Source organism: Mastigoproctus giganteus, chromosome 6, assembly GCF_048544385.1.
Source record: "Mastigoproctus giganteus isolate SK-2022 chromosome 6, ASM4854438v1, whole genome shotgun sequence".
NCBI lineage: Eukaryota > Metazoa > Arthropoda > Arachnida > Uropygi > Thelyphonidae > Mastigoproctus > Mastigoproctus giganteus.
In genome coordinates, this window is record NC_143580.1 from 19,170,305 (window position 1) to 19,314,483 (window position 144,179).

The 144,179-nt window shown below is 40.2% G+C and overlaps 1 protein-coding gene across 1 annotated transcript; it reads left to right on the plus strand.

Moving 5' to 3' along the window:
- Window positions 1-32,995: 32,995 nt before the first annotated feature.
- On the plus strand, window positions 32,996-99,350 carry LOC150084033 (O-acyltransferase like protein-like). The gene is made up of 15 exons (XM_090374998.1): window positions 32,996-33,450; window positions 45,230-45,447; window positions 52,575-52,689; window positions 57,620-57,713; window positions 64,298-64,383; window positions 69,273-69,437; window positions 76,981-77,074; window positions 79,383-79,475; window positions 83,887-84,052; window positions 84,394-84,473; window positions 85,412-85,534; window positions 89,329-89,449; window positions 91,697-91,883; window positions 93,269-93,411; window positions 98,865-99,350. Exons 1-15 carry the CDS (start codon window positions 33,111-33,113, stop codon window positions 99,087-99,089), a joined length of 2,250 nt encoding a protein of 749 aa, XP_090231124.1. The 5' UTR covers window positions 32,996-33,110; the 3' UTR covers window positions 99,090-99,350.
- Window positions 99,351-144,179: the final 44,829 nt, after the last annotated feature.

Genomic DNA, 144,179 nt, shown 5'->3' on the forward strand with positions numbered 1-144,179 from the left:
GTTCTATTGTACATGTCATTGTACAATGACATGTACAATCGAATTATGTATAAAGATTAAATAATTTTTAAGAAATTTTTAGAATATTCAGGGAAGGTGTTGAAGAATCCTAAATGCGGAAGAACATTGTAGACGGTTCTTGAATGTTATAGATGATTCTAGAATATTAAGGTCCCAAGTTCGTGTCCCGTCAATGACATCAGTACATTTTATGGGCCTTTTTCGCGACGTGGCCAAGTTAGTCTGTCTCAGGTGAGGGTAGCATGGTTTTTTCTCCTGGAAACATCGGGTTTTTCTTCCAGCAAACAAAAATTTACAGCAAGCAGACCGCAATTTGCAGACCCAACAACAAAGACAATTTACACAACTGTTCATAAATGTTTAACAGCTATCAGTCATTAGTTTGTGTTTATAAGTATCTTAACCATTAGGGAAACAACCAAACCCCATAGAAATTTAAATTAAATGCAGATATCTCAATTCTAAATGTCTATGCCCAAAAAGAAAAGACTGGCACCACCCATGTTATCGCTTTATATGCTGCCCCGGGCGGTGATTTCACTCCTAGGTGCTGTGGGATGTGCACAGTCGTGGAGATACAGTAGGTGATAACAATATTTTGGCTCAAGAGTGTAAATTATATTCACACGTAAAGGGCTGTTACGTTTACTGTTTATTCCCCCTTGTACTAAATTACCTGGCCTTGGCCAGTTCCTGTGAAAGGCTTGCTGAAATATCTGTTTATTATTTATTTTTAATGGCGTTATTTAAAAATAGAATAAACTGTCCATTATAAACAGAGAATTATCATGAAAAACTCAACTGACTGCTTAAATTTAGGAATGTTCCGTAAATCAGAGATTTTTATCTTCCACCAGGGTTGATTAAAGAAGAACTTAACGTTCAAGGACATGTTTATCACAGTAAAATGTCCTGAGGTAAGCACAGCACCGAATACTAATTTCTCGCCTACCGGATGTACATTAGTCAAAGCCACACACACACACACACACACCACCATACTAAAAGTCAGGGGACACTTAGCCCTCGTGGGTAGCACAGTTGGTAGAATCGCCGTCCGTCCCACGCCAAGTGAAAAAGACCTGGATTGGAGTCCTTTCAATGACGAGAGGGAATTTTCACAACGTGGCTGAGTTAGTCGGTCTCAGGGGAGGGTAAATTGGTTTGTTCTCCCAGAACTCGGGTTTTCGTCGTCCACTAATCAGAAAATCGACCACAGAACACGCGCAATTTACAGAGAGTATATACAGATCGCTATATACTCCTACAGGTCAAGAGAGACAGATACCAGACAGTGGGATCCATTGCAAACCAGCACAGGACGAAGGATATTGTAGTTGACTATGGCCAGGCGACTGCACAAAGGTGGACTGTTTGCCCGACGGCCAGTACGCTGTGACCCTTTAACGCCTGTCCGTCAGAGATACCGTTTACAGTGGTGCATCAAACAAAACAATTAGACAGCAGCGCAATGGGATAAAGTAGTCTTTACTGGTGACAGTAGGTTCAGTCTTAGCAGCGATTCTGGACGTCAGCTCATTTGGCGAGAGGTTGGCACACGGTATCACCCAGCAAAAATCACTAAAAGGGATCGAGCTGGCGGTCGAGGTTCTTTCGTCTGGGAAGGTGTTATCTTCGTTGGAGGTACACAACTCCAGATACTGGAAGGCGGAACTGTAACCGGTGCACGCTACTGTACTGAGATAATCCTTCCCCATGTGCGTCTATTCCGAGGTGCCATTGGCCCTCAACTTCGTGTTTATGGATGATAACGCCACACCCCATCGTACTGCAGTTGTTGATATGCTTTTGGAAAGTGAGGACATTGTTCGTATGGATTGGCCTGTCCGTTCTACCGTTCTACCAATCTAAATCCCATCGAACACATACGGGACGCTCTGGGGCAACACCTAACGGCACGTCCAGGCCCACCAGAAAATGTTCACCAGTTGAAGATGGCGCTGACAGAGGAATGGACGATGTTAGCACAAGAACTTATCAACATTTTTCTAAGTACGGACTGGCGGTGCAAATTCTGCAGCGACATTAGGGGCGACCATATCTGCTACTGAGGGCTATCTCTTCCCTTTGTTCCATCATTGGCAGTGATGCATCTGTACCATGGCAGCCAGTGCTTTGTTGACATTTTTGAATCAAGTCCCACTGTACCGTTTTATTTCCATTGTTGTGTCGGTGTTGTTTCCTCCATCATTTCTGTACCTCACGATGTTAATTTGGTATGCTTTTCCCACATCCAGGCCACTCCTATGAGAAGCTACAGGTGAAAACCTGACTGGTTCTTACGTTTTGCACACCAGTGTACTAATGACTTCGCACAGATTGTTCATATACCTACCAGAATACGAGACAATCCTAACCATACAACCAACACCCTTGATCTTTTCTCACAAACAACCCTTCTAAGTACACCATCGAAGTCAGTGATCCTTTAGGTACTCAGATCATAACTTGGTTATTGTCTCTTCTCCAATGGAGCCTTTATCTCATGGAATTCCCAATCTCGTGTTCTTTGGCATACAAGAATGGAAAATGGGGTAACCTGTGAGATTTATTTTCTTCTTTTCCTTGATCGGATTACTGTTTCAAAACTTCTGATGTCAATGTTTGTTCAGATCGTGTCAGTAAAATTATTCTTGTAGGAATGGAATCCTTTATTCCGCACTGCACTTTAAAATCTTTTCCTTTTTCTAAACCTTGGTTTTCCAATAAATGTGCTAAGGCTTTTCAAGATAAGAATGTTGCATATCGTAATTGGCTTGTTTCGAATTCTTTAATTTTATTTTCTGCTTACACCAAAGCTCACAACAATTGTAGAGCAGTTATTAATCAGTCCAAACTAGGTTTTGAACAGTGTAAGAGTAGAAAACTTGCTTCTTTCCCTAATGGTAGCCAAGCATTCTTATCTCTTGCCAAATCTATTGGCCCCAATTTTTGCCCATCTCTGATCCCACCTCTGTCAAAACCAGATGGTTCTGTTGTTACTTCAGCCAAGGATAAAGCTGACCTGCTAGCATCCCATTTTTCTTCCAACTCATGTATTAATGATCATGTTAAAACACCTCCCACCATTCCCAACGAGCTCCCTTCAGTGCCTCCTGTGGTCTACCTTCAAAAGGATATCAGAAGGATTTTGATGAAATTTGATACCCAGAAAGCTCCAAGTCTTGATGGTATTTCTCCATTTGTTCTGAAAACCTGTGCTCATCAACTTAGTCGTCTTCTTTGCCGCCTTTTTTCACTTTCTTATTTCAAAGGTGTTTTTCCTTCTGCTTGGAAATTTGCTATATCCAGCCAGTTTCTAAAAGGGTGACAAATCCCTCCCATCCAATTATCTTACTATTGCAATTACGTCTACACTTTCTAAAGTAATGGAGAAATCAATTAACCGTAACCCCTAAACTACTTAGAAACCTTCCGTCTGATCAACGATCGTCAGTATGGATTCCGTCAGTGTCGATCCACTGGCGATATTCTGGCTTATGTTACCAATTTATGGACAAATTTAATGGAAATTATCTGTGTCACGTGTTAATTTATATGCATCCCATGCATTGTTCTTCTCTGCCATATGTCTCATTAGTTCATCTGACATCCATTTAGGCCTAAACCTTGAACAATATTTCTTAGTTGGTATGTAAAGCCAAGTAGCTTCCAAGTTAAGTTCTTTGAATGCTGCCCATTTTGAATTTGTTGTTGGTAACATCAACAGTTTGTCCCACTATATAGAAGTTAAATATTGTCTCAGACCATCGTACTCGCCTTTACGAAAGCAATACCCCTTCCCTTTACCCCTGATGGTAGTTACCTATTTGAGTAATCCCACTTCAGCACACTGTAATCACTGCCACCTGTGGTTCCTCTATCTGCAGATTCTTAATGCATGAAGAATCACTACTGATAATCACATCAAGAGTATTACTCCCTCTATTTGCCTCCCAAACATGCTGATGTAGAAAACAATCATCCAATAAATCCACAAAAGCCTTGCTAGTGTGTGAGTGACCAACCCACAAATTCCAGTCAATATCTGGGAAATTAAAATCCCCCATTATAAGACTCTCTGATTTACTGGCCCACTCTATTTCCCTGTACAGTTTCTTATTATACTCATCAGAGTCATTAGGCCTATAGCACACTCCTACTCTCAATTTTGATCTCCCAATTTCACACCAAACTGACTCCACACTGCACTGTCCAGCGATGTCGACTGGCTTCACTTCCTTGGATTTTATGTGTTTCTTAACTAATAGCATAACCCCTCCTCCCTTCCTATCCTGTCTATCCTTTCTGTAGACGTTGTACTCCCCAAATTCCAGTTCTGCGTTCCTTATGTGTGACACCACGTCTCTGATATCCCAACAATATCCGCCTTTGATGCTTTGAGCAATACCTCAAATTCATCAAATTTATTTACCAAACTCCTAGCATTGGTGTACACGCAAGTATACCTGCACCTGTTTCTATTCTTAGCTACCCTAACACAACCCATGTGTTCACTACTGCAATGACTCCCAGCAGTCTCTGAAATATCCTGCATCTTGTTTTCCAGGCTTCTGCTCATTCCAATAGAAGCAGTGCAAGAATCACTTTCACTTCTGCCAGTGGCTACTGATAATCGATTAGTCCTTGTATTCCCCCAAGCTAGCAGTTTTCCGACCCACCTAACGCTGCCTCGCAGCATCAGCAAATATTCTCGCACCCTTTCTATTTAAGTGTATCCCATCCCTGTAGAAGCAGTCCCTTCTGTTAACAAGCAACATGCTGACACACTCATCATACGATCCAAATTCGGTGATGTCTCCATACAATATTCCGCTTGGAATCTTTCCTGTAGCATCCAATACTGCAAAAGAATCAAAGTATACCTTATCTTTTCTCATTAGTGATTAATTGAAAAAACTATGGCTTAAGTATACACTCAATGAACAATTATTAAGAATACCATTAATCGCGAAATCCAAATTATTATCCAGTATGAGTAATAAAAACTATGTACACAATGAGTTGCTATTTTGAGAGGGTATAGATTCAGAATGTTTCTCTATATCTAAGAAAATATTAATAATATTTTACTGCTGATAAGTAATCTGAACTACATTTTTACTGAAATTTCTAAATTTAAATTCGTTCTATCACGTCAGACTTTTTTTTACCTGTTATCAATTATACATAGTCTCAAACTGGGTTCTCATACACTGGATTAAACTTGCCGCCCTTGACAACTTCTTTATATTTCTGAACTTCTCCAGCATGCCACTGATGATCGTCTCATATGGTAGGCGTTTATCATTTCACAAAAAATTGCGCAATACATTTCTAAATTCAGTCCAAGTATCGTCTGAACCATTGAGAATTTTTTGCACAGTTCACTCAGGCGTTAAGTTATGCGTAGTTAATTGGAGAGACCTTGAGAAAGCAGAACTTCTCAAATAAAATTTCGAAAAAAAAAAAAATACGGTGGAATATCGTGTTCACGATTAATATTAAAAAAGTGATACTGTGAAAGGAAAACTCTCTCTCTCTCTCCCCTACTCTGAAAACTGTAAACATCCTTGTATTCAAAATTTCCCAGTATAATTTCAAATTCCTTTCAAAATTTTGCAACGAAAAGAGCAACAAGTTTCTTTTCTGGACGAAAAACCTTAATTACTAGGAGAGAAACCCGCAAACCTCGTCTGACACCACCTAACCTTAAAACATTCGTTGCGTCGTTGATTGACTAGAAATTAGACCAGTATAGAGAAAATGTTGGTTCTAGCAAAAATGTACACCTTCATCAATATCATTGATAAACATAGAAAACAATACTGGGCCCAACACCAAACCGTGAGGGACTCCACTAATCACAGTAGTCCACGACTCATAACCCATATCAGTAAGTAAAAGTAAATGAAGGTCATAGTTGCTCAATGATGTCTTGTGAACACTTTTGATATTTAATTATAATTTGCATATCTAGTTCATCAGCAAATGAAAGAATAAAAGTACTATTAAGTGTTTGAGATTAAGTTAATTTTTTCATGTTTAATTTTTTCTTTGAATTGGCAAATAAATTTCTCAATTTGCTCTATGAAACTCTGAAATAAATTCCCAGATGACCTTATCTGCAGGTTCTTTAATAAACTCTTCAGAGATCTCTTGATATTTAGATATTAGATTCCAGTCAGTCTTTCATAAAATTCTTCTATAAAACTTTCTGAGAGTTTTTGGAAATAATATTCCAATTGAGATAATCTTTGTCTAGCTAACTGTTCAGAGCGGGTTGGATCTCTCGATACTCCATCACATTTCTTTAATTAGCAACTATTTTTTCAAATAAATAACGACTGTCTTTTTATCCAATAATTGTAATTTCCCTTCCTCCTTTTCAGATAAAATTAAACAGTATATGCGATAATTTTCATTAATTTCTAATTTCCACTGAAATAAAACTTGAATGGGCGATTATGATTTCCTGAAAAACACTGAATAAGTTTTAGGCATCTCAACTTTTACAGGTTTCCCGAGTCACCCAGAGAGAGAGAGAGAGAGTCAGAAACAGAAAGGAATCACCAAGAAAGAGAAGAATGATGATATCCAGCTGAGGACCCTGGGTGTGCCAAGCCCATACTCACCAGATGTGAGCCCCTGGGGTACATCACGCTCGTCTTGTGTACATATTTCAAATGTTTTGTCATTTGAATATACACTTTTGTCATGTGCATGTTAACTTTAAAACTCATTTGCTCTGAAATTGATTTTATTATTTATTAATAATATCCTTTTTATTTTCTAACAGTATCATAGGATCTAATTCACTTATTGAATTTCTAATAAGTTTTCGACCTACCCTCATAAGCTGATTCTGTCTTGAATTTCAATAAAATTATTAACTGTAGCTTTATGAGTAAAAGGTTTATACACTCATCACATTTATCATGGTTATAAAATTTTCATAAGCTTCACATTTTATGAATTGTGTAAAACTTTATTTTTTATTTAGCAAATAATTCATCAGCAAAATATTCTAGCAAATATTTGTCTTTCTCTTCTATCACGTTTTTTTTCTGTTTTTTTTTTTTTTTTCAATTTAATTCATTATAAATTAAATTAAAGAACCTTAGGGGCACCCTCGAATAACCTTCCCTGAGATTTGGAGAAATTTTGACTTAATTATTGAGCGATCAGAGGAATAGCTTTGAAATAATTTGTATATATGAAAGGAGCATCTGGCAGACCGGAGACGTTTAAGAGCGCTGCCCCACCATACAGTGTCGAAGGCGCCATCCAAGTCGACCATAATAGCTAGTTCAAATTTGGATTTAGAATTTACAATATGCCAGACAAAGTCAGACAAGGCCTCCTCTCAAGAATGACCTGCGGTGAAGGGCAGACGGAAAAGTGATTTTGTTGTTAAAACAGAGCTGTTAGTCGAAGAGCCATAAGCCGCTCCAAGATCTTCCCAAGATAAGAAAGCAGCGCAATTGGTCTGTAGGCACGTGGGTTTGAGGCAGGCTTATGTGGCTTTTTGATTAGACGGAGCAAAGAAACTTTTCAAACAGAGGGAAAGATGCCTTTGATGCTTCTCAATGTCAGCCAGGCCAGAAGAGACATAAACGAACTACTATCCCCCAAGAATTTGTAATCTTCTGTGCGGTACACCAGTCAGGTGCTAATGTGGAAGGGGGTGAATTGGAGGGAGATAAATTGAGTAATACAAAGTTAAGAGAGAGAGGTCAGAAAGTTAAAGAGACTTCTTTATAGATCTTTGGTGTAAAGTTGACAACCATATGATTAGTCGAGGATGAGTTTAACTTGGTGTTGAACCGGAATATAATGCTCACCTTTATTTCCTCGTATGAGAATCCTAAATCAATGAGATTCTTAAAGTAAAGGTCCTCTAAGAAGTCCTCATTTGCGTAGTCTTTGGGAACAATGGATCTGTGATCGCTGACCATAGAATATAATCGCAGAATCTGATCTTTTTGGAGCAGAAGTGGCGACGCCAGCAGCAGAGAGTGATGCAGAGGAGGAGATAGTATTGAGATCTTGCTTGGACGTGGTTTCGACGATGACTCCGCGATTTCTTATCACTCTGAGCGATTTTACTTTAACCATCTTGAAGTCGCTTTTGAGCATTTTGGATACAAACTTCTTCACCTCATGACTAGTTTCCAGCCAGCTGTAAAAGTTGGGTTTTGGGGCCAAGTTGAAAGCTGTTTGAAGCCGAGCATGCGTAAGGTTTGTTGGTACCAGAAGACGGTGGGGAGATGCCCTTCCTCAGAGCTTCTGCAAATGATGGAGTGGGATCTGGAATATATGAAGATGTAGTTTGTAGGTGGGTTTATAGTGAAAATGTCTAAGACTTTTTCGAGGATGATCGCTCTGGATCGTAGTTCATCATTGACGGCGCATATCTTCTGGTGTCGATTAGCAGCTCCGTGGCAATTATATCCAGGTTTCGCCACAAGTCATGGGTGTAGTTCACTGCTGTTTCTGTGAGTCCGTTTGCATTACGATTAATAAAAGATGTCAGTTCTTAATGCAGCTTAGAGATGATCTGGTGACGCTGGGGAGAATCCTGAAGATTCTTATTTTACGAATTCCCAGAATCAGAAGGGAATCCCCAGCCTGGAGGAAAAACTGAGGTCAGAAGCAAATGCGCGGTCCAAAACAGATTCCGCAACAGGAGTAGCTGGAGGGAGATCTTTGGAAGCAACAAGGTTGTTACCAGGAGAATCAGCAACAGGAAATCCAGAAGGACTTTCCACTGCCTCTATAAAGACTTAACTTGTTCTTCTGCAGAATCAGCAGTCTCATACCGGGACAAAAGGAGCTTAAGTTTCTTCTTGCTCTTATTCTTTTTCTTCTTATGTTGGGTGTCCTCCGTGGCGTCTTAGGCGGAAGAGGGAGAAAATCAGATTCATCCTCACCGGATGAAGAGGAGTTGTCATTAGACCTCATTATTTGCACAATCAATATAAATCAAACTGAATCAATAATAATTCTATATAAGTCTAGTCCTGGGTTGTACTCTATTTAAAACCTCCAAATATTTTCCGGAATATCGACTGCTTATTTTTTGAAAAAACTCAATTAATGGCACACACACGAGTTAATTTAATTTAATTTTTTTCTCCTTTTTTACATCGAGAAAGGCAGTATCCGGGGAAGATAAGAGGTAGGGAGTAAGTCTTGAAGCAATTAATCAGGTTGGAAGCATGATGAGCAGGCCAGTCTCGTAAGCCGGACTGGTGCGAAAAATAGGTCAGAATTGTAAAATTTGCACATGGGGCAAACACAACGTGGTGGAATTGCTTGACCTTGTGATATAGCCCGGAGGCGATGGGGAGTTGGCGAGCAGTGAAGGCCAGAAAATGCGAAAGATTTTAAAATTCGGGCCTTGAAACAAGCAAATGCGGCAAATATGAATATAGGTAAGAAACAGATAATGAAAAAACCATAATTACTTAAAGGTGTAGGAACACAATCTTCCACTGAAGTGCACAGTATAATCAATCAGGTCACTATAAAAAAGTTGGTGTAACTCACATAATAAACACATGAAAACACTGCAAACTTGAGGAGCACAAGATAAAGCAGCCTTCACAATGCCGCGCACGTGCAAAACCTTGCCATATATAACATGTCTGCACAGTATATTCAATGTGCTCTGTAGTCGATCTGCTTTAGGAAAAACCAGCAGTTCCCAGAGAAAAACGATTGTACCCTCGCCAGAGATCGACTAACTTAGCCACGTTGTGAAAAAGACCCATAAAAATTCCTCAAGTCATTGACGAGAGTAATTAAGTAGGTATTTAAGTGTAGTTGTTGCGAACCCCAGGGTTTCCCCCATCAGCCGCTTTTATACTTCTCGGGATGAGGCTTGCGCCATAACCGGTAACGTGCATGTAGTGTTTTGTGTGTAAATTTGAAATTTTATCACAAAAGGAGAAAGTGATAGCATTGTGATCACTGGTGGACCAACCAGAATGTACTGTCCATCCAGTAGTACAAGAAGCAATGAAGTAGGGTGGAGTCCATGTGAATTTAAAATCTGCAGTCTGTAAGATATAAAATCTTACAAGTAAAATATTTTATACAAAAGTGAGATTAATTTAAAGTAAAGCTTCTCATATAGCAATATGGGACAGCAAAACATTACTAGTCACGAATATTATTAAGATAATGAGTCACTCGCTAGGGATTAAATTTAGACAAGGTCACAAGAGAGAGGGGGGTAAACAAAGAAATGACTAGTAGCAGAAGGGGTGCACCTCAGTTGTTATTTATTCCGAGCACACGGGAATAAATAACAACGGGACGCAGGTAGCAGCTAGTGAGTACGTGTGAATAATTATGGCCCTGAAAGAACAATACAGCAAAGGACTGAGTTTGTCTGGACATTCCTCTGATCGGTAACACCTGGAGACTAGACGAGTAGTAAAGACTTGACAAATGCTCCGATGAGATTTAAGACTGGCGTCTGGCTGTCGGTGATAGCAAGTTTTGGCATCTTAGGAAGTAAAGGTGTTCAGTGAAACAGAAAGATGGCGGCGAACTTCAAAGCAACAGACGGCCTGGGAAAGGAATATTAATATTAAAATGGGAGGTTGAATCTAGTGGGGATGGAGATAGCATGGGAAACCCACACTAGCGAATAGTCGGGATGTAAATTTAAATATTGATGTATGAGGGGTTAAATTTCTGAGCGAAGGTGGGTCAACACAAAAGGGCGGTACACAAATTCGGAAAACAAAAAGAGAGCGCACGCAGCCAAGAAGGGCAGACAGTTGAGGTTTTGTCGGTGTTTGTGGAAATGGGTTAGTAAAAACACAGAGTTGAGCTTTTGACGGTGTTAGGGAAAAAATGAGTTAAAAGTCACTGAGTTGAGTTTTTGTTAGTGTTTTGTGAAAATGGGTTAAAAAGAACAGAAAGTTGAGTTTATGTGGGTGTTTATGGAAATGAGTTATAAACTCTGAGTTGAGCTTTTGTTGGTGTTTTGTGAAGATGAGTTAGGAAAGACAGAGTTGAGTTTATGTGGGTGTTTATGGAAATGAGTTATAAACTCTGAGTTGAGCTTTTTTTGATGTTTTGTGAAGATGAGTTAGGAAAGACAGAGTTGAGTTTTGAGTGTTAGTGGGAAAATGAGTAATAAGTTGTCTAGGGTTAGATAAGTCCTGTAACGTCCTGTCAGCCAGTTGGGAAAGATCTGACAAAGTTAAGATGGAGTAGTGAAGGGTTAGATAAGTTTAAGTGCAGTCAGTAAGTTAAGAAAAGTTAGTGGAGTTTCATAATAGAAGAGAACAGTCGAGTAGTCCGTTATCGGAAGGCAAGGGTAGTGGCCCATATGCAGATGAACGAAGTGTATGGAGGAATAAGCCTAATCCGTAATTGGAAGGCGAGGGTAGTGGCCCGTTTGCAGATGAATGAAGTGTATGGAGGAATAAGCCTAATCCGTAATTGGAAGGGAAGGACAGTGGCCCATTTGCAGATGAATGAAGTGTATGGAGAAATAAACCTAGTCCGTAATAGGAAGGTAGAGAAAGTGGCCAGCGTGAAAATAAGTAGTGTAAGGAGAAAAATAACCCTAGTCCATCATCTGAAGGCAGTGATAAAGGCCAAGGAAAGAAATAACCCTAGTCCATCATCTGAAGGCAGTCATAAAGGCCAAGGAAAGAAATAACCCTAGTCCATCATCGGAAGGCAGTGATAATGGCAAGGCGCAGATAAGTGAGCTGAGAAGGTAAAGTTGTAATCCGTAGTCCGTCAGAATAGCTGAACCGAAGGTTAAGTAGCAGTATCGAAGACGAGCCCATCAATTCCTAAAAAGACACAATGATGCCCTATCCAGACGTAGACTACAGCCCATTGAGAACTAGAAGTCCTGAGACAGATGCCCTTGGCAAACGATGATGGCATTCCCAGACAAGGAGCTGAAGGCCCCAAAACGGAGAAATCCGATTCGTAAAATTAAGTAAGTGACTAGTTATAAGGTATTCTCACTTACCTATAAAGGACTGTAGGAACTCTAATAGCAGATTAGTAGAAATCTAGAAAGATGTTAAGGGAAGGTGGTACAAAGGTATAAATAAATATACATAAATATAGAGATAAGTCAGATGATAGTTTGGGATTTTGAGTAATGTATAATTTGACATAGGTAGAAAGGCAAAAGAGAGAAATTGGATATTTGTTATTGTCTAACATATATGTATGATATATTTTGGAAGGGAAGGGTAGAGAAATACAGAGAAAGAAAAAGAACTTCGGAATGTAGCTAACCCTTTGGGACAAGCATTAGTCCAGAAATTCAGGTCAAATGTATTATCTGTCTTGATTAGGGAAAGTTTCTGATATCATATTCCCCAAGACAAAAAGGGCATTAATTAAATTAGAAGTTAAGAGTGAAATTCCTAAATCGATTTATAAGGTAAGAATTTGATTTACATAGGAGAAAGAGTGTAACTAACCCACTTAAGCAATTATTGTTCATGTGTGAAGAAAGAAGAAACTTTAGCAGTTTTTTGTGTAAGGATATTGATTATGTGGTGTATAAAGAAATAACAATTCTAGTGTAAAACCAATGTATTTAATCCCATATATATCTGATGCTACATAGGCAAATTTGAATAATATTAGTATTTGCTTGAGTTTGATCATTTTTTTCATGTTGTATATATATATATATATGTAAATAAACTATGTTATGTTATAGAGTAACGTGTGCTTTTGTCATTCTTGAACACTCAGCCTTTCCGAAGGGAATTATACGTAATTGAGAAGTTCCCTTGAACCTGAATTCTCCTGTGAAGTCTAAGTCAGATGTGTAAGTGGGGGTATAAGAAAAAAAGTCTATATATCTAAGGGAACAAAACAAAGAATATTAAATAAAGATATTTAATAATAATAATCAAGAAACAAAATAAGAATTAAAGACTTATTATTCTTCCTCCCCACAAGTCGATATGATAAAATCAAATCCTTTAATAATTCACCTTTCTCATCTGTCCGAGGGTTGTTCCAATTAACTGAGTTAGCGTTTGCGTCCATGAGAAAGAGTACGTTTTTATCACGCAAAGTCTGGATGGCCATCTCAAGATAGTCTATGAAGGGGTGTATCGAATCCTGGTGTTGAGAACACTGGCAGTACAAGGATATTACGAAAAGCTGTTCAAAAGGACCTTCAATCGAAGCGCAGGCAGCATGTCCAGTGCACAATTTGGCAATCCGGGTAGCAACAAAAGAAGGATTGACAATAGCCAACATAGACCAATTCCACTTCCTGGTGTTTCCACCAGTTCCAACAATAACTGGATCAGAAGAAACAATTCTAAATCTCCGGGGTAGGCCTTTGATGACACCTTCGTAGGAATAAGGTTCCTGTTGTGCAAGAACCTGAATGGCATTATCCAGAACGATGGAAGTCAAGTCATTGAAGACTGAAATCGGCCTTATACAGTTCAGTTCAAGGAATTTACTAGTAGAAAAATTATTGGTACCAGTAGTGTTTGGAGAAACAGGTGTACTATTCATAGGCTGTTTTTGCTCTTATTACTTCTAGCACTTTGCGGTACGAGTGAGTACAACTCCGCTTTCGTCTTTTACAACTGGGACATTTAGGCAGCTTCTCTTTATTGGGACAATCGTTGAAGTTATGTCCGGTTGTACCACAGTGTCCACAGGTTTGCTGCTCTTGATTACAGCCACGAGCTGAATGACCGTAGCCTAGGCACTTAAAGCACTTAGGCACGATGGTATAATCTTTGACGACGTAGGACGTCCAACCCAGGTAGACTCTATATGAGGAGAGAAGAAATCTCCTGATTTGTCTAGAGACGCAAGAATCCAGCTGATGCTAGACTTATTAGGTTTTGGGCGGGTGGAGAACCTTGGTCTAATCATTTGTTTAACCTCAACAAAGGAGAGGCCCATATCCTTAAGATTTTTAAAGTGCAGTTCATCAATAACGTCTTCAATTTTGGTATCCTTATGAATGAAAAAAAAGACTATTTTAGACCCAAGTTTCCTTGGGTCTCGATTCTCAAACCATTCTCCTGCAGCTTGGTGCAGTTTTTGATATTTTCCAAATCACCAGAGGACGCAGCTTCAACGAGAATGCCTGTGGCACGTATCTTCCTCATCGTCTTAATCCTGACGTCTTTAATTTCTGGGGCAAGTTTGGATCTCACCTCTTGCCTACGCTTCACTAGTTGTGAACGAGCTTCCTTCAGAGGAATTTATCAAAATAACGTGCTGTTGCCTAAATGGTTTCGAGGATGTGGATTTCTTAGTACAGTTTAATATATTAAAATTTTAAAAAAATAATAATAATTTCACAATCTAACCTGCAATAAAGAGCTTTGGAAATACGCAGCCATACGCTATAACTTCGATCCCAAAAAAGAATTAATGAAAAGGGTATATGATGTAAATGACATTTTTTTTTATTATTCTTTGTGTGGCTCTTGGATTACAAAAAGATACGGCTTAAGTCGATATACGAGTAACTGTAGCTTATAACCAATGAAAAGCAGTAATAATCATCAGAGAAACAAGCGTTAATATTTAATTTAGAAAATTAAATCAAGGTCATATGAATACGTACTGAAATATTTTAGCTGTAGTATTACTTGTCTTGGTTTTATAGTTGACAATGTAGTTTGGTGACTGATATAAAATTAAATCAAGGAGTTGAATCAGTATTGAAGAAGTTTGGTTCCTCTTAAAGGATACGTTAGCATTAGCATTAGCATTAGCATTAGTAGAGGCATATGATGCAAGAAAGCAAGCTTATTCAGCATCAGCCAAAAAAAAAAAAAAAAAAAAAAAAAAAAAAACAACCACTACTCCCATTTCACCCCTCAATTCGTTCGAAATACCTGTCCAGCTGAGCCTTAAATTTGTTTAGGCTATCAACTTCAACAACAAGCGATGGAAGTCTATTCCACAAACCAACTGCCCGCTGGCTAAAAGCGAATTTCCGCACATCTATCCGACATCCGTCCTTCCTCAATTTGAATTTATGCCCTCTCAGGTGATTATTCTGAGCAAGAGGAAGAATTCCATCGGCATTGAGCATGCTCAAGCCATTCAAAGCCTTGTACACCTCTATCAGATCACCTCGGCGATGCCTAGTCTCCAGGCTCTGTAATTTGCAAAACTTAAGCCTTTCTTCGTAAGAGCAACCCTTTGTTCCATTCACTAATCTTGTTGCCCTTCTCTGTACTCGTTCCAGCAGCTCTACATCCTTCTTGAAATGAGGCCTCCAGACCTGTATACAGTACTCAAGGTGTGGCCTGACCAATGCCTTATACAAGGGAATAATCACATCCCTGTCCCTGCTAGAAAAATTCCTGTATATCATTGACAAGACACCATGAGCTACTCTTGCAGCTCGTCTGCACTGCTCAGAGAACTTCATATCTGCCTGCACAATTACCCCCAGGTCCTTTTCATTCTCTACCACTGTCAGCGTAGTACCACAGAGTTGATACGTTGATCTGGGGTTACTGTTTCCCATATGTAGTACTTTACATTTGTCAATGTTAAACTTCATTTGCCACCTCTCAGCCCATCTGCTCAACCTTTCCAGATCCTGTTGCAGCAGCATAGTATCAGTAGTGTCCTTAACAACCCTGCCAACCTTTGTATCGTCTGCAAACTTGGACATTAAGCCTGATACACCATCATCAATATCATTTATAAATACAGAAAACAACAATGGACCCAACACTGAACCCTGAGGAACTCCACTAATAACATTAGTCCACGTTGAGCAGTGTCCATTGATTACCACTCTCTGTCTTCTGCCACTCAACCATCCCTTTATCCATAGCAGCAATTTGCCTCGAATGCCACACTTCTCCAATTTGTGCAGCAGTCTTCCATGCGCAACAGTATCAAAAGCCTTTCTAAGATCCAAATATATAATATCAAAGTTATTCCCTGCATCCAGTTCTTTTGTGACTACATCATAGTATCCAATCAAATTGGTCAGACAAGACCTGCCCTTAACAAACCCATGCTGTGTCTGAGCTATAACTGAATTCTTGTCCAGATGATCCTGCAGTGCTTCTTTAACCAGTGCCTCCATTAATTTTCCTGGAACCGAAGTTAAACTCACAGGTCTATAATTACTTGTGTCAGCCTTTGATCCTCCTTTGTGAATTGGGGTTACATTTGCACATCTCCAGTCCATGGGTACCTCCCTTGAGTCCAAAGAAGCTCTCATAATTATGGCTAGGGGTTTGCTTACTTCCTTTGCTGCCTCCTTTAATATAACTGGATAGATCCCATCCACCCCGGGTGCCTTTTTTATGTTTATCCTCAACAATTTCTCCTCCACTTTCCTCTCAGTTATTAGAAAATCATCTAGCTCACTGCCAATGTTTACTTCACCTACGACATTCCCCTTCCTGAATAACTCCTCATGTGTGAATGTAGATGCAAAATACTCGTTTAGATTGTTAGCCACCTGAGCTGGATCCTCAACTGTTGAACCATCAACATCCAGTGGACCAATCTGATTCATCCCTTTCCTTCTTGAGTTTAAATAGGTAAAGAACTCTTTTCTGTTTTTCTTTGCATCCTTTGCCAAGGATTTCTCATAATCTGCCTTTGCCTGCCTAATCTCCTTTGTGACTTGGTTACAGACCAACTTATATCTATCATAGGCTTCCACGTCACCCATTAATTTGTATGTATCCCATGCATTTTTCTTCTCTGCCATATGTCTCATTAGTTCATCTGACAACCATTTAGGCCTGAACCTTGAACAATATTTCTTGGTTGGTATGTAAAGCCTGGTAGCTTCCAAGATTAGTTCCTTGAATGCTTCCCATTTTGAATTTGCTGTTGGTAACATCATCAGTTGGTCCCACGTTGGAGGGAAACATCTGAGTGTTACGTACACTGGTGTGCAAAATTTAAGGACCAGTCAGGTTTTCACCTGTAGCCTCTCATAGGAGTGGCCTTGATATGGGAAAAGCACAGCAAAGGAACCTCGTGAGGTTCAGAAATGATGTAGAAAACAACACCGACACAATAAGAAAAAAACTGTACAGAGGGACTTTATTCAAAAATGGCAACATTGCACTGGCTGCCATGATACAGATGCATCACTGCCAAAGATGGAACAAAGGGAAGAGGTGGTCCTCAGTAGGAGATATGGCCACCCCTAATGTCGATGCAGACTTTGCACCGCCTGTCCATACTTAGAACAATATCGTTGATAAGTTCTTGTGGTAACATCGTCCGTTCCTCTGTCAGCGCCATTTTCAGCTGATCAACATTTTCTGGTGGGTGTGAACGTGCCGCTAGGCGTCTCTCCAGAGAGTCCCATATGCGTTCGATGGGATTTAGATTGGCGGTTAATGGGCAGGCCAATTCATACGAACAATGTCCTCACTTTCCAAAGGCATATCAACAGCTGCAGTGCGATGGGGTGTGGCGTTATCATCCATAAACACGAAGTTGGGGCCAATGGCACCTTGGAACAGACGCACATGGGGAAGGATTACCTCAGTACAGTAGCATGCACCGGTTACAGTACCGCCTTCCAGTTTCTGGAGTTGTGTACATCCATCCAAGATAACGCCTCCCCAGACGAGAACACCTCGACCGCCATATCGATCCCCTTCATGATGTTTGCGGGGTGATACCGTGTGCCAACCTCTCGCCAGATTAGCTGACGTCCAAAATCGCTGCTGAGACTGAATCTACTCTCACGAGTAAAGAGTACCTTAAGAAAAAATTTGGTGCTGTAACCTATAGAAAGTGTTGGTTCTTAAGTTTTGCACACCACCATAGTTAGATAAAATATTTGTGTATGTATATATATTTTTTTTCTCTCCTGGTTTTTTTCGCTCCTAGTATTTTATTTTTTTTTTTTTTTTTGGTCTCATAAACAGAGACATTAACCGTCCTCCCTATTGGACGTGGCCCACCTTTCAGAATCAGCTTTCCAGGATACTGCTGCTTCTGGATAGCCAAATGGCCAGAACAACACAACATATATAATGCACATAAACCACAATAAATTGCATGCCTGATCAATTGACAGTAGAACTGTACTTCATAGTGACAGGAGGCGGAGTTGAACTGACGTTCTGTACAATAACACATGTCCACATATGCAAGAACTCGCGAAAAAGAAAATAAATTGTTATATAAAAAAAGTTAGCCTTTAACTCGAAAAGTGACAATAATGTCACTGCTGATAACTAGCAAGTGAAAGTGTCACTTCATTTAAAGTTTTAGCTGATTGGGATGAACAGGGTTGAGTATATAATATTGCTCGATTAGCTAAAGTGTTTCAGGATGTCTCAAACTCCAAGATGAAAATGTCACCATCCACCGTGCCAAATATGTAAATGAATGACTCTTTGAAGAACACGAGGAAGGCTTCAATCATCTTGCTTTGCCAACCCAATTTTCAATTCACTTTTGCATCTGTAGGATGAACTGGAAAGGCATGTTCTTCAACTAAACCTTCTGCTTACACTTCAGGAATTTCGGACATGAAGCTACTGTTACTCTTGTCGCTTATCAACACCCTGGTGACTCCAATACACTCGAAATCACGATATTAACTCACTGTTCTAATAAAGTGGCGCGGCAGTGTAATTCTTTCCAATTTCTGTGCGTGAGAAAATAAACAAGGAAAGTTCATTGAAATTCAGAAAGAATATTATATGATTCCCAGTCAGTTAAAGACTAACCGAAGGCTATAATTGTTATTCACTTCACCCAGAAAAACAAGAAATTCTTCTTTCCTGATGTTATCAGTAACTTAAGTTAATAATCTGCGTTTTTACGTCTTTGGATGAGGATATCTAAAGGTCATATTTGAAAAATGCCATCTTTCGAAACGCCACAAAGAAGAAAAACAACACTGCTGCCAATAAAAGATGTGTGACACAAATGGTAATTCTTCTTACTGATAATTCTACCTTTTAATAATTTTAAAGTATTCTGTAAATTAGAAATGGAATCTTCATTTCTCTGAAATACAAGATTATTGCAATTCACATTTTTGCATTGTATATTTAATTTTACTCTACGACTATGTTGTCAATATTATGAGGACTAATGAGGAGGAATATGCAAATTTTATACAGAGTGGAGAGATACAGGATTATCCTTTTAAAATGCAGAAGCGTTTCCGTAATGCAATTAGAAAAACTAATAATCTTCTTTATTTATACATGCAATCATTTTTAGTGTGTCTGATATAAACTTACAGCCTTAGTGGGTAGGATCACCATCCTTCATCAGTCTCCCCACACCGGGAAGACTGGTGAAGGTAACAAAAGGGTGCTCTTTCATAGAAAGGCTTCAGTTCTGAAAATTGCAGCGTCTCAAGACTAGGCACTTGTGGGGAGATCTTATTGATGTGTTTAAAGTCTTGAATGGATTGAGTAAGCTGAATGTTGATGGTATTCTTCCACTTGCTAGGACTATACACCTGAGGGGTCATAATTACAAGTTGAGGAAGAATGGTTGCAGGTTAGATGTGAGGAAGTTTGCCTTCAGCCAGCGGGATGGTGATTGTTTGAACAGGCTTTAGTATGTTGTTGTGGAAGTGGATGGGATGAATAAATTCAACGTAAAATTAGACAAATTCTTAGATGGTACGGATGAGTGAGATAAACCAGGATTGCCTTCTCTTTTCTGGTGCAGCACATTGCCGGTTTCTTTAAACGCTTTGAACTAGTGCTTCATTGATTATTACATAGGTGGATCTTTCTGGAATTCCCGTTAAAAACGTCTTTTTACACTCACTGGAGATTCGATATCCCGTAGACACACAACACGCACATTTCATTCCTGTACTTTCGCCATTCTAATGCTGTACTGTTGCAATGTTTGCAGGGGTCAAGGCTGCCAACTCCTTCACAAAAAAACTCACTGAGTTGCTTTGATAATTGCAGAAAACCATTTTAAGATACCTATTATAAGAAACTTTTAATCGAGCTTTATAATAGGGTGAATAAGTTATAGACACCCTCTATATTTTGTAAATCTGCCTGTGTGATAGCGGTTCTTATAAACCAGTATGGGCAATGGATCAACACTTTCAACGTAGGACGGTGACATCCAATTACCATTACAAGCTTGAGAACTTTCTGTGTTGTCAATTGTGACTCGTTTGGCAGAAGTTATCCAATGATGGAAGTTATCGAGAGTAGGCGATATCTCAAAGAAAACAAGTCCGGAGGGCTTTGTAGACTCATGGAATCTGTTCCACAAATCATAAAGAAGGTATCTCGAGCCTCACACATCTCGTCAGCGGAAAACATCATGGAAGTGACTGAAGAAGCCACGGGAATGTCGGTCAATATGTCAATGATCCATGGACGTTCAGAGCTTTGAGTTTAACGGTTGGACAGCTGTGTATAAGCTCAATATGACGTCTTCATCCCCGGGAGAGGAAGTTATGCCTATAAAGATATTCCAGACACAATATATACAGAGCAATATGGCCCATGCTGCTGATGTGCTTAAAACCCTACAGCAACCAACCAACCAACCAACAAGCTCAGTCAATTAAGAGAAGGAAAATTGTGACTAAAGTTATTCACTCCACTGACTATCAAGGCATTCTCCGATGTTATCATTACATTAATATTACTACCATCTGTCTTTTATTTTTCATGGCGAATAGTGAAAGCTATCTTTAAACAAGGCCACCTCTTTTAAGGTGACCGTAAAAGAGGAAAACAGTACAGCCATCAGACATGTAGCACAACTGGTAATGCTTGTTACTACAATAAAAAGAGCTAAAATTTGAATTTGAATTTTATTTTTTATAATTACTTATTCTAAGAATTAGAAAGTGACACCTCGCGTGTAGCACAGTGTATACACTCAGTGATCACTGAATTATGACCACCTACCTAACACCATGTTGGGCCAGCGTACGCGATAACAGCCGCTATTCGCCTAGGTATTGATTCCACTGGATATCTGAAGACGTCTGTAGCAATCTGTAGCTAGTTGCCTGAAAGGCTTTCCACTGTGTCGAAATAAATAATGGTTGCGTGTCCATTACGTCTCACTTTCCTTTAAAAACGTCTCACACAGGTGTTCAATTGTATTGAGGTCAGGCGAATATGGAGCCCAATCAAGATGGATAATATCTTCACTGTGTTCCTCTAACCACTCATGTACAGTGCGAGCCCGATGACAAGGCGCATTATCATCTTGGAAGATTCCGTTTCTGACTGGGGAAAAAACGCAACATGGGAGGATACACATAATCTCCTAAGAAACCATGCGGACCCTGTCAAAGAGCTTACAGATGAGTAGCTAAATAATGACTGAGCCATATGATAATCAGGCGTGATTTCTAAGAACTGCCGGTAGACCTAATCAGTGAAATATGTTGGTCCATATGCACCAGTGGTCCTACGTCTTGCCATCAATGCATGACCCATGTTAAGGCCTGGGTGAGTAGCACAGTGGCATCGTCACCGTCCTCCCCACACCGGGTGAAAAAGGCGCGGGTTTGAATCCCGTTGATGACGCGAGGAACTTTTAATGGGCTTTTTTCACTCTGTGGCTGAGTTAGTCGGTCTCAGGCGTAGACAGCAAGGTTTTCTCCACAGAAACTGGGATTTTTTCGTCAAGAAAAACAGGAAAATCGACCAGAGAACACGCAATTTACAGACACAAATACGGGTTTATGTAATGAATTACGGGTGATCCTAATATAATAATTTTTTGACCCATGATAAGCAACCACTGCCATGCACGATGGGTCCATAGACTTGTGTTGCTTGCGCCACACACAAAGGCGTCCACCGGCGTGTTGAGCCAGGTATATGGACTCATCTGACCAGCACGCTCGTTTCTAATCCTCCAGCGTCTAACCAGCATGTTGTTGACACCACAGCATTCTCCATCGTCAGTGATCAGCGGAGAGGAGAGGGTGTCTCTTGGATCGTCTGCTGTGGAACACCATACGTCTGCGTGTGCGACGAATCGTCTTTTGGGATATTCCATTTATAATCCCCGTATTTCGATGTCAACTGTCGCATAGTGACCTGCCATTCAGCCCATACAATGCATCGCATTCTTCGTTCACCAGGAACACCCACCTTGCGTAATCCCTTATAGTTCTGTAGACAGGAGTTTGAACCGTTCGACACCATTCTTTAAAGACCTTAACCACATCAGACTTTGAGCAACCGACAAGACGTGCCGTTTCCGATATGAAAACACCAATCATGCTAATTTGGAACCTCGGGGTATCTTTAGTACCTTCCATAACTGCTACTTTACCACTTTCACTTGTACGACCACATGCAAATTACCATTAATCTAGCATACAAAGATGTTCTGCTTTTTATATATGGCAGAGTCTATTACGGACGGGGTGTGATAATTCACTGATCATTGAATTTATGATCACTTCCTCCCTACACTTGGTGGAAAAGTCTGGGTTCATAGCAATTAAAAGGCAACTAGGTTTGTAATAATACAACTAAAATGCAATCCAGTGTACAACAAAAATTTATTAACAACGAATACAGAATTTAATTGAAACCGTCATAGAAGATGCTTGAAGTGCCCAAGTCTCTCATATAAATATTCTTTGATTTGATTTTGGTTTTTTATGACGCATCATGTAAGCATGCATTCACATTATTATAATACCTGATAGAAGTCAGAGTCGTATATGAAATTCTCAATGTGCTTCTTTTCTGAACGTGGACTGTTTCGAAATATACACCCAAAGTAGGTGGATTGTTTGTTGTAGGGTTGCAGGCGCATCAGCAACTTAGGCCATATTACGCCATAAATAATATGTCCATAAATTGCCTGTCTTCTGTGATGAGTTACTGTTTGCTGGACGAAAAACCAGAGTTTCCGGAATCAAAAACGATGCTATCCTCAGCGGAGACCCACTAAGCCGCATTGTGAAAACGCCCCATAAAAATTCCTCGTGTCATTGACGAGATTCGAACTCACATCTTTTCCAACCGGTGTTGGGGGGGGGGGCAACGGTAATTATATTCACGAGGGCGGATTGTTTGTAACAGCCTTGTTCTTGAGTGTACTATGCAGTTAATACTCCAAGATTACCACACACATCCATTTCGGGTAAAACTGATTTATCTACCACTCTAATAACGTTTATACTGCTCCTCATTGTACCAGAGATGTCACGGTGTAATTGACTTCTTCCCTCAACCTAATAATATTTGGCTCCTTATCCAATGAAATAATGTGGCCTGTTGATAAATTATTCTAGGTTCACACGGACAAAGGAAAACGGACAATACTTTGTCCGTTTTCCTTCTCAACAAGAATTGTACTGTTTGTTTGTTCTATTTCCTGTGTTAGAGGTATGCTACCGCAAAGACAATATGAATGAAAAATCTTCCTCTTCTCATGGTGCTGAAAGAAAGCCCTCGAACTCTTCGTCTGATCATAATTCCAGACGGGTTGCAGATGTCCCGCTAAAGTCTATCCGGAAGACACGTCCCAAGGCCCTTTCAGATTCGAATCCCTGTCCCTCTATGAAGATGAATGAAAATCGAGAAAAACAAAATAGCAGAAAGAGTCAAAAGGAACTAAGTCATTCGGCTTCAGCTGTTGTCAAGCTGGATGAAAATCCAGGAAAACAAGTTAATAAAAACAGTCAAAAGGAATTTAGTGATTTGGCACCAGAACAAACTTTCAGGAGAGTAAATATTGGTACAAAAGACCTCAAGATTTCCTCAGACAGTACTTCTGAATCTCACGAAAGTACAACCTTAGAACAACAAACAAATCCAGTGGCATGGAAGCTCCTAAAGTTGTATTAAATTGCCGTGACCAAGTTTCCCCCCGCCCAGAGGAGACTTAACTACTTTGGATAGTTCAGGCTTACAAAAAGAAATGAATCAAAATACAGATGCTACTCAGTTACCTGCCTCTGCTGAACAAAATACCTCCTTTATACAGGGACTTGATCTTTCAGGATCTCTTGATGCTGTCTTCAACCCAGTGTTGAAAATAAAGAAAGCCCTTGGGGAATATTTGGCCGCAGAGAGTAGCAAAGTTACCAAAACGGCTTCGAATTACATTCAGGGTTTGTGGTCGGATCTTGAGGCGGTCTCGACTGCTCTGTTTGTTGAAAATGAACGGTTGAAAGGCAAGACTGCAGAGCTCCAAATAAGAGCCAACCATTTTGACAATCTTTTTCGAAACTAGCCTAAACGAGGCACATTCGCAGATATTGTAAGAGGTACCGTTGGTGCTGATCGTGGGCAACAGCTTCCGCAAACTTCCAGGGCTCAGACTTCTCAAGAAGATAAAAACCAGCCTTCTGAGCAAATCCCTGTATCTGGTAACACAAGATTGGCCAATGCAAGGGTTACCGACCCCAATATTTTAATCATATTAAGGCCATTGCCTGAAAGCAATACCGCTTCCAGCCAAGATATTCGTAATATAGTTACTGAAAACATTAGGAAGGAACACCGTAATATTAAGATTAAAAACATCAGATTGCTTAGAAATAAGGGTTTATTGGTAGAAACCACCAATCCCACTGATTCGGAAATCGGCTACTCTGACTGAAGCCGGTTTATCAATGGACAAACCGAGATTACAAAACCCCACGGTTCTGATATACAGTGTACCAAAGGACTACTCTAAGGAATACATCTTAGAGGATCTATATATATATATATATATATATATATAAAGAATTTTCAAGAGCAGGAGTTTGTCCGGGATGAAGTGACTCCGTGCACTACTCTCCGTTTCAGTTCTGGCTCTGGTATCAAGACCGTAAACTGGGTTATTGGCTTTATACCAAAATTGATGAATCACCTTCTGCAAAACGACCGCATCTATTTGGGCTTCACTTCCCACAGGTTCCGCCGTTTCACGGTGGTCACAAAGTGTTTTCGGTGTTTGGCCTTTGGGCATTCGACCCAAAACTGTACCCATAAAACAGTTTCTTGTAGCCATTGTGCCAATGGCGGGCATATCTCTGCAGACTGCCCAAAAAAAGATGATGATCCAAAATGCGTCAATTGTAAAAGGAGAAATAAAGATTTCCATCATTCAACCTGTGACAGCCAATGTCCAGATTATATACAGGGTGATTCACTACCAGTGCGACAAACTTGCAGGAGGTGTAGGGGGCACAAAGACGAGTGGGAATCACATAGCATTGCAGGGTCCGAAATGCCTTCGTCATGCGGGAGGTCATGTGAACAAAGAAGCAAAGAAAAAGAACAGAAACAGCTACTCGTTAGTGTAAAAGAAATCATTTTAATGACAAGTTTTACATTGGCAAAAAGCCATGCTACAGAAGGTGTCCGAAAGTTCGACCAGAAGCAGTCACACAGGCTTCACAGCGCCGCCGCATGGAATCCCTAACGTTCTGGAAGATTCCTGGCGTGTCTCGAATCTCCCCGGCAGCTACAGAGATGCGAGCAACGAGGTCTTCAACTGAATCAACTGGGGTCTCTTACACCAATGTCTTCATTTGACCCAAGCAGAAGAAGTCCAGGCATGATAGGTCCGGCGATCTAACAGGCCAATGAACGGAACCACCACGACCTATCCAATGCTGTCCAAATGTAACGTTTAGGTCTTGGCGGACGTCATTGGTGTAATGTGGGGGAGCCCCATCATGCTGGAACCACATTGAGCGGCGCAACGACTGAGGAACATGTGCTTCTTCAATAAATTCGGGCACGACTTGCTGTAGAAAGATCAAGTATGCCCTACCGTCTAGACAAGGGGTCAGAAGGTATGGTCCAATGAGGTGGTCTCCAACAATGCCAGCCCAAACATTGACAGAGAAACGGCGTTGAGTTGTACGTGTTCGTGTACCATGGGGATTCTCCAAAGCACACAAATGGGCGTTATGTTGATTGAAGGTTCCCTCTCTTGTGAAACTTGCCTCATCCGTGAACAATACGGACGCAGCAAATGCGCTGTCTGCCGCACTCTGTTGAAGAAACCAAGTAGCAAAAGTCCTCCGGAGTAGATAATCTGCAGGCTCCAATGATTGGATGCGTTGCAGATGGTATGAACTCATTTGGTTTGTTGACAGTATCCTCCATATAGTGGATTGGGAAATACCCAATCGTTGGCCTCGCTCGAGTTCTCATACTCGGATTGCCTTCTGAAATACGTAGGACATTCTCCTCATTGTCTGGCATCCTCGTCGTTCGCTCTTGATTCATGGTACCTCTCGTGAAACAACCAGTCTCACGTAACCTTCTGTGCACACGTGCAAAAATCGTATGATGAGGAGCACGTCTATGGGGGAAACGTTCCTGGTACAAGCGCAGAGCGGCGCGCCCGTTACAGTCCGCAGCTCCATAAGCGAGGTGCATGTCGACCAGTTCAACGTTTGAATACTTGTCCATCCTACTGGCTCGGGTACAGGTTCGCAAATGCTGACTTCCAGCGGGATTGCTGTTCACGCGACCTCCCGTTCAACGTCCTCTACCGCATGACGAAGGCATTTCGGACTCTGCAATGCTATGTGATTCCGATTCGTCTTTGTGCCCCCTACACCTCCTGCAAGTTTGTTGCACTGGTAGTGAATCACCCTGTATAAAGGCTGTTGAAATGGTCAATAAGGTAATCCAATATGAGTAAGACCTAGTCAAATCCTCTGCTAGATAATATTAATTTTGAAGGAATCAAAATCCTGCAAATCAATGGAAAGAGGTGTAGATGGACGAGATCAGAGCTAGAGTAATAGAGCATAAAATTGATATCAGAGTAATAGAGCATAAAATTGATATCATCTGCTTGCAAGAACCATTTTATTCTAGGCAGGTGGGTGGAACAGTTAATAAGATCATGGGTTTTCCTTTATCAGTCAGATTAATACACTCATTGGATTCTCCTCCTAGGGCAGCTAGTATTATCTTGAATAATGATTTATTTGTAACTACGATTTCAGGAGATTGTTCTGACACTGTAATTTGTGTGATAATCTCTACAACATCAACTGCCTTCTATCAAGCATCGGTATATTGTCCACCTTCTGAGGAACTCCAACTGTCGCTTCATCGCCTTGACAGTATACGTTCTAAATTTTCGTCTAAAAACTTAATTATAGCGGCTGATATGAATGCAAAATCCAATTTTTGGCATCAGAATTATTGACCTAGAGGCTTAGCCTTAGAGGACTTTATCGTATCTTTTAATCTTTGTGTCCAAAACTTATCCGACAAACCTCCCACCTTCTCCATATCCAACGGAGAATCTAATATCGACATAACCTTAACATCTGCTGAAATAGATAGTTTGATTGTGGACTGGGATGTAATTCTAGGACTTATCAATAGTGACTACCAGGCTATTATTTTCGGGATCTCATCTAGACGCACTTGCGTTGATGAACAACCTAAAGATCTTCGACGATTTTCTGTGAAGTCGACAAAATGGAACAAATTTAAGGAGTACCTAACGCTATCCTGATACGGGATATTCAAAACGCATTAAACTCAATGACAGCACTCGAATATATCAACTTTATCCAGACTCATCTTTTCCTTGCTATGCAATACGCCAGCAAAAGAAAACAGTCCAAGAAACTTCTTGTCCCGTGGTGGACACCTGAACTGTCACACTTACGAACACAAGTCCTTCAAACGAGGAAGAACCTTCAGAGAAACAGACATCTCTCAACTGTGCACACTAACCAGGAAATTTATGGCAGTCTCAGGAAAAGATACCATAGGGAGATTGCCAATTCCAAGGGCAGTTGTTGGCAAAACTTAATTAAAGGAATAGGGAACACGGAATCGTGGGGTTTAATTTATCGCATTACAAAAAATAAAATGATTGAAGGAGACGTGACTAGATTTCCACAATAATGTCTACTGTATCCAACCTTTTTCCCTTTAGACCCCTCAATTTGATAGACCAGAAGAACAGGAGATAAGATAAGATAAGATAAGACACAGTAATGAAATGTATAGTGGCTCTACGAACATCATCGCCTTTACCCTGTTGAATCTGGGGACTGCTGTTAGTAAACTAAACAGTAAAAAATGTCCTGGGATTGACCTTATTGAGAATGGTGTTAATGTTAAATTTTTTGACCTGTTTCTGCAAATTCTGTTAAATTTTATGAACAAATGTCTCCTTGAGGGTATTTTGCTAAAAATTCTTCACAAGCCAGGGAAACCAACATCCGATACACGTGCTTACAGACCAATTTCATTGCTTGCGAATCTCGGAAAACTCTTTGAAAGACTTCTAGCCCCGAGACTCCATAAGATGTTAAGTGAGAAACAACTTTGTTCTAACCTACAATTTGGCTTCAAAAAAGAGAAATCTACGAAGGAGGCCATATATGCTCGGAATTCTACTTCAAAGTATGTTTTGGCTGTGTTTGTGGACTTCGAGGGTGCTTTCGACTCTCTTTGGTGGGAGAGCGCCCTCGAGTCCTTAAGAGATCCTAATTGTGATGATTATACCTACAAGGTCTTTAAGATCTTATTTCAGTGACTGTATGGTAAAAGTAACTGAAAAGCACCTGACATATAGTTCCCCTATATCCTGAGGATGCCCTCAAGGATCGGTGTTGAGGCCTCTCCTCTGGAATGCAGTTCAAGACAAATGACTTTGAGAGTTTATCAAGGTGGTGGCCGTCGAGGGGAGATCCAGAAAGGTGCTTCAGGAGTGTATGAAACCAATTATTGACGATTTGGTAACATGCGCGAATACATTTCACCAAGTAAGACGACTTTTATGACTTTAGGCAATCACTTCAACTAAAACAGACCTCCTAGGATCATTCTTAATAAAATACAGATACCATATGTCTCTGAGACTAAATATTTAGGAGTTATATTAGATGATAGATTAAGTTTTCAGTCGTATGTTTAAAAATTGAAGACCAAAATTTAAATTTTACTACCTCAGTGGTTAGGATCTCTAGGAAACAATGATAATGTCTTGCTAGGCAGACATTATCATTGTATTATAAGACAATCTTTTTTCCTGTAGTTTTTTATGCCACCAGCATTTGGCATCAAAATGTTACCAAAGTCAAGATAAAAACAAAGCTAATATCCTTGCAAAGATCCGTCTTACTTACTATTCACCGCATTCCACGAACTACTTCCCGTGGAAGTAGTTCGTGGAATGCGCTGTTGGTTTTGGGAGGACTAATGCCACTTGGCCTCTATATAATTTATTGAGGAATGTTGTACAATCTCAAACAAGGAACTTTCGATCACAATTACAAGGAACAAGGAACTTTCGATCACAGCGTATGGAATAACATTTCCATTTTTTCCATTTATTTGTACACACACAATTATTATATATATATATATATATATATATATATATATATATATATATATATATATATATATATATATATATATACACAAAGATATTTATACAATTTTATATACATTGACATTCTCTTTACACATATATAAGACATTATATTATACCTCCTGGTGCACTTCGTACGTGGACGCCAGAGACAAGGATGGCTCCTAAGCAAAAGCCCATCTCCACCTTGTTCATCTGTTTTGGGGTAGAACCTCAACAAATCTAGCCTAAAAACATATGCGAGGTATTTTACCACCGTCAATATAAGACAGCTGTTGCCCGGTGCCCTTCTCTAGGCCCCGGTTTACGTTATGTATTTGTGCCGAATGCACAAGTCCCGCACCCACCGGATGTAGTGCAATACCAGGGGGTGTCAACAAATAAATTACTAGTGGAGAACTTCCACAAATTGTGCCGATGGCCATACCCCAAACAACGGAAACATTTGCTTGCAATCGTAAACCTACGGAATCTGTGTGATGTAATTCATAGATAGATTCTATCGCTATCTAAAATATACCACCTCATGCAAGGACTGAATCCAACCACCCAACATCAAGTATTTCTTCCTTAGCATATTCACGAGGGACACCATATATTAACATTGTTGGATCAGATAACTGATGTTTCTCCATTGTAAGACCTATCTCTTTCAAAGCAGAAGCAGAATAGATCCTATTAGCATCCATGGAATTTGTGGTCTCCACAAGGATCCCCCTATTAGTAAGGAGACGGATACCTTTTACTTTCATCTCCTTGTGGTCAGGCTTAATGACTTGTGTCACCTGCTTTATATGCTGACTCGAACTCAAGGAAGAGTCCTCTGTAGGCCTAAAATAATTAGATTTTTAGAATCAGCCACACCTCTAAGGAACTGATAAGGATCTGTCCCGATTTGCACTGTCAGTCCTCTGTTTGGATCTTGGTTTATTCTGGTTGACAACAGGATCAACTAACTTGAAATTCTGTCGCACTAGCTCTGCATCAGACTTCTTATGAAGTTCAACCTGGCAATCTAACATTTCTTTTATCTGAGAAGAACTCTGCCCCAGATCCCTAGCGCGTACCTTAAGGCACTCATTGTCCACAACCAAAGCTGTGATCACTACCTCCACGTCAGCCCAGAGACCACAAATTCTATTAGACGCTGGTTTTGTTATTTTACTTGAATCTTTAGACATTATTTCTCCTAAAGCCCTTCTTATCTTAGCCAATGTCACATACACCTCCGAAGCATATAATGATTCTCCGAGGTTCAAACTATCTATAAAAGAAATCTATTGGTCCTCCCTACTACAAACATTAATTATTTTATCCCCTGTATCACTTGGGGAATGAAGAACTGCATAGCCCTCACTGTTCTTGGCTGTACTAGCTCGAACTCCTGTAACGAGAGAATGGCTGTTCTTATCTTCTTCATCGTTCAAAGTCTTATTTTTATCTAATTTTGTTTTAAGTTTAGTTTTGTCTTTTTCCCGTTTGGTAATAGTTTTAGGGGTCTTTGACTTCCTTTTACCTTTACGCTTTACTGGTGTCTGAAAAGATTCTTTGTTAGGAGACACCTGTTTTGTTGCAAAATCAACAGAAGAAGATGAATAACTTCAAATTCCTGGGACCAAGTAATATCTCGGTCTTCTTCTAACATTGTTTATTAAACAAGTAATTCAGAAGACGACAACCAATTAATTTCAACAGTTTAACAATATATGTCTATAGACGCTTTACCTGACCCGGGATGAAATCTGCATAAGAGTTGAAGAATTCATCAAGGTTGATTTACGGGTCTCAGCCCCTAATGGACACCACTGCCCGTGACGTGAGACCCGTAACGCCACAAAATTATTTACAAAATGAGTAATTTTAAGTAGATTCTTTTCCTCCAAAGTAAGATGCTCAACTCCAAAATTAAGAGAGTTATTGCCACTTTAAGGTTCTTTAAAAGTAGCCCATAACTAGCCCTATGTTAACCTATGGGATTTTTCCGAAATGTAAATGTGAAATCTAACTAATAAAGACTGATATATTTCCAGTATATAGTGACATATAAATATGTAATGGCTTCTCCCTAAAGGGGGCTACCCCAAAGCCAGTAAATTTCCAAGGCAATAAGATAACAAGTCTCCATTTTGCGTAATGTTATTTCAACGGGACAATGTAAAGTCTATGGTAATTTTCACAAGGGAAAATCCTCTATGGTAAGCCTATGAGGCTATGGTCTATATATGTCGCTCTTAGAGTTCGAAGACAATTTACAAACACCGATATCTTGTGTGTCTCTTCAATACCTGCAATAAAATTTTATCCTATGATTCACCGAAGTTATCTCTATCCATGTCATATATTTTATAAACGTAACTACTCTTTAAACCACGCTTATACATTAAAAAAAGAAAAGAAGCACAATTCCATAAGCATTTAACACAACCATCACTACGCCACCAATACCTGAATGGAATAACAACCAACCCCGCAAATAACATAAAGCAAGAAAAGGCTAGAATTTGGAGTGAATTAACTGGAATTTAGCAACGCAAATGGGATAAAAGCCAATTTGGTCTCATCACTAGGAAATATATACAAAAGGCTGATTACTTAACGTCCCCAGCTATCAACTCATGGTTTACGCCAAATATGTACACTTCCAATCTGCTCATGGGACACAGCTCCTTACGGGCCCAGCTCTTTGAACGTGGACTCAAACTTGATCCATACTGTACATGTAATAACCTCGAAACTTGGATACGTTGTCGTATTTGGCCCGGAATATGAACAATTTAGACAGACTTTAGTTGGTCTTGTTCCAGAGTTATCAGAAGAAAACGTCAGTATTCTTGAGTGTGCCAGTAACTTTAAAGCCCTTCAAGATTTTGCTACAAATGTTTTCAAGAAGCGTCTTCAACTAAGATTCCTGGCTCTCAGAGGATGTAATTAAGTGATCTCCTCAACTTCCTTCTCTCTCTTTTCAGTAAGGATTTTACTATTATTGTATTTATTTATTTTTTTATAACTATTTTTATTTTATTTATTTTTTATTTATTTATTTTTTGCTGGCTCCCAGGTGTGGGCAACCTGGGAGTGGGATTGCGGGCACCCACTGGTATTGCACTACCTCTAGTGGGTGCGGGATTTAGTGCTTTTCGCACATGACAGGTGATAATAGACCTAGGCCTGGATTCTAGTGCCGGTGTTGGACACCAGGCAGCATCTGCCCAGCTGTTGACTGCTCCCTGGTGAAAAAATGGCCTGACACAAACCAGAACACACCCTAACATCTCACACCCAATCATTTACACTTTTCCAGGCCCGCTATGCAGAGTTCCTGTACCAAAACAGAGGCCTTAGTTGCAATATGGCCTTAGTTGCCGATGCTCCTAAAACCCAAAATTTCAAAATTTTGAACTGAATTTGGGTTTGAGATGACTGCGTTATGTGAACATATTTTTAATACATAATGGTCGCAGTTTTCGAGAAATACAGACTGATTTATTTGAATCATTGTCAATGTGTTTGCCAATTATCTTTTAAGTTATAAGAAAAACTGGTAATACCACTATAAACATGTGTGTGTGTGTGCCTTCCATAATTTATGCTTTCTCAAGGTCTCTTCTGACTTCAAAAGAAGGGCAGAGTCTACTGATCATACGGAAAACATTATCTATAAAGCAGACAAGTCGTAAAATTGTTCAAGTAAATGTTAAGGAAGTGGAATCTACTTTTATTCTTTCAGTGTATACCGTAGTGACTTCACTAAGTTAACTAGAGTGATGGCGTATAGTTGGATTTTATACGTTACTTGTGTTTGGTGTATTGTTTTGGTTCGTAGTGATGAGCATGCCACCATAGACATTTCCATTAAGTCCCCAGTGAATTTAGAAATACAAAATGAAACTGTGCAGACTACTCCAATTCCTAAAACTCCTGACAGGTACCTCACCGCCCACATAATGAATGGAATCATCAGGCAACTATCGGACAGTATAGGGAAAATGATATTTCCTAAACTGACGAGGATTATTCTAGAAGAAGACGTATCTTCGTCTTGTATGCAGTCCATGATGAAATTGGCCTCCTCATTGCGACAAATGAAGACGTGGGCTGTGCAAAGTAAGACACTTTTTCATGCACGTTTTTACAAAACTTGCAGATTTTCTTTGTTTTGAAATGTCGGGCGTTTGACAGCCATTAAACATTTAATTCATGCTCTGTTGGTCCCTAAAAACGTTTTAGGTCAATTCTGATTCTCAGTCCTCCCCACCACTTCCCTCTTTAAAGAAACAGTTATAAATTTGAAGTGCCAGTTCCGATCCTTTTAAAAATAGCATTACTGAATTAGAAGAATGTTATGGACTTTTGTTGATAGGCTCTTTCATATCCCCCCTTACATCGACCCGTCACGTGATGAATATCACGTGTGAAGTTTTGTTAAACTCTTCTTGAAAATGGTATATAAGTTTTTAATCCCTCGTGTACGCTATTCGATAATCGAACTCGTCCAAAACTAACACATCGGAGGATGGATTACATTACTTAACTCTATTTTTAGCTAAGAGTCGTTATGGTAAGAGTTTCGAAGTTTTTCTATTAATAGAGCTCTCCTCTTTATACTGTGCTTTATTAAAATAATAATACTCATTCCAATAAAAATAATACACGATAATGATAATAGCAACAATAAGAACAAAAATATTGGAGAGGAGCCCGAATGGAGTTTTGCTCACGGGTCTCCAGATACCTTTGCACGGCCCTGGGTGTCATGATCCAGTCTAACATGAAAATTTCCATGTAGGTGCGGTCTTCAAGTCTGAAGACCGCACCTAAACGAAGGCCCAGAACTTCTGCAGAGGGTCCAGAGAAGGACGACTATATTCGTGAAAATTTCAAAGCGATATGAAGAACGTCTTAGAAGATGTGGACTGCAAAGTTTGATAACCAGACATCTGACGGGAGAGCTTATTAAGGTATAAGGCGTTGAAGAAGTTGAATAAAATCAACGAGGTAGGTCTCTCTCTCTCTCTCTCTCTCTCTCTCTCTCTCTCTCTCTCTCTCTCTCTCTCTCTCTCTCTCTCTCTCTCGTGGTTGAGACATGAATCTCAGGAAATAACAGAAAGTTGGATCTCATGAAGTTCACCTGCTAATAACTGGTTATCGAACATTGGAATAAGTTTCCTCCCAGCTTGGTAAAGTGTAAAGTGTATTTAGTGTCTGACGGCACCAGGGATTCCCGCATCTCCTCGCTGCTTTCATTGTGGGTGTGAGACGGTTGACTGCAAAGACCAGAGATTTAAAATAGTATCGATATTGTATACGTGTAGTGTGGTGTATGGTTGTTCTTCTGGCCATTTAGCCGTTGGGCCCCAGTTGGCATCCACCGTTGCCCGCATTTATCCCCGTCGAGGCAGACCAGGTACCTCAATAATTTCTTATTTACTCTGGCAGGCCCTGCCACCAATTTCCTGAAATTTCAGTGGCAAGGGCCTATATATATAAATGGGGTTTAATCCTGGAATTTAGTTAAGGTAAAAGAGGTCTAAGTAGGCAGATTAATTTTTGAACATTTAAAATTTTTAACATTGTGCGAGGCATTCACTGGCAGTATAGGCAGAGTAGGGGAGGAGATTGAAGACTGGGAGGAAAGACATCATCATATGGGAACGATAGAGAAGGCGACCCCAGTAGGTCAGTGAGGCAGGCCCATGCCTCACCAGGCGAAGAAAGGAGGCCGGCATGGGAGGGAGGAAACAGAGGAACCGTCTCCTCCCCTCTCCCAGGAGGAAGCGAGTTTAAAGTGAATAGGGTTGCGGCACCCAATTCAGATCGCCAAATAGCGTTTGGCAGCATAGCTGCGAATTGTTCGATGGTTCCAGTCCAATCTCAGCAGAGATCAGACCAGTTATAAAGTCATTCGCGGTATAAGTCCCGTCCATGTTGTTTTTACTGTGACCTATTGTAGTGGTCAGTTTAGATCTGCTTCATTACTCCTGTGGGCAGTATAACTTTCTAGATCGTTCTGATGTCGGTCCTCAACGTAGGGCTTAATATCAGTTTAGTGCGATTTGTGCTCTCCTCCTGGTAAACAGCTTCTGGGCGAAGTAGAGAGAGTGATTCTGATTAACTTTAACGCAGAATTGGATGAGTAACTCCCTCCCTATCTCTTTCAACAGCAAAACTGCACAGGGCGCCATTCTGATCACGAGTAAATTATAAAAAGGAAAAAAAATTATATTTTAATTAGGCTGTATGGCCGGGAGAACCTTGCACATCCATCTATTCGTTTGACAGTGATTTAAGTCTGTCAGACACATGCTAAATATTTTGTATAGCAAGCTTCGGCCGTAGGCGCTGAATTTGAGTCTTTATGAGCCCTACAATGACTACACTATGAGTTTCTCATGTCCTTAGCTCTCGACACAGACTGTCTGTTCTTGTTTTTGCTAATAACAGTGCAAGCGTGATTCAGGTGAAAACTTCGTGTTTTTCTAGAACAAAGTCTCCGGCATTCCTCCTTCTCCAACCGATGCACAGTACTGCCAATACTAATACTAACTACTACCACTAGTAATACTAATATAAAATAGAACTAATAATAGAATTATATAAAATAATACTAATACGCACTAATATTAACACTAGGTGGTAGATGACTCTCATCAACCGGTGCAATACCACCGCTTTGCTTATTGGAGGCTTTAAGTGATGAAACCGATGTTTAGTCACCAGAGCAAAGTTTCCTGCATCCCCTCCACCCTAACTCTTTCAATTCATGCACGGTACTATAAGTTTTGATAACAAAAACAAAAAAAAACAGAAAATCTTACTTCCCAATATACAAGATCCTTATGCCTAATCTTTCCATTACTAAGATCGAGAGAGAGAGAGAGAGAGAGAGAGAGAGAGAGAGAGAGAGAGAGAGAGAGAGAGAGAGGAGAATGGCCACATTTTGAGATGAATGTTTAATAGCTGCACTAAAACTCTGTGTCCTGTGGGAATCTCAGAGCTTTTGAGTAGTAGTGTCCTCTTTCTGCCACAAATCCTCCTTCGGAAATGAATACCGGTCTGCTGACCACTTCCTAAAAACAGTCCTTTCCACTTGAATACGCTATAGCTCTTGTAACTGGACTTGTTATAAGCCCTTCTTGGAAGTCACTTCAAATCACGGTTTGCTAACCAAGTTTTGGTTCATGTCGTTTCAGTGACATATAGATTAGAGTTTCTATTATTTTGTCCAGGGAGTATACGATCCACGGTTGACTATAATATAATGACTTTGAATTTGGTGTATAGCTTGAAAATATTAATTTTAACTAGACACAATATGTAGAAACTGAACTGCAACTAAAATATAGTCCAATTATATTTTGATACAAAACAATCCTAATACTTTAGGATTGTTTTGTATCGTTGATAGAATGCAATTTTATTGTCAGGTTTTAAATATTGCTTATTCATGACTACAGCGTATTCTCTCACAGTCAACAGGTGTGCACAGAAACCTTGCAGGTAAAACTAGATCTACATAATGGATTTAAAGAGTTATTACGAAGTAGAGCAAGTAAACGTGATAAAGAGTGGACTAAACCAACGACCAAAGAAAGGAATACAAACGGAAATCCTGGGGATTCAATTAGAGTGTAGAGTGTGTTTAGTGTCAAGCGGCACCAGGGGTTTCCCCCATCTCCGCGTGCTATACATTGAGGGTGTGAAACAGAACACTGTCAATGCCAGAGGTTTAAAAGTGTATGGATTTTGTACAAGTGTAGTGTCGTGTACCGTTGTTCCTCTGGTCATTTAGCTGCTGGGCCCCTAATGGGACCCAACGTTGTCCACACTCTGCCTCGTGGAGGCAGACCAGGTACACCACTATTATAGTAATTTACTCTGGCAGGTCCTGCCAGCTAATTTCCTGAGATTTCAGTGGCTAGGACCTTAAAAAAAATAATAAATAAATAATAAAATTAAAAAAAATAAATAATAAAATAATAATAAATAAAAAATAAAAATAAATAAATAAATAAATAAAATAATAAAAAATAATAATAATAAATAAATGGAATTCAATTAGACATCAATGAAGACCGCAAGAGAGAACGAAAGCGCACTGCTTTCGTTCTAGCAAGTCTCCAGTGATGCTATCGCAAAGGTAACCAAAAATTTGTTTACTGCAGTGGCCTTCACTAGCCCAACGCCTCCTCCCTGGAACTGCAAGTGACCTTCCTCATGCTGATAGGTGATGATACAACCCTAGACAACTAGCAGACTTGGCAAATAATCTTGACTTTAGTGATCACAGCCACGGTTACGTTTATTGGGAAACACTGCCTACGGTATGGAAACCTCATTTGACGTAGAACCACTGTGCTGACACAACACTTGCAGAATCACTCCCCCCTTGCAAAACCCTCCCGGAGTAGGATTACTGCTGGCGCTACTCGGCAGTACGGGACTGTAATCCCACGTTGGGGTATTAACATTAGCATTAGCATTAGTAGAGGCATTTGATGCAAGAAAGCAAGCTTATCCAGCATCAGCCAAAAAAATAAAAAATAAAAAAAATAATAATAAATAAATAAAAAATAACCACTTCCATTTCACCCCTCTGTTCGTTCGAAATACCTTTCCAGCTGAGCCTTAAACTTATTTAAGCTATCAACTTACACGACAAGGGATGGAAGTCTATTCCAGCAACCAACCACCCGCTGGCTAAAGGCAAATTTCCTCACATCTATCCTACATCTGTCTTTCCTCAATTTGAATTTATGCCCTCTCAGGTGATTATTCTGAGCAAGAGGAAGACTCTCATCAGCACTGAGCATGCTCAAACCATTCAAGGCTTTATACACCTCTATCAGGTCACCTCGCCGGTGCCTAGCCTCCAGACACTGTAATTTGCAAAACGTAAGCCTTTCTTCGTAAGAGCACCCCTTTGTTCCATTCACTAATCTTGTTGCCCTTCTCTGTACTCGTTCCAGCATCTCTACATCCTTCTTGAAATGAGGCCTCCAGACCTGTATACAGTACTCTAGGTGCGGTCTGACCACTGCCTTATACAAGGGAATAATCACTTCCTTATCCCTGCTAGAAAAATTCCTATATATCATCGACAACACACCATGAGCTACTCTTGCAGCCCGTCTGCACTGCTCAGAAAACTTCATATCTGCCTGCACAACCACCCCCAGGTCCCTTTCATTCTCTACTACTGTCAGTATAGTACCACAGAGTTGATACGTTGCTCTGGGGTTGCCGTTTCCCATATGTAGTACTTTACATTTGTCAATGTTAAACTTCATTTGCCACCTCGAAGCCCATCTGCTCAACCTTTCCAGATCCTGTTGCAGTAGCATAGTGTCAGTAGTGTCCTTGACAACCCTGCCAACCTTCGTATCGTCTGCAAACTTGGACATTAAGCTTGATATACCATCATCAATATCATTTATAAATACAGAAAACAATAATGGACTCAATACTGAACCCTGAGGGACTCCACTAATAACATTAATCCAAAGATGAGCAGTATCCATTGATTACCATTCTCTGTCTTCTCCCCCCTCAACCACCCCTTTATCCATAGCAGCAATTTTCCTCCAATGCCACACTGCTCCAAATTTGTGTAGCAGTCTTCCATGCGCAACAGTATCAAAAGCCTTTCTAAGATCCAAGTATATAATATCAAAGTTATTCCCTGCATCCAGGTTCTTTTGTGACTGCATCATAGTATCCAATCAAATTGGTCCAGGCAAGACTTCCCCTTAACAAAACCATGCTGTGTCCGAGCTATAAGTGAAGTCTTGTCTAGATGATCCTGCACTGCTTCTTTAACCAGTGCCTCCATTAATTTTCCAGGAACAGAAGTTAAACTAACAGGTCTATAATTACTTGTGTCGCCCTTTGATCCTCCTTTGTGAATTGGGGTGACATTTGCACATCTCCAGTCCATGGATACCTCCCCTGAGTCTAAGAAAGCTCTCATAATTATGGCTAAGGGTTTGCTTACTTCCTTTGCTGCTTCCTTTAATATAACTGGATAGATCCCATCCACTCCAGGTGCCTTTCTTGTATTTATCTTCAACAATTTCTCCTCCACTTTACTCTCAGTTATTACAAGATTCTCTAGCTTACTGCAGAGTTGAATACACCTCTGGCATTCCCCTCGCTGAATAACTCCTCATGTGTGAATGTCGATGCAAAATATTCATTCAGTTTGTTAGCTACCTGAGCAGGATCATCAAGAGTTGACCCATCGATATCAAGTGGACCAATCTGATTCATACATACCCTTCCTTCTAGAGTTTACATAAGTAAAGAACTCTTTGCTGTTTTTCTTCGCATCCCTTGCCAAAGATTTCTCGTAATCTGCCTTCGCCTGCCTAACCTCCTTTGTAACTTGGTTACAGATCAACTTGTATCTATCATAGGCTTCTGTGTCAAGTGTTAATTTGTAAGTATCCCATGCATTTTTCTTCTCTGCCATATATGTCATTAGTTCATCAGACATCCACTTAGGCCTAAACCTTGAACAATATTTCTTAGTTGGTATGTAAAACCTAGTAGCTTCAAAGATAAGTTCTTTGAATGCTTCCCATTTTGCATTTGCTGTTGGCAACATCATCAGTTGGTCCCACTGTATAGAATCGAAATACTGTCTCAGTCCATCGTAGTCGCCTTTACGAAAGCAATAACCCTTCCCTTTACCCCTAATGGTAGTTACCTCTTTCAGTAAATCCCACTTCAGCACACTGTGATCACTGCCACCTAGTGGTTCATTTACCTGCAGATTCTTAATGCATGAAGAATCACTACTGATAATCAAATCAAGAGTATTACTCCCTCTATTTGCCTCCTGAACATGCTGATGTAGAAAACAATCATCCAATAAATCCACAAAAGCCTTGCTAGTGTGCGAGTGACCAGCCCCCAAATTCCTGTCAATATCTGGGAAATTAAAATCCCCCATTATAAGACTCTCTGATTTACTGGCCCACTCTATTTCCCCGTACAGTTTTTTTATTATACTCATCAGAGTCATTAGGCCTATAGCACACTCCTACTCTCAATTTTGATCTTCCAATGCTTATGTCACACCAAACTGACTCCACACTGCACTGTCCAGCGATGTCGACTGGCTTCACTTCCTTGGATTTTATGTGTTTCTTAACTAATAGCATAACCCCTCCTCCCTTCCTATCCTGTCTATCCTTTCTGTAGACATCGTACTCCCCAAATTCCAGTTCTGCATTCCTTATATCTGTGTGACACCACGTCTCTGAAATCCCCACAATATCTGCCTTTGATGTTTTGAGCAATACCTCAAATTCATCAAATTTATTTACTAAACTCCTAGCATTGGTGTACACGCATGTATACATGCACCTGTTCTTTTTCTTAGCTACCCTAACACAACCTATGTGTTTATTTGTGTGTATGAAATCATACGCAACCTATGTGTATGATTTCATATGCTGGCGCTCATGAGTGCGGGATTCTCCACTTGCTAACCCCTGTGTGGGATATTATTATTATTATTCCACAAAAGGAACCACCCTGGGACGACTAAGTGTAAGGAGGATACTAATTACATAGCAGGATACGAGAAACTACGGGCAGTGGGTTACGTATACTGAACACGTAGTCTCGTCCCGAAATATTATATACAGATTTTATGTTTACACATTAATCATTCTGTATACACATTATGCAAATCATATATTTATATATATCCCATATATAAATTATATATTTACACAACTGTTAGTGAAGGTATATTTTTCCAGGCAATAGCTTACCAATTATTATTTTTCTTAAAGTAAAAAGTTTCTCTTGTGATACCTTAAACACAATTTCATTTACTCACAACTCTTTGGCATGTTTGGTATATTACAGCACATTCATATTTCGGTAAGTCTATAAGAGTTCTGGAACATCTCTTTCTGATATGTTGCATCCTCACAGAATTTTTCAGCATCTAACTGCAGAGAGTTAAATTGTTTTGCTGTATTTGACAGGAAGATTGTTCAGGATTGGACGCAGTGGTTGATTTACTCCTCCGCAACTCCAGCTGTGGCACGTGGTTTGACTAGAACATTATCCAGGGCTGGCGCATCCACTCTGCCTGTGAGCATTTGTGGGAGAGTGTACGTTCCTATTAATTGTCCGATGCATCCGGTGTGTGATATTAAGGGTTGTGTAGACTAGAGAATGGCCCATGAGATAGTAAAAGGGTGGCCAGTAACTCTGTTAAGCCATCGCAAGAGCCGGTACTCGATCCCAAGAATGGACTTATAATGTGAATCAGGAGCTGAGGACCAAATCTGAGAGGCATACATTGTAATTGGACGGAAACACTTTAAAATGTACTTGATCGCTAGCTGAGGATCCCTAATTCCTACAAGTTCTTGTCTAGTAGCCCATAAAGCAGAGTATATCTGATATGCATAACCCACTGAGGTAGGATCTTCTTGCTGGCACTCCCCCTAGAATGTAGAGTGATACTTCCTTCCCCTGCTTGGGTAAGAACAACCTATCTTGTAAACCCTCACAGGGATATGATTTTTTGCCGACACTTTCTGGTGTGAGATAACTATGCACCTGTTCACCACAGGATTGTTTAGGCGCTACTGAGACTCTCGGATGCTGTATGACCATGCACCTGTACATCGTAAAGTGGGTCAGGTGCCGCTGACACCTACGGGTGTAAGATACAAAATGGCGCTCCTCTTTGCAGGGTTCTCTGCCCTGCAAACCTTTACTTTCCCTGGGCTTGGGTGGGCTTCCCGTTCCAGGGGTGTCTAACCCTTCGTTCATTCCCTGCCTCCGTCATCTGAAGGACGTCTTCTTTCCTCGTTATTCCATTTTCCTCCCGGCTTTGAGTACCACTCTTTGACTATCACCCTTGCTCACATTTTTTTTTTTTTTTTTTGGATTCTATCGAGGAAGCTCAGGCTACCCCGGGCGTAGACCAGCCAGAGAATGATGGGAGCCTGGCTCACCTCCTAGTGGTGGTGGTGAGTACTGTAGGTTCCCACTTGGGGACCTGCGGCAAAGTAGCCAGAGAAACAACAGAACCCACACAATACTTTTCACATACATGCTATATACACTTCTGGCAGTTATAGTTTTGTATACTTCACAAGAGTACTGATGGGGCAGATGTGGGAGACTGCCGGTGGCGTTTTCTCCTCAAACACTATGCATATTATGTCTGTAAATTGAGTGTGTTCTGCGGTCGATTTGTTGTTTTACTGGAAGAAAAAGCCGAATTTTCGGGAGACAAAACCATGCTACCCTCATCAGAGATCGACTAACTCAGCTATGTTTGAAAAATATCCATAATATCACTTCGAACTCAGGTATTTTCCACTAGGTGCTGTCCACGAAGGCATGGTGCATTTCAACTATGCTGTCCACGAGAGCATTAATAATAGTCATATAGCGGAAGGAAGCCACATGCTTCTGTTGCACCACCAAAGAAATAATGAAAAAATAAACAATATAAAACAAAATATTAAGAAATAAAATATATAAAAAGTAAAAGGGATAATAAACTGGACAGCCATTTTCCTGCTGAAGTAGGTAACTATACGACTGCACCCAAACTGTCAGCCTCACTGTCAACAAAGATAACTTATTTCAGTAACTAATTCGCTGGTGGAAATTAACTTTCCCGAAATCCAGTCTAAATCCCTTTCTCAATAATTTTCATTTATGGCCATATTATAGTTCCTGAATCATTTGTATCAGTTATAATTTCGCTTTTATTCGTTTTACTGTCTCGTCTCAGAGTTTCATAGATCTCAATCAGGTCAACTAGAGGTGATCTGATTGAGATTAATAGAGCATCGATTATATCAGTTTCGTTTATAGTGGAGGCACTTTAGAAGGTGCCTCCAACCTCTGAAGCTGATATAGCCGATGTCTTTCCTCATACGGATGTAATTTTGAAGATCTCGCTAAGCGGATTAACCTTCTCGCGACGAAGAAACCCATTTCCTTTTTTGACGTGTAGTATCCATAATTGAACAGTATTTCAAGTATGGTCTTACAATTCTTAGAGTGAGATGATTTACCTATCTACACAAACATCAAATATAGAACGCCATGGACCTTCGACACTGCTCGAAGAACTTCTCCGGCTGTATGTTGACTAACTCCAAAATAAATTTATCCATCTAGTATTTTTGGTTTTGTTATTGTAGGGATTCAGTCTCAGCAGCTACTTAAACTGTTGTTGTTGTTGTAGGGTTTTATAAGCATCAGCAACTAAGGCTATATTACCCCGTGTATACATACTATCTGTAAATTGCAGTGTTCTGTGGTCGATTTTCTGTTTGCTGGAAGAAAAAACTTGAGTTTCCGGGAAAAAAAAACCAAGTTACCCTTACCTTCAGCCACGTTATGAAAAAGGTCCATAAAAATTCCTCACGTTATCGACAGGATTCGAACTCAGGTCTTTTCCAGCCGGTGTGGGGAGGACGGCAATTTTACCAACTGTCCTACCCATGAGGGTGACTTAAAGTGTATTCCACAATATTTATTAAGTTTGTAAATAGAGTGCATTTTGTGGTTGATTTTCCTGTTTTCTGGAAGAAAAAGCAAAGTTTCTCTGACTGCTGATAAGAAAAATTTGGACTATAATTGTGAGGAACAGAACGAATTTGATACTGGTTTGGGGATTTACACGAAAAAGAACAGAGCCAGGTACTTAGAAAAGTGAAGATTCGCTTGAAAATGGTTAGCTGCTTAGCAGTGAAGACAGTTTTTTTTTTTTTTTTGATTTATAACAAAAACCAATTGGTGAATATGGTGAAAACCACACGAGTTCATGGACTCATCTTGCCAGTTAGCAAGAATCACGCTGGTTCAAGCGATGAAATTGTGTGGAGGGTGTTTTCCTGGAGCACATTAGAACCCTTTATGGAAGTGGACAACATTTCCATAATAGAGGTTATCTGGAAATTGTTTCCACCAGGCGCATCCGTTCATGGCTGCAGTTTATCCAAATGCCTATCATTTTTTTCCAACAGGATTTATGTCGTGTCTCAAGACCAAAATTATACAGAACTGATTCCAGGAACATTAGTGTGAATTCAACCTACTATGCTGTGGTTACCTCATTCACCAGATCTCGATAAATCCTGAGGCACGCTATCAACATCTCGTTCAGTCCGTGCCACAATAAATCCGGTCTATCTTTTCTGAGCTCTTAGAGTAGGAGGGTTGACCAACTCACTATTAAGTAGGTGTATAGTATACCTAGCAAAGCGATTATTCAGCTTATATACGTTGCAAGTTGTTAGTGAATAATGACTTGATGCCTTAAATTTCTTTCTGAGGATAAGTGGTGTTTTTAATCATTGTTCCCTAAGTGTATAGGTACGGCTCAAGTTTCAATTGAATTAAATTAAAGTGATTTGAATTAAGTGAATTGAATTAAATTGATTAAAGTGAATTAAAGCGAAAAGATAAGGTTAATAGTGGTCTGGAGACTAGGCACCAGCGAGGTGATCTGATAGAGGTGTATAAAGCCTTGAATGGTTTAAGCATGCTCAATGCTGATGGGATTCTTCCTCTAGCTCAGAAAAATCACCTGAGAGGGCATAAATTCAAATTGAGGAAAGACAGATGTAGGATAGACGTGCGGAAATTTGCCTTTAGCCAGCGGGTGGTTGGTTGGTGGAACAGACTTCCATCCCTTGTCGTGGAGGTTGATAGCCTAAATAAGTTTAAGGCTCAGCTGGACAGGTATTTTGAACGAACAGAGGGGTGAAGTGGAAGTGGGTTTTTTTTTTTTTTTTGGCTGATGCTGCATAAGCTTGTTTTCTTGCATCAAATGCCTCTACTAATGCTAATGCTAATGCTAATGCTAATGTTAACTGTGTTTCTTTTACAGTGCTGGATGCTTCAGGAAAGATTCCAACAGGACTACTGGATGGATCTGTCAGCGAATATGGGTCATACGACGAATGTATCAGCATCAAGGTTCCAAAACAAAATGGAGAAGAGGACTTCCGTGGTCAATACTGCAATGTGTTTGTTAACTTCCCTCTTTTGCCTTTCACGCCTAATATCTCTCTCGGCAAACGCCTAATCTTCCATCCTAATGAGCCGGTAAGTTTCAAAGTTTTATAGAAATTGGTAAACTTATATGACTCGTCTGATACAGAATACATAGAACATACAATGGAATTCTGATATATAACATGCCTTCAAAGTCAGGGAGATTAAAATTTAAATTTTCACTTCGTTTTTATTTTAAAATACACAATCTTTCAGGTGTGTGCGTGTGTGGCTTTTATATTCACTTATCTTATTCTTATCCTCTTGCTACCACTAAAATACTCACTCGGTTGTAATTCAGATCAGGTACGCACTAAGATTAGCAACCTCAGCAAACTGGCACCCTAGGAAAACTGTAAAATGGACACCGCCCAAATCGCAAGGGCAGATCAGGCTGAGGTCGTTAGTAAATGGGAAAACATTTTTTCTGAGTGGGTGAGTTATTGCTTATCAAAACTGCGGAGTGGGTCACCTTAACCCATGCGAAATAAAATTTCGCTAACATATTATTTATCTGTGCAATAAATAAAAGATTTAAAACGATAAATTCTCAGAAATATCGAAAAGTGAAATACACTAGTGTGCAAAACTTAAGGACCAACACTATTTCTAAATCTTTCACAAAATCTTTACTTAAGGTACTCTTTACTGATGAGAGTAGATTCAGTCTCAGCAGTCATTCTGGACATCAGGTAATCTGGCGAGAGGTTGGCACACGGTATCACCCCGAAAACATCACTGAAAGGGATCGATATGGCGGTCGAGGTATTCTCGCATGGGGAGGCGTTATCTTGGATGGACGTACACAACTCCAGATACTGGAAGGCGGTACTGTAACCGGTGCACGCTACTGTACTGAGGTAATCCTTCCCTATAGGCGTCTGTTCCGAGGTGCCATTGGCCTCGAGTTCGTGTTTATGGATAATAACGCCACACCCCATCGCACTGCAGCTGTTGATAAGCTTTTGGAAAGTGAGGACATTATTCGTATGGATTGGCCTGCCAGTTCCACCGAACACATATGGGACACTTTGGGGAAACGTCTAGCGGCATGTCCATACCCACCAAAAAATATCCACCAGCTGAAGATGGCGCTGACAGAGGAATGGACGATGTTACCGCAAGAACTTATCAACAACATTGTTCTAAGTATGGACAAGAGGTGCAAAGTGTGCATCGACATTAGGGGTTGCCATATCCCATATCTCTCTTCCCTTTGTTCCATCTTTGGCAGTGATGCATTTGTATCATGGAAGCCAGTGCTATGTTGCCATTTTAAATAAAGTTCCTCTGTACCGTTTTGTTTCCATTGTTGTTTCCTTCATCATTTCTGTACCTGACGAGGTTCCTTTGGTATGCTTTTCACATATCCAGGATACTCCTATGAGAAGCTATAGGTGAAAATCTGACTGGTCCTTAAATTTTGCACACCAGTATACTTCATATATATCTCTGCATGGGCATGGGAATTCAAATGATGACATCATTATTTATTCTTTTTCCATCTTTTTAAATTTCTTCTTCTTCTTCATTAGGAATTTCCCATTATGCAATGGGTTTTCCTCGACCTATAAAAAAAAAAAAACTATTGTTCTAGTCTTTTTCACCACATTTCTCTGTTTTCTGTATCTTCCTCTCTTAGTCCTAATCTTTCCATGCCTTTACGGACTTCATCCATTCACACTTCCCTTGGTCTCCCTCCTTCCTGATGCCTCCCAATTCATAATCACTTTTGGAATTCTATCCTTTTCCGTTCTTCTGGTATGTAATTACAACCTCAGCTTTTTTGTTTCAATTACCTGGATTATATCAGTTTTCACTTCCATCCATCAAATCTGTTCATTTCTTATCTCCATTTTCTTGCTGCTCTTCTCCAGCACTCCATTTCTGTTGCAAGCAATTTCCCCTGTTGTCTTTTATTCACTGTCCATGTTTTTGCTCCATAAAGCATAACAATCTGCACTGTTGTTTAGTAGATAAGTCTCTTTGTCTTATTAAATATATTTCTGCTCCACATGATTGCATTCAGCATCCCTATCACTTTCCTTCAGCAGCTAATTCTCTTCTCAACCTCCAGTTTATACGATCCATTAGCCTGTATTATCGATCCCAAGTGTTTAAAGTTATGTACTGTTTTAAGTTTTTATCCTTCTATCTCCAGAACTTCTTCTGCTTTCGATGTTAACTATTCCGTCTTATCATAATTTATCTTTAATATACATCCTCTATATGTCTCCACCAATTTCGTCATCCATGTCTTGTACTACCACCACCTGATCATCAGCGAATAGTAAGTTGAATATATGCACATTGTCCTCAACAGATATACCCATATTGTTGTATTTTCTGGACCATTCTCTCAGACATATGTGGATACATAACTTAAAAAGAGTTGGTGAATACAGCAGCCCTGCAGAAGGCCCTTTGAAGTAGTAAACTCTTGAGACAGTCTTCGCCCCATTTTAACTCTGCATGTGTTGCCCTTATACATGGTCAATGATATTTATCAGTGGTTCACTGATAGACGCCCGCTTTAAAGCTTCCCATAGCAGTTTTCTAGGCACATTGCCATACGCCTTCTCTAGCTTTATAAAGGTCATCCCAAAATCTTGACATTTCTCATACTTTTTTTTAAGAATTTGTCTTTTTCTTCCAAGATCTGCTTGCTGTAAAACCGCAGTGTTCTTTTGATCCCTGGAATTCCTTTTTCAATCTATTTCTTACAATCCTTCCCATGGTTTTCATAATGCAGTTTATTATGCAGATACCTCTATAATTTGAACAAGTTCTTCTGTCGCCTTTTTTAAAAATTAAGACCATATACCTTGAAGTCATTCCTTTGGTATTTTCTCTCCTCTAAACATGCCATTTACTAGTTTTGTCGTTAATGTAATCACTTTTTTCCCTCCATATTTCATCAATTCTAAGCTAATCCCTCCTGGTACGGGTCCTTTACCATTCTCCCCTGCCTTCAGCTCTCTCCACCTCCTCTGGTGTAACCTTTAATCCTGTGTCCGTATGCAGATGGTTATTCTCTTCCATGTATTCTTCCCTATCTTCTCCTAGTAGTTTCGTATAATATAGTAGCCATTCCTTCATCTCTGTTATCTCCAAATTTGTCTTGAGCATATTTTGATTCCTCATACCCTTTAATACTGTTCAGGCTTCTGTTGATCTTCTAAACCCTAAATTACTGTTTTTATATTTGCATACATACTTTTCCATGTTTCATTCTTTGCTTCTCTTACTACCTTGTTTGCTTCCTCCTTCTTCCCCTTATCTTCCTTACTCTTTTTTTTTATTTTAAATTAATTTCTTTTTTAATTTACTTTTTTAAATTGTTTTAGTTTTCTCAAATTTATCCCACCAGAGAATTACTAATCGCCTATATTGGGCGATTGGTCATACCCAATCTTGGCAAGAATGAATAGGTTACAGCAGGGGTTGTGTGGAAGGCACTCGCTCGAACCCCTTCTTAAATTTCTGTGGATTATTCGAGTTCCCTTATTAAAGAATTTAGTTCTAAAAATGTAACACAATTTTAACAGAGGATGACCCTTAGCTGAAAGCCTTCTTTTACGAGCTCCTTGTTATTAAATTGCAGCATACTCTTCGGTTACAGTACTGTACGCATGGTTTGCAGACCAAGAAGATGAAAGATACTTGTTAACATCAGATTTGATTTCCTGAACGCTGTTGTTTTTGAAAAATACGTGACAAAAAAAAAGTTGGTTCTGTGAGTCGGTGTCCGACAGTGAATGGATATGAATGATTGAGACACTGTTCAGACTGCTCTGAAAAAGAGTGGGGAGAATTATAAATGGCAATTCAGAATAAAAGTCGTTGAAATATGTATAGGATACTTCCATACTTAATAATGACATCAGCATTCAGCAAAAATTAAATTCAATGGTGATCAGTTTCTGCTGCATGCTGATGCCAAAACAGATAAAATGCTGAAAGTCGCGTTTTCGTAGTAAACAAGTTGGAGGCCGCAAGACCAGTTCCTTACTACTAATTATGCAATTTTCGAACAGAAATTAATATTTATTACAACCTTTCAGCTGAATTGTAACATACGGCGCCACCGTATTGTTCCATCTTTTGTCGATCATCAACACTAGGAACTTAACCCTGCAACGGTTGATGTTATTACAAATAACTCGGACGTGTAGAATGACTTCAACAGCAGCACTACAAGTATTGACAGGGCTACATTCCTTCCTCTTGATCTCTAACCCTCGCCACACTGGGTGAAAAAGACCGGAGTTCGAGTCCCGTTGATGACGTGAGGAATTTTTATAGGCCTTTTTCACAATGTAGATGAGTTAGTCAGTCTCGGGCTATGGTAGCATGGATTTTTCTCCCGGAAATTCGGATTTTTCATTCAGCAAACAGAAAATCGACCAGAGAACACACGCAATTTACAGGCAACATATACGGAGCAATATCGCCTTATGTTTCCTACTACGAAGACTACCTAGATCTCTAAGAGGCCTGAGAAAGGCCATCAGAAAGAACAAAGAAGCTGACTTCTCGGAATAAAAACTGTTATCGATGCAGATCCAAAACAACGGCTCCGGCGTACTTGGTAGCTACGTTCTTTCCCTCAAACCCGTTGGGATGATTCAACCAAAAGCAGTACTACCAGGCTATTTCTACCTAGCGTCTCTCACTAACAGCGACTGGACTAGTTCTTCTAATACAAGTACTACGAATTCTTCTGACAGGACACAGGTTATTCAAAAAGCGACTCCAAGTCTTTGTCCTTGAAAATGATGCCCATTATGAACTACACGGTAGCGCTGTATTGTTCACAATGGGCATCATTTGCAAGCCGAGCTTGCTGGAACGGGGTTCTTTCAATGGTTCCAAACTCGCATTGGGCATTCAGTGCGCGACTATCGAGGTTAGCCACGGTACATGCGCAGTTGTCGCCAACTTTCCCTTGGTGTAGAGCAGTGTTTCTCAAACCTTTTTGGATCACCGCCCCCCTAAAAAAGCCCTCGCCAGGGCTTTTGTTTAGCCCACCAATTTAAAGTGAAGCTAAATAACTGAAATGAATATTTGTCTGTTTGCCTCCATAAACATAAATGCAGCCGTGCACGTATGTGTGTGAATTATAAAGAAAACTATTTACTGCACTTTATTCCTTTTTCGTAAAAAATTACTACTACATAAATAAAGTCAGTTATAGTCACTTAAATTAAGTCATAAAAATTAAATTTAATTACATAAATAAGTCATGATATTAATGGAAATAGTGAATTATATTTTAATATTTAATGCGATGGATGAGCTTGGTGGAGATTTATTAGCTTATCAATATTAGGTTTAATATCTGCAAGTAGAAGTCGTAAATCGCCACGTTTAACAACATCCGGACAATTTCTTTGTTTTTTCAGCAATTGAGATACAGCACTGAAACCGGTTTCGACTAGATATGATGTTGGAAAAGAAATAAGTAATTTTTTTACAATTCCTCACAATGCAGAATAATGGTCAGGGATTTTCTTTTGTAACCGAAATTCCTGATATGAATTTTGAAATTTTGGCTTCAGTTCAACTTCATTTTGTAACTCAATCAATTCTTCTACAAAACGTTCACCATCGTCATTATTTAAAAAAGGATTTATAACGCAATCTGGAATTTTCAAATTAAGGAGTTCTTCGAACCTTTCCTGCTTATCTCTGCGCAACATTTCTAGATGATTACAAAAAGTTAGTAGAGTTTCATCAGCTATTTTTCTTTTTTCTCTATTTCCAACAGATTTGGAAATTGATACGATTCACGTCGTCCTACGTTGCGCATAAAAAGCTTTAATTTTGAAATAAATTTTAAAATTTGAGTTTTCGCCTTAATAAGATCTTGTCCTTGTAAATGTAAGTTCATTGAGTTGAATCTAGTAAATAAATCTGCAAAGTAAGCAATATCAATTTTCATTTTCTTGAGGTCATTACTAAGGTCGTTGTTCCTATCTTCAAAAAACTCGACAACGGTATCAAAAAGTTCATAAAATCTGTTGAGACAGTTGCCTTTTGACAGCCACCGAACCTCGAGTGAAGTGGCAATCGTTCAAAATCTTCACTGTTTTGATCACAAAGCTTTCGAAATATACGATCATTCAAATGTACTTGCTTGTGCAAGTACATTTGTAAGTGGGATTTCCCTGTCTTTAGAAAACTTTTCAGTAACCTGAAATATAGACTCGCCTTTGGTATACGTTTCTAGATATCTTGCAAATAATAATTCTTCGTTCAACTTTTCATCTTTTATAAAACGTACGTATGCTAGTAGTAAAGATTCGTTACCTGGCAGAGTTGATTCGTCTTATTTGTAAGGCAAATTCTGTTGTTGGTAAAATGTTGCATAGGGTTCTGTGTCTTTGGCCATTTCGTCTATCCGTCTCTGAACTGTATCGTTGCTAAGTGGAATAGATTTTATTATATTGTGCAGTGATTTATGTAAAACAGTACTGATAACTTCAGAAATTGCTCAGCCATTTTCCTTCCTATTTAAAAAAATAAAAAACAAGAAGAAGAAGAAGAAGAAGAAGAAGAGCATATGCGTATCATAATTATTAAGAAAATTATTGCAAGCCGCCTGTTACACACAATCATACCTAACGCCCCCCTGTCGTACACCTTCATGCCTATCACCCCCCTGTGGCCCCCTTTCATGCCTAACGCCCCCACAGATAATTCAAACGACCCCCAGGGGGCGATATCGGCCACTTTTAGAAGCACTGGTGTAGAGGGACACTGCGCAGGCTATCCAGGAGATCACCTTCCTGGTGACAAAGTGGCCAAAAACAACTAAGCAGCACAACCACACACACACACACTGCACAAACATAATATTACGCACATTTCTGGCCTCTTACAGAGTTCTGTATCCATCACAGTGTGCCAAGGCGGAGTTCAACTGAAGATCAGGCGCGGTCCAACATCAGATACTATACATGTCTACCAACAATGCGGTTTGCGCCTTTGCACAGTGGTATCGTCACCTCCCTACCCCGGGTAAAAAAAGCCGAGGTTCGAATCCCGTCGATGACGGGATTTTTTTACTCCGTTGATGAATCAATCGGTTTGTTTGTTTTTTATCAATAATGACCATATCAACAGGTTCGGAAATCTTAGACTCTCAGTTCTAAGTTGTGTTGTTGTATTTGCAGTTGCTGGAAACGCTGAAAACTGGGATGAACTTTTTCTATTCGAGTAAAATGCAAATAGGAGTATGCCTCCCTTCAGCCTGTTTGCAAACAGATATTCAGAAGATAGCAAACAGAGGTAAGTTGTTTCCCATTTAATGTATCCAAATCTCAAGCAGTGCTTATATGTACACATTACTTAGCATTAGCAATGACAAATGATGCAAAAAAGCAAGCTTATACAGCATCAGCCAAAAAAAAAAAAAAAAAATTACACCCATTTCACCTATTCATTCACTCCAATATTTTGTCTAGTTCTTCGTTGAATTCATTTAGGCTATAAACCTCCACAACAACTAATCGTAGAGGAAGGCTGAAGTTGGAAAAGCCAAAAACTGGTGATCGCAGTTAATTTGACATGTTTAAATTCAGACGTGTGGGGCATTCGCTTGTATATAGATAGAGTGTGGGGGGACAGCTCTCGGATAAATGTTATACAGGAATTTTGCTAGCAGGGATAAATAGGCGATTATCCCATTGAATAAGGCAATGGTCAGTCCACATCTTGAGTAAAGCACACAGGTCTGGAGGCCTCTTTCTAAGGAGCTGCTGGAACGAGTACAGAGGAGGGTTACGATATTGGTGAGTGGGAACAAAAAGGGGGGTGCTCTTAACGAGACAGGCTTCAGATTTGCAAATTGCAGCGTATGGAGACTAGGCATCTGCGAAGCGATGTGATTGAGGTGTTTTGAATGAATTGTGCAAGCTCAAGATGATGGAATTATTTTTGTTTCTCAGACCACACACATGAGGCGGTGCAACCTCCTTCTTCAATTTGAATTTGCACCCCCTCATGTGTGTGTCTGAGAAACAGAAATAATCCCATCATCTTGAGCTTGCACAATCCATTCAAATAATGGACGCAACCATGGATATCAGACGAGTGCCTCGACCTCGTGGACAAACGGAAACAGGCAAAGTTGGTCGACTTTGAACGGTACCGGCAGCTAAACCGAGAAGTCCGACAAAGAATGACAGCAGAACGAGAAGCATACTGGAACCAAGTGGCAGACGATCTTGAAGTGGCGGCATCCAAAAACGAGTACCGCACTCTCTACCGCACCCTCAGATGTCTGAGTAGAAAGACCAAATTGACTAGTGACAACATCAAGAATGCTGATGGGACCTTCGTGCGATCACCATCCGAACGCCTGCAACGGTGGAGTGAATTCTTCAAAGCTTTGTATAATCACGACCCACCTCAGGGACCGCCAGCAACAGCACTCTCGATCGACCCCCCTGAGGTCTCCATGGTCGATGTTGAGCCTACAGTAGAAGAAGTGAAAGCAGCCATACAATCCCTGAAGAATGGCAGGGCACCAGGAGTGGACCAAGTCACCACAGAAGCGATCAAAGCCGGGGGAGATGTACTGCTTCGCCGACTACACTCACTCCTCAAAACCATCTGGTGCACTGAACAAATTCCGTTAACATGGAGGAAAGCTATTATCGTACCGATCCACAAGAAAGGTGATAACCGGGACTGCAAGAACTACCGTGGCATCAGCCTCCTTTCCATCATCGGAAAGGTCTTTATGAAGATCATCCAGTCAAGACTGCAAAAACATCGCGAGCAAACCAGTCGAGAAGAACAGGCAGGATTTAGACCCGGGCGAGGATGCTGTGATCAAATCTTTGCCATTCGTCAGCTGATGGAGGAGAGGATCCGGTGTGGACAGCGAACCGTCATTGTTTTCATTGACTTTAAGTCTGCTTTCGACTGTGTCCACCGGCCTGCCTTATGGAAACTACTAGAGGTTGAACATGTACCTCGAAAAGTCATCGCACTCCTCCAAACTGCATACAACGGTTTAACCAGCCAGGTGCGCATCCAGAATGATTTATCTGAGGAATTTACCATCCAAACTGGAGTCCGCCAAGGGGATGTAGCCTCCCCGTTGCTTTTCAACATCGTGGTCGACGCCATTATGAGGCAAGCATTCAGAAACAGACAGGGCATACAATATGACAAGGATCACTATGTGACTGACCTGATGTTTGCTGATGATAGTGCTATCCTTGCCGGTAACGACGCTGAAGCCACGGACATCCTCTACGACATTGCCCGCATTGCCCGGCCATACGGTTTGAAGATCAATGCTGGTAAGACAAAGGCCCTGACAACAGATGGATCGCAAGCCACCATCTATCTCGAAGGCGTCCAGATCGAGCAAGTGCAGGACTTTAAATACCTTGGGTCGCTGGTCCAGGAGAAGAAAGTTGCATCCACCATGGAAATCCACAGCAGAATTGGACAGGCGGCCACTGCGTTCGCCTCGCTCAAATGGTGTCTGTGGAAGAGGACCAACATTTCCACAAAGACTAAAATCCGACTCTTCCGGACTTTGATCCTGCCCATTCTTCTTTACGGATCGGAAACATGGATTTGTCTCAAGTTAGATTTGAACAAACTTGAGGTATTCCAAATGCGATGCCTGCGGCAGATCTTGGGCATCTCTCTTCGCGACCGCATCACTAATGATACCATCCGCGCCAGATGCCAACAGCAACCAACCATTGCCGACCAAATCCAGAAGCGAAGGCTCAGATGGTTTGGCCACGTATGTAGAATGGGCACGAACAGAATACCATCCACACTCCTTTGGAGACAACGACCCACCCAATGGAGCATCCAACGGACCGCGCCTAGGAAAACGTGGGCCAAGCAAGTGGAAGATGACTTGAAGAGCCGACGTCTCGACCTTAACCAGGCCAGGACTGAAGCCATAGATCGTAAGGTATGGAAGAACATCACAGAGCAAGTCCGAAACCCTGCGGCACCTACAGCAGCATACTGGTTGCGTGGCCAACCGCCTCCCCCAGCTGCCAGCTAAGGACCAAAGAAGAAGAAGAAGAATGGAGTCACTGGTAAAATAAGTAATTACTCGTGTCATCCTTTGATTGCCCTTTCTGAATTGGGGATTTGGGAATTGTGAATTCGCACATCTCCAGTCCGCCGAGACGTCCCCTGAATCCAAGGATGCTGTCATAAATATGGCTAAGGGTTTGCTGTCTTTCTTCACTGCCTTCCTTAATATAACTGGATAGACCCAATCCACCCCAGGTGCCTTTATTATTTTTAACTTCAACAATTCTCTTACACTTTCCTCTCAGTTATTACAAAATCATTTAGCTCCCTGTTACAGTTTGATGAACTTCCGGCATCCATTTCCCTAAAGAATTCCTCATGTGTGTGTGTGTAGATGCAAAATGCTCATTCAGTTTGTCAGCAACTTGAGCAGGATCATTACCAATCAAACCATCAATGTCGAGTCGACCAATTTGATTCATACCCTTCCTTCTAGTGTCTACATAAGTAAAGCACTCTTTGCTGTTTTTCTTTGGATTATTTGGCAAAGATTTCTCGTAATCTGCCAACGTCTGCCTGACCACTTTTGTGGCTTTATTACATACTACCAGTAGTTCATAGCTACCATAGGCTTCTGTGTCGCTCGATAATTTATATGCATTCCATGCATTGGTCGTTTCTGCCGCGAGTTTCATCAGTTGATCCGACATCCATTTAGGCCTATACCTTGAAGAGTATTTCTTATTTGATATGAAAAACCTAGTAGCGTCTATGATTAATTCCTTGAAAGGCCACCAATTTAGAATTTTCAGATGGTAACGTCGTCAGTTGGTCTCACTGTATAGAATTTTAAAAAAACTGTCTGTCATCTTCTTTACTCTGTACGCCACTGTAGTCATCTTTACGAAAGCAAAACTAATAAATTAATTAAATAAATCCCAAATCAATACACTAATCACTGCCAACTAGTTCTTTTATCTGCAGATTCTTAATGCATGAATAATCACTGCTGATAATCAGACCAAGAGTATTACTCTCTCTTGTTGCCTCTCTAATATGCTGCTGTAGAAAACAGTCATCCAATAAATGGACAAAATTCTTGTTGTGTGCGGGTGATCAACCTGAAAGTTCCATTCAATATCTAGAAAGTTAAATTCCCCGTAAGATACGAATATTGTGATTTACTGGCCCACTCTAATTCGCTGTACAGTTGTTTGTTGTACTCATCAGAGTCTTTAGGCCTATAACAGATTCCTACTCTCATTTTTGGTTTCCCAGTAGGTAGAATTAGAATTAGCAGGTGGTGGCAAATGATGCAAGAAAGCAAGATTATATAGAATCAGCCAAAAAAAAAAAAAAAAAAAAAACACCCCTCATTTCACCTATTCATTTCCACCAATAGTTTGTCTAGGTCTTCCTTGAATTTATTTACACTATCAACTTCCACAACAACAGATGTAAGTTTGTTCCAGCAATCAATCAATTGTTGGCTAAAGGCATCTGCAACCGTCCTTCCTAAATTTGAATTTATGGCTCCTCAGGTGAGTAATCTCAGCAAGAGGAAGAATCCCATCAGCATTGAGCTTGCTCAATCCATTCAAAGCCTTAAACACCTCAATCAGATCACCTTGCTAGTGCCTATTCTTCAGGTGCTGCAATTTGCATAACTGCAGCCTTTCTTGGTAAGAGCACCATTTGTTCCGTCACCAATCTCGTTGCCTTTCTCTGTACTTGTTCTAGCAGCGCCATATCCTTCTTAAAATAAGGCCCCCAGAACTGTATGCAGTAATTACGATGTGGCCTGACCATTGCCTTATATAATGGGATAAATGTTACACAAACATGAACGTTACACCTTATGTCACGCCAAACTAACTCAATATGGCACTGACTACCCATTTCGAATGGATACACTACCTTAGATTTTATGTGCTTCTTAACTAACCTCTCGCTCCGCCTCCTATCCCGTCTGTCATTTCTGTATACATTGTACTCCCATATTTAAATTTGAATTTGAAATAGGAAAGGTATAGAAAAAGTTTTTAATTTTTCAAAACGAACCAACTGACCATAAAAGAGACAAAATTTACAAAAGATGCTCGTATATTGAATTTATAGATTAACTTATATGAGACTTCTTTCTTCATTTTATTTTTCGATTTTTCCATTAGATTTAAGGATAATTTTAATTTCTCAACAGCCATGAAGCTTGTCAACGGATCCTTAAGTGCATCGGTTCCTCAGTGTCTTGTGGATGAACCAGTCAAGGTAGAACCTGTACACATCATCATCCTGTAAGTAAAGCTCACTCTTTGATAAGAGTTTGCGGTATACGCTATAATGCCAAAGTTATCTAAATATCCAAAAGATTTGGGGGGGAAATGAGTCATGCTAGCCACCTGCCTGTCAGGAATAGGTATAAAAACTCCCGCCTTCATCTAAAAATAAGCAGATCATCGAGGTGTTGAGCACAGCGAGTTCTACCAACGGAAAGTCAACACAGGATGCCATATTAGTAATCCAATTATTTGTTTCACTACAGCAAAGGTACAACACCTTACAATAGCGATTCTTTATTTATTAAGCAATGATGACTGACTTAATCACCAAATGAAAACCTCAGAGTACAGCTACAATCAGGAAACGTTCAGGAAGACCATACAAATACAGTGCAAGAAACCACAGGAGTTTCAGCATACAAACCCAAACATCCGAGCAAGCAATGAACAGATTTAGATGTTTATTATCATTGTTGCAGCTCCGGGGTTTCTCCCATTCCCCGCTGAGTCCTCAGTACTGGGCATAGCCCAAGCCGTTACTTTCGGCCAACAACAGAACATGTTCTGCTGTTGACTAGAACTAACAGACGTATAGCAGTCAGGGTGCACCAGACACCAGGTCTAGCGCCCCCTGACCACTATCCCTAAACGCGTGTAGGCACGCCAGGTTCAACTATCCCAGGGTAGCTGGAGGATAGCCTCAAGTAGTAAGCGAAAGGAGTTGTTGATAGTGGAAGAAGTTTTGGGATGTTTGGGTAGGGGGGGATAAGAGGATAGTAATTTGGGAATGGGTGAAGGCATTTCCTAGAAAACTAAGTGATGAGAGTGGTAAAAGAATATAGATGTAGTGATGGACAGTGACTCAATCCCACCGCCGAAAGGGGTCAGCAAGTCCACCTAGTGGTGAGTCCCAGAGGGATTGATATCCTACCCTCTAAGGATTAGCGAGTGGTTCTCTGGTAGGGAGCCTACGAGGACGAGCCTGTTTTCCACTCAGCGTGACTGAGTCAGATTATGTAATCTCATGCCAATATGGGGTTAGCTGTCATGGTCTGGAGTGTCTACCGAGTTTGGTAGTCATTGTCAGCAGGTTCCTCTTGTCGGGAATTCTGCTAGGATATGGTGGAACCCGCAGGGCTGGTCATGTCCGGCCAGGATCCTAGTTCGGCTGAGCCATCAGACGACGTCGCCGTTTGTATACACGTTCTGAGAATTCATCGAATGCTGCAAAGTTTTCCTTTGTTTGTATAAGTAGAGGTGCCTGTTCCGGTGCATATGCTTCCGTGAGATTTTGAAGAGGCATTCACAGGTCTTGGTAAATCGGACAAGTGAAGAGAATGTGATGGGCGGCCGTCTCTGGCATTCCACAGGTGCAGGCAGGCAGGGTTTTGTACTAGACCCAACGTGTGAAGGCTTCCACGTCCAGGTAGCAGAAAAGTCGTGTGTAAGCTTAGTATGAACCATTTGTTGAACTGTTTGGGGTGCTCCTACACATGTAATTATAGGCTGTTCTTCCAAGTGGGTTTGCGGCCCAGGAATTCTGCTAGATGGAGATCAGTTCACGTCTAATTCTTTTCTTCTCTTCTTGGATGGTGCTGTTCAGGTCCAATACTGTGTTGTTGCTGCTGCATGGGAGGTTCCATCTCTTATGGTACATTAGATAATGGTATGCCACCTCGAGATGAAGAGGTAACTTGCCGGATAGGACCTGCAGCGGAGGAATAAATACTGTTCTTCAGGCCCTACAGGTCATCAGGAGGATGGTGCGATGTGCTTTGTCTAGCTGTCGTTTTACTATGGTGTAGTTGGCTTTATGGCCCCAGGCATCTGCCCCATAGGTGGATATTGGGAGAAAAATACATTCATAGTAGAGTTTTAAGGTTTGCCCCTTCAGATCCCAGTTCTCGGTGATCTTTATGAGCTTGCCAGCATATTTTTTGATCTTCTCCTTGATGTAGCTGACGTGTTCTCTGAAGGATAGCTTCTCATGCAGCAGGACTCCAAGATATTTGTAGGTAGGGTCAAGCTTTATTCGTTGGTCCCGATACTTAATCTGGAGGGGGGACCTGGTTGGGTTTAGGTGTCAACGTCGACTTATCTGGTGCACAACGACCTCTCAGAATTGGTTCCTGGGGCATTGGAAAGCTGCGTTATGGGATGGAGAATCACAGCACAGGGTTATCGAATTTGTTGGTTGTGCGGGTCTGATGGATGCCCGGAGAAGGGTTTTTTTTTAAATAAGTGTGTATTAGTATTAGCAAAATGATTTTGTTCACAGTGAGGCAGAGTTAGTCGTTCTCAGGCGAGGTTGAATTTTTTTTTCTTCTCTGAGAAACTTTTCATCCAGCAAAAAGGAAACCTCAAAAAAACTCGCCGTTCAGATCATGACTGCTCAGTTGCTAATATTGACGCATCACAGCCTCAGTTGCTTTGAATATTAACAAGCGCACAAGCAAAATGATGCAAAGAAGCAAGCCTTTTTAACATTAGAGACAGTCGCACGCCTCCAATGTCCACTGTCATCCGAACTGTAAAGTTTGGCGAATGGGCTGTCCCATCTGGTTTTACTTCCTGGTTTACGCATGGTCATCCTTACTGGAACAATGACTGTTATACGAAATATTGGTGTTCTGAACATTCCCTAATGCTGGCAGCGGCAGCATTATGGGGGATCAGTTACGTTTTAGTATTTCAATACACCATGTCGACTGCACAGCCATTAGAGACTTCGTTTGCACGAACATGCAAAAGCTTCACTAGCCTGGCCTGGGTCCAAACTTAACCGCATTGAATATCTTTCGAGATGAAATTTGGCTTCGGGCTGCGCCAATATGCCCATAATCAGTAAATAAATAAATAATTTTCCGTTTATTCTTCATAAGGCCGAAACCAGAAATTTCCATATCGGTGCGATTGCAACCATACTGAATTATTAAAATTACCCAGGCTTTGTAGTTTACAATGGGCCGTGCATTTTTAATAGCGGCATAGAACCCGCAGGCCAGAACCCACAATCTCCTTACTTGTGGTTGCGCAATTTTATCATCGGACGGACCAATGCTGGCCCATCGTTGCTTTGAAGAAGGAATGGACCAAGACACCAACTTCCAGTTACCAAAAACAATTCGAAGTTCGTCTACGAGGATAAAATGTGAAATTAAGGCGAAATGTGTACCTACAAGTTAGTAATATCATATCCCTAAAAAGAGTCTCTGAAGGTATCAGTTAACTTTTGGCAATGTAGTGTAGTTTGTTCAGAGGGATGGACGGGTGAAAGCGGGTACTGTTTATCATAAGCTTCTTGATAGCAACAGCACAGTTCTCAGAGCCAGATGAAGTTCAGACAGTATACTTTGTCTGTATGATGTGAGATGAATAGTGGTAAAGGAAAGATGACAGTGGAGGTGGGTTACAAGGGAAACGATTCCGAAGGATACGACAAAAGTCATACAACGGGAGTAGTTTCTTCAATCAATAGATGACTACTAGTTATTTCAACAAGTTAGACAAAACGCAATGGGATCAAATATCTCTGATCTAGTTCTCATCAAGTTCTCATCCAAATAGTATCAAAAATTTGGCAGTTCAGAACCCTAGTGGGGGGGAGTTAACATAATGTCATTAAAAGGGTAGTATTCAAGGAAATTTCGGGGCAAAGGGTTCCTTCGGAGTTTAATTACAGGAAAGGGGGAATGGACTATGGTGAGCTCAGGTGTTTCTTTAGCTCTATTAACTTGAGTTATTACTACATGCTACTTGTCATTACTGCATTATGGAAAGTGTTCATCTTGAGCCATACATTCGTTCTAGTTCACAAGAATCGGTAAAGAAAAATGTAAAATGAATGACAAGGAACTGAAAACCAAAAATAACGTCGCATCAGCAGCAAAGTGTTTTCCACAAAGAAAGGACTTCAGGGCAGAAAAGAGGAGGAAATCAGAGGGCGCAAGATCGGGAGAATAAGCAGGATGAGGCAGTATTTCAAACTCAAATTCGTGGGCACGCCTCACTGCAGCATGCGGGGAATATGCAGGAGCATTATCGTGGAGCACGAGCATACCTTTTGACAGATTTCCCCGTCTTTTTTTTTACTTTTACAACTTTTACATTTTATAATTCCTCCCATTATCGACTGGAACTCAGGTCTTTTCCAACCAGTGTGGTGAGGACGGCGGTCCTACCAACTGTGCTACCCAAGAGGGCCATACGGTTGGTGTGATGGTAATTTAATTGTATGTGATCTTCGAATAATCTTCTTGAGAATTGTATGTGATCTTAGAATAATCTTCTTGAGGATGACATAACTTGTTGACGGAAGACTCGTCGTACGAAACTGTTCGGTGGCGGGTGAATAGTATTTCATAGAAAACATGAAAAAGCAGATGTAGTGAAAGATGTAGGTTGTTGTAAAACTAGGAAACTACTGACATCTCTTATGATTTAAATTATTGATAACTACCGTGAGAAATATTAAAACTTTAAACAGTATAAATTGTATCTTTGTAAAAATGGTTGCTGACCTCTTCAATATGATTTGAATTCCCCAAAAAAAATATTCTTCTCAAAAAATCTCTTGACTGTGTCTATTGAAAATAACTTTATGCTATCATTGTTAATATTCACAGTTATTTAAAATTGCCATTATTTGCACAAATAAAAAGTATGCATATATAAATAAAAATTCCAGGTCATCCGAAATTTAGAAAACCCCATTTTTTGAAAATGTAACACTTGATATCAGAGACTGAAAAATTTGCATAAGGAAAAATTGTAGTTTGAAAATTATGCAAGAGATGGCGTAATGTGCTGGTACATTTTCTGTACTTGGGCAATCTGCAACAAAAAGTAATTTGCAGTTTAAAAGTTACATGTCAGATGGCGCAGTGTGCCCATCTATTAAATTTAATTTGCCACAAGCTGGCAGTGACATTTTCTGTAATATTTTCTTGTTGAAATTCTTTTCAACCTTTTGGAACTAGCTAAGCTACTTAATGAAACAGGAACTGTCTCTGCTAATTGTAGATGTGGAATTTTAATTATCTTCACGCCTGCTTATACGGAAAGACGTCAGTAATCCACAATTGCAAGGCTCCCGGACATCATTGCGACCCATGTGCTTTCGAAGAGTATCGGTGGATCTTGCCAAAGATCAGTATCTATCTAGATCGCTGCAATGGCCGTTATAAAAAAGTGGGGGAAGACTATTTACAATATTTTGGTGATTATATTCCATTCCCTCAAAATAATCTCCGACTTTCTGTACAAATTAAACCCATAACAGTCGGGAGTCTTGCCCTAGTGGGTAGCCCAGTTTGTAGGATCGTCGTCCTCTCCACACTGAGTGGTAAAGACATGAGTTCGAGTCTCGGCGATGATGTGAGGAATTTTTTTGGGCCTTTTTCATAACGTGGTTGAGTTAGTCGCTCAGGCGAGGGTAGCATGCTTTTCACTCCTGGAACTTGGATTTTTTATCCAGCAAACAGAAAATCAACCTCAGAACGCAAGGAATTTACAAACAGTATACACGAAACAATATGTGCTTAGTCGTTGATGCTCATAAAACCCTACTACAAAAAATCCGGGAGTCATCAAGGCATATAGTATTTTTGTACATTATCGACCTGGTATTTCAGGAAGATCAATTTCCACAACTGAGTTTGCTTCAGTGTTTGGAGATCGTGTTATCTCAAAAAATTTTGTATCCCTGTTATCGCTTGATCTGAGTTTGCCAGCTTTTTCTTGTGGAACGTGCAGTACTTCTCAAAAAATGCACCCTTATCCCTCGTGGGTTGCACAGTTGGTAGAATCGCCTTCCTCCCCACACCGGGTGAAAAGACCTGAGTTCGAATTCCCGTCAATGACGCAAGGAACTTTAATGGGCTTTTTCCGCTCCATGTCTGAGTTAGTCGGTCTTAGGCGTAGATAACAAGGTTTTTCCTCCAAAAGCTGGGGCTTTTTGGTCCAGCAAAACAGAAAATCGACCAGAGAACACATACAATTTGCAGAAAAAATAATATATGGGTGGATGTAATCATTTCTGGGTCACCCTAACATCATAATTTGGATTTTGAGCTCAGGCGAGGGCAGCATGGTTTTTTTCTCCGGGAAACTTGGGTCATTCGTCCAGCAAACAGAAAATCGACCACAGAGCACACGCAATTTTCAGATGTATATGGGGCAATATGGGCATAGTTGTCGAAGCTCCTAAAACCCCACTACAACAAGAACAACAACAGGATCCTTATCACCGACGAAACAACTTTACTGAAAGCTTTCCTTGTGAGGCTAAATCACATCTCTAATAATATGTGTTTCCGAGTGCACGTAGTTTGAGGGCAATATTTTTAACACCAACTGTGATTTAAATTTCTTGAATAGGTTTGGCATTTCTCAATTTCAAAAACTCTCCTACGCCTCAAATGCAATTTATGTAAAGGCGCGATTTTCCTTTTTTTAGTTTTGGTCTTTTGTATATGAGAGACAAATTTTGCTATTTATTACTGTTAATACTAAATTTTCTACCAATGCAATTATATACTTTTAATGTATTATTTTATCTGAATTAAAGATAAATTGTAATTGGCTATTCTATTTCATAGATCAATAGCGGGCATTCTTGTTGTTTTGGCTATAATAGGAACTGTGGTTGACCTACGTCATAAAAAAAATGGTTCAGATGGTCAAGGTGAGTTTTGTTCCTTGTACATTTTTTATACTTCGAATAATACACACACCCATAATTTAATTATAAAACGCAGAGAAATATAAATGAATCATTAGAGAATGGAAAGGAGACCATCGATACCCTTTGGATAATCTCAGTTACATGATGCTTGGTTATTATTATCGAATTACTGCGGACACAGAGCGAAACGGAGACAATAAATTATGACAAGTTTAATAATAGGAAAAACACATACATATATTGGATTAGATACATACAAAAGCTTTCGGTTAATTTGTTAACCTTCCTCAATCAAACTGACAGTTAAGGGTGGAACATGAGGGCGTGTACTGCCAATCATGTACATAGACTGCGTGATTAATTGTTAGATGTTGAAGCCTGTGGCTGTGATGCACGTGGACGTTGCCAACGTTTGTCATTAATCAAAATGGTTGCTTCGATGATTGGGTGGACACGATATCCACTCCTCCTGTTGACTGAGGTATTAGAGCATGTGATGTTCAACGACTCCAACCAGGCGCGTCGTTGGTAGTGGCGGGACCTATCTACAATCACGACATCGCGGTGTGGGTCAATGTCGTGGTGGGTTGCCCAAACGTGTTCGGCAATGGCCGAGTGTTCCGCATCCGCTAAGCGGATTGCTCTTTCGTGTTCCGAAAGACGTTTTCCGAGCCGTCTTCCAGTTTCCCCAATGTATCAGCTAGTGCAGTGACAGCAAGAGTAGACTAGACCAGTGTTTGTAGTAAGGTGGGAACCCGTGTTTTCACTTTAGAGATGAGGGATCATAACTTTCTGCCTGGGAGTTGTGCGTATTTTATCCCATGTGATTTTAGGACTCTAGAAACCTGTTGTGATAGGTTTGGGTAGTATGGGATAAAGGCGCTCGCGGTTGAGTCATTACCTTGGATGTTTCTGTTGGTCGCTAAGTGGTCATGTGTCTGTAGGTCATGCCTGTCGAGGGTATTGGTGGGATAACCACACCTCGCAAGATCCGCCTTGACTTTAGCAATTTCAGCGTGCCTCTCATCTACAGAACTAAAGTGGGTACAGGGACGAGTTAGCAAGGTTCGTGCAGTGACCAGAAGATGACTACGCGCGTGTGCTGCCCGGAAGTTGGTAAATTGTCCAGCACACATTGAGTTACGATAGACAGTTGTCTTCAAGCGCAAGCTCGCGTCAGACAAGAGTGTCTAAGTATGGTATGGTGTTGTCATATTCTAGCTCGATGGTGAATTTTATGAAAGGCGACAGTGAATTGAGGTGGTCTAAGAGTCGGTCACCAAATTTCTGAGGATAACCACAAATACATCATCCACGTAGCGACACCACCATAATCGGACAACACCATACCATAATTAGACACCCTAGTCCGACGCGAGGCCATGCGCTTGAAGACAACTGTCTATCTTAAAGCAATGTGTGCTGGCCAATTTACCAACTTTCCGTCAGCACACGCGCATAGCCATCTTCTGGTCACTGCACAAACCTTGCTAACTCGTGCCTGGACCCACTCTAGTTCTGTAGATGAGAGGCACGCCGAAATTGCTAAAGTCAACTCGGATTTTACGAGATGTGGCTATCCCACCAATGCCCTTGACAAGTGTGACCTACAGAAACATGACCACTTAGCGACCAACAGAAACATCCAAGGTAATAACTCAACCGCGAGCGCCTTTATCCCATACTACCCAAACCTATCACAACAAGTTTCAAGAGTCCTAAAATCAAATGGGATAAAATGTGTACAACTCCCAGGCAGAAAGTTATGATCCCTCATCTCTAAAGTGAAAACACCGGTTCCCACCTTACTACAAACACTGGTCTAGTCTACCGCATCTCTTGCTGTGACTGCACTAGCTGATACATTGGGGAAACTGGGAGACGGCTCGGAAAACGTCTTTCGGAACACGAAAGAGCAATCCGCTTAACAGATGTAGAACACTAGGCCATTGCCGAACACGTTTGGGCAAGCCACCACGACATTGACCCACACCGCGATGTCGTGATTGTAGATAGGTCCCGCCACTACCAACGACGCGCCTGGTTGGAGTCGTTGAACATCACATGCTCTAATACCTCGGTCAACAGGAGCAGTGGATGTCGTGTCCACCCTATCATCGAAGCAACCATTTTGATTAATGACAAACGTTGGCAACGTCCAAATGCATCACAGCCATAGGCTTCAACATCCAACAATTAATCACGCAGTTCATATACATGATTGGCAGTACACGCCCTCATGTCCACTCTTAACTGTCAGTTTGACTGAGGAAGGTTAGCAAATTAACCGAAAGCTTTTGTATGTATCTAATCTAATATATGTATGTGTTTTTCCTATTATTAAACTTGTTATAATTTATTCTCTCTCCATTTCGCTCTGTGTCCACAGTAATTCGATATTAATAATGAATCCAGAGCGCACAGGCCTCTTTAATCATATGCTTGGTTATCCTACTAAAGCTTAGTAATGCCACCAGCATGTGTAGCATTATTTTGTATATTCATTTACAGACGACTTGAGATTATTAAAAGAACATGCAACCGAAAAAAAAAAAATTGCAACTCACCAATTATAGAATAAGTTATGACAACAGGTTAGGAGTTTCTGATCTGTAAGCTGCACTTTGGCTGAAACAAACAGAAGTTGTAGGTACAATACGATTACGAAGGCAATTGCATTTATACTGTAGTTTGAAAGTTTGGTAGAAGAATAAGTTCCAGAGAACGTGGGCTTATTAAAATAAACTCATGTCTTTATTACAAAATTAAAAATATAGTGCCCATACCATGCGAAGAACCCTACCAGAGGAAGAGACCTTAACACAACCCACTAATTTGGAGGCCAACCAGAAAACATAGCTCTGTTGTTGCTAGGAGCGCAAAGGATGGATTAAGGAGGACTAAAAGCAAGTCATGTCGTTCCGGTGGATACGTATCAGCACAGATGAAAGAATGCTCATATGGAATAAACCACACAAGGCACCGGAACCATCCTCTTGTAAAATCAAAATACAAGCTATTGGAGGAGGTTTAATTATGCAGAGCATGTTTACGTCGTATACCCCTTTATCCTCTTATCTCACTGGAGGGCACCGTCAACGCAATAGCGTATCAGGACATTGCTGCATTTTTATTCCTACGGATAAGGAACTATCCAGTGCACAAAATGTGTGAAAAGGTGGCTTGAGAAACATGAGGAAAGTCTCAAGTATATCCCTGGAATGTCAATCCCAATGAACATCTGTCGGATAAATTGGAAACGCTCATTCCTCCCTCTTCCCACGTTACTCCAGATGTTGAAGACAGTTTTATTATATGAACGGTCCAATTACTCGTACTATTTTTCAGCACATTGCTGAATCCATGCCACATAGTGTCGGAGTAATTAATCGGCCCAACAGGGTTTCAAAACGCTATTAGCTTGTGGTCCTAATAAAATGGGCAGGTAGTATGTAACAGTCATTCTCTGAAAGATGATAGGTGTTTCACATGTATCAAAAATGAGGAAAAGTACTCATGAAATGTTCTGCTTACAGCAATCATGCTGACTGCCTCTGTCTCTGTGTGCCTGGTTCTATTATCTAGTGCTGCTGCACCAATTTGTCGTCCAGTGGAAGCAGTGCAATACAAAAGGAAAGGAGCCCTGAGGCTGCCCAACCCGAGTGCGAAAAAAAATAAAAAAATTTACTAAATCCTGTATAAAGTTGAATGCATGTTAAAATATGATTTTAAATACTATATTAACTTATAATCCAAGAAAAGACTACACAGCTTGTATAATCCTCTCCTAAAGCTAGACATGAACTGGGGCGACACAGGCTAGAGGTCGTTAGCCCCTTAAAAACAATTGAACAAAATCCCAGAGAACAAATAAATCCTTCTATGTTAATAACATTATATACATTCAAAATTATTACTAACTTAAGAAAACAAAATTTAGTTTTTAAGTTAAAAGCTGTTTGACCTAGTAAGGTAGAAATATAAGTTCATGAATACATCAGTCTACGGTCCACTTCTAGAATTAGTAAACAAGGTAGGTCTTCTTTTAAATACCTTGTCAGAAAAAGATTGGAATGCCGCAAAGTTCTCGGCATCTTGAATGTTGAGGTTGTCAGTCCTTGGCATATTGAGGTCAGTTCTTGGCATATTGAGGTTGTCAGGCCTAATAGGCTGAGTGCTGTTAAATAGTTCTTGTCTGAAGTAGTCAAAAGCCAGCCAATAAAACAGAACATACCTCCAATCTTCTACTGACCCTCAGAAACCCACAATTAACACAATTTATCCCCCAGTGAACCATGTCCAGTAATTAAATATGACGTTGTCACTGAAGGGTACAACCATCCAATAACTTTCTTATTTATAGCAAATGTTGCATCTTCAATGAACTCCCTGGTAGTGAGTCCCGTTTCAGTGGATTGCCGTCTGTATTTCCACTTCTCAGTGAATTTTGTACAAAGATTAATTTTATCCTGCCGAATGGCCGTGGCCGGATTACTTACAATGTCGAGGATTTGGGTTGCCAAACCTTTGTTTAATATCATTAGCATAACTAAAACTGTAATTATACAGGCATTTGTTATTAGCTGTACTGTCACAATTTCTTTGACAAGTACATTAGGCATGACCATGGGCGCCGGCAGGGTATTTTGAAAGGTGTAACAGGAAAAAATATTCCACTTTCTTCTCATTATAATAATACTTAAGATTATTCATTCGATTAAAATTCCCCGAAAAAAATCCCATTTTCTTCTTATTATTATTATAATACTTAAACGTTTGTATGATTTTTTGCAAATTTTAATCTGTGGTTTGTAATCAATATACATGTACATGTTCATCAATGTTTCAATTTTATTTGAAAAATTTTACTGGTCTCTTTAAATTTTTAGGCAACCTTGGTGTAATTTTATCAACTTTCTCCATCTCTAAAAACTTGGAAAAACTAGGAAGTCCATCCTCAGAAAAATACGCTTTTCTACACGGTATGCGGTTCATCAGCATGTGCTGGATAATACTTGGACACAACAGTCTATGGTTTCGACTGGGATCTACAAGTAAGTTATTTAACTGCACACTTTAAATATTCTTTTTTTTTTTTAACTAATTAGGCTGTTTCTTTCTTCTTCTTTTTTACACCCCTCGACAACTAGCCCCTTGGTAAGAGCAGTTTAGAATGCCATTGTTATGGTAACTAATGCAACAGCGCTCGGTTAGCAATGGACAACACACCCTACAATTTGGACATTATATAAATAGACTCCTCAAAGATAGCGCAAAAATATATACATTAAGGCGATATAAAAATAAATACATATAGAAAACGGTTCGAAGTACAGGTAAAAGGTCCAAGTTATAAATAATTGTCAGCCCATTTCAAATTCCACAGTGTCACCAATTAGGCAATGGCAAACCATACCAACCGACAAATCAATGGCAATCAGTAAACTACAGAATCTCCCATTGCTAGCGCGTATGTCTCAGTCTACGCCTTTTGACTATCGTAAATGGTCAAGCTTTAGGGTGAATCAGTATAACAAGTGGGAATTTCAAACGGATCAGCGTTGGGTAGCCACTATTTCCAATTGGCATAAATGGTGATGACGAGGATATCCAAGGGAAGATATAAAAATTTTATGATGATTTGAACTTGGATAGGAAAAACAGTAATGCCAGTCCAGAGATTAGCAACTCCAGACAGGCAAGACTGCTTGAAAGAGACTTTAATCGGGTGCGTACGTGGTCCCAAAATCAATTAATGATTAATGCTTATAAATATAAGGTTATGGATTTCGGGGAACAGAAATTCTGGATTAAAAGTGGCTAACACGAAAAAAAAAAGATGGCATTATTTCATGTCAATCAGACATGAAATAGTCCATGCAATGTAAATATTTGGCTAATAAGACACAAGGTGTCCATCTATGATTTATAAGACATACAACAGCAACAACAACACGATTCAATTCAACTTCGCGGAATTCAATCCTGTTGTTGCTGTAGTTGTAATAGGGTTTTAAGAGCATTAGCGACTAAAGCTATATCGCTCTGTAAATACTGCTACAAATTGTGTGTGTTCTGTGGTCGTTTATTTTGCTGGACGAAAAACCATACTTTCCTCGCCTAAGACCCACTAAATTAGCCACGTTTTGAAAAAGACCCATAAAAATTCCGACGTCATCGACGGAACTTGAACTCAGGTGTTTTCCATCAGGTGTGGGGAAGACGGCGATTTTAGTAACTATGCTAGCCAATGGAGCAAGACAAATAAAGCATTGAGGGAAAATTAAATGAGACAGGAACATTGTCAGTGAAGACTAAGACAAGAACCAGAAGCAACAACTATGTAATATTACGGAGCAGCAAGACTTATTAAGTCTTGCTCCGTAGAGACTCTTATTAAGTTTACCTAAGGCAGTGTTTTTGAGGTTGTCACAGACATTTTCTCAGATGTTCCAGAAAAGCTGTACTTGCTACCTGGGAGTCTAAAACGCTGATGGAACTGATATTCGGGTAACACTCAAGTCAAGAGGACCCAATTTCGACGATGTCCGGACGGTCTATGACAGCCAAATCCTCTGCTTGCATCTTCACGATTGTGGGACTGTTAGCATTCCTGGGTATAACCTCCGTCCACAAGTACATGGTGGATGACCACCTAGGTGTGAACCAACGTAAGCAGGGATCGAGGTGTGGCGCCCACACTACATGGAGGAATGCTGCCCCTCTATGTTACCAGGCAGTACTAGGTGGTAGATGACTCTCATCAACCGGTGTAATTCCACCACTTTGCTTATTGGAGGCTTGAAGTGGTGGAACCCATGTTTAGTCTCTAGAGCTAAGTTCCGGTCAACTCTTCCCTATCTCTTCCATCATGCAGTATGATTGATGACTTTTGAGGTTATGATGAACATCGTGGCGAGATTCAACATTCCTTACATTTCGACGGTACAGCACTAAAATGGTGTTCGCAGGCCGGCCGCTAGCTAGTACACCGGACCGAACCTATTGGTAACTCTCTAGGAGGCTTCCGGATCAGCTAGTGCATAATCTTGCTACCTCTACTCTGCCAGATAGTGACTGCAGGGAGTCCGAGTAGTGTGTATGCGGAGAGCATTGTGAGGCCACCTTATGTCAACGATCTGGGTATATTCTTACCATGTGCACGCCATATCCAAAAATTTCATTACTTCATACAGCAATCCCACTAACTTTTTCTTACTATTGAATACACCATGAATTGTCAAACTAATAGAGCAAGCTTATCTGCGAAAAGATCTAAACCTCCCAAACACTTCCTAATTCATTTCGCAAATATATGTGGTCTCAATTCTAATCTCAACGATGGTCATTTCCACTTGCAGTCTGCCAAACCCCATGTACTTTTTCTGACAGAATCTCAGTTATCGGTTGATTCAACTGCTGCTCATTTCAGATGCCCAAATTATTCGCTGTATCACTCCTTTCGCCTCAAAAGTGGTACTAGTGCATATATCCTTTCTGATATTCCCTGTAAGAGATTTGGTAATTTGGAATCTCCTCTCTTCGATCTTCTCTGGCTTAAAATCTCTCCACCTCATTGTGTCAAATTCATCTGTTGTCTCTACCGTTCTCCCAACTCCACTAATCGCTTGGAGCTCTTTGACTTCCTCTCTTTGCAACTTTCTCCAGTCCAGCTTTCCTAACAGTGAGGTAATTTTCCTTGGTGATTTTAATGTTCACAATTCCAGCTGGCTTCCGTTTTCTAGTTACACCGACCCAGCTGGTCCAGATGCTGAGGCTTTTGCAATTACTAATGACCATGCACAGAATGTTCATTTACCTAAAAGAACACCGGACTATCCTAATCATACAGCGAACACGCTTGATCTTTTTCTCACAAACAACCTTTCTAAGTACACGGTCGAAGTGAGAGGTCCTTTAGGCACTTCAGATCACAATTTGGTGATTGTCTATTCTCCAATGGAGCCTTTATCTCATGGCTATTCCCAACCTGGTGTTGTTTGGCATTACAAGAATGCAAAATGGGATGACCTCCGAGATTTCTTTTCTTCTTTTCCTTGGTCGGATTATTGTTTCAAAACTTCTGATGTCAACGTTTGCTCAGATCATCAGTGAAATTATTCTTGCAGGAATGGAATCCTTTATCCAACACTCAACTATCAAATCTCGTCCTTTATCTAAAATTTGGTTTTTCAAAAAATGTGCTAAGGCTGTTCAAGAGAAGAATGTTGCATACTGTAATTGGCTTGTTTCTAATTCTTCAGTTTCATTTTCTGCCTACACCAAAGCTCGCAACAATTGTAAAGCAGTTATTAATCAGTCCAAACTAGAGTTTCAAGAGGCTAAGAGCAGAAAACTTGCTTCTTGCCTAATGGTAGCCGGGCATTCTGGTCTCTTCCCAAAGCTACTGGCTGCACCTTTTGCCCATCTCTGCTGTGGGGGGGGGGGGGTTGACTGATTGAAAAAATCTATCTCTATTTATCCCTAGCTGGGTCGCCAATTGTGGGGGTGGGGTTTCTTCTTATATATACTTTTATATTACTTTTTATTTTGTTATTATTTGTTATTTATATTCCCCACTTTGCATCTGACTGGTTATCTCACAGAAGAATTCCGGTTCTGAGGGAGTTTCTATATTAGAGCACTCCTCCTTTGGGTTTTGCTGTGTGTTCAGAAATGACCAAACTCCATTTTCATTAAGTGAAATACAATCAGTTTATTATACATACTTACAAATAAAAGATAAGACAAATCATTACACATTATTCACTTCATATATAGGTACAAAGCATGGATCACGTTCCTGGTCATTAGGCTCCCCCATCCATCATCTTCTTCTTACTATAGGCCCACTAACATCTCGTACAATCAGTTTAATTTAACTCTTTCTTAATTACAATTGACATTTATTATTTATCTATTTATATCTTTCTTTTTCATACCTATCTAGCACAATCCTACATTCTTCTTCATGGTTGATACAATTCTTCTTCTGGAATTAAATGTCCACTTTACAAACTATTCTATTCTATTCTCTCCCCAGCACTTTAAAGTTACATGTAAATGAAATATACATGGGATTATTTATTTCTTCATTCCCTCAAGTAAACTCCAGAATTTAGCGACTAATTTCTCTACATCAGTGACATTATGTAAGTAACATACATCTGTACCTGCTCTATAGGCTAACCCGTCCAAAATTATTACTTTTACTCCATTGATTAATCAGTAAATAAATCATAACTGTAAACCATCCTTCATTAACTATTTCTATGATATTTCCTTACTTATCTATACCTTAACTTAACTCTTAACTGTATGCTTCCCTAAATCTCCCTTAATATTTATCTATCTTCCCTGCAGTCCTTTGCAATTACATAGAGGTAACTTCGTTGTTTAACCACTTACTTCTGGGGATTTGGATCTTACCGCTAATACAACGTGTGGCCAGTGACTTTCTACTCTGCATCGGGTCCTCCATTGGTTTGGGAACGTTCATCTGGAATGCTAAACTCTGCCAGGGATACTTTTCTCTTTGCCGATCATACTGGTCTCGTATCCTTCTTTGCTGTGCCGGATCATTCAGTAGGGGCCGCTTCCGATCGCTTTATTTCCGCAGGACGGTACGGTGTTCTTCTCGCTGTCCTCCTTTCAAATATATCTCTCGGTGGACGCTTTCGGACTTCTGTGATTCGTCTCGAGAAAGTTCCCCTTTCTGTAACTCATCTATACTTCATTAAAACTATCAGAATTTAGTGAACTCACCATAACTGGTTCTACTGGTGGATCGCTTCCGGGGACTGTTTCCTGGGCCTATCTTTCCAAAAAATCACTCTCGAAGAAAACTTTATCATCTTCCGAAAAACTTTATTATCTCCAAAAAAACTTTATCACATCTCGAAAAATCATCTCCGAAAAACTTCATCACATATCTAAAACATCTTATCACACATTTTCACACCCTTTTGCACGCGCTCTTCCCCTTTTATTTCCCAAAACCTAGTAACGCCCCTCCTTTCCTCGACCAATCATTTCTATCTGACCATCATCGTCCCCTTCCGGTGTAGAGATAACTTCCGTTTCTAGAGAATTCTCGAATATTCTGGAAATGACCAGAATTTTCTGGAGCTCGGTACCCATCCGGAAATCATCTGCGTCCATTTTCTTGATTCGTCTCGCCTTATTATAAAATGACCACACCTGCTCTGTTTGCAGTAAACAAGAGCGCCCCCGCTGGTACCCCTATTGTCATCTCTGGACCAAACCGTCCCTTGCCATACTATCAGTTGACCCCCCACTGTTCCGTCTTGCTATCTTCGCTTGCTATTTCCGGTGTGGGCACTGATCGTATATCTGTTTCTAATGTTTTTCTTCAAGGTATATTTGCTTGTACATTAAATTTAACCTTCTCTTAAATTAATTCCATTAGCGCGAGACCCATTATCTTAAACAATATTAGTGACTTTAAGTGTTTTCTTTTGTGGTTTACAATATCACTATCTAGCGTTCTTTCTTAAATTATATTTAAATTTAACTTGTAAGACTTTGTGTCTTACACTGCACCTACCTCTGTCCAAACCAGATGGTTCTGTTGTCACTTCAGCCAAGGATAAAGTTGACCCGCTAGCACTGCATTTTTCTTCCAACTCATGTATTAATGATCTTGGTAAAACACCTCTCACCATTCCCAACACGCTCGATTCAATGCCTCCTGTGGTCTTCCGTAAAAAGGATGTCAGAAGGATTTAGACGAATCTTGATGCTAAGAAAGCTCCAGGTCCCGATGGTATTTCTCAACTTGTTCTCAAAACCTGTGCTCCTGAACTTAGTCCTATTTTTTGCAGCTCTTTTTCACTTTCTTATTCCAAAGTTGTTTTTCCTTCTGCTTTGAAATTTGCTCATATCCAGCTATTTCCTAAAAAGGGTGACAAATCCCTCCCATCTAATTATCGCCCCATTGCAATTACTTCTACTCCTTCTAAAGTAATTGAGAAATCAATTAAACCTTCCGTCTGATCAACGATCGCCAGTATGGATTCCGTCGGTGTCGATCCACTGGTGATATTCTGGCTTATGTTACCCATTTATGGACTAATTCAATGGAAAGGTTTGGTGAAACACAAGTAGTTGCTTTTGACATCTCAAAGGCTTTCGATCGTGTTTGGCATAAAGGTCTTCTAAACAAGCTTCCATTTTATGGTTTGCCAATTGTTTTTTGTAATTGGTTATCCTGTTTTCTCCCTGATCGCTCACTGAGGGTGATGGTAGATAGCTCTCTGTCTTCTAACTTTTCCACTAATGCTGGTGTCCCCCAAGGTTCAGTTCTTTCCCCCACTCTTTTCCTCTTGTATATTAATGACCTTCTTCCCTTGACTGTAAACCCTCTCCGCAGTTTTACTGATGATAGCACGTTGCATTTCACTTTCCATTTTGAGAATCCTTGCCCTGCTCAATCAGCTTCACCTTCTCGAAAATCTCCTACCAATTCCTTAAATGCCGATCTTCAGATAATTCACCAGTGGGGCAAAGACAACTTTGTTGATTTCAACCCTTCTAAAACTCAGTCTTGTCTTATATCTCGCAAAAAGGATTCTTCCGCTATTATGCTTATCTTTAGTGACACTCCGATTTCTAGGCAAAATGATATATCTCTTTGGGGATTACCCTGATTTCCAATCTCTCTTGGCACAAGCACATTACAAATATTGCTTCCTCTCCATCTAAAAAACTTGGTTTTGTCTTTCGCTCTCAGCGTTTCTTTTCTTCCAAACATCTGCTCACTCTGTATAAATCATAAACCCGCCCTGCCATGGAACATTGTTCCCACATCTGGGGTGGTGCTCCCAAAACCTCTCTCAGGCTTCTAGATTCCATTCAGAAGAGAGCAGTTAGGTTAATTAATGACTCATCTGTAACAGAGTCTCTCCACTCTATGTCCCATAGACATACTGTTTGTGCTGCATACCTCTTCTACAGATACTTCCATGGGCACTGTTCTTCCGAATTGGCTTCTGTAATTCCAGCTCTCTCTTTCAAAACAGTTCGAACACGTGCCGCCACCAGCCAACATTCATTTACTGTCCAACTTCAAACTCACAGAACCAACTTTTCATCTTCCTCGTTTATTCATTCAACTGCTGTATTGTGGAATAACCTTCCTTCATACTTATTTCCTGAAAATTACAGAAGTTCAAGTCTAATGTCAACAAATATCTTCTTTCGTCTTCTCAACCTCCAACCCAAGCACGGTACTAAGTACTGTAGGTTCTAATACCTCTCGTGTTTGTGGTTTACATAAAAAAAAAAAAAAGAAATGTTGAAATAAGTTGGGTGCAAAAGCGTACAAGGCGGTGGGTTTTACGAAATTCAAAAGAGCAAATGGATTAGCACGTTTCTAACAATAGGAATATCAGAGCTGTTTAATACTTTTGGAAAATGTGAATAAGTTCTCTTCAATGCATCATTATACCATTCATTATACTATTACAGAATTACTTTTTCATTAAGTAATCCGAATTTCTATAACATTTTAAATCCGAATTTGTCATGTAATAGATTATTAAAAACGCCCCAATTTTATTTTATTTTCTTTGATAGAAAATGCAACCACCATGAACAAATGGTTTAATGACATCTCCAAGTACAATATGCATAATGCATATGTGATCGTAGACAGTTTCTTCTTCATTACGTAAGTTTTATTAAACCACATTTTAAATTACCAATCACTTTTTTTATTTTTTCAGTTAATGCGCTTTAATACATATTCCCCTATGTTTTTGTTGTTGTTGTAGGGTTTCAGGAGCATCAGCAATTAAGGCCATATTGCTCCCTGTATATATCCATAAATCGCGTGTTCTGTGGTAGATTTTCCGTTTGCTGGACGAAAAACCCAAGTTTCTCGGAAAAACCATGCAACTTTCGCCTGAGACAAACTAATATAGCTGCGTTGTGAAAAAAAAAGTCCATAAAAATTCCTTGCGTCGTTGGAGGGACTCAAACTAAGGCCTTTTCCACCCGGTGTGCGAAGCACGGTGATTATGTCCACTTGCTTACCAGCGAGAGCGACTTGTGGACGACGATTCGCAGGTTCTTACGATCCAATGGACGTGTTGGTATGGTTGGTTGGCTATTGTTGTAGGATATTAGGCACATCAGCAACTTAAGCCATATTGCGCCTTACGAGGAGGGATTAAAAAAGATTTGTATTCACCCAGAAGTGGTAGTGATAGAAATATGATTATTGTTTGTTTGAGAACCTTGAAATCTCTGTAGCAACCACACAAATTCTGGTTTTGATCTGACAATTCATCTGTTTTTTTTTTTTTTTTTTTTTTTCAGTGCTGAATGAAGTGAAATATCACAATGGATAAAGTAGAATATAGATGATGATACTGTTCCTCTTTCTGCAAGGGAAAACGTCTAAAACAATCCACGAAGAAATAGTCGCTGTTTATGGAGGAGGCTGCCCAAGTGACAGTGTTGTTGCACAATGGTAAAAACAATTCAAATGTGGAGAAACATCAGTGCATGATAAAGAAACCCAGGACGCCCAGCAACTACTGTTACAGTAGTTGCAACACTCTTCTCAAGAGAGTGTTGCAAAAATTGAGGCACTAATACTGGAAAATTGCCCTAGAACTAGCTGCAGAACTTCAAATTAGTATAGGGATCGTCGAGGATATCATCCATGAACAGTTGCATATGAATAAAGTGTCTGCTAGATGGGTTCCTAGACTTCTAATCCCTTACCAGAAAAAAGGAAGGGCATACTGCGCACATGAAATGTCGATATGCCAGGAAAAACTGAAATATTGTCGCATCTTGTTTATTTTCCCGATCTTGCGCCCTCGGATTCCTTCCTATTTCTTACCCTGAAGCCGTTTCTTCGTGGAAAACACTTGTGCTCACGATGAAGTAATTTCTGCTGTGGAGTCGTGGTTTGAAGAACAGTCAGAGCACTTCTACAAAACTGACCTGCGGAAGGGTATTGAGAGGTGGAAAAATATGTCATATTTGTTTGGCGACTACGTTGAAAAGTGTAGTACATGGTGTTTGTTTCAATCTTCTATCAAACCTACTTCTGGGTGAATACGAATATTTTCTGAACTCCCCCTCCCCCTTTTATATAATGGCTATAAATTGCGTGTGTGGTCGATTTGCTGTTTGTTGGAAGAAAAACTCGAGTTTGCGGGTGAAAAACCATGCTACCCTCTCCTGAAACCAATTAACTCAGCCACGTTGTGGGGAAAAAAAAACCATAAAAATTCGTCGTGTCATTGACGGCATTCGAACTAAGGTCTTTTCCAGCTGGTTTCGGAAGGACGGTGATTATTTATTTATTTATTCAGTTGGAAATCATAATACCAACTGTGTTACCCCACAAGGGCCTGTTGAGTATGGAGGACACCCATAGATACTGTAGCATGTCAGTTGAGTGGTCCGGGTTTTTTCTTGTGGTACGGAGAAGTTCTACTGGTTTTGCAAGGAACCACGAATGAGGCATCTTGCATTAATACATTCGCGACAATTCTGTGCGTCCTACTTTGTGGAAATTTTACGAATCGTTCTTAACACCTTCCAACATGACAATGTCATAAATCAAAGACTGTGAACCGTGTGGTTTGAAGAAAAGAATAGGGGCACATTTAATTGGCAGCATAAAGAGTCGATCTCAACCTAGCTGAATAACCTTGGATTTCAGAAACCGAACATGATTAAGACATCCCATTTTGTTAGTAGAGCTCACTGTTCCTTTCAAGGAAAAGTGGAGCACAACGTTACAACTCCAAAAAAAATTAGTAGAGAGTCTTCTATGATCAACTGAAACATTCATTATGGCCAAAGGCGGCCAATGTACTATTAACTTCTATATGTTTTTTTTTATTTTATTATTATTTTTTTATATATCTATAAGTGTCCCATACCTGTAAGATAGTTTAAGTTGCATGAATACTGTTTAAACTTTCTGTTAATATAACTTTTATCTTTTATTTCAGTGGTTTTCTGACGGCATGGGGCTCCTTGCTGTATATGTCATTTAGAAATGGTAAAATGAACGTTTTCATGTTTGTTGCAAGGCGATATCTCAGGTAGGAGCTTTTCTTGAATTACTGATTTTCATATATGAACAGAATCCACGTGGAATATCTCTGAAATATCATTCAAAATAATTAAACTTTTTTCAGATTTTTCTGTGGTAAAATTTTGTGAGAAATACCCAAAACTGATTAGCCACTTCAAGTGGCACTCCATCTTGCAATTTATTTCACATAGCATTCGAAATTTTCTCTTAATATCTATTTCAAGGACAGTGAGTGGCTCCATTGAATCGAACAAGGATATACAAATTCACACCCAAAAGAAGCAATATTGTCAGGATGAAAGGATTTTATAAAGATCAAAAAGCATCGGCTGTGACAAGTTTCCAATTAAGAATCAACTACTGAACTTAACAGTTCCTACTCATTGCATTACATACATCCTCAACCCACGCCTTCACATATTTTAAGAAATCTTCGGGATGGATATGCCTCACGTGATATGGAGACCCACTATAAAGTCAATAAACCAAAATTTCCAAACGATTACAGGCCAATTTCATTGGCTATCCACCGATGTTAAATTTTTCTGTAAATCTTAAAGAAAGCTGTCCACTAATAATACTTTTCACTAGTAGATAGGGAGATGGTTAAACAGATTTGACTCTAGGCGGAAAATTCATTAGACGGGGGTAAAAGGATGTTTGGTAAGTTTGGTTACTAAAGGAGCATGTGCTCATAATGAAATTTGGTAGTTTACATATTATTCAGGAGACAGTACATATTAATAGATCCCACAATGCAATGTTCTTCGTTTTCTGTTTTAGATACATTGAAAGGGACTTTATCGAGGGCTAACCCTTTCAATATATCCCACTCTTAATTAACAGAGCTATCTGTATCTGTTGTCATATGCCTGTATAACAAGGTCAAATATGAAATATTAAAAGTTTAGTGGTTAAGTTGATAAGTAGTCAGATGGTAAATTAGCTGTTAATAATTTAGCTGTTAACAGGCAGAATGACATTTAGCCCCACCGATAGCTACAAGCTATCCTAAATAATTGCTATTCTAATTTTTTTTGCTATTCTATCCTAAATAATTGCTATTCTAATTCTCCGACAGCTATTCTAAATAATTGCTTCTTCTAGTAAACTAGAAGAAGCAATTATTTAGAATAAAGAGGAAGAGAGAACCAATTTCCATCTATAATTTTCAAATAGATTGGTACAAAAGAAGCTATAGCTAAATTAAGGCGCACGGAAGTAAGGTTTAAGTATAGTAATAGTACCTCAATCCCCCTCGAATTGCTCTAATAGTTCATGAGGTAAGAAAAATAGGATTCGATAGTCAATAGTAAAAAGTAAAGAAAAAGCTTTATTGCAAATGTACGTAGGATAATACCGGGAGCATAACTTCCCGTCCCTTATAGAAAGGGACCCTGGTATATCAAAAAGAATAATAATTATGGGTGGGATATATTGAAAGGGTTAGCCCTCGATAAAGTCCCTTTCAGTGTATCCTATTATCTATAATTAACAATTGGTATTGTATTATTATAATTACATGTATTGTTAATTAATATTGTTAACTAGGTTTGGCCACGGAGGCCAGTATCAGCTATTTTAGAGTTACTTGGTTGATTTAATCTACAGGTATAATTTGGTCTACATTTATATGGTTTAGGTTTTATATTTTCGGCCTTTACCAACATAGTTAACTCAAAAACGATTAAATAGCATGTACCTATTTTACTAAATCTATAATAAAATATATATATATATATATATTTCTCATAATAATAAGTTTAGTATAAACCCAAATTACGTGGCACCCTTGGAATGTTGTTGCAGCACCATAAGGTGCTGTGGCATCCCGGTCGAAAACCACTGGGATAGGGTATTTCAATTTTGACTTTAACCCAATACAGCTTTTTTGGGATCATCTTGATTGTCAATTCTGTGAAGTCTGCCCATCTTCCCAATTTCGATTTTTTTGGGGAACCTTGTGGATCGCTTGGAATAATAATAGTCAAGAATAGTGTTACCGTTATAAATTTAATCGGCAGAATGCTACGGCTGTGTAAAGCAGTGATAAAATCTCGTGGGGGATATTTTGATAAAAAATTAGCATCAATCATTTCAATATATTTTGCTGTAAATTTTTCAATGATTAATAAAAAAAATAATAAAAACTGTTATATGCTCTGATTCCAAACGTTTAGGCTAAAGTCTGCCAATCCACAGAGTTCTTTGGGCATGGCCGGCCAGTTTGAGGTCTTTGAAGAAATAACTCCAGAATCTATTGATGACTTCATGATTGACCTCATTGATTCAATGCACTCTCTTGCCTCAGAATTACTAGGTGTAAGCCAACAACAACCCCAGAGGCCTTTCTCATCTTTAGGCTTGAAAGCTTTTCTAATAAATAATCTTCTGAAATTTCGATATCGCTAATTTCATGCTTTCCGACTTCACTCGCACAGTTTCTCCTCACCACGAAGGTTCTTTCTTCAGTAAATGACGATGAAAAGTATCTGTTCAATTTATCTCCAACATCAGCAGGGATTTCTTAAATTTATAATAAAGGTCGATCTGATTCGCTCTTTTATTCTTAGTATTCACGTAGGAGAAAACGCTTGTCCCTATTCTTTGTTCTCTCGACGAGTACTTTCTCATAATCTGCCTTTGCTAGCCTAACCTTTTTTGTGGCTCTTACAGAATAATGTGGATGTTATTAGGCCGCAGTACTTTTTATCGCTCTGTAACTTTTCTATAACATCTTTTTGTGCTATATTAAACTAGCTAGTTCATTAATCATCCATTACTAACTCGTCCGTGTGCTATATTTTCTTAATGGTATATGCGCTTTCAAGTTTTCTGTGACTATTGCTTTAAAGCTATACCATAATTCTAAAGTATTTGCACTCTGTGAGCTATCTCCCCAGTTGGTAGAGGCCGTAGAGGTAGAGGTAGTACTTTAAGTTGTCATAATCTCCTTTCTTGAAATTGAAACCCATTCCATTCTTTTAACTGCTACCCCTCTCCTTCATGGGAGATCCTGATCCCATGAAGATCCTGATCCCATGAAGAGACCCCATGATCTTCATGGGAGATCATCAGGTCTAGAATATTTTAGTGGAAGGGAAACTCACCTATTGCGATTTTCCCTCCCACTTGCTCTAGTCAATTAGGGACATAATTGGAATCATCCCTAGTGAGACATTCACGCATGCTCACCCATTCCATTTGCATATAGAGGCTCTCATTATAATCTTCACAACCTTCTGACCAGTAGATTACACAGTTGCTTTCAGCTAACTCACATCACACGTTCTGTACTAGCATGAGTAACTTTTCGGACAGGTTTTGTCGAACTCAGGATGTTTCTGATAAGAAGCATGACCACACAACTCCATTTTTTCCCTATCCTTCCTAAATACATTGTCCATACCATAGTGAAACTCATCATCCCATATTTCTGGCTGGCACAACGTTTCCGTTAGCCTTAATATTTCAGCATTAGTTGTCCTAACTAGGAGTTCGAATTCACTGATTTTATTGAAGACACTCTTTGCATTAATGAATACACAGTTAGGACCAAGAGTTATTTTATATTTTACTACCTTGACACATCCCTTGAAGTTATTTAAGCTTGTTTCCCTTCGCATGAACTTTCCGCTCACATGAAATTTCACTAACCTAGGAATATATTGCCAATATCGGCTATTGTGGTAATACACATGATTCCTTGAGATGTGTGCAACAGTTATTTCTACTTATAACAAATCAACGCGTATATTAAGTAGTGTAAGTCCCTTACACTACTTTTATTCAAGTGTCCCCCTGTACAAAATAGATTCCTTCTATCTACAAGAAGACCACGCTGATGAAAATTTCGCCCCAAAAAGCCTTGCAGAGTCCCTCAAGTTTTGAGTTAATCTAGAAAGTTTTCAGTCCCTCCTTATAGTCTCTCGGAAGAATTGCAGATGTACACAAGGTACGGGGTACTTAGGTAATTTAATAAAGTATTTTCAGCACTTTCGCTATCCTGAATTGATTGAAAAACAAAATTCATAGCGTGAGTTATCTTTCTAGAATTAACAAAGATTATATTAACGCAAGTTCTACTGGCAGTAATTTATATTCCTCGAACTCATATTTCATACTATCAGAAAATCCCAGCTTATCATGTACAACGAGATGGAATAGCGTGTGGTCATAATCATAGACAGGTGACAACAGACAACGTGTAGTAAAAATGCAGAATGGAGGAGGGAGGCAAGTAAGAAGGAGATAAACTGTTCACAGAAGGTAACGAAGAAATTTTTCTATTTTCTGATTTAATTGCTTCATTTAAGTTTCATTTAGAACCATGATAATCATACGACGACCATGACGCTTAATTTTATGTCTCAGTTTGCCAAAAATGGTATATACTGAAATATATTTCTACCCATCAGGCTGACTCCGGCATTAATGTTCACAACTGGAATGATGTTCTTCTTACCGTGGGTGTCAAGTGGCCCGAATTGGCATAACGTGGTAGACCAAGATTTGAAGGCCTGTTACAAGAACTGGTGGGTGAACCTTCTGTATTTCAGCAACTGGCTCAAGTGGCCCGATATCGTAAGTTTAAATTTCAAATACACTAAGTCAGCTGTATTAAAGTATTAAACAAAATATACCGAGGTATCCAATGACTACGTTGAATCTTCGTTTTTAAAAAGATACTACCTTCTTAATTACATAGAGATAGAAATCTGTCAATCTTTGTTGTGCATGGAACTGATATAATGCTTCTACATTTAAGAAGAAAACACCTTTTTAAAATCGCTGTTGAATTTTGTAAAATATATTGATATGTATAATATGAAAGAACGCGCGTAAGTTAGAGAATAAAACAAAATTAAAAATACATGAATATAGAAGGAGGACTCTTTACGTTCTTTTTGTTTCTTTTTTTCTAGTGCATGGTTCATACTTGGTACCTAAGTGCAGATTTCCAAATCCATATCCTCTCCCTGGTGGTTTTAATCCCTCTCTACAGGTAAGTCTTATAAGAACATAAAAGTCTATCCGATTATCAATGAAATACAGATGCGTATTACACCAGCTTAGATGATGGGCTTATAGTCATAAATACTTCCACTTTATGGGCGTATAGTCATTAATAAAGTACCAATTTGGTATTACAGTGTGAAATTTTTTCATGAATTCATATCTTGGACAATGTATGCATATTGTTTCGGCGGCTCCTGGAACGTTAGTTCATCTGCGCAATATCTTGGACAATGTTCCAAGTTCATCAGGAATACCAAATACAACCGAGGCTCCAAAAATTACCATAGCACCAACGATTAGACCATAAGAAATATCATTATCATTACCATATATACGAAGTATCATTAAGCACCATAACGGCATACTGCTGTTATGGTGCTTAATGATACTTCGTTAGTGAGATATAGGCCTAGTTTTCTTCGTGTTCCTGTACCACATACTTTATTAGTGAGCCTCGAACTTGAAGCATTGCTCAAAATATAAATTTAATGGCATATATGACAATTTTAAGGAGTTCCATCAAATTTATGCAAGGGCAACTAATGCTATGAGATGTCAGTATGCTGTGTCTGGAAATTCCACATATAGCATGGTTGATGTGTCTGTTTGGGATGAAAATACCTTTCCCCTCTGAAAGAACGTATATTATGTAGGCACATTCATCCAAAAAGATATCAAAAAGACTTCAAAGTGTAGTTGCTGAAAGGCTAATATCAGCAACTACGTCGCTTTAAAGTCAGACCACATTAATTGGTATTAGTATGTGAAATAAGCCATCTTTTGAGTATGTAATGACCTGCTAATTGAACGTTTAACGAAATATGTGAAAAATATGTAACTAGATGATGCTTAAGTTCAGTAAAGGAGTGTATATTTTCTAATAATTTGTAAAAGTGTATAATAAAATGTCAAAATTTCTTTTAGAAAACCATTGATAGGAATTATAATTGCCATTCTCCTGAGTTTGGGCGGAAGCGTGGCCGTTGGAGTAACATCTTACTTGAATAATTATCTCCCGATCCCAACGATTTCAATTCCTCATGATGAGTAAGTATGTCTCTTTTCATTATCACGAACTGTTTTCATTTAACAATCCGTAATTTGTGAATCTGATAATAAATTTAATTACTTTGTTTTCTAACAGCTGACCTACATATTTGGCTTCTATTTTAAAGAAAACCTCATTTAAGATGTTCAATGTCCTCCTCCGGAACACATGCATAAACGACAACTTTTTCCACCACTCCTACATAAAACAGTGGCAAAAGTCAGTTGAAATTTTGCGTGTTTCCAGCTGTATCGCCATCCAGAGACAGTCCAATGTTTTGAGTGTACACCTTATTCTTCAAGTATCCCATGCTAAAAAATCTACGGGACTGAGGTCCATAGACTTTTGAGAGTATTCAAAGCTCCCTCTCCCCCTGCGATCTATCCATGAAATTTCCTGTACAGATAGTCAAGGATAAAAAAAATGGTAAGCAGCAGCCGTTATGAATCCACTGAAGGATGAAAGCCTCCTCAACAATTCATGTTGAAGGGAAATGGACCATAATCTGTCACGCTGGTCCAGTGCGGGTTAGCAGTCAGGGGGTTGGATCCAGGTCTACTCAAAGAGCGTGTGCTACTGCACTCCCGCTCCTGACCACTAGGCTACGGAGGCCTAATCAAGGACAGTAGTATGAAAATGTGGACATGGGCCATCCTTTTGAAAAAACACCGTAGCTGCAAACGTGATTCAGAATTAATTCCTTAGAATTTTTTACATAATTACTAAACTTTTCAAGATAACTCTCTCCAGTAGCAGTGCCACTGAATCTGTAAGGTCCGATAATCCCACGAGAGGAGAATCCCATCCACACAGTCATCCCTGGCAGGTTAATATCTTTTTGCAAGGTCAAGTGAGGATTTTCAATGGCCCCGTAAACCTAGTTGTGACGACTCAAATATTTAGTTTGAACAAATCTTCATCTGACCATACAGTTGCATTATCAAAAGCGCCGATTACGCCATTTTTATGACAATAACTCACTCACAAAATTATATTCGTCGATCTGGATCAGCTACCTGTATTGCATACAGTAATTGAGGTCTAAAAGGCTTCAACTTTGTATCCTTTAAAATTCTTATAAAGCTCGATTAATTCAATTCTTGTAAACAGTGTCATGTTGACTTGAATTTGAATGTTCCATGTTCCCCTTGTTGTGGGGAACATTCAAATGTTTTCATGACAGCTTCAACGTTTTTGATTCTTCTTGGCGTCCTTTTCCTCCTACTGCTTTTTTTTTTGTTGTGTTCAGTTCAATGGTCCTCAAATTTATCACGCAGACGAGTTATTGTTGACGAAAAAGGCAACCTTATTTCATATTGTCTTTCCCCATGCATGCTGGATCTCTACAAGATTTTCATATTTCCAGTACCATTTAAGAATCGCCTTTCTCTCATCAACTGTTAAAGCATGTTCTCTGTCATTTCTATGGGTTTCAGCCAATGATTTATATTAAACGCTTTTAATATAAATCATTATACGAAATGTACTGGGGTGTCACCCTAAAAAGGAACGGTTAATTGAAGGTTCATGTGACATCCAGATGGCAGTATCAGTTAAAAGCAAAACACAAAATTCATGCACTCTCAATATCAGCTAGAAGGAACAGAATATGACAAAACGAGGACCTATTCACAAGAAGCGTATTAAAAGTATCATTTATGGTATTAGTAGGTAAATAGAGGCATATTAATAGGTAATTTACAGTATTCACTGACCATTTTATTGTATCAATTGACATTGAACCTTTAACCTCAACACCTCATTGCTTAATCCCTTTTCACTTTTCATGAAATGGAGAGCTCCTTCGGTAACAGCATAATTCGTTTGTACCACGCGATATAATGGAGGTAGGCAGACAATGTTGCAGGATGTTGCAGGTGCAGTTCAGTGCAAGAATGGCTAAGACGAAAGTTTAAGCGAAGTGATGTTGAACATGGCATGATGGTCAACACTGACGTGCCGTTATTAGTATCTCAGAAACTGCAACCCTTCTGGGATTCTCACGTAAGACTGAGTCTCTGGCGTATCGAGATTGATTCAGTAACTAAATAATATCCAATCAACGACGACCCTCTCTTCGGAAACAAATCGTTGATGAAAAAATCCAAAGGAGGTGAAAAGTCTTGTGCAATTAGCAGAAAGGCCAGAGTCAGTCATATAACAACCCAGTTCAATGTCATGCTCTATCTATGCTTATGACTTTAATTCAATAAACAATCCTTTTAACAGGTTTCGATGAACGACTTAATTTACCATTCGATTCATTCCCCTTCCCTCTCAGTTCTATTCAATATTAAAATTTAAACCATCTTCCTACTATACTTGTTAGGATACTAATTTATAATATTAACTTTGGTACACTGGTTGATATTCATAAGTGCTGTGACTTAATTAGTTGTTACTATAAACATGAAAATTCATGTTGTGAATAAAGCCTTTAAAAATTCCTCGCATCACTGATGGGATTCGTACTTGGACATTTGACACCCGATGTGAGGCAGACAGTAATTATATGAAATTTTGTAAGACAACTGTACGGCCTCTTTTATTTACGCTCAACGTTTATTCATTTTATTTATTTATTTATCTTTTTGATAATTTATACTCAAAATATCCTTCCGTTGTTGGTGTGATCCCTCCCTTCACTTTCATTGGTCAAGATGGCCATTAGTAGTTCACCAACACCATTGTTCTACTCTCCACTAATTCTCCTTTGTCAAGGATCCGACATATTTTGGCCAAATGGACTAATTATAAAAAAGTGTGTTCAATTCTGTGACCTAATTTCGTCAGCGATTTCCATTTCAATTGTGCATTGACATACAACGTATTTCTAGATTGTATTTACCCCAAAAATCGCATTGTGTTCTTTTTCTCCATTTCTCTGTTTATTTTGGTAAGAATGGACTGTTACAAAGAGAATTCAGCAGTTCTTCCGACCACGCTTCCACAAATCTGGATCACACTACAGAAGAGTTTGATTCGCCTATTTCCTTTAAAATACATCCATGTGTGGGTCATTGATGAGAATCCAATATCAATAATTAGTTTGCACAAGTACTCTCCTTGTTCTGATGGAAAGAAGAGATAGTTGTTTGTGCACCTTCGCTAGAAAACAAACTTTTCTATATGCGGAGGAAAAATTTGGAGGTAGGAATGTTCCCTCATGATGAGGGAATCTGACAAAGAGGGGTCCGTGTTTCGAATTCAGCTCTACAAATATTAAAGATACTTCAAGAAGAGGCCTCTTCCACCGAGGCCATAGTTAGCTAATCTCAGGCGAGATGAGCAGGGTTTTCCCATGATTTATATTAGGATTTTTCACCCTGCACTATATGCAAAGTGGTCCCTAAACACCCGCAACCATAAAACACACAACATTACCAACTTCAAGAAGGATTAACAATCACTGGATGATGGGTACTGAAACTGCAACATCCTAGCCAACATTAATATGAAAATTCCTAATAAATACTGCTGCAGACCAATGATTATGTGGGTGGCTGGGTGGTGGCGCAAACATCGTTGGGTTCCACGTTGATAATGTTCAGTTTGCCTTTGAACGCATAAGAGATTAAAGAATCTTCAAACTCTTAGAAGAAACGAATTCGTAATGCACGTAAAATAAGAATATACAATCACACATGCCATAAAACTGTTTTAAATTTAGAGCTTAATATCCATTCAGCTGTTTTAAGCTAGCGCAGATTATTCTAAAGTGAACTTTGATTCAAAAACAGCCTTTTGAGTCAAGTAACTTTTCTTATGAGTTCCCTGTATTGTTTTCTTGCAGATATTATTTCCAAATGGTTGAAGATACAGTTTTAAAAACTTACATTCATCTGGGTCCTTATTTTATGGGGACGTTGCTGTCCTACTTTATCACTACGAATAAAGATATCAGATTAAAATTGGTAAGAACATTAAACATTTAGTTATTTAAAGTTTCTGTATATAGCTAAGTTCCAAAATATGTCTCCATTAAAATTAAATAATACACGTGGTTCTTAATAATCGTATAAATGCGTTGACTCCAGTATTTGAAAGTAAATGCTAAAATAAAATTTTGAGAAACTTGTTTCTAGTACTGGTTAGTATCGGCACGTCTAAATTATGTAAGGAAGTCAACTTTTTTTGCATTGGGGAAAAAAAAAAAAAACCAACCGACAATTAAATTCCACCTTGAACTTTTGTAGGAGGTACAACACGGTGATTATCCTGCTGTACACTTAAAGGATGGAATCACGAGATACCTGGTTCCTGGGCAACGCAACGCTGTCACCCCTCTCGCTAGTGGGAGGACCCAACGCTTGACAGGTATATAGGTACACTGCATTCACGTAGACGGTAATTCGATGTCAGTATGGAGAAACGTCGTGAGTTAACTGACTTTGAAAGAGGGATGATACTGGGTGCCTGACGCACGAGTTACTCTATGCCGACGGGGCTAGCCGAGTGGGTAAAGTGCCTGCCGCGGTTTCGAATCCCGATCAGAGTAAATGCAAAAACTTTGGGAGGTGCATTATGGCCACAGAAGCCGATGCGCCAACAACTAACAAAAAAAAAAAAAAAAAGAGTTACTCTATCGCGGTGGTGGTACAGAAATTGCAATATCCCTGTTCGACAGTATCAAGAGTGTATCGGGAATACGCCATTTCCGGAATAACATTTGGACAGCGCTGTGAGCGGAGAAAGGTGGTGGATGAACGTGGCCGTCGATGTCTCTCTCGCATTGTTTCAGCCAACCGGACAGCGACAGTGACAAAATCACCGCCAACTTCAATTAAAGAGGTGCCAGAAACGTCTCCACCCATACCATCAGGTGATCATTAGTTGCAAAAGGTTATGGAAGCCGCCGACCCACCATAGTCCCATTGCTAACACCACGACACAGGACTCTACGCTCAACTGGGCGAAAGAACATCGGCACTGGACCTTGGATGATTGGTCTCGTGGTCCAATGAGTCCCGTTTTCAGTTATTTCGAGCAGACGGGAGGGTGCGTAACTGGCTGAAACCGCGCGAAGCTATGCACTTGCCATGTCAAGGAACTGTTCAGGCAAGTGGACAGTCGGTAATGGTCTGGGGCATGTTCAACTGGCACACGTTGGGACCTCTGGTAGGTCTAGAAGCATCTCTGAACGGCCCAGGTTATGTGTCCATCCTTGCAGAACATCTGCACCTCTTCGTTGCCATCGTGCATCCACAGGCAACGGACTCTTCCAGCAGGACAATGCGCCTCCCCACAGAGCCGTGGTGTCTAGAACATGGTTCGAAGGACATTCCGCAGATTTTACCACCATGAAATGGCCTCCCCGTTCACCGGACATGAACCCTGTGGAGCATCTTTGGGATGTTGTGGAAAGGTCCGTTCGAGCTTTGTATCCTTTGTACAGCAAGCATGAATGGAAATACCTGTGAACGCTTTCGTGAACTATTGGACATTGGCTCGCTGTGTGACTGTCCTTATCCAGGCGAAAAGTGGGCCTACCCGTTACTAGGTATGTATCCCAAGATTTCATCTGTCCACTCAGTGTATAAGGCAACGGTTCAGCTGCATCTTGAGCATGGCATGCAGGTTTTAAAGCCTCATTTTAGAAAGGATGTGAACTATTGAAATGGCTGCAGACAAAAGCAACGAGGTTAGTAAGGGAAACACGAGGGCACCTTATCAAGAAAGGCTTCAGATGTGCAAAGTGTAGAGCCAGCAGATTGGCATCCGCGAGATGATCTGATCGAGGTGTTCTCGAATTGAGTAAGCTCAATGCTGATGGAATCCTTCCTCTTGCTCATGCACACGAGGTGGTATCAATTCTCATTGAGGTCGGATATTTTCAGGATGTGCGGAATTTGCTTTCAGCCTGCGGATAGTTGATTGTTGAACAAATTTTCACCTGATGTTGTAGAGGTTGTAGTTTGAATAAATTTGTGGAAAGATTAGATCAATTATTAGAGGAGAATGATAAGTGATGTCAATGCTAAACTGACAAATGGTATTCGATTGGGAATAAATATTACTATTTTTATGAATACGACTTCAAATTATTTACATGTCGTTATATTCTATATTTGGACTACTCTTTTTCCTATTAGTCCGAATTATTGGGATTTTAATCTAAATAATTTATTGAAACTCATTAAAATGTTATACTTCTTCTACAGGTTTCTCGTATCCTCGGTTCCTGTCTCGCTGTAACAGTTGCATTCTGTGTCATGTATGGACCATACGAAGCAGTAAGGGGTAATCCTCCCTCTCCTATTGTGAGTGCAATTTATACAGGTGTTCATCGAATGGCTTGGTGTGCAGCACTGGCTTGGATCACGTTGCTTTGTTCTACAAATCAGGCAGGTATGTGACTGTAAATATTTGCGTGCCATAAATACTGTTTCAAAAATAAAGTGTGAAAAACACTACTTGCTACCTGAAGCCCCACCTAGAAAGAATGAACGGAGTAACCTGAAAATTTATTTGGATGGTGGTGTAAGACGAGTCTTACACCACCATGCAACCAAATTGTGCAGGACAATGTGCAATTATCCAGTGCGGCCACATGGCAAGAAGATATCGATGACTTTCAACTATTCCTAAATGAATTTAAGCTGCCAAAAGTTTCAATATCTACTGAGCATCAATTATGACTTCCCACAACACCAGAAGAGGAAAATCTATAAAATATGAATATACAATAACTGACTCTTTAATTAGCGGATATCCAACTTTAAAAGACTTGATAGTGACATCACAAACTGTACATTCAGTGAATACAACGCTGGTAAAGCCAGACCAGTACCATGATCCCAAATTTACCAACTTGATGTTTAAAATGACGTTACTCCACTTTCTCGAATATGTATCACCTATTTGGTGATACATATTTATTATGTTTAATTTTTCATGTTCTTTTATCTCGAACTATTATACATTGTTATTCGCTTTGCTGTTTTATATAATAATATCAATAAAATGTAACCTGGGTACCAACTTTTCTTCCTTCCCACTGAATTCAGGAGAGCGCTTTCGAAAGAAAGGGTAGTCTAAAAACCCAAGCTTCCGGGAGAAAAAGAAAGCACCTTCGCCTGAGACCGACTAACTCAGCCACGTTACGAAAAATGCCATTACAAATTCCTCTCATCATTGACAGGATTCGAACTCAAGTCTTTTCTACCCGGTGTGAGGAGGAAGGCGATTTTACCAACTGTGCTACCCACGAGAGCGTCACTGGAGGGAGACAGAGGGACTATGATATAGATACTGTAGCTGTTCTAAATATGGACACCACTGCTTTCTACCGTAGGTCTGTTGTTTCAAATGGGGATAACAAAGGGACCGAGTTAGTTTAGGTGTGAGAACAGAAGAAATTCTATGATGATGATGGTTGTGTAGCTCAGTTTCTCTGAGCTACACAACCATCAGATCGCACACCAGGCATGAAGAGAAAACCCAAAGTGAAACCATTAAATCTGAAACTTAGAACTAACGATAATTCTGACAAAACTTGCGCGGAATGTGATCTCCATGTTCTTGGTCTACAAGGCCACTTCCTCATATTCATCAAGAATTTTTTCCCATTATTGCTCTTTTCAGATTCACTATCAAAGTATTCTTAAAATCTTAACTTAATCGTTATCCCTTAAAAAGCCCATTTCTGAATTCACACTCTGTAAATAAATTCACACTCTGTAAATAAAGAAAATTTAATGTGATTTATATTTGCCTTTTCGTTGTCTTAACAGGTATAATAACAAAACTGCTGTCCGCCCATATCTTGGCTGTGGTAAGTCGATTAACATTTTTCACCTATCTGGTGCATGGGCCTGTTCTCTCGGTCCGATATGGTCTTACAAAGGAAAAGTTCGTGCTCAGCGAATATAATATGGTAGGTAGTAATAGTTATTATTTGAACATTTATATAGTTTATAGTATTAATATCTTATGTCCCATTTCCTCTCCTCACAAAAAGGGTTCTTAGTGCTTGTGAGGCCCATGCTACCTACGCCTGAGACCGACTAACTCAGCTACGTTGTGAAAAATACCCGTAAAAATTCTTCGCGTCGTTGACAGGTTTTGAACTCCATTCTTTTCTACCCCGGTGAGGGGGAGGACGGTAATTATACCAGTTGTACTACCTACGAGGGCCCTAGGTGGTAGCTATCACATTATATTGATGTGAAATTTACTTTAAAATGTAACTACTTTATGGGTAATGGGAAGCGCTTTTGCTTTAGTAAGGTGACTACAGTGCTCTCAGACAGTTTATGACTTCTACACAAGAGGACTAAGATGATGCTACCAACAGAAATTCTGAATGGAAAGCATTCAGGGAAGAAATCGTAAAAGTTAGTAGGCTTTTATACCAACTGAGAGATAGTGTTCAAAGCTAAAACCTAAATGGATATCAGATGAACTGAAGAGACTTGTGGCAGAGAAGAAAAATGGGGTGCATATAAATTATTAGGTAATACAGAAGCGTACGGTATATATAAACTAATCTGCAATCATGTCCCAAAGGAGGATAGCCAAGCTAAGGCATATAACGAGAGATCTCTGGCAAAGATGCAAATATAAACAGCAGACTTCTTATGCAAACACTAGAAGGAAGGAGACGAATCACATTTGTCCACTAGATATCACTGGTTTTACTGTTTACGATCATGCTCAGGTTGCAGACAAACTGAATGGATATTTTGCGTCTGCACTCACATATCAGGAATTTTTACGGATGGTGATGCCAGAAAAGAGTCAAATTCTGAAGCGGAGTTGAATGATTTTTAGATAACTCGAAAGAAAGTGGAGGAGAAATTGTTGAAGACAATTGTACAAAAAAGTACCTGGGTTGGATGTACTGTATAAAATTATTCTATATTAAAGGAAGCAGAAAAAGAGGTTAGCACACATCTAGCTTGATTATGAAAGCATCCTTGGATTCAGGGGAGATCCATATCGACTGGATCTGTGCGAATCTATCCCTAATTTTCAAAGGTGTGGATCAAAAGGTGCCTTGACAGACCTGTTGGCTTCACTTCTGTTCCAGAGAAAGTAATGGAGTCACTGGTTAAAAAATTAATGGAGGACAATCTATACAGCAAAACAGTGTTATACTGCAGTTACAGCATGGATTTGTTAATGGGTTATCTTGCCTGACCAAAATTCTACCCTGAAATCTCGTTCTCAATCTAAACCTCGGTTTTCCAATAAATGTTCAAGATAACAATGTTAGCACATCGTACACTAAGTGGACAGAAATCATAGGATACCTACCTAGTAACACGTGACCCACCTTTCGCCCGGATAAGGGCAGTCACACGGCGAGGCACTGAGTCCACTAGTTCAGGAAAGTATTCCACAGGTATGTTCATCCATGCTTGCTGCACTCCTATCCATAATTCCGTCGCATTCCTTGGTGGACGATCCAAAGCTCGAACGGACCTTTCCACTGAATCCCAAAGATGCTCCACAGGGTTCATGTCCGATGAATGGAAAGGCCATTTCATGGTGGTAAAATCTGCGGAATGCTCTTCGAACCATGTTCTAGTCAGATGGGCTGAGAGGTGGCAAATGAAGTTTAACATTGACAAATTTAAAGTACTATATGGGAAACAGCAACCCCAGAGCAACGTATCAACTCTGTGGTACTACACTGACAGTGGTAGAGAATGAAAAGGACCTGAGGGTAATTTTGCAGGCAGATATGAAGTTCTCTGAGCAGTGCAGACAGGCTGCAAGAGTGTCTTGTCAATGACATACAGAATTTTATGCAGTATGGTGTCTTGTTAATGACATACAGAGTTTTTCTAGCAGGGATAAGGAGGTGATTATTCCCTTGTATAAGGCAATGGTCAGGCCACACCTAGAGTACTGTATACGTGTCTGGAGGCCTCATTTCAAGAATGATGTAGAGCTGCTGGAACGAGTACAGAGAAGGGCAACAAGATTAGTGAATGGAACAAGGGGGTACTCATACGAAGAAAGGCTTAAGTTTTGCAAATTACAGTGTCTGGAGACTAGGCACCAGCGAGGTGATCTGATAGATGGGATGCTTCCTCTTGCTCAGAATAATCACCTGAGAGGGCATAAATTCAAATTGAGAAAAGACAGATGTAGGATAGACGTGCGGAAATTTGCCTTTAGCCAGCGGGTAGTTGGTTGGTGGAACAGACTTCCATCCCTTGTCGTGGAAGTTGATAGCCTAAATAAATTTAAGGCTCAGCTGGACAGGTATTTCGAACGAATGGAGGGGTGAAGTGGAAGTGGTTTTTTTTTTTTTTTGGCTGATGCTGCATAAGCCTGCTTTCTTGCATCATATGCCTCTACTAATACTAATGCTCGTCACTACGGCTCTGTAGGGAGGCTAATTGTCCTGCTGGAAGAGTCGATTGCTCTGTGGGTGCACGATGACCATGAACGGATGCAGATGGTCTGAAAGGGTGCAAGACGTACAAGCGGTCCAAACGTGTGCCAGTTGAACACGTCCCAGACCATTACGGACCGTCCACCTGCTGAACAGTTCCTTGTTGACATTTGTTGCATAGCTTCGTGCGATTTCCGCCAGATACCCACCCTCCCGTGCGAGCTCGAAATAACTGTAAACGGGACTCATCGGACTAGGACACCCGTCTCAAATCATCCAAGGGCCAGTGCCGATGTTCTTTCTTCCAGTTGAGGCATAGAGTCCTGTGTCCTGGTTTTAGCAATGGCACTCTGGTGTTTCGGCGGCTCCCATAACCTAATGCGGCTAATGATCGCCTGATGGTCTTGGGGGAGACGTTTCTGGTACCACCCTCTTTGAAGTCGGCGGTGATTTGTGCTACTGTACTGTCGCTCTCCGGTTGGCTGAATATGCGAGACAGATGTCGACGGCTACGTTCATCCACCATGTTTCTCTGCTCACAGCGCTATCCACGCTCAGATGTTATTCCGGAAATGGCGTATTGCCGATACACTATTGATACTGTCGAACGGGTATAGTGCAATTTCTGTACCACCTCCGCGATAGAGAGAGATCCATGAGTCGGGCACCCGCTATCATCCCTCTTTCAAAATCGGTTAGCTCGTGACGTTTATCCATACTGACACTGAATTACCGTCTACGTGAATGCAGGGATGCAGTGTACCTATATACCTGCCAAGCGGTGGGTTCATCCACTAGCGAGAGTGGTGACAGGCTCGTGTTGCTCAGAAACTAGATATCCAATGAATTCTGTCCTTTCAATGTAAATTGTCTTATACAAATTTGTATCCAAATGTCCAACTTCATATAACCCAACATCTACAAGAGATATGGCAACATGACTGGGACACTACAACAAAAGGGGCCATCACAAAACGATTCCTTCCATCCATAAGCTCAACTCACCCAGAACCTCCACCCTGGTTTTCGCCTGGCCTCCATGTGACCTTTATCATCACCGGCCATGGATCCTTCCAACAAAAACTGACCGCCATGGGAATCGAGAATGATCCACGTTGCCACTGCGGCGAAGAGGAGTCCTGGGGGCACCTCATGTATGAATGCCCCAGCTACGACAACATTAGGCTTAAATTCCTCACCACAATACAGAGAAACCCTCGTAATCAAGAATCCACTCTGCTACTCGAGGAACATACCTATAAGGCATTAACCACCTACGCGCAGGAAACATTTGCTCTTAGGCGAGCTAAGATTGCAGAACTCAGAGCCCAAGAACTAAACCGGACCGGCGTGGGATAACTCTCTATTTCCCTGGAAAACGCAGACATAATCATGCAAACCCTAATAGGGTAGAATCTATTGCAGGCACCATCCAAGGTGCGGGATGCTGGTGCTCCTTGGAGTGCGGGATTTAAGTCATCGCAAACCCGAAATGGGTAGGATATACTGCTGGCACCGATCTAGGTGCGGGATTGCTGGCACTGACCTCAGTGCGGGATCTACAGGCACTATGCCATTGACAATTACACAGGGGCACCTGTCCCCTGTGACTTTTTAAACCCACACTCTTTCCTATACTTCGCCCAATTAGGGTGGATTTATTCTCCACTGTCAACCCACCCAAATTCATTCCCCCTCAAATCCTCTATTCTTGTATGCCCCTCTCTCTCTCCCTTTTTTTTTTTTTTTATTTTATATAATTTTTTTTTATTTTATTATTATATATATATTTTTTTTTTTTTTTTGGTCTCCGTCAGGAAGCTCAGGCAACCCTGGCGGAGGCCAGCCAGAGTATAATGGGCAGCCTGGCTCACCTCCCAGTGGTGGTGGCGGGCAACGTGGGGTTCCCTTAGGGGCCTTGCGGCTAAGCAGCCAGAGACAGAACAACAGACCACAGCACAACTCTGTCACAAACCAGACACCACACTTTTTCTGGCTTTTACAGAGATTCTGTAAATTCTTCACAGAGTACTATGGTGCAGATGTGGGAAACCACCGGGGGCGCCTTCCACAAAACACTATGCCACTATGTCCAACTTCATTTTATGTCTAAATGAAAGCTTGGAACAATCAGAAAACAGTTATTAATCATCCCAAACTCCATTTGTCGAGGGATAAAAGTTTATGCTTCACATCCACACTTGATCACAGAGAACGACGAGTTCTCGGATGTCAGGATCTGCGTTAACGAGGCGCTGCTGAATCATACTTTATTTGTTCCATTATTGCGGGTGGCGAATCGTGGGTATATATGGCTATACACGTATGAAATAGCCTGTCTTCTCCAGAGTATCGTCTCCTAAGAGATTGGTGAAGGGAACAAAAGGATGCCCTTATCAGAAAGGCTTCAGTTCTGCAAATTGCAGCAACCAGAAACCGGCCGCCGATGAGATCTGACTGAGGCGTTTAAAGCTTGAATGGACTGAGTATGCTAAATGCTAATACCATCCTTACTCTTTCTCGGCCAACACACATAAGGTGGTATAAATTTAAACTGAGGAAAGATTGTTGCAGGCAGGCCAGATGTGCCGAAATTTGCTTTCAGCCAGAGGGTAGTTGATTGCTGGAACAAAACCATCATCTGGTGTCGTGAAAGTGGGAAGTTTGAATAAATTTAAGGAAGAACTAGACAAACTCAGAGAATATGGACAGTTGATGTGAGACGTGTGTTTTGTTTTGTTTTTTTCGTGATGCTGTATAAGCTTTCTTACTTGCATCATTTGCCACTACTAATACTAAACACTTAGCACATGGTAGGTGTTCGCTCCATATGCCTCGTTTTCTGTGCTGTGACTGAACATTTCTGATACTGATCTAAAACATATTTTAAAAGATGTGTCAGTCAGTAGTAAATTAATAAGAATATTAATCGGTTCCTCTAATCCATCATGTTTATTTAAACTTTTTTTGTTTCTTTTCAGGCATACGAATTGTTCGGTAATACGACTGTAAGCTTCCTAGTAGCATTTGTTTGTTATATGCTTGTAGAAGCCCCCTTTGCAAACCTTGAGAGGTTGGCTTTTTTCGGAAGAAACCCAACAGAAAAAATAACTAAAGGTCAGATAACAACGGCGGGGAAGCTAGAAGAAATCGCTGTTCGTCCGCTACGGATCTCCAAGAAACATAACGGCCATATACCGGAATGATATAACGGAAAATACCACAAATCATAACGTGATATTTATCAGAATGCTGTTCCGATGCAGTGCACATCACAACTCGTATCACCAGAGTGAGAATTGACGTTCATACACTGAGTGGAAACTTTATTAGGTAAAAATACCCTTTTATGAAATGTATCACGTCTTCAGTATTAGCATCACGTGTTCGTACATACGATATAAAGCAAGTTGGCAGATAACATACGGATGATGCATGAGTGAAACTGAATGCGAGAATGAGCAAGATTTTTTTCGAAATCTTGCTCAAACAACGAAACAAACAGTATTATTAAATAATACTCAAGAAAACAAACAGTATTATTAAAAATTAGACAACCATATGATTACACATTAGAGAATAAACCTTAACGAATTTACATAGGAAGTTGATTAAATAGAGAACGGCGTGTTGGGAAGTAAAATTATTGTCTTGGGTAAAGTGCTTTTATAGTGCAAAACAACAGGAGCTTGGAGACTCATTGAGGGGCGAGGATGGGGTACCATAATCTGTCAGGTTTTGATACTTTACGCTTTCTTTCACAGCTATTTATGATGGGATCAAAGCAAACACAGTCTCGTTCTGAAATATGCACAGTTTATTCCTGGTAAAGCAAAGGTAGTCACGAATAGCGATACTTAGATCGCCAGTCATCTCAGCAATGCGCAGAAATGTTTGATCACTGGAGTGATGGAACCTTTGCCTTCATGGGAAGTCCTCGGGAGCAGGTTCAACTGCCTTGTGAACTGGGTTTATGTATCAAGGAAGACCTTGCTCCATAGACCCAAGTGACAAAAGGGTTTCGATAGAAAAAGGTCTTCCTACATTCCTGTATTTTTTTATCCACTGCAAATTGTAGAGATCGCAGTCCACGGAATGTATGTACTGCAACATTTACATGGGTAAGAACCGATCAGATAACTTTAATCAGTTTCGCATGGCCTGAAGAACTGGGTTGGCCCTAAGGCTTGGGCTTTGGATTATCCAGCTGCAGTGAGCCCAGACGTCTGGTTCAGAAATGATTCCGACCATTATTTTGACAGCAAAGAGGCGTCTTCTCTCATGAATGATGGCCGGAAGACGTCTGACTTTAAGAGCTGCCGCCATCTGTGGTCCTTAATGCAGAGGGATGCCGAAATTTCCAAATGGCCCACTTCAACAGTCAGAATTCTCCCGCGAAAATCAATCTAAGATGCATCGTAACAGTTGATGTCCAGACTTCGGCGCCACAGAAAAAGACCGGATAGAAACGGACCTTGCTGTATTTGCACCCAACAGCTTGGTCTTGGATGGATGAAAGTTGCTACTTTAGCAACCGCCGGAATTGGCAGACTTAATTTGCAGGTGATCTATGTGTGCTAGAGAGGAGAGCTAATCAAAAATAACACTTAAATCGGTGTATTCTTAGAGAGCAGATAATACAGATCCCCTTAAAATGGGTTGCACCATTGATGGATTGCATTTGAGTGAGAAAGTCAACTGCTTCGACTTATCATCAGGTTTTATGCGGAGATCAAAACTAGTCAAGTAAGTTTCGAAGTTCCGGGTTTTCTGTTGGATTAAAGCATTTGTACAGTCTGCAGTGTCCCCAGAGTTGATGAGAGTGAACAGCTTATCATTAGCAAAAGAAAAAGGTGTCCGTTCGGTAGAGAAAAAAAAAATATATATATGATATTAGAGTCCCCTGTAAATGATTTCATGGCCATCTATTTATTTTGTCTGTAAATTGCGTGTGTTCTCTGTTCGATTTGCCTGTTTGCTGGACGGAAAAAAAACCCAGTTTCTGGGGGGGAGGGTGGGTGAAACCTTGATATCTACGTCTGAGACCGACTAACTCAGCACGGAGTGAAAAAAGCGCACTAAAGTTCCTAGCGTCATCGACGGGAATCGAACCCGTCAAAAATATAGGCCTTTTCCACTCAGTGTGTGGGGAGGACGGTGACGATACTACTGTACTAGCCGCGCAGACTATCCGTTCGGACAGTCACAAAAGGCACAAGAACAGCTTAGAACAAAAATACCAGTCAAGACCTCGCAGCCCTCATGGTAGCACAGTTTGTAGGATCGCTGTCCTCCCCACACTGGGCGTAAAAGACTTGAGTTCGAATCCCATCGATGATGAGAGTAATTTTCATGGCCTTTTTCACAACGTGGCTGAGGTAGTAGGCCTAAATCCATGTTACCTCTCAGGCGAGAGGTAGCATGGTTTTATCTCTCGGAAACTCGGGTTTTCCTTCCAGCAAACAGAAAATCGTTTCGAAAAAGGTCCATAAAAATTCCTCACGTCATCGACGGGACTCTGATTGAGGTCTTTCCCACTTGATGTGGGGGAGGATGGCGATTCTACCATTTGTGCTATCCACGAGGGCGATTCTCAACAGAGGAAACTCTCCATATGCTGCCAACAATAAGCAAAAACCTACCGAATGACCTGAGTCCTACCAGCTGGCTAGACTTCCCAATAAAGATTCTCAAGTTCTATCTCCACACTTAGATTTCTGGAAATGGAAGATAACCAGTGAACCAAAATTAAATGCTAGCATCTGTCTAATTTATCAATGGAATGAACTGTCAGCCCCAAGGAATACAGTGTCGCCTTATTCGTAGACCAATTCTTTCTCCATGTGACTGATATCAAAGCGATATCAGTCACATTCCTACCAGCTGGCTAGTATTCTAAAGTGTTCTACGTACTATATTTACAACGTCTTCATTCCATATCACAAAAAATTCATTTCTAAGCTGACTACCTAATGAACATCAACTCACAATTTCAAAACTCAGTGCGATAAAGAATTCTCACTTGGTGTCTCAGCTCGCTTCCACTGAAATAGAAGAGTTTGCAAATTTCCTCGATACCATGGGTATCGAACTCAATCCCGAAAATTCTCCCAAAATTACTTTTCTCAAAAATGAATAGTAATAAAATAAACAACACTTCTGAAGCTTCAAGACACTAGGGACTTCAAGAATTCCACCAACCAAAGCTACTTATGTAATACGTTCAAGGTGTGTTGCTCTGGACGTCGCCGGGATATGAATCAGCATCAGCCACCAACATAAACGCGCTACTCAGCATGCAGTACTGGATACTTTCTTGGCTTAACAGGGTACTTGGCGAGCCATTTTTCATCTCCTGGAGCATACTTTGAGAATATATTCCACAGAAAAAAGCGCTGAAAATCATTACAATCATACTAATATATTTACTTTTTAACTCTTCGCAAATAAATAATCACTTATTTTGAACTTGACATTAACAATCTGATTATTCACTTTTATAATTATTAATTACGATAACAAATATTTTTAATCCTAAAACTGATTTCTAATACTTTAGCTCCTGCCGATCCTGTTATTCTTATAATTTATACCCCTCGATGTATTGCTGCATCGGGTCAAAGTTTGTAACATCAAATGAATTAAATAAAAAATACAGGTAACCCTCGTATAAAAATATGGTTCCAAGTTCATGTAAGACGTGCTGTTACCTTATTTTTTAAACACCCTCTTAATTAAATTAAAAATCTAGGGGGTCATTTTATTTTCTCATTTTTATTATTTTTAATTTTATTTTGTAATTTTTGTGGTAGGTACACAAGCGTTAGTTTGTTTTGCTGCATCTTTCTGTCACTCAGACACTAATTTTGCGAGATACAATTGGCCTTTCATCAGGTGTGTGTGTGTGTGTGTGTGTGTGTGTGTGTGTGTGTGTGTGTGTGTGTGTGTGTGTGTGTGTGTGTGTGTGATTCCTTCACTGCTCACATAGAAACACAGCTGTTGACGCAGAAAAATAGCCCTGGAGATGAAAACGGATATCATTCAACGCGCATTTAATAATATGGTTTTAAATACAACCACAGCCGAGTAGTCAATGCAGACTAAAAGCTACTCATACTTCATGAGTTACCTTATTTTTTGAAACACCGAATCCACGTGACATCACAAAATACTCGAAAGAGTATGTCGAGTTCAGTGAATTGTAGTCGCTAGTTATTGAACATCCTTGTTTCTTGTACCGTTAGGGAAGGATCCTTGCTTCTTTTAATTTACTAAGTCTGATCCTAAAAAAATGTTCTTTTTCAATTAAAATGCTCTTGTGTCCAGAAATCAAGGAGAACTGTTACCAAGAAAGACTTCAGTTCTGGAAATTGCAGCGTCTGGAGACTTTATTAGGTACATATACCTAAAAGGGAATAAGCCTCTCTCTCTCTTTAGCCCGCAGAAAAACCTATATTGGTCATGGTACATAGGTACCGTGACCAATATAGGTTTTTATTATTTGATTGAGGTATTTAAGGCTTGGACTGGATTGAGCGAACTCAATGCCGATGAGATTATTCAAAATTTAGTTAGTTATCAGCTAGGCTTTTATAGTTATTCGCATATCAAACAGAGCCTGCGATAGTCGAGAAAAAAAAATATATATATATATTCACAAGAGAGATAGACCTCGTATATATATACTCAGTGATCACTAAGTTGTGACTACCTACCTAATACCATGTTGAACTACTCTCCTCACGGATAACAGCCGCTATTCGCCTAGATTGACTCCACTAGATGTCTGAAAACGTCCATAGGGATCTACAGTCATGGTGACTATAATGTTTTCCATTTTATCACTGCCATATATAGATGTGTAACAGGCCTCGATAGCCGAGTGATCAGGAGCAGAGGGACCCCTGCTCTTTGAATAGACCGGGGTTCAAACACCTGACTGCTAAACACGGCCGATCTGCCAACCCGCACTGGACCACCGTGGCAGATTATGGTCCATCTCGCTCAACATGAATCGTTCAGGAGACTTCCATCCGGCAGTGGACTGATAATGGCTGCAGTTTACCTTTTAATTTTTTACATAGATGTCGCATTCTGCTTATTAATTTTATAATAGTATCTTGACTAACATTATTCCAAGCAATCTACATGTTTTTCCCATAAGTTTGGTGAAGACGGGCAGACTGCACAGACTTGACGGCCAAGATGATCCCACAAAAACTCTATTAGATTAAAGTCAGGCGACTGGGGTGAACACTTCATAATTTGCAATACCCCCCCTCCTGTTATTTAGTTGCTAGAAAGTCCCTGTATAGCTGAGAACAGTGGTTCGAGTCATTGTCTTGTTGTAATATAAGGTTTCTTACACAAAGTCGAAGTCTAGATGATATTGCATTATATTCAAGAATGTTTTATATCCTTCTTTTCTTAAAATTCCTTCACTTCTGACGATGTCACCCACTCTAGAAAAACAGAAGAAACCCCGGATCATGATAGAGCCACCACCGTGCTTTATTTTAAGCAGTAAACAATGTGACATCATGTTTTCTTCAGTTTATCGTCTCACATAAACTCTACGCTTGGATCCAAAATTTCCAAATTTGGATTCATTCGTCCACAGTTTGTTTTTCAAGTCTTCAATTGTCCGAATGTTGATGGTTCTTAACTCAAGCCAACCAGTTGTTTTTTTTTTTTTTTTCGGTTATAATAAGGGTTTTCGGAGCGCTACACAACCATGAAGTCCTGCTTGTTTTAGAGAAAATTTTACAGCGGATGTAGAGACTGGAGTTTTCAATGTTCCTATCGAACTCCGATTTCAAATGCAGTAATAAGTCGTCGATTTTGTTTAGAAATCAGTGTTATGATCTTATCTTGCGCTTCCGTTGTTACGCGCGGTCGTCCTGATCGCGGTTTGGCCTTTAAATTGCCAGCCTCCTTGAATCATTGAATCGTGATTTGTACTCCTTTACATGAAAAACCTCGTTTTTTGCCAATACTTCTCATGGAATACTTCTCTTGCCACGTTTATCACGAAACACACAAAACGTGCACTAAACGGATATTCTAACATTCTGAAGACTCCTTTTCCGATCCTGAATCACTCCATAAGTCTCTTTTGGCTTTGGCACCAGAAACTTCGTATCATCGTGAAGAACCGGCCTTAGAGCATAAGGTATTGTTGGGATACTCTACGCTTGGACTTCCCAGAATAGCCAGAAATACTGGTCATGCAAAAGTAGCAATCGTTTTTGTGGTTTCGAGGTTGCAGCCATATTATCGAAACATCAAAAGGCATGGATTTATGACTATCTCTAAACCACGCTGTTAATGTCCTTGATCGTGAACTATAAGAAATCTTATTCTATTGATTTGTATTGGCGCCTCCGTAGCCAGGAGCAGTAGTGCGTAGCACATACTTCTTGATTAGACCGGGCTTCGAGCCCGTGACCACCAAATACAGAGGATGCGGAAGGTCAGGGAATGACCACCGCATATTCCCAGCCCGGATAAATGGTGGAGGTTGGCATCAGGAAGGGCTTCGGGCCGTAAAAATTTCATGCCAAAACAATAAAAACGCTGACCCTATATATATATATATATATATATATATATATATATATATATATATATATATATATATATATATAACAGGGAAAGGCGAGGACAAAAAAAAATTGTATTTGTATTGTGTGTATACATGTCAAGTATGGCACCCAGACTAATGTCCATCTCCACCTGTATATTCTGTATCAAAAAGAAAAAAGGCCTCGTTGCCACTAGGGAGCAGGCACTATCTGAGTGCCTGATACCTGGTGTCCATCCCTAAGACATGAAGCCAGGTCAGAGTTTACTGCTCTGTCAGTGCAATTTGCACTAAAAAACCCGCACCCACCACATGTAGTGCAATACCCGTGGGTGCCAGCAATCCCACTCCCAGGCTGCCCAAACTTGGAAGGCAGCAAAAAAAAAAAAAATAAATAAATAAATAAATATTAAAATAAAAAGTAATAAAAAGAAATAAATATTAAAAATAAAATAATAATAAAAAGAAATAAAAATAAAATAATAATAAAAAGTAATAAAATAAAATAAATAATAATACAATAAATAAGTAAATAAATAACACAAAAAATTAATTAATTAAATTTTAAAAAAATTCCAGCACTCAGTATCACTCAACCATGACTAACACGGACTCCTAAAAAATTAAACAAAAAAAAACCCCACTAATATCTATTAAAACAGCCAACTGTTTTCTTTTTTTGAAAGAATAATCTAGAATATTCTCGAAAGTTTAAATAACATTCCTTGAATTGAACATATAAATATTCAAAACGTTTATCAAAATTAGAAAATGTATCCCTTAATATATATCTATATTCTTCATATAGCGGGCACTCATATAGAACATGCTCCCAACTCTCTACAATTTTACATTCACAATATGGTTGGGACTCGAAACCAAACTGATATAACCTTTGTCTTAGTGAACCATGGCCAGTTAATATAAAAGAGGTCTCAATATTAGGATAAAACCACTTAGTCAACTTGTTTTCATAATTAAAATTAACTAGCGGAATTAACAAACGAGTCACCGCACCAGTATCACTATTATTCCGTCTTTGCTGCCAAATATCAATTAATTTCATACGAATATTTCTTTTTTCTTTCTTAATATCTATCATTAAATCATTGGTTATGCCCCAAAACGTAATCTGTTTACCCTTTCTTAAAAAATATCCAAAAGCTCTGAATACTACCACCAAATCTAAAGGAAGTGCCGCAGCTAAAACCTGCAGCGCATTAGTTGATACAGTTTTACATGCTCTCACTATTGTCAAAAGCATGACTTTTTGAATTGATAGTGATTTCTTCTGAAACTTAACATTAGTAATCCTATGATACCACACTGAGGCTGCATACGCAATAATAGGAATACAAATTGCCTTATAATACAGACTTAGAACACGTTTACCTAGTTCCTAGCTGATTTAATGATACAGACAATACATGCTGTAAACTTTTTAATTTTAATACTTATATTTTCGAGGTGTGCGGTTAATAACAACCTGTCGTCTATAATTATTCCTAAATGCGTCGCCTTAGATACTAATGGTGTTTGTTTTTCATTTATATGTAACTTAGGGGCCTACCGTAATCTAACTTCCCTCTGAATATCATCATTACTGTCTTACTAGATGATACTGAAAGTTTGTTTTTAGCCCATTCAATGAAGGTGTTAACTACATTATTGATTTTTCTTTCTATTTCCATTGTAGAGTTTCCATGAACACAAATAACCAAGTCATCAGCATATGCCACTTTGTGACATTCCAATGACTCAGTTTGAAACCATTGATTAAGAACTAGGTTCCAAAATACTGGACCTAAAACTGATCCTTGTGGACACCCTCTATCTATATCCCTTTTATACTCTAAATGTTGAGATCTAACCAAAATTCTTCTTCCACATAAATAATTTTAATAGTGTTATATAACAAATCAGGACAATTAGTCGCCTGCAGAGATTGGAGGACGCTTTCATACCACACTGTGTCCAAAGCACCTTCAAAGTCCACAAACAGAGCTAACACATATTTACTAGAAGAAAGCCTACAATAAATTACCAAGTCATTTATAGTATCCTCCACAGAACAGTTTTTTTGAAACAGTACTGGTAAAGAAAAGTTACATTAGCAGTGTTAAACAAAAACTCCAATCTTAATAACAATAATCTTTCAAATATCTTTCCCAAGGTAGGTAACAGAGAAATAGGCCTGTAAGCTCTTGGATCAGTTAATTCCTTCCCTCGTTTATGAATTAATTTTAATAGGGCAATCTTCCAGAAACCTGGAAAGTCTCCCTCCACATAACATTTATTATACATTTTTAGAACAATTTCAGGGAAAAGTTCAACAGCTTTAACTATACCGCTGTTTTCCACCATATCTAAACCTGGTGTTTTATTACAATTTAACTTAGAAGTTATCAATTTCAACTCAATAATATCAAATAAAACTGTGTTTGAAGGACCACAATAAACACTGTTTTCTCTCCAATCCACCTTAAACAGTTTATCAGTGATAAACTGAACTGTTGATGTCCAATTGTGTGTTTTAATGTTGTCAGTTCTCACAGTATAAATCAAATTATTAACATTCAGTTTGTTTCTTGCTAATTTATACAAAAGACCCCCAAGGGTCATTATTCCCTACAGTGAACACTAAATCTTTCCATGCTTTCATCTTATGCTTATATGTTGATTTATGATAAAGCTTCCTTTTCACTTTATACAACTCCTTAAACCTAACAGCTTCATTGAGACCCCATACCCTATACCTCTGATATGTTTTTCTTAAACTGAAAACTTCTTTCCTTAAGTCAGCCAACTCATTAGACCGCCGAGGTAGTCTTCTATTTCTTCTTTTTGGGTGCAAATAATAATGCTAAATACAATAATGTCTGCGCAAAATAAGCATATTCTATTGCACTTAGGTTATTAAAATCATCAGCTGAATAAGAAACCTGTCACTCAAGAAACTTTTAAATTTGTCCCAATTTATCCTTTTGTAATCAAATCTGTTACATTCATTAAATACCTCCTGATCACAATATCTATTTACCAAAGATAAATTGAATACAATAGCTCTATGATCACTGTTAGTGTAATCAGTGACTACATCCCACAGAAACATTTTTGTATCCAAAAGCTGAGACACCAAGGTAATATCAATATTTGAAGAGCCATGGACATTATCAAAAGTGGTTGGCTTACCACTGACATTTAAAACAGTCAAGTTATGGCAGAAAATAAACTCCTCAAAAGCTACACCTCTACTATCAGTTGTGTTACTGTACTACAAAGATGATTTAGCATTACTGTCAATTGTAAAAACTACATTACTTCCAGATATAAACTCCATGACCCCAAGCACTGGATAGATACATCAATACTCATTATTGGAGGACAATAAACCGACAATAAGTAAAAGGAAATTGTAACAGTTGAAACAAGAATACATGTAGCACATTGAGTACATAATTTTTAAATGACTGCTATATTTAAATTTTTGTTAAAGACAACTATTGCAGTCTTAGGTTTGCAGTCAGTGTTAGGTATAACTCCAGAATTAACAGGAAAACCTGTGACTTTAAAATTTCCTCAAAAAGTACCTCTATATGGTTCCTGCAAACATAAAATATCAAAATCGTGTTCAGTCACTGCCACCCTAGCTTCAATTATTACAGATCTGCATTTTTTCCCATTCAGTTGCATAATCTTAATAACCTTCTCCTTATCTAACATATTATTCAGTTCAAACCTTCTATTTGTATAATTATTATTCATTACAAACCCTTAAACTGGCTAACTCTAAAGCCCTAATACCGGTATATTCAGGACATTTATTGTCCCCTACAGAGTACTCACAATCTCTTCACCTCCACTTACAGTTAATACACCTAGCCTCTGACTCTTTATTAAGACAATCAGCAAATATGTATCCACCTTGCGCACAATGTCCACACGCTACCACCTTATCAGTGCAATATACAGCTGAATGCCCATAACCAAGGCACTTACAACATTTACTAACTGCAGTAAATCTATGAAACTTATGAGAGCTGAAGCTCAAAAATATTATGTGAATTTCAAATACCGATTTATAAAGTTTGGGTAACAGCCCTATAACCCAATTAGTAACTTTTGCCTTTGTTCCTCTATTAAATCTGAAAGTGACTCCTTCCTGAACCTCACTTTCCGTAAAACCATAATCTTTAAAGTTCTTACAGTACATATCTGCCATAATCTCCTCCTCTGTAAGTTCCTTTAACACATCATACACTAATATAGCCGGATTCGAAAACTTAACCCTGTCATGTTTTATCCCTTTACCAACTAGAATTTCAGAATCAAGTATTCTGTTCAAATCAGTACTGTTTTCAGTTTCTATTACGACTCCCTTATTTCTAATAATTTGAAGGTTTCTGATTTGATATCTTTCATATCCTGCTTTAATGATTTAACAACAACCTCCTTTACATCATTACTATTAGAATACTGGGCCTCGCTTACTGCTCTCAGAATGAGAGTATTTTTATGTCTGTCCTGGTAGAAAGTCTGGTAGAAAGCTACCGAATGTTCTAAAAAATGAATAAAATTAATAGACAATTAGGGGGGCTTCGTTCCCTGCTTACTTTCCTCGTCAACCCCCCGCGCACGCTTTTCTACATAAAATGTAGAGGTATGACGGAGTAAGTCAAATCTTTTCTACGTAAAAGAAACACACCTGCCAGGCTCACCATCAACAATGTAACAATCAAATTTGTGAGCCAACTGAAGTATCTGGGAGTTATCCTAGATAAAAACCTGACGTTCCAGCCGCATCTGAAATACATAAGAAGATAAATCAGAAGATACTCTGGACTGGTAACCAGAATCACAAGGAAAGATTGGGGACTCAAGAAAAAAACACTGATGCTTTACAATAAAACAACCTTCCTGCCAGCAATCACCTACGCAGCAGCGGTGTAGTATCCAAAAACGACACTGGTAGTCAACAAAAAACACTAGAAATGACCCAAAGGACCATACTGCTATCAACAACGTGCGCTTGCAGCACGGTGAGTACCCCAGCATTGCAGGTACTTGCTGGAGCGCTCCCTCTGGACCTGGAGGCAGTTCGGGCGGGGCTACTGTTTTTGCTGGCCATGGGAGTGGCCGCTACCCACCAAGAATACACGACTGACCCGGCGGGCAACCTAAAACACGAAAAAATTAGGCTACAGACCCACCTCCTAGATCTTTGGCAGAGAAGGTGGACAGAGACTACAAAAGGCGAAGTAACAAAAAGATTTCTGCCAGACCTCCGGAAAATATACCCAAAGCAGCCACTGTGGTACTTCCCAGGGTACCATATGACAACACTATTAACCGGACACGGACCCTACAAGGAGAAGCTGTTTGGCTTCGGACTCGTTGAATACCCCAACTGCATATGTGGGGAAAGTGAAAGCCAGAGTCACATAATCTATGATTGTCAACACTATGAAGACCTCAGAGGGCTACTAATAACAAGGTTGAGATACTTCCCAAAAGGACTGGAGCACCACTTCCTGGACACTGAGGATGAATATAGGGCACTCTCCCAGTATGTGCAAGACCTATTCACCAGGAGAAAAACACTAATAGCTATCTACAGCAACGTACACAGAGATTGACAAAAATCGCCGTCAAATGTGACAGAAAACTGAAACCCCGCAGAGGACCAGTACTTGGACAAGAAGAGTGCTGATCACACGGAAAAGAAAAGCAAGGACGGAGCTCGCCCCATGTGTGACAAAACAGAACAGAATGCAGCACAAAGAGTAGAGAACAGACTAAACGCAGCACAGCTGCAAACAGCCTGATGGCGATCTGAAGAGGACACCCTAGCACTCTTCACCTATTATTCCCACTTCCTTGGGGACAGGGGACGTTTTTTGTTACCTCTCCTCCGCCCCCAAACTTCTACTCTGGTGGGGCATGGGCATACCCCACTGAAAACTGGGGCTATCTACTCTATTGGCCCCATATTTATGTCTTTTCCCCCCAATCTCCAGTCTTCCTCCCCTCTCTACCTTCATCATAGCGAAAGCCCCACACGTCAAAAACTCAACATGATAAAATTACCTTACGCCCAAAACTCGGCCTAGCAAACCAAAGCGATATTAACCCTACGACAGCGCAGATTTTTCACTTATTCATATTTTTTCTTTCTTTATTTATTTTATTGGTTTGAATTTGAATGCCTTGAATGGTTTGAGCATGCTCAATGCTGATGGGATTCTTCCTCTAGCTCAGAAAAATCACCTGAGAGGGCATAAATTCAAATTGAGGAAAGACAGATGTAGGATAGACGTGCGGAAATTTGTCTTTAGCCAGCGGGTGGTTGGTGGGTGGAACAGACTTCCATCCCTTGTCGTGGAAGTTGATAGCCTAAATAAGTTTAAGGCTCAGCTGGACAGGTATTTCGAACGAACAGAGGGGTGAAGTGGAAGTGGTTATTTTTATTTATTTATGTTACTTTTTTTTTTTTTTTTTTTGGCTGATGCTGCATAAGCTTGCTTTCTTGCATCAAATGCCTCTACTAATGCTAATGCTAATGCTAATGCTATTTTTATATATTTTTTTATTTTTTATTTTATTTATTATTATTTTTTTTTATTTTATTTATTTTTATTTATTTTTTATTTATTTTTATTTTTTTTTCATTTATTATTTTTTAAGGTCCTAGCCGCCGAAATCCCAGGAAATTAAGCGGCAGGACCTGCCAGAGTGAATTTACAGCTACTGGGTTCCTGGTCTGCCTCCACGGGGAGTAAGTGGGACAACGTTGGTGCCGTAAGACAACAACCCACACTTACACTTACACCACTGGGAGGTGAGCCTGGCTCACCTCCCAGTGGTGGTGGGAAACATGGAGTCCCACTAGGAGCCCCTGGGGCCGTTTTACCCTAAACACTTTACACTTACAGATCCTGCGGCCAAGAAGCCAGCACAAACAACAGAACCAATACTAAACCACACAAGCAACTCACAACACTTTTCTGGCTTTGACAGAGGTTCTGTATTCATCACAAGAGTACTTATGGTGCAGATTTGGGAAACCACAGGTGGAATCTTACCCAAACACTATGCCACTATGATCGATATCTAATCAGGAAATGACCTGTGTAATTATTTACCTGTGCATTTGTAGTGACATAATTGCCACCCCCCCACTTGCATCCCTCTTCGTCCGATGGCTACCCCACCAAGTGGCATTCTCAAGGTGGAATAAATATCACTATGCAATTATTTACCTGCGTTTACAAAGACAACTTTGGAAAAGGCCTTTTGCTTTGGGTTCCATAATGCGTGAGGAATATTGTTACATCCGAAAGAGCAGGACTAAAAGATTTACAAACTATACAAATATTTAAAATATTTACAAACTATACAAATATTTAAAATATTTACAACCTATACAAATATTTAAAATATTTACAAAATACTAAACTACATTTACAAATATACAAACTATATCAGCTAACTTTACAATGAAACATAAAATAACCGCAGGGGCTCACATCTGGTGAATATGGGCTTGCACACCCAGGGTCCTGAGCGGGATATCATCATTCTTCTTTTTTTTGGTGATTCCCTTCTACTTTCTCTCTCTCTCTCTCTCTCTCTCTCTCTCTCTCTCTCTCTCAGGGTAATTCAGAAAAAAAAATTTTTTTTGGCTGGTGCAGCATAAGCCTCACGCTTCCTTGCACCATATGGCTAATAATAATAATAATAATAATAATGATATCGTGCGTGGTCATGTATAACAGAGTGAAGCACGTGCACGAGGTTGTTGTTGTTATTTGGTTTTTAGGAGCATTAGCAACTAAGGCCATATTGCTCCGGTGCGGTGGTCATTCCCTGACCTTTCCGCATCTTCCGTATTTGGTGGTGACGGGCTCGAACCCCGGTCTAATCAAGAAGCGTGTGCTACGCACTGCTGCTCCTTCCCACCTGGCTACGGAGGCGCCTGTGCACGAGGTTGGTGAACGATATGGAGGCAATTGTCATTAAATGAAAGACAACACTGCGATCATTTACCTGCACATTTGTAGTGACTTAATTTCTCCGTTCTTTTCTCCCATTGGCTAGAATAATTATCACTAGGAAGGAAAACTTTTTTAATGTATAGAGAGAAATAAATGGAAAAGTTGATTAAACCAACCACATATCTTGGTTTTCAGTCATTACCTTATGACATTTTAAAACTGAGGGCGATGAGAAGTTTTTAAACACATATCTGAGTTTTTGAACATACTTCCTACGAGAATCTGTCGAAATTATTTCAAGGAGGAAATTGATACCGAACAGTGCACTACTAAACGCGGCTCGTGAAGAATTAACATCACATAAAAGTTGTGTTATTACTATTATTATTTTATTATGGGTGTTTTTTTCCCAAATAAAAAGAGCTTATGTTCTTTTCAGTAACACATTGATGGCATTTTTAGACAAAACCGAGGACGGTGAACGACTTTTCCATTGAGATAAAAACAGATAATTAGGAAAATTTTTAATTTTTAAATCGGAAAATCTAAACAATAATAGCTGTCATTTTAACATCAAATTCAAAAGTTTTAGTCCAAATATTACAAAAACGGTCTGCATGACAAATAGCTATGTCTAAAAATTTTATCAGCGAGATTGACCGTATTGCTCTTTAACTGAAGCACCCTGAATATCATAGCATTGGTATTTATGTAATACATGTAGATGTATTACATAAATAATACATTTATATGTATTACATAAGCACAAATTTAAGTACCATTTTAATTATTTTTTTCCTTTTAAAAGTTTACATTGTGATATTAAAAAAATGGAATATTATTATTATCTGTTTATTAAACCACAAAAAGCAGACCACCCTAGGACGGCTGTGCCAGGAGGATAAGTGAATGCCTCCCTACAAAATAATTTGTAGGAAGGCATTCACTGGTCTGGAGGATGTCCATCACAGATTCGGCAGCTGATAACAACTTTTTATAGGATTTTATTTCTCTACAGCTTATACTGTAGAGAATACTAATATTTGACAATGAATACAAGAGTAAATGTAACTTTGGTCAAAAAAGTTTTCCAACACATAAATATTAAAACCCAGTTCTCGTTGAAGGACACCACGATTAATTACGAACGTGCTATGACTTGTAAGTAATCGACAATGGCCATCTCCACATATTGAAAAACGCTTTTAGTAGTTTAAAAACCAGAGTGCTCCGAGGGTAATATTAAAAGAAAACTTATCAACCGGAATAGCATTCCAGTGCAATTCAAGCACTAGTCAAACATTAGAAATCTTGTTTTCATTTGACTTGCGTCTGTAATAATGGATACTTGTGGCAGTTAACTGAGCACGATTCAGGTATTATACATTGACAAAAGCAAAGTGAAATGAGGTTGGTATGTTTTTTGAATTTTCGAAACGCCCAATCCATGAGGCGTCAATACATTTTATCTGCAAACTACTTATATTTCATGATCGGTCCTGTCTGTTTCCTGGAAGAAAAACCCAAGCTTCCAGGGAAAATAATAAAAATCCATGATCCCCCCCCTCAAGCTCGGCCAAGCCCAACTAACCTGGCCCTCTATGAAAATTATTCTGGTTCACACAACACTGGAGAGCCACTCAGAAAAGTATCTGTAAAATTAAGCCCAGAGTATGAATGGTCACGTAAGGCTCGTGCCTAGATCATGAACTTTAGCCTACGATTAAGGTTGATCACGTACCTCGATCGTGATTCTTAGCCAACAGCGCTGTGTACTACAGATCAAGATTAATAAACAAATAACGTTAGCATTATGTTTGGTACGTTGGTAGAATTAATTTTCGTGAACTAACACAGACTATACTACGGTTTCATTTTGTAAATTTTCTGGTTGTTTAAGCTTTAAATCTTTTAAGCTTTTAATCTCGTGATTAAAAGATTAAAGATCTATAGAGGTTAATGATTATTCTTTTAATTTAAACAGAAATAACCATGGCGTCTGGTTCTAATTTTCGGATAAATACAGTTTTTTTTGAAGGCCGTATATATCGGGTGGCCATTTTATTGGGAACGCCTAACCCTTCCATAAAATGAACGCTCCTTCAGGTACCGGCATCACTTGTTTAGACCGCACAGTATAAAGGTAGGCAGATACGTAGTGCTGTATGTGCGCAATCAACGTGAAAATGGGGGACGAAAGATCCAAGTGTATTTGAGCGTGAGGTGGTAGCCGGCGCCACATGTGCCGGTACAAGTATTTCTGTATCTTGTCACGGATGGGATATGCGCAGTCGATAACCGAACCGGGTTCCATTCCTGTCAGCAAAAAATAAGTGCTGTTAAGTGGGCTCAGGAATTCCAATACTAGACTGTGGAGGATTAGAAAAATGTTGCCTGGTCTGATGAATCCTGGTTCCTGTTGTCTCACGCTGATGTGGTGACCAAATTACGGAAAAAATAGTACGAGTCCACGAACCACTCCTGCCAGATGTCAGTCACGCATACTGGTAGCGGCAGCGTAATATGTGAGTACATTTTCGTGGTGCACAATGGGCTCTTGGATACCAGTTAGGCAAAATTTTGATGTCACAGTTTAGAAATTGTTTCCACATAACTGTGGAATTTGGGACAGCGGGGTCTGCAAAGATTCATGCTTAGTGTGGCTCACCTTCTGGTCAGGTTTTTCAGGTGATCACCTTCCTTGTAGCAAAGTAGCCAGAAACAACTAAACAACACACATTGCACAAACCTAATGTTACATAAAGTTCTGGCTGTTTTACAGAGTTCTGTAATATTACAGTGTACCAGGGTGGAGTTGAACGTTCTGGTGCCGGCCTATATAAGATACTATACATGGAAATTGTAGATATGTTCATCTACGAATGAGTTCTTCCAACAGAATAATGCGCAATGTCACAACCGGAATTATACAGAACTGGCTCCACGAACATGAGCATGAGCATGATGCCAGCCAGCCAGCTTTTCAGAATACAGATCAACAGCAGTCTGCAACAAGTAACAAGCAACTGAATCAGAATCAAACAGCATCCCTGTAGCGCTTTTGGCACCTCGTTTCGACAACATGCCATGGTGAATCCAGGCTGTTCTAAGAGCTAAAGAGGGACCTACTCGCTGTTATTGAGGTGTATCTAATAAAGTGGCCGCTAAGCGTATATCGACTCTTCATGCTCCATAAAACATCATTCAGTATATACAGGGTGTCTCAAAAATACACGGCATAACTTCAGGAATGAGTTCCTCATATGTAGACAATAAAAATATTTTATATCAACATAGTTCTGGAAATGCTTGGTTCCCGAGTTATTAACCGTAATGACTTATCTCACGCAGGTGATTTCCTTCAACACAAGATACTGACAGAATCTAGTGGTTTTCCATTCCGACCATGTACTCAAATCATGAGCAAGCGGATTTCCACTTTATGTACGGTTCGGCGGACGGCAATGCTCTCGAGTCTCGTCGTTTGTACGACCAAGATCTACGACTCCTGAAGTAGAGGAGGAGATTTTGGATGTTGGGCATGCCACTCCTGGAATCAGCACACGCAGAATAGCAATGCAACTGGCTGTTCAACGTTCGACTATTTGGAGAGTGTTGCGAGAACACCAACTGTATCCTTACCATCTGCAACGGGTACAGGCCTTGTCACCAGCAGATTACCCTGCACGAGTAATGTTCTGCCAGTGGTAAGAATACAGTTGGCGTTCTCGCAACACTCTCCAAAATAGTCGAACGTTGAACAGCCAGTTGCATTGCTATTCTGCGTGTGCTGATTCCAGGAGTGGCATGCACAACATCCAAAATCTCCTCCTTTACTTCAGGAGTCGTGAATCTTGGTCGGCAGCACGAGGTGTAAAGATCCCATGTCGTCGGAGTCGGCAGCACGAAGTGTAAAGGTCCCATGTTCACAAAGGCGGAGATGGACACCTTCAAACGTTTTCCTGTGTGGACATCTTCGTTCTGAGAACCTTTTGTGGTACAAACGACGAGCCTCCAGAGCATTGCTGAACCGTACATAAAGTGGATATCCGCTTGCTCCTGATTTGAGTACATGGTCGGAATGGAAAACCACTAGATTCTGTCAGTACCTTGTGTTGAAGGAAATCACCTGCGGGAGATAAGTCATTCCGGTTAACAACTCGGGAACCAAGCATTTCCGGAACTACGTTGATATAAAATATTTTTATTGTCTACATATGAGGAACTCATTCCTTAGTTATGCCGTGTATTTTTGAGAAACCCTGTATACAATGTAGTACAGTAATTATAAAACAAAGAAAAAAAAATAACGATAAGCAGTACTCACTGATCCATCATTAAACGATTACTGTATTCGGAATTAACTACCATCTTGTGACTGGTTATTTTTTTGAGAGTAATTGATGATCATAAGCCAGTGGTTGACAACAAAGGCGTTCATTCGCCAAATCTAGCCGGCGAAGGGCTTTTGATCAACCCATGCAAGGCAAGTCCTCGGGGAAAGGGGAGGGGGATTGTTATTATATGAACCATTTTATTATATGAACTATTTTGTTATTATATGAACCAAATTTTTGAGCACCATTGTACACACCACGCGCATGTGCCTAAAAAATCAAAAAATCAACAACATTTATGCCTGAACTGAGAATATTTCGTTTTGACCATCCACTATAATGTCCCTTCATTCCTCCCTCCAATCAGCGCAAACAAGCATAATATCCAGCGCTTCAATTACAATATACGGTATATGGATCGAATAAGTGGTATGTATGGAAAATAAATAAATAATAATTTCCAGATTTCTATTGGTGCTATTGTAATAAAATTTGGGAACGTCCGCATGTATTAATTCGACTCCCAGTCGACAGATTCATGAAAATCCATCCACTAAAAGTCGAGTTATTACATGCGGACGGACGGACGAAGAAACAATACTTTTCGGATATCTATTGGTCCTATCTTAATGAAATTTGTAATGGCTCGACAAATCATTCTAAAAGAGCCAAACATAGGCGGCCATAGCCGAGTGGTCAGGCACCAAAATGCATAAGTACACGTGCCTTGAGTAACTGCTAAATACAGTGCTGTTTCTTGTATTCTCTCCTCTGAACCTTTGAAGTCCTCTGACATTGCGGTCGTCCGGGAGTATAAACAGAACATTTAATTTATTTATATAAAATTTTATGAAAATCCAGCGAGTAGAAGTCGAGTTATGGCATGAGGACGGACGAACAGGCATGGTGAAGACAACAGGCGCTTTACACATATACGCTAACGCGCCTAAAAATATAATTTAAGTTTACATTATATAATTAATAAAGCATTTATATAAATTCCTTTCATAGAGGGTGATAATAAAAAAAAATAAAGGAAGAAAACACATCGTCCACTTTTATTACTTTCTTGGTTGCATAACCGTTCTCAAATCATAAGTGCATTCGACTGAATAAGGTTGTATTTTGTGCAGTGGTGCTTATTGATTAAGTAAGTCTTGTCTGACATTATGTTTTACAATCGTGTTCTGTCTTGTCTCGACTAACTGGTGTGTCCTCAGTCTAATTAAGTTAAGGAATAGAGTTACTGAAAATGAAGTATTTTATACAAAACATGCTCAATGAAAAGGCAGTTTGTGGTGAAGTGCTCTTGAAAATTTATATATAAGTTTTTAAGACGGAGAGAAATTTCTTCTGGTAGTCGAGAGTGCTTAAGGAATAACCAGTACTACTGTGCATTGACCTTGGCATCTCTCGACAGATTCTGATAACGAATCCCTGAAGGTCAGAGGCAGCAATAAACGTCACCTTCATGTCACTTGGTTCTTGCTGAAGGTCAAAGAAAATTAATGGGATTAAGACCTGTTCTCCAAAATGATGAACTTTTAGGGACCAGAATTTTAAAATCAGAACAACTTACATCACATAAACCGGTCCTTGCAATTTATAAGTAATTGTAAAAAACGAGTAATTGTAAAAAACGAATCGTTTTTAACGATAATTGCAAGGGACCGGTTTAATATATAAAAACCTCCGCTGGGATGGTTAAGGAACTTGATTATGTGGAAGGGCGTTGATTTATTAAAGAAATATAGCCAACGCCAATAATAAAAGTAATAAATCGCACTTTCCCTCAACTATTACCTAGTTATCAGGACCATATCTTAACCATTGTATTTATTCACACAAAATGCATGCCTAATATACGAATCTGTTATCCTCGTTCCGCATAAGGAAAACTATCAGGTTAATGTAAAGGAAGAATCCTACCTAAGTGTCTCCTTTATATTCAGCATTCCCATTTGTCATCTTCGAAATTTCCTTGTTATTTCAACCAGATCGACTCAAAATGTAATTTAGAATTAAACAACGAATACGCGCATTTTATCAGACCAATGCAAATTATACAGTATAGATGTTATTTGACATTCCTCCACCCAACATCCATTATAACACAATGCTGACGAATATTCACTTCAAAGAGAAAATACAACCAGCTCTCTGGAAAACCTTGAACCCTGTAATTTCCTACTGCTATTTATACACATTATAATTGTTCATCTCAATGCCACTTCGCGGCATTCATGCGACTTTGTTTTCAACTCTGAGCCGTTGTCGTCATCTCCGGAATTCTATCTCACAATATTCCAAGAGAACTGCAAGGTTCCCTTAAATTTTGTGAAAATATGCAAACTTCACGGACTTGACGGTCTAAATGATCCCATAAAAGATCTATTGGGTTTAAGTCAGGTGAGTGGGATGGCCACGCCATAATTTGCAATACCATACCACCTCCTGTAGTTTAAATAAATAAATTTTCTGTTTATACTCCGGGACGACCACACGGTCAGAGGAGTTCACAAGGTAGAGAGAATACAAGAAACAGCACCGTATTCAGCAGTCACGGGCTTGAACCCGGGTCACTCAAGGCACGTGTACTTATACACCCGCGCGCCTGATCACTCGGCTACGTCGGCCTTTAGTCGCTACAAAGTCCCTGCACAGTTTAGAGCTTTGCTTTGGGTCATTGTCTTGTTGTAATATAAAATTTCTTTCAAGTCGAAGTCCAGAGAGAATATTGCATTATGTTCAAGAATGTGTTTATAGCCTTCTTTTCTTAAAACTCCAAATCTGAAGATGTGACTCACTCCAGAAAAACAAAAGCGCAACCCCAGATCATGATGGAACCACCACAGTGTTTGACTGTAGGCGCTGAACAATGCGCAACCTTTTTTTTTTTTCCAGTTGATCGTCTCACAAAAAATCTACGACTGGATCTAAAAATTTGGATTCATCCGTCCACAGCACGTTTTTCTACTCTTCAGTTCTACAATGTTGATGGCTCTTAGTCCAAGCCAACCGTTGCTTTCGATTTTCCGGTTTTAATAATTTTTTCCGACCGTTACACGACCATGAAGTGCTGCTTGTTTAAGATGAAGTTTTACAGCGGATGTGGCCATGGAGATTTCTCGGTTCCTACTGAACTCAACTCGGATTTCAAATGCAATAAGTCGTCGATTAGAAGAGTAGTCATTTAGAAATTAGTGTTATGGTCTTATCTTGTTCTTGCGTTGTTATACGCGTTCCTCCTGATTGTGGTTTGCCCTTTAAACTACCAGTCTTGTTGAATCGTCGAATGATAGATTGTACTCTTCTAAGTGAAACGCCTAGTTTTTTGTGTTATAATAGCACTTCTTTTTTCAACACTCAGGTTCTTATTTCTTGTCATGTTTATTACGAAACACACAAACTTAGGAAACTTCGTCATCTGATATGAAATCTGTTCTTAGCGATTTTATAACTTAGAGCTCCTATACCTCAATTTATATTATTGCAAACCACTCTAGAATCAGCTACAATCTTCTATAATGTCGAAACATACCTCTTTCTAGAATGTTCTCGAATCATCTACAACGTTCTACTACTACAATCTTCAATACCTGTCTGGAAAATTCAATAAATTCCTTAACTAGACCATTTTATTGATTTTTATACACAATAGAAAAAAATTGGTAAACAACTTACTCGTATTTTAATAAACACTTTTAAACGTGATCCCAGACTTTTACGTGGGAATGTATATTCGTAAATGATTAATCGCATTTTGGTGATCATTCCTGAGGTTTTGGTCACATGTTTTTTTAAATATGAATCGCTCTTCTTTTCTCCACTTGTTTACTCTCGTAGAGAGAGAGAAAGTGTTTTCCCACTTTTAAATTGATGCCTCTTTATCCTCATAGAAGAGATAGCAATATAACTGACCCTGCTCCTAGTTTCTCAAGCAAGGTGCTTAATTCTCGTAGTATCTTATCATTTTCTAACTCAGCGTAGATTATGACTTTTTACATTCACTTCAGTTCTATTCAAGTTATTTATTTGTTTATTTTTGGCGCATGACAAATTTGGCCACAGTGGACCTGAGAGATAACAGAATAGGAAACTTTGTCATCTGATGTGGAAACCTGTTCTTAGTTATTATGAAAGATTTCAAGGCGTTTAAACGCACTTTCCTCAAGTCAGTGGCAATTTTTTCCGAGGTTTATCCCACAAAAGCAATTCCCGGAAAGGTATCTGATGTACAGTTGTGAAACTCTTATCCAAGTGATATTATGCAGGAAAATCAAAACGCTTTCTACGCCAGCTTGTTTAGCTACAGGGTGGTGTAGAAAATGTTTTCAAAATTTCTTTTTAATGGTTGTTTAAAAAATTTATGCAAATTTCAAAGAGTGCTTAGAAAGCATTACATATAGGAATGTACTAATCTACATCACGGCGCTTTTTCTACAGGTCCTTACATTTAGCCACCGAATTGTCAGTTGTGACACTCTTCAGGGCCTTAAAAATGAAAAATTGTATGTCGTCATCAATTTTCCTCTCTAGGCATACATACCCTGGTACTGGCCCGCTTATCTTCATTGCAAAAAAACATTGCCCATTATCTTCATTGCAAAAAAACATTGCCCATTATCTTTGCAATAGGGTTCCCCAGAAAAACACCCTTTTGAACCTGCATACGCCATACCTTACATTTTTCTCCTAAAGTGTGCTAGTTGGCTGTTTATTAGATACCTGAATGACTAGTGGATCAAGTTTCCTTTCACTCTACAGCAGGGGAAAGCAATATTTTCCACTATATCATCCAATTTAAAAATAAACAAGCTCTTGAGATCGACCAATCACAATATATATACATTCAGTGATCACTGAATTGTGATCACCAACATAATGATGCGTGGGCCACCGTTCGCACAGATAGCAGCTGTTTATTCACCTAGGCATGGACTCCTCCAGATGTCTCACAACGTCCGTAGGGATCTGCAGCCATGCTGCCTGCAAAGTTTTCCAGTGTTGGAATAGACGTATGGACTCGCAACCCCCTCCCCTTGTGGTTGCGAGTCTATACATCTCAATTCTCGTTCCAAAACATCCCACAGGTGTTTAATTTGGATTAAGGTCTGGCGAATTTTGAGATCAACCAAAATGGGTGATATCCTCATTGTGTTCCTCGAACCACTCGTGCACAGTGCGAGCTCGATGATACGGCGCATTACCGTAATCGAAGATCCCGTTTCTGTCTGGGAAAAAATGTAACATGACAGGGTGCCCATGGCCTCCTAAGACTGCCGGTAGACCTCCCCAGTGAAACGTTGGTCCATACGCAACAGAGGTCCTAGTTCTTGCCACCAAAATATACGACATATTCAGCAACCATATATTCTCTATACCATATATATACCCACATATTCAGCAACCACCTGCCTGGATAATGGGCACCATGCACGATGGGTCCATGGACTCGTGTTGTTTGCGCCACACACGGGGTGTCCGTCGGCATGTTGCACTATGTATTTGGACTCATGCGACCAGAACATTGGTTTGCAGTCCTCCAGTGTCCAATTATCATGTTGTTGACACCATAGCATTCTCCGTAGACGATGATCAGTGGTGAGGAGAAGGTGGCTCTTGGGTTATCTGCTGTGAAACCCAATACATAAGTGTCCGACATACCAAAAAATCAAGAGTTCCTACCAACAGAGAATAGATTATGGCCACACACCATAAACAATTCAACTCCAGCGTTCTCACATTCCACCAGTTCAATGCACAGCATACCAAGGCGGTGGCGGAGCAAATCTGACTAAAAGCTGACGATGAAAACGCTGACATCCTCATAATATTGGAACTATACACGCACCAAAAGAAAGTACGGGAATATCCTATTAAATACAAAATTTTGCAGTACACAGATGAACCTCCATGGGCAACTGTGATAATCAGGAATCCCCATATCACGGTCACAAAAATTCCACAATTCTGCACTCCCTGGGCAGCATGTGCCCAACTGGTCACCTCCCTGGGAAGTCTTTATGTGGTTGCTCTATACTGCAGGACAGGGCAGAAATCGACTACGCGATAACAGACCTGGAAAATCTTCAAACTTCACTAAGCGGACACAAGATACTAGTGGGGGCGGACGTAAACTGCAGGTCCCCCCCTCTGGCACAGTACCATGCCCGAAAGAAGAGGCTCAACGAATGGGCAAAGGCTCGAGGAGCACCTGGCCAACTCCATTTTTGTTGTTAAAAACCAAACCTTCTGCCTCCGGACCTTCTGCAACACCTTATGGGAAGTAGAGATTGACATAACATTAGCCACAAGAAACATAGACACCCACATCGCAAATTATAAACGCTTGGACGACCTCGGACCATCGTACAATAACCTTCACATTAGAAAGGAACCTGACAAGAAAAACTGCCGACAGGCACATGCTAAATAGATTCGCCCTCAGCAAGGCAAACTGGGCACCTTCCGACAGTCTCTATGCACAGCAGGCCAGCAATACCTGTAAACACTGAGGGAGCAGGAATGCGGGAGCGTAAACCCGGAACGGCTCCAGAAGGATTTAACAAAAATAATAACAGAAGCAGCAGAGAAAGCCATGAAGAGAAGAATCCCCATTGGAGGGGCCACGCCGTGGTGGACCTCAGAGCTCACACGAATGAGGAAATTAGTACAGCACAGAAGGAAACAATTCAGAGGGCTAGGAGGAACTGGCCGCAACCAGAAGACACTGAACTCAGGAACCAATATAGAATCGCTAGAAATTATTATACTGAACAGATAAAGAAAAAGAAAAGAGACTCATGGGAGAGGTTGGTACAAGAGTCAAGGAACAGCAACCCCTGGGGGATGGTATACAAAATTACCACTCACAAACTCCCCAAGGGGAAGTCGTGACAGCCACCAAAACAGCACAAGGAAACTTAACCATAACCTGGGAGGAGTCGATTGGGAACATCCTGGACAACATCCTTCAGGAGCTGCCAACAACACTAACAGATGAGCAGCAAGCTATCTGCCAAGCAAACAATTGCTATAATAATAAACAAATAACCCCCCCCCCCCGTTTCACCTTAGAAGAAATTCAGGATGTAGCAAGCCGCGCGAAAATAAGAAATGCCCTGAACTGCGCCTAATTGAACCGGAGATGGCAAAAGAAGCAACGGAAAATATACCGGAATTACTGCTAAAACTATTCAATTGCTGCCTGGAATCAGGTAAATTTCCACTACAGTGGAAGAAAGCAAATTTAAAACTGCTCCTAAAAAACCCAACAAGGCCACCAGAGACACCTAGTTCCTACAGACCCATAGCCCTACTACCAACCCTCAGTAAAATATTCGAAAGGTTGCTACATACCAGAATCACAAGGAATTATAATGAAGTAAATCCTAACATGAAAAAGCAATACGGATTTACTCCTGGCAAATCCACTATCGAAGCAACACAGAACCTCCTCTCTAAAGCCACCCATTTTCAAAGGAAATCCTTCCACGTCATCCTCGTGGATTTCGCTGGGGCGTTCGACACCCTCTGATGGCCGAGCGTCTTGGCGAGACTCAGAGTTTTATTGAATCTTTATTTCATTGAATCTTTATAATTGCATGAAGAATTACCTGGCTGATAGAGAGTGCAAGTTATCACATCATATAAATGCCCAATTCCAAATTATGTCTCCACTTGAAGATGGTCATCTGTGGAGTGCCTAGGTGAGAAAATATTGGTTCCTTTTAGGGAAATTAGCCAGATACTAACGTTATTCTCTATTTTCCTTCGTTTGCGAAACCTTCATGGTGACTTTCCATGGTGAGGACCCATCAATGCTCTGAAACACATTACAGTAAATCTGATGCCACCATCGTCTTTGCAGATAAGGGGAACCCCCTAGAGAAAAATATCCCGACCTTCTAGGGGTATTTTTGCACTTGGCTGTTCCCCCCCCTCAAAACTGTCAGTGGGGGATAGCCCAAAACTTCAAAAGCTCGTTAGAAACCCCCAAATTGCACCACTGACTTGTGGAAAACACCCTTCGTCAACATTCCCAAAGCCTGATCGTGACATAGAGGTGTAACCCCGATAATCCGAACTGTTCTCGATTGACCGGATTACACTAAAAATGGAGGGAAAACAAGGTAAAAACGGCGATAACCAGTTGCAGAGGCAGAAGGATTATCCTTCTCGTAGACCTGTAGGAGGAGAGGGAGGACATTCCATCCGGGCTCCCCCAAGTAAGCCGAAAAACCGCAAAGAAAATGTCCCAATAGCTGAACGGGAAATGCACTCCAAGACGGAGAACAAGGAGCAACCAGAAGCTACTTCGCTGCAAAAGAACACCAATGAGGACATGCAGCAGGACTCTGCCCTACCACAGGGAACTGTTTACGAGAAGACCCTCTTCCTTAAAACACCACTAGAAAATATATTTAAGGAGAATTCAAACAGAGTGTCCTCCGAACTTAGATCCCAGATTGAAATCATGTAGTATTGTTTCCACCTTGTGGAAACAATACTACATGACCAGTACCGTGAAAGTGAGCGAGCCACCACTCGACTTCATGCTTATATTGAATGCAGGGGGACAAGTCAAATGCCACAGCGCGCCCCGACATATTCTGAGGCGCTGAGGCATAAAAGCGCCACTGCTGCCGATACCATGACCACTACAACCACAAGATCAGCAACTAGGAAGGCGCTGCTCCCCACCCCACATCTCGTGCTACTGAAACCGACCAACTCAGATACGCTGAAAACAAGTGAAGGCGGCAAAAAAAGGTTATTGACTCGCTAACGCAGGAATTTAAAACAGCCAGAATCCTCTCCATACGGAAAACTAGAAACACTGGCGTGATAATCGAAACGGAAATAAAGAAGAGGCTAAATTGATTATCAACAAAACCAAGATTCCTACGCTCGGTCTCATGGCGGAAACTCCTAAAGAAAAAGGCCCTTCAGTCATCATATTTGGCGTAGACCCGAATCTGACTCTGGAGACAATCTGTAAAAAAATCTTCATGCGAAATCTGCAATAAGACTTCCCCGACGGAGACTACAAAAGCTTAGTAGTGTCCAAACATCAAACCAGGACCAGGGATGGCAGCTCGACCAAGTGGGTGGTCGGATTGACCCCTGAAGCGTGGAGAGTCATCACAAAACAAGAAAGGATCTACATATGCTGGAGCTCCCACCGCTTTAGGGAACACATCGCGGTGCCAAAATGCTTCCGGTGTTGCCGATTCGGCCACACCACCCACACGTGCGCCCAATAGGAACCAACCTGGGAAACTGGCAAAGAAGGGGCACAACTATGCTAACTGCTGAACAAAGGAAAAGAACCAGCCTGCGCAAACTGCAAGTGGCAGAAGCTTCCCCACACACACACACACTCTGTTCGAGACAACATATGCCCGGTATACGTAAAAGCAAGAAGTGCACAACAAATAAGAATAAATTATGGGAACTCTCCCTAAAAGGTACAATCACAACTGTATCAAATTTCTTCAACTGAATGCGCAGGGGCTATTGCCGTAGCTGGTCAAATTAGACAAAAAGCTAAAGAAGAGAACCTGGACATCCTCCTGCTGCAGGAGCACTACCCCTGCGCTGGTGCTGCCCGGAGTTACCCACTCAGCTACAAAACTGTTCAGGTAGAGGGAGCCACCCCCTGGGATGCGGTGGCTGTCAGGAATCCCGACATCTGTGACAAGAATAACACACCTGTGCTCGGAGTGGGCGGCCTGTGCTCAAATTGTTACTCCATTGGGAGAGCTATATATCATCTCTCTGTACTGCCACCCAGGAGCAAACATCCAGCCAGCTATCCAATACCTAAATCAAGTACAAACAGAACTTGTGGGTTCCAGGATTCTCGTATCTGCGGACCTAAACTGTCGTTCACCACTGTGGCATAGTGAGACTCCTGAACAAGAAACCAGCACTCAGAGAAACTCTATAAAGTACGGCATAGCAATAAACTCCAAGCTACGAGCTTTCAGGACTCAAGACACTACCAGAAACAGTACAACCAGCCTTTTCGTATCTCGACTGGATCCATGCACAACCCCTGAACTAGTCAAACAGGTTATATATGAAGAGCTGAATCTACGGCCAACAGTACATAAACTACAAACTAGGAGTCAACAATATGCTGCATTCAAAATTGACTGTAGCCGACAGCAAGTAGACCTGATAGAAAGCGTCGCCATTTGGCCTGTCGGAACGAGGATCAGGCCATTTGTTCACTATCAATCAACCTTGAAACCTAAAGCGACTACTCAGATCCGACAAAAGTACTCCCACCGCTGTTCCAGCTGACTTGGCGAGTATAATTGCCTGCCAGAAAGGATGCCAGCACCAGAACCTTCCCACACCAACATACTGGAACAAACTCTGCCCGAGGTTGGTAATACCATCCTCCAACGCGAGAGAACCCGAGGTCGCCTCATCCCTGTCCTGATCTCTCATTATCGAGAGCCTCTACTTGTTCACAGCCGGGAAGCAAGGCTCCCTCCCGTGAGGATAAGCATTACAACCTCTCCTACCATCCGCGTAATGTTCCAGAATATCAGGTCCTTAAGAAATAAACTTAATACACTGGAAGAGATTCTACTCTCAAACTGACTAGACATATTATGGCTCGCTGAAACGTGGTTAGAGGCGAACCAGACAGATATCAGCTGCTCCATTCCTGCAGGCTTTCATGTACTGGCTGTTTCTCGCGATAACCGCAGAGGGGGTGGAGTTGCTATAATTTTCAATACGACAAAGTTCTTCATCGTACACTCTGTCTCAAGTATCTCTCAAGACGTGGAAGCCTTAATGATAACTCTGGAACATCAAGGTACCACTATAGACGTCGCATCCCTGTACCTTCCTCCAACGCCAACTATGATAGCCATTGACGCAGCCACTAACTGGTTAATAAATAATCTCCACCCAGCAGCCACTCACATCGTATGTGGGGACTTCAATCTTCCGCCATCTACCCAACACCTCAAAGGTCGTCTCACAGAATCTCTCCAATCAATCCAAATATTCCAAGTTAACTACCAGCCAACGAGAGACCAAAACCTACTGGACATAGTCTATTCCTCGGCAACATGCCAAGTCGAAGAAACCACAGCCGACATGTTTCAATCAGACCACCAACCAATCATGTTTACAGCTCTCCTACCCAAAAAATATTTCAATACCCCCAAAACCAAATCTGTGAAAAAGTTCACCGCTCCAAAATTTCTGAATCCAGCACTCTGCATTGAAGCCGCATCCACAGTTCCATGGAACATCTTAGATGGATGTGAAATGAGCCTCGCAATCGATTTAATGACCAAATGGATCAATACCATAGCCCTTCACACCGCTACCAAGACAGTCACCATTACTCCGCACTCCAGAGCATGGTGGACTCCCCAGCTCAACCAAAGTTTCCACTACAAACAATTACTACACGCCAAGTGGAAAGCTTCCGGCGATGTCCAAGACCGCATTTCATTCTCCAAAGCCAGGGCCGAATTCAACAGAAACAAATAAGCTGCAATTAAAAAGCACCTCGAAAGAACCCTAAAAAGGGGAAAACCATTCTACAGAACAAAGGCTAGTTCTTCCAGCAACATCGACCCAATTGACTGGCTCAACTACGTTGCCAGATTTTCTAATCAACCTTCAGCTCTACCTAATCGGCCTCTCCTCAACCGCTCTCATCTCACTGATAGTCTCGCTACGATCCGAATTTCCAAGCAACAACTGATGCAAGCCATTAATACTCTCCCTCTCACAACAACCACCGGTGACGATGGCATCCCCCAGTTCATAATCAAATGTTTAAGTGTCTTCATCATCGACTCACTCCTCAACCTATACAACAGATGCCTCGAAGTTCATTTCTTTCCACCCCAGTGGAAGAGGTACTCTGTCTGGCCCCTTCCTAAGCACCAACAATCGACGCTCCCAAGCCAACATAGAACCATCGCTTGCGCCTCTGTATTGCTAAAAATTCTGGAGAAAGCATTGCTAACGTCTATCACCCATCAAATTCTCCGTGACAGTCCTCAGCAAATGCACTATGGGATATCAGGAAGGTCAACTATAACTAACGTAACAACCACTCTGCACATCTTAGATGCCTTCGAACAAAGACAGGAATTGTCATTTATATATCTTGACATCCATTCCGCATTTGATGCCATCTATATACCTAATCTCTTACGTCTCTTAGAAAACTACTTCAATTTTCGCGGCGATGTTCTCAGGTTCCTAGAATCTCTCCTATCGAAGAGGACCCTTGTTCTAAAGATCGAAACAAAGACCTTCACGCGTCACATAACTGCCGGTGTACCTCAAGGGGGGGGGGGGGTTCTGTCTGGCATTCTCTTCTCAGCAATCATGGTGCCATTTGTGACCAATAAGTGCAATTGGATTACATATGCTGACGATGTCAAGCTCCTTACTAGAATATCGCCATCCAACTCGGCAGCCGAAATCACTCAGCAAATCACTAGCAAACTGAAGGACAGGGCTGACTACCTCAATACTTTCAACCTCCAAATCAACCCCCTAAAATCGGCACAAATAACTTATTCTCTAAAGGGCAGCCCAACAACGTTGGAGCCTGTGCTTAACGGCTCCTCAGTTCCAAGTGTTCAAACACACAAAGATCTGGAGGTCGTTTTCGACTCCAAACTATCTTTCAACGATCACATAAACCTCATACAGTCGAGGCTGAATTCACTACGCTGGGTCGCCAAACACAGCAGCTCCACACCACGGACCCACAACTGGTAAAAAGATACATCGTATCAATCCTTTACCCGAATACTGTATGCTTCAGAGATATGGGCCTCGGCCGCCGAATCCAACATTAAAAGAATATTCTCTGCCGAATTCCGGCTTCTAAAATGGGCCAACAGCAAACCCCAGCTCTCAGATCAACGCAGTTAGCAGAAGCTCTTGAACTACGCAGGCTATGGTTCTACATCGGAGAAAGAAGGCTGCTGTTCACCATCAAGATGACCACCGGTAAAATTACAGAGCCGAACTTCTGGGATCACTGCTCCTGGCGCATTCCTCCCCCTTATCTCCGGTCTTCAGCACAGCTGCTAGCAAACCGTAACCGGCTAGTATTAACCGACAGATTCCTGCCAAAGCAAATGCTACCCTCACTGCAAGCCATCGACGGGGACCTCCAAGAAGTGGTCAATAATAAAAAATACAGGAAGGGTATCCTCGTCGAACTGAAAATGTAAAACTGTGCTTTGTTAATAATCTGATGTAACTTATGTTTTCCTCATGTATCTTTTGTAAATATGTTTTATAAACCCCTGGCACCACCATGCCGTGACGGGACTAATTGTATGTCTATCGTTGCTGCAATTAAAGATTCTGAAAACATCGAGGAGCCAGGAATGGCCAATATGTGGAGGAATTTCTGACTAACAGCAGCTTCGTTGTCCTAAATCGACCAAACAATCTTCCCACATTTAGTTCCACTCTCTGGGAGGTCACTCTAGATGCAACAATGGCTACCAGATCCCTTGCTGGGCACCTAAATGATTGGTCGGTGCAGGAAGACTGACTTCCTCAGACCACAGGGCTATCACCTTCACGATGCACAGATCGCTTCACCGGGCTCCAACAAACAGCTAAAACTCAACAGATATGCCGTTGACAAGGCCAACGGGAACAACTTTCAAGAAGCCATAATTAGGAACACAGAGAACTTGTCTTCCAATAACCTCCACAACCAAACCCCCGATCAACACCAGCGTGCTGTCACTAACGCCATCTTACAAGCAGCGGACCAGTCGATCCGGAGAAGGGCCCCCGGCCAGGCGCTGTGCCGTGGTGGTCGCAGGAACCTGACCTACTTAGGAGAGACATGAACAGGAAAAGACGTGCCTTCCAAAGAGCCAGACGGTCCTGGCCTCCTCCTGAGGTTGAACCCCTCAGACAACAATACAGGGAGGCCAGGAATAACTACACTGCGATGATCAGGCAGCGGAAGAAACTGTCCTGGGAGCATCTCGTTTCCACAGTCGGCAATACAGACCCATGGAGCATCATATATAGAATAACCACAAACAAGTTACCAAGGGGAGAGGAAACGCCCTCCAGCATCACCCCACAAAGCACCATGACCAACAACTGGCACGACACCGTCAACAACATTCTCAATGCCACCTTCAAACCCATCGAAGAGGACAATACACCTCAACAGCAACAGCTGTGCCACGCCAACAAAACCTACCAATCGGCCCGAGTGGAACAACCATTCACTCTGCAAGATTTACAAACTGCCCTACAAAAAATAAAAAAGAAAAGAACCCTGGGACTGGACATGCTTGAACCAGAACTGGTTAAAAAGGTGGCCGAGTATGCCCCGAACTTGCTGTTAGACTTATATAACCACTGTCTTCATCAGGGCTAGTTCCCCTCGGATTGGAAGGTAGCCAGCATAAAATTAATCATAAAAAAACCACCAAAGCAGCCACATATACCGGAGTCCTACCGACCTATAGCTCTCCTGTCTGCACTCAGCAAAGTCCTGGAACAACTTCTTAGACAGAGGCTTGAAGTACATTACACCGCAGCAAATTTAACAACAGACAAACAATTCGGGTTCAAAACGGGGAAATCCACTCTGGATGCACTAAAATATATCATGAATGCCGCATCAAACTGCCAACGGGAGTACCTTCTTCTCATCTCTGTGGACTTTGCGGGGGCGTTCGACGCCCTCTGGTGGCAGAGAATCCTCGCAAGCCTAAGAGCTGCCAACCTGCCAACAAACCTACATGGATGCATTCAGCGCTACCTGAACAATAGGAGGGTCCTAGTGAAGGCTCCCTACTGCAAGGTTGAGCGCCAGGTACACAGGGGCTGCCCTCAGAGCTCTGTACTGGGTCCCCTCCTATGGAACTATGTGCTGGATGAGTTCCTCTCCCTGGAACTGGGGGGGCGTGCAAGCGCTCGCATACGCAAATGACCTCTCCCTAATCCTCTCTGCTGATTCAAGACCACAACTGGAAACGCTTGCCAACTCAGTACTTTCTACACTCAGTGGACTCAGTGGACTGAAACTCATCACCTTAATATCTCTGCCACCAAAACCCAATCTATCCTACTAAATGGATATCTAACTCCTACCAGACCACTGCAGATAAAAATCTACAACAGAACGATCACGTTGCCCACTGAACTCAAGTACCTAGGAGTGATCCTGGACCGAAATTTATCGTTTACACCCCACTTAAAATACATCCAGAAGAAAATGAAAAACTACTCTGCCATGCTTGCCAGGATTACCCGCCGCGACTGGGGGCTGAAAAGAAAAACTAATCGCTAATAAAATTACCACACTGCAGGGAGCTACAAGCTCCACATCCTCTCTTCAATACGGTTTTAGGCAAGGACTTGGATGCGAAGACGCCTTATTATGTGTGTGTGTGTGTGTGTGTGTGTGTGTGTGTGTGTGTGTGTGTGTGTGTGTGTGTGTGTGTGTGTGTGTGTGTGTGTGTGTGTGTGTGTGTGTGTGTGCGTGCGCTGTTGCCGGCACGGAGTTATTTTGAATGGCTTCAAACTCTCCTTGGACATTCAGTGCGTGTCTGTTGAAGTTGGCCATGGTACATTCGTAGTTCTGGCCTACCTCCCCGTGGTGTAGACGGACACACTGGGCAGGCTTTCCAGGTGAGCGCCTGCTACTTTATCAGTTTGACTTGCACGACCAGATGCAAATACCACAGTTCTAGCGTCGAAGCTTTTTATACTACGAGGTATGCGGTATAGTCCATTACGAATGGGATGGTCACAATTCAATGATCACTGAGTGTATATATTAGTTATAAAAAATAAAGAGAATCTTCAGATAACCTGGGAACTTTCTTCTCAAAAATAGGTGCACATTTTGGAAGTAAACTTAGAAACTAAATTAAGCAAGTAATTAATAAAATTTGTGGCATACGTGTTCTTTCTCCAGTTCATTATATTAATTACAGGCAGTTCTCGCTTTACGAGTTTTCGTTTTACGAGTTTTTTCTCCAAAGAATCAAGTATCAAGAAAATCGAAAATATAAACATTAATTGTAAAAAATGAATGTTAAACATTCATAAATACAGCATTCCAAACCACGTGCATAGCTATACAATACAGTGTACCCCGCTTTACGATATTAATCGGTTCCAGAGACACCATCGTATCGTTAAAATATCGTAATATGAATCCACTAACACTTTTTTTTGGTAATTCGTTTCAAGATCTCGGAAGTTGAAATTTTCGCTGTATAACTAAGGTATTTATCTCTTTAAAATGTCATTTTTAAGGTCACGAGCATGGTTGTAAGGCCATATAAAAGGTCGTGAGCGTGGTTTGTAAATTGTATTAGCTACCAATTAAAATCATTAAAATGCACCACACTTTCATCGTTATCATATGTTCCATTATAAGAATCAATTTTAAACGGCTTTGTGATATTTTTCTAAAGCACATTTCTGGATGTGGCGACCAAAACTCGATCTTCTTGCATTTGCGAAAATACCGATAGCTGGAATTGTGTGGTTTATTACGTTATTATGGTGAAATGTGTTTCCCCTTTACTGAAATCTTCAATCGTATAAAAAAATTTCAGAATCTTCTCTTCATTGTTTCTTTTTAAGCTTCATAAACTTGTTACTCCACGCGAATCGTGTTAGTTGCAATTTGTATGTGCCGTTAAAAAATGCTTATGCATGCAATCGTGAAATTTAAAATTAAAATAGATTATCTTGGAAACAAACGCCTCTTGAAACATTTCGGAAGAAGACGACTCCTTGTGCAATAAACCAACAAGTGCCAAGCCAATAATAAGTGATCAACGAGTGTGCATGTAATCGATGATGATGATGAAGAATTCTTTAACATTTGTAAGTCGTAAATAATTTCTCTATTATTATAATTTGCTTGATTTTACAGGCTACGTTTTCATTTCTTTGGATAAATCAATCATTGTTTAAACATAAACTAATTAGCTAACTAATTTCATTGTTGAGAACGTAACCCCTATTTTTAATCTTATGTCTATGGGAAATAAATACCCACTTTACGAGTTTTCGCTTTACGAGGGCGCGCTAGGAACGAAGGAACGAATTAACTCGTAAAGTCGAGAACTACCTGTATATAATTCATTATTTCCTACGTATTGTGATCGACCAAAATATGGCTTGCGACCAAAATAATTGTTTTGCGGCTCCCGCTACAAAGGAAAAATAATATGCTTTTAAAAATGTCCTATGCTGCAATTTATAACACAGAATTGCACACTAATTAAAAATGTATTGTAAAATTTAACAAAACATTAATAAAAACTGTAATCTGTAACCCGTAATTAGGAGAAAAAAAGTTTTCTCTTAATTCAACATTTAAGTAAAGAACTCAGGAAAGTGCCTTTGCTACACTCCGAAACCAATTTCACAGCCGCTAGTTCTCCTCCAAGACAATTAAACTCTGCTCAAATAAAATCAATATTACTTATTCCACGTTTCTCAGGTATAGAACAATATCCCAAATGACGATGAACCCGCACACTCAGACTTATAGTGATATTAATGAGGGGGCAATCCCATAGTATACAGTTCCTATGGGATTTCCCCCCCCCCCATGAAAGCCAAACTAAGCTTATAACCTTCAGTTTACAGACATGACACGCAGATGAATCACAGCTTGAATTCCCTTCCTGGTAACAATGAATCAAATGGACTCTGGATCAAACATCAAACAAGTGCAAGTAAAGAGGTTATGAAGTATCAGTATTACCTTTAGACTGACTTCTTACATCTTGAAGGCATCTCACTGACTTGGAAATGTATCGTTCAAACTGAGATATTACAACAATTTTCCATGGGCCATTACTCGAAATTCCAATATTAATGTGTTCTTCATTTCTAATTATTTCTAAAGGTTATTTTTAATAACTCGTAAAAAATGATTTTGAATATTTTTCACGCAGCCAAACACTTTTAAATAACTTTCCTGTCTTAGTCGTTTCGATTCAGAGATATTATCAAAAACCCCTGCTCTCGTGTTTTCCTCAAAGTGTGATTTGATGCTAAAAATGATAATATATATTTAATCTAATTTAATATTAGATTAAATCAAAGTGAAATTCAGAAAAGCAAATACAGTCTTACACGTAATATCCTTTGGAATCAGTGAGGAAGAACTGCGTCTTTCTTCCTCGTCGATGTCAAACGAAATTCTCACCGATGGAGTGTGGCTGGATTTTGTGCGCTGCTTGTCTCCTCTGCTGTAATCTTCTAGTCTGCAGTGATGAATTCGCTAAAAACTTTTCCATAACAGAAAATGTCAAGACTGTGGACATGGAAATCAGCGTCCAGGTTATGACAGGAATCATCAAGCAAATAACGGAAAGCATATCTAAGACTTTACTTCCCAAACTGATGAGGATAGTGTTTGAGAAAGAAGTATCTTCGTCGTGTATGGGATCTATGATGAAACTGGGAACTGCATTAAGACAGATGAAGACATGGGCTGTACAGAGTAAGCCACTTTATATTTATTTATTGTTATTATTATTATTATTATTCTAGGTTTGGTGTGCTCTTAATAGAGAACAGTGGACCAACATAAATAGAAGTTGCGCAATTTTAGCAAATTTAAGTGTCTCATCGTATGTTATTCAGTTTATAAATGGATATCTAAATCCATAACACAAGAAAAAATCAAGAAGAAAAAATCTTTGTGCTTCAGTAAGATATTTTTGAACAAGGGAATTACAATTCTATATTCCCAGGCCCTAGCCGCATAACACACAATTGGTATAAATATACAAGAGTAGTATAATTTAATAGATTTCTTTACACCAAAAGTACTCTTGGTAATTTTAAAGGTTATAGATAATTTGTAATTTTAAAGGTTCAAAATGTACTTTTATTATAAGTACATATTTTGCATGATAATTAAAATTAAGACGGTCATCCAAATAAATTCCTAAGTATTTATGCTGCCTAGTACTCCTAATCATTTCTCCATTTAGCTTAATAACAGGTGGTCTATTCACTTCAAGGAAGCCCTTTAGCAACATTTCTTTTGTTATATTAGTCGAGAATTGAAGTTTATGTGTTTGACACCAGATTTCTAAGTCCTCGAGAACTTCATTTGCTCTGTGCTCAAGCTCCCGGCAGGAATTACCAAAAATCAGAATAACAAGGTCATCTGCGTAAGCGAGCTGAAGGATGTCGTCACGAACAACCGAAAGCCACCCATCAAGGACCATGTTCCAAGGGCCAAGAACAGAGCCCTGAGGACAGCCCCTAGTTCCAGATCTTGTGATAGAACAAAATCCTGAAGTGACTGTGATGCTGCGACAATCTAAATAATTCAAAAGGAGGCGGTAAATGCGAGCAGAGACCCCGGCCTCTCTAGACCTCGCCAGGACTACTCGGCCACCCAACAGCATCGAATGCCCCTTTCAATTGAACAAAGAGACCGAGGAAATATTTAGAAGTGGAATTTTGAACAGTATTCAGAACCTGACAAATAGCATCAACAGAAGATCTTCCACGGGTGAAGCCGAATTGAAGTGGGCAACTTAGATTTCTATTTAAATAGTAATTTAGAATACAAGAAATAATTAATTTTTCTAGGACTTTTCAAAGTATGGGTAGCAGAGCAATAGGCCTGTAAGAGGCCGGAGCATTGGAGGGTTTGTCAAAGGACTTAAGCAGAAGTTTAAGTCTAGCCTGTTTCCAAGACAACGGGAATAACCCTGAAGACAGACAAGCATTCATAAGATTTAATATTATTAATGGGCAATTTTTCCAACATCTTTTAAGAACAGAAACCTCAAGGAGGTCCCGTCCAGGACTTTCCATCCCTTAAGGTTGAGATAGCAGGTTCCAGCTCAATAGATTCCAGCAGATTCCAGCTCAATAGATTCCAGCAGATTACAGATAGCAGATTCCAGCTCAATAGATTCCAGCAGATTCCAGATAGCAGATAGCAGATTCCAGCTCATTCTTCAAAAAAAAAAAAAAATATATTCGAAAATGGAGCCTCGGCGCGGTGCCTTTGGTATGATAAATGATTTAATCTCATTGCATGGTGTTTTCACAGGAGGCAGTGTCTTCGTGGAGCAACCCGTCCAAAATGATTGACAACCTCAGTCCAGGGTTTCATTACCATTCACAATAACAGATGAGAAAACTTCACCGGGATGAATCTTGTTTGTAACAAGTCTGTAGGATAATCCGCAGTGATCTTCATTTATGTTGTGCTGAACAAATCTTGCCCAGGCGAGTTTTTTCTCTTGGAAGATGGTATTGAAATAACTTCTTCTATTGGATTTATAAAACTCACCAAGTCTGTCAATCTCAGCCCTGGGCATGTTAGCTCTCTTTGCTCTCTAGGCCTAATGACTCGAATGAGTACAATGAACAATTGTACAGAGAAATAGAGTGGGCTAGTAAATCGGAATGTCTTATAATGGGGGATTTTAACTTCCCAGATATTGACTGGAACTTGTGGGTTGGTCACTCACACACTAGTCAGACTTTTGTGGATTTATTGGATGATTGTTTTCTGCAACAGCATGTTCGAGAGGCAACCAGAGAAAGTAATACCCTTGATCTGGTTATCAGCAGTGATCATTCATGTATTAGGAATTTGCAGATAAAAGAACCACTAGGTGGCAGTGATCACAGTGTACTGACGTGGGATTTACTTAAAGATTTAATTACCATCAGGGGTAAAGGAAAGGGTTTTTGCTTCCGTAAAGGCGAGTACAGTGGTCTCCGAGAGTTTTTAAATTCTGTTCAGCAGGATCAACTGATGATGTTACCAACAGTAAATTCTAAGTGGGAAGCATTCAAGGAATTAATCGTGGATGCTACTATTATATCTATTAAGAAATATTGTTCAAGGTTTAGGCCTAAATGGTTGTCAAATGAACTAATGAGACTCGAAACAGAGAAGAAAAATGCATGGGATGCATATAAATTATCAAGCGACTCAGAAGCCTATGGCAGATATAAGTTAATCTGTAATCAGCTCACAAAGGAGGTTCGGCAGGCGAAGGCAGATTACGAGAAATCCTTGGCAAAAGATGCTAAGAAAAACAGCAAGGATTTCTTTACTTATATAAACTCTAAAAGGAAGGGGCTGAATCTGATTGGTCCACTTGACATCGATGGTTCGACTGTTGATGATCCTGCTGAGATAGCAAACAAACTGAATGAGTATTTTGCATCTACATTCACACGTGAGGAATTATTAAGGTTTGAAAATGGCAGAAGGTTATCAAATTGTAGCAGGATACTTAATGATTTTGTAATAACTGAGAGCAAAGTGGAAGAGAAACTGTTGAAGTTAAACGTAAGAAAAGCACCTGGGGTGGATGGGATCTATCGAGTTATATTAAAGGAGGCGGCAAAGCAACTAAGCAAACCCTTAACCATAATTAAGAGAGCATCCTTGGACTCAGGGGAGGTTCCCACGGACTAGAGATGTGCAAATGTATCCCCAATTCACAAAGGGGGATCGAAGAGTGACACGAGTAATTACAGACCAGTTTAACTTCTGTTCCGAGTAAAATAATGGAGTCGCTGGTTAAAGATGCATTGCAGGATCATCTAGACAAGACTGCAGCAATAATTCAGACACAGCATGGGTTTGTTAAGGGAAAGTCTTGTCTGACAAATTTGATAGGATATTATGATGTGGTTGCAAAGGAACTGGATGCAAAAAATAATTTTGATATCATTTATTTGGATTTCAGGAAAACTTTTGACACTGTTGCGCATGGAAGACTATTGTACAAATTGGAGCGGAATGGTATTAAGGGTAAGTTGCTACAATGGATAAAAGGATGGTTAAGTGCGAGAAGACAGAGGGTGTTAATCAATGGGTGCTGCTCTTCTTGGACTAATATTATTAGTGGAGTCCCACAGGGTTCGGTGTTGGGTCCACTGTTGTTTTGTATATTTATCAATGATATTGATGAAGGTATATCAGGCTTAGTGTCGAAGTTTGCAGATGATACAAAGGTTGGCAGGGTTGTTAATGACAGTGTGCAACTGCAACAGGATCTAGATAATTTGGGCAGATGGGCTAAGAAGTGGCAACTGAAGTTTAACCTTGACAAATGCAAAGCACTGCATATGGGTAAAAGTAACCCCAGAGAAACGTACCAACTGTGTGGTATTACACTTAAGGTGGTAGAAAATGAAAAAGACCTGGGAGTAATTGTGCAGGCAGATATGAAGTTTTCTGAGCAATGCAGACATGCTGCCAGGGCAGGTCATGGGGTTTTGTCAATGATATACAGGAATTTTGCTAGCAGGGAAAAGGAGGTGATTATCCCTCTGTATAAGGCAATGGTCAGGCCACGCCTTGAGTACTGCGTACAGGTCTGAAGGCCTCATTTTAGGAAGGATGTAGATTTACTTGAGCGTGTACAGAGGGGAATGAATGGATCCTCTTATCAAGAGAGGCTTAAGTTCTGCAAATTGCAGTGGCTGGAGACTAGGCACCTGCGCGGTGATCTGATTGAGGTGTATAAGGCCTTGAATGGGTTCAGCACGCTGAATTCTGATGGGATCCTTCCACTTGTTCAGATTACGAACCTAAGGGGGCATAAATTCAAATTAAGAAAGTACAGATGTAGAATAGATGTGCGGAAATTTGCCTTTAGCCAGCGGGTGGTTAATTGCTGGAACAAACTTCCATCTGTCGTTGTGGAAGTTGATAGGTTGAATAAATTTAAGGAGGAACTGGACAGGCATTTGGAGGGAATGGTGTGATTTTTTTTTTTTTTTTTTTTTGCTGATGCTGCATAAGCTCATACATTTGCTTTCTTGCATCACATGCCACTACTACTACTACTACTACTACTACTATTACTCTGAAAACTATGACAAGCATTTTGTAAGTTTCTTCTGAGAATAGTGAGATTTGGGGTCCACCATGGAACACAGTTCATTTTTCGTTTTTTTTTTTTTCTTTTTTAGAAAAAAGGAACGCGCCTGACCTGACAGCAGACTTACTCACTCCATACTTCACTATGAAGTGAATGAGGAGGAGAAAGCTGAATGAGTGATATTGAGCTACCTATTGTTTTTCTCTTTGCTATAGTAATGATGTTGTTGTCGGGATTTTAGGAGCATCGGCAACTAAGGCCATGTTGCTCTGTGTAATTGTCTGTAAATTGCGAGGTCGATTTTCTGTTTGCTGGACGAAAAACCATTCTACCATGGCTTGAGACCGAATAATTCAGCCACGTTGTGAAAAAGACCCATAAAAATTCTTCCCGTCATGGACGGGATTCGAACTCAGGTCTTTTCCACCCAGTTTGGGGAGGACGGTGATCCTGCCAACTGTGCTACCCATGAGGACAGTAAAGAAGTGATTTCATGTTTGTTTCCGGTAATCTTGTCCACTTGTTTTTGTTATTATTATAGTACGGATTCTGCGCCTGTGAGTGCACGGTGAAGCGGTTGTTTTTTGTGCTCCTGAAAGTCACTTGATTTTTCTACTTCAAAGTGAATGTTTAAATGTTCTCACACGTAATAGTGCAACGGCCAAATGAATAAGAAGAAAAAGAAGAAGAACTCTTTATTGCATATAAAACGCACACGCCGTACACAATACCCTTGACGGCTACAAGCCAGGGGTCTACAGTAAAGGCTAATACAATGTTACAAAGGCTAATACAATTTAATAAACAGGGAAGAGATAGGAGAAAAAAACAATATTATTACTAATTATACAAGTGTAGGATTAAACATTGGAAAACAAATGAAAAATTTACATATTAACTTATATACACAACAGCATGTTATGTCAAATTATTCTCAAAATGGTTCTATATCTCTCGAGGTATAGTGTACAGTGTGTTCGTGTCTAATGGCACAGGGGGTTTCCCCCATCTCCGCGTTGCTTTCATTGTAGGTGTAACAGTTCACTGTAAAGGCCCAAAGATTTAAAAGTGCATGGATTTTGTAAGTACAGTATAGTGTTATTTATCTTTGTTGTTCTGGCCATTTAGCCGCTAGACCCCTGGTGGGGTTCAACGTTGTCCACACTTAGCCTCGTGGAGGCAGACCAGGTACCTAGTAATTTTAAAATTTCACTCTGGCAGGTCCTGCCAACTAATTTCCTGAGATTTCAGTGGCTACGACCTTAAAAAAAAGGGGGGGAGTAAAACCCCCGGAAAATTAAGGCCGACAGGTTTATATTAATGCGGTTTAATTTTGGACGTTGTTGAATCCCGAGGTGAGAATCTACCAAATCTGCTCATTCTAACGCATCCAAATTGTGTGTAAGTGTTATCGAACGAGGCACGTTCTGTTGTGGAAGATCGCCATTTTCAGCAGTTTGAATTTCTGCCTTCTGGATTACAGCCCTTCGATTACACCCTCAATCAAGGTCAGAGAGGAGTGATTTATAAGGTTTGCTTTGAGAGATTTCACCCCTCGGGTGAAATCTCTCAAAGCAAACCTCATAAAAGAACCCTGCCGCAGGGTGATGCATCATACAGCTTTAGTCACATAGCTTTAACACAGTGTCTGACATGCCTAATGGAAAAGGCGGCCACGTGTCCCTGTGAAACTTTGACGATCCTCCCCGACATATTTTTGTCGTTCAAAATGTCGAACTGTAGTGCTCCAATTGCCGAATTGTCTGGTGAACTGTCCTTTTCTGAAGTTTCGGACAGAAGTTTCAAGGAACCCTTAGTTATGCTGGAGAAAAACCTGGCAGACAAATTTTCCCCTATTCAAGGACCTTTAAACTCTAATCATACCTATAATGACTCCCCAAGACTCTGAACAAACCGGTAGTGCAGCTATTCTTAACTATTTCTTTGGATTAAAAGCAAATATGCTAAATGCTTTTATAGAGGGCTCCACCGCGACACCTCTTATGGTAGTTGAGATGTCCGAAAATTTGAACAATATGGATAGTTTAGAGTGTAGAGTGTAGAGTGTGTTTAGTGTCAAACGGCACCAGGGGTTTCCCCCATCTCCGCGTGCTATACATTGTGGGTGTGAAACAGAACACTGTCAATGCCAGAGGTTTAAAAGTGTATGGATTTTGTACATGTGTAGTGTCGTGTACCGTTGTTCCTCTGGTCATTTAGCCGCTGGGCCCCTAATGGGACCCAACGTTGTCCACACTCTGCCTCGTGGAGGCAGACCAGGTACACCACTATTATAGTTATTTACTCTGGCAGGTCCTGCCACCTAATTTCCTGGGATTTCAGTGGCTAGGACCTTAAAAAAAAAAAAAAAAAAAAAAAAAAATTTAAAAAAATAAAATAAATAAATAATAATAATAAATAAAAAAAAAATAAATAAAATAAATAAAAAAAAAAAAACCGTTATATAACGTTATGGGTCAGCCAAAAAGAAGTACTATTTATGCAAATAAATGTTAAGTTTTTGGGTGTAGGGCTCATGCAATTTAACAATGGTTCAGACACTAGTAATTATAATTAAAAGAGAGAGAGAGAGGGGTGGGGAGACTGAAGGCTGGGGGGAAAGACAGAAATAAGGGGTCCATTGAGAAGATGACCCCCAAATCAGTGGAGCAGGCCCATGCCCCACCAGAGGGAAGAGAGGGGGCGGCGAGGGGAGGAGGAGACCAGAAGTCACCTCCCCCTCTCGCCCGGGGTGTGGAGGCAAAGGGCCACGCAAGGGAGCGTGGCTTAAAAAAAAAAAAAAAAAAAAAATTCTATAGAGTCCCAAAGGAAGGTCTTGTATCTGGGTGAGAGCCAGCTTCGTTGAGTCCAAGGATGGTTAGTTTAGTCGTGGGACTATGGTGCCTGTTCTTGATCCCTGTAGACAGCAATAAGTGTCCTTCTTCGGGTGAACAGTTCCTGGGCGAATTTTGTCAGCTCCTTATACTCCTCTTGCGAGTCCAACAGGTTTGATTCCCTATCGCGAGGGAAGTAAGTGAGCTTTGTCATCAGGAGGCAGCGGAGATCCTCATAGTTTTCGCAGTTGTACATTATGTGAGACCATGTCTCCACTTCCCCACAGACACAGCGGGGATCGTTTACTAATTTGAAACTGTTTAGTTTGGCGTTCAGGGCCCCATGACCTGTTAAAAGGTACGTAGTGTACAGTCCAGGGTGAAACCATGATGGTGCTTTTGGGTATAATCTTCCGACATCAGGCAGAAATTTCCTCGTTATTTCCCCTTTTGTGGATTCTGACCACCTATCCTGCCAGATCTGCTGCAGGTGGGTGGCGAGTTTTGTTTTCTCTCTTTTCAGGTTTCCTGTAGGGTCAATGGAGTGGCCCAGGAAGGTGCAGGGAAGCCCTTTTGCGAGATGCTGCACCATGGCACAACGCACCACCTCGAGGTCAAGGGGGAGTGCTCCCGCCAGAACCTGCAGA

Bases quoted from the DNA above. Each gene is read 5' to 3' on its own strand.
- LOC150084033 (XM_090374998.1), top strand. From the start codon at position 33,111: ATGGCGTATAGTTGGATTTTATACGTTACTTGTGTTTGGTGTATTGTT. The intron at 57,714-64,297 runs GTAAGTAAAGCT...TCTATTTCATAG, and splicing joins CCTGTACACATCATCATCCT to ATCAATAGCGGGCATTCTTG. The intron at 69,438-76,980 runs GTAAGTTATTTA...TTTCTTTGATAG, and splicing joins GTTTCGACTGGGATCTACAA to AAAATGCAACCACCATGAAC.